Source organism: Cnephaeus nilssonii (genome assembly GCF_951640355.1).
Source record: "Cnephaeus nilssonii genome assembly, chromosome: 10".
In the NCBI taxonomy this organism is placed as follows: Eukaryota; Metazoa; Chordata; class Mammalia; order Chiroptera; family Vespertilionidae; genus Cnephaeus; species Cnephaeus nilssonii.
Window position 1 is genome coordinate 84,382,513 of NC_137081.1, and position 142,719 is coordinate 84,525,231.

The following is a 142,719-nucleotide window of genomic DNA, read 5'->3' on the forward strand; positions in this document are numbered from 1 at the left end:
TCACCTAGATGCTGCAGCTCGTCCCTGGGGAGGGATGAATAAGGTGGACTAATCCTTACAAAAGGCTTATAGGACGTGACTGGCTCCTCCCAGGCTCCACGGAGTCCTCACATCAGCTGTCATCTCCATTTTTCCCATGAGGACACAGGATGGCTGAGTGTTCTCCAAGATCCCACAGGTAGGAATCGGATGCCAGCCCATCTAAGACCACCGCTGGGCTGCCCCTCGCTCTGGCAGCCTCCGCAGGGAGTAGCCGCTGGGCCTCTGCCACCGGGACACGCCTGGGAGCTGCTGCAGCACCAGGTGTGTGGAAATGAAGAGTCCCGCAACAAACAGGAAAACGAAACAGAAACAGAGAACAGAGGAGAGAGGGGTGGGGATGGGTAAAAAAGGTGATAGGGAACAAGAGTACAAAGATCCGCTTATAAAATAGAGAAGTCACGGGGATATAATGACCAGCACAGGAGAAGTAGTCAATGTTATCGTAATGACTTTGTACGGTGACAGATGGTTACTAGACTTACTGTGTGATTACATCATAAGGAATATAAATGTTGAACCACTATGTTGTACACTGAAAATAATAAATATTGTATGTCAACTATACTTTAATTGAAAGAAAGAAAGAAAGAAAGAAAGAAAGAAAGAAAGAAAGAAAGAAAGAAAGAAAGAGGAAGGAAGGAAGGAAGGAAGGAAGGAAGGAAGGAAGGAAGGAAGGAAGGAAGGGAAAGGAAGGAAGGAAGGAAGGAAGGAAGGAAGGAAGGAAGGAAGGAAGGAAGGAAGGAAGAGAAAGGAAGGAAGGAAGGAAGGAAGGAAGGAAGGAAGGAAGGAAGGAAGGAAGGAAGGAAAGGAAGGAAGGAAGGAAGGAAGGAAGGAAGGAAGGAAGGAAGGAAGGAAGGAAGGAAGAAAGGAAGGAAGGAAGAAAGGAAGAAAGGAAGAAAGAGGAAGGGAGGGAGGGAGGGGGACCTTGCTTTGCCCCTAACCAAACTCCCTCCAGCCTTTCCCCCTGAGGCCTCCATTCTCATCCATGAAATGAGCGGGAGGAAAGCCCAGGTCTCCATCAGCCCCAGCTCCACACAGCTGGCTCTGGTCTTGCCCTGCCCTTACTAGCAGATTTGTACCTCCTACACAAGCAAGACCGGCTGCATAAGTTGCGGGACCAAAGCAAAAGGGAAATATAAGGCCTCTGTTCAAAAACGAGTAAGAATTTCAAAATGGTGACAGCAGAGCATTGAACCAGCTGGGCCCTCCTGAGCATGGGGCCTTGGAACTTCATGGGCTCAATTCCCCTGGAGCCAGCCAGAATCTGGCCACTCTATGAACTCTGCCAGAATCTGGCTACTCTGGTGAAGAGCCAGGTGTCCCCCCTCCGAGTCTCCCCAGTGTGGGGGCTCCTGTACATCATGCTCTGGGAGGTGCTAGAAGGCAGGAGGTTCTGCCCATGGGCACCCGTGGCTGACACAGAGAACAGCCAAGTCAAGAGCCATTCCTTGCTCCAGGCTTGCTAGCACACCCAGCCCCAGGTGAAGGATCAGAATTGGCCTGAGCCTATCACGGGACTCCCAGGCCAGCCTCCCTGAAGCTAGAGGAGGCCCTGTGTCCTGCTGGGGTTTGTGGGAGAGATTTCGCCTTCTCTGAGCCTTGTGCCCCCCCCCCCCACTTTATAGTGCTGTGGGTTTGCCCCCTGTGCGCACTGGGCATAGTGCCCCTTCTCCAAACTGACATTGAGCTTGAGTGGGCAACACACATTATGATCTAAAGACATTTTTAATGTAGGAAAGAGCAAGTTTAAATTCGATGTTGGAAAAACATGCCATGTACTTCTGCATCACTCACTGGAATACTCACTCCTGACACCTCCAGCTGCCATACGCGCAGTCTGACTGTGTAGAGGTTGCCATGCTGTTAGGAAGCCCAAGCTCACCCACATGGCCAAACCCCAGGGGAGGCCATGAGAGAACAGGAAGTCAGAGGGCTACCTGTCTGTTTTTCATTCATTCAACCATCTGACTGCAACCACCACACAAGAAACACACAAATTTCTGACCAAAGACTAAAACAAAACTGAATGTTAGACCTCGAAGCCCCTATGTCAGGCTAGGTGCTCCCTGCTGGCTGGATGTGGCAGGTTTTGTGGACTTACACGTTTTAGTGGCAGGCGGCCAGTGGGTTCTTTAAAGCAGAAGATGGAAAATGATTCACCCAATATTGGGTTTGAAAGTTACTATCTATCTGGAAAAGACCCATGCAAGTGAGAGGCCTTAAAGCAAAGCTTCAGGGGCTTCCTTGTAACCACACCAGCACGACCAGCCACACCACCTCTGCTCCACACGGCCGGCCGGCTTCCAGCTGCAGCGGTCCTGTCCCTCGGAGGCAGAGTATGAGCCGGAGGTGTCAAGAGTGAGTATTCCAGTGACTGATGCAGAAGTGCATAGCATGTTTTTCTAACATCAGTTTTAAACTTGCCCGTTCCTACGTTAAAAATGTCTTAGATCATAATGTGCGTTGCCCACTCCAGCCCAGAGTCAGTTTGGAGAAGGGGCACTATGCCCAGTGCACACGTAGGGCACTGGGGAGGGGGATGGAGTGCCCCTTGATGGAGAGAGCTGGCCCCCCTCACAAGCAGCAGCAGAAGTGGAAGGGGTCACATGGCCACAGGAACAAGGGACCGCAAAGACAGAACAGGACCAGAAGCCAGACTGACTGTGACGGCCGGCGGCTGGGGCTCCCTCTATGCCCCTGAAGAGAAATGGACAGAACCCAGAGTCCTGAGATTGGGCTGGTCCTAAGGGGGGAGTAGTGTGGGCCGTTTTGAAGAAGAGAGGTCTTTGAGGGCCAGCCGGCCAGCCAGCCCTGCAGTATCCCCTTCCCCACTTTCCCTAATTTCTTGCCCTTTCCTGACATTTCTCTGATTCTCTTCCCTAACTGCCCCCCACTCATATTAGGGGGAAACAAACACTTTTTCTTTTTTGTCTGTGTAACAATCGTTTAGAATTGGGAGCACAAGCCCTTAGCCTAGGCTTAAATAGTTCTAGACTCCCTGAAAGAACATGAAAGTGGGCGACCTGGGCACCTGCATCTCAATCTGACCAGAGGCTACACAGGTTTCTTGAGATGCCCAGAAGGTTTTGATTTCCAAAGGAGGTAAGGAATGACTGTTATCCAGTTGCTCAAATCTTCCCCATTCCCTAAAATCTCCCAAAAGATCCTCTTGCAGAATTTTCTCTTAGGCTGAAGGTTCTTTTAGCATATTTATTGACTTGGCTGGAATGTGCAGAAAGCAGTTTGAAGCTAGTCGCTGCAGCCATAGAGCCTTAGGGGAGATTCAGCCTATGGGTTACCCAAGATAGAGCGTGACCCGGAGACATGGATTCTTCGAGAATTCCAAAGGAGACTAAATAATTCACTAACCCAAGACCTCATGGAGCACACTGCCAGTTAATTGGTCCGAAATGGTCCCTTGACCCAACAGAACACTTCAACAAGCGTGTGGTGCAATGTTTTGATTGAAAGTTCTTATCAGAGAATGGTAAGATTAGTTCATGACCCACATCAGAGTATTGGAATGGTATTTGAGAGTAGTAAGCAAGGGAACGGATCTGTTTCCCTGGGGCTTCTCCCCCGCTCCCCAATTCCAGTCTTTGGGCAACCCCATGTATGGCTGAAGCACCAGGAACACAGCTCAGGAATAACCAATTTTAGCAAAATGCATTAGGAGAACCTTAGGAGAGATTTTATTTTTATTTTTTTATTTAAAAAAATCTTTATTGTTGAGAGTATTACAGATGTCCCTCTTTTTTCCCCCCATTGCCCCTTTCCATCTGGTTCCTGCCCCACCCCAAGCCTTCACCACCCTATTGTTTGTGTCCATAGGTAATGCATATATGCTTATAAGATCTTCGGTTAATCTCTTCCCTACCCTCCAACACCCTGTTTCCATACCTCTGATTCTATTTTATTCATCAGTTTATTCTGTTCATTAGATTTCTTGTTTTTTTTTTTTAATTTTGATTTTTAGATTCAATTGTTGATAGATATGTATTTATTGCCATTTTATTGTTCATATTTTTTATCTTTTCTTTTTCTTCTTCTTCCTCTTCTTAAAGAATACTCGTCAACATTTCATATATTACTGATTTGGTGGTGATGAACTCCTTTAGCTTTTTCTTGTCTGTGAAGATCTCTATCTGACCTTCAATTCTAAATGATGGCTTTGCTGGGTAGAGTAATCTTGGTTGTAGGTGCTTGCTATTCATCACTTTGAATATTTCTTGCCACTCTGGCAAGCAAAGTTTCTGACAATCGTATGGGCATTTCCTTGTAGGTAACTAACTCCCTTTTTCTTGCTGCTTTTAAGATTCTCTCTTTGTCTTTAACTTTTGGCATTTTAATTATGATATGTCTTGGTGTGGTCCTCTTTGGGCTCCTCTTGTTGGAGACTCTCTGTGCTTTCTGGACTTGTAAGTCTATTTCTTCCACCAGGTAGAAGAAGTTTTCTGTCATTATTTCTTCAAATAGGTTTTCAATATCTTTCTTTCTTTCTTCTCCTTCTGGAACTCCCATAATGCAAATGTTGGTATGCTTAGAGTTGTCCCAGAGACTCCTTACACTATCTTCATGTGGTTTTTTTTATTCTTTTTCTTTTGCTCTTTTGACTGGGTGTTTTTTGCTTCTTCATATTCAAAATTATTTATTTGATTCTCAGACTCTTCTACTCTACTGTTGAATCCCTGAAAATGATCCTTTATTTCAGTTAGTGTATGCTTAATTTCTGACTGATCCTTTTCCAGGACTTTGACTTTCTCACTAAGATCCTTGAAAGTATCACTAAGTCCTTTGAAGCTCTCAGATTCTTGAGTAACCTTATAACCATAGTTTTGAACTATTAGTATGTACCCAGTAGTTTGCTTGCTTCCATTTCTTTCACTTGTGACATGTTTCTTTATCTCAGCTGCTTCCCTATGTTTGTTTCTATGCATTAGGTAGAGCTGCTATGTCTCCTGGAGTTGGTAGAGTGGCCTTGTGTAGTAGGTGTCCTATAGGGCCCCATGGCTGAGCCTCCCCAGGCACCTGAGCTGGGCACTCTAGGTGTGCCCCGGTGTGGGCTGTGTGCATAGTCTTATTGTAGTTGAGCCTTGATTGCTGTTGGTGTCACTTGAAGGAATTGACCTCCAGGAAAATTGGCTGTGAGGACCAACTGTGTCTACAGTGGAAGAGCTGCTATGCAGGCGACACCCCTATGGAGCAGGACTTGTTTCAGTGGGGCCTTGGTGCTCACTGAGTCTGCCCTTTGAGTGTGTCATTTGTGGATGTGTTATTGTAATCTGGTATGGTCTGAAGCTGTCCACTGGGTGCTGTCCCCACGCCAAGTCTTCACCACCCTATGGTCTGTGTCCATAAGTAATGCAGACATGCATATAAGATCTTTGGTTAATCTCTTCCACCCCTTCTGGAAGGTGCAAAGTCAGCCAATGCCTGGGGCCACCTAGGAGGAGCTACAGAAAGGTCTGCAGATGGCTGCTATTTGTATTGGGCTAGGAAGTGCCCAGGTGAGGCCCAGCTGTGAGGAAAGGCAGGCTGGTGCTAGTGCTGGGTCTTGGGCCTTTTATTGATAGATTTGGGGTACACTGATGTCAGCTGCTGCTTGTTTAAGAGATTTTATCAAAGTCTGAAGTCTGAGCCAAGACAAGACATTCATAAGGAAAAGCAGCTGCAAACAGTTTGGATGGGGCTACAAATCGGATGGGACGGGGTATCAGGGAATTACCAGGGTGGAGCAAAAAGTGTGGGCCACACTGATGAAAATTCAGATATGGCTGCCAGTCAGCTCTCTGATGGGGGAGATGCCAGTACAGGAACAATGACCCCTGTGAGCACCCCTGTCTGGGAGAAAGCCACCCCTAAGTTCCTGCCCTGATGCCAGACAGTACAGTTCCTCCCCTTATGTCTCTGGATTCCCCCAAAACTGCCACTTGGTGATGAAGCTCAGATGAATCAGGACTGGGTAAGTTTGGGTGTGGGCCCTTTAAGAGGAACACCTGGATCTCCAGCAACCTCTATGTCACTCAGCCACAATCTCCATTGGTTTTTATAGCCCGAAATTATGGGGACTTCTCTTCCCAGTTCTGGAACCCTAGGCTATGGGTCTGGTATGGCTCTGAAACCCTCTGCTTCTCATGAGAGGTCTTGGAGATATCCCTCCAGATTAAAGAAATGCCACATGCGGGTGTTGGACCAGCCCGTTCCATGCCTTCGCCCCTCCTACCAGTCTCAATTTGCTTTCTTCTTTACTTCTGTAGTTGTAGGACTTCCATTCAGCCAGATTTCAGGGGGTTCTCAATGATGGGTGTTCTGTATTTTAGTTGTACTTTTGATATATTAGGAGAGATTTCTTTTAAAAAAAAGGTTACCATCAGATGACCTGCAGAAGTTCAGTGGTTTATCATTGGCTCAACTTCTGCAGTCTAAATGACAATTTTATTTTGAAGGATTTTAAGAAAGAAAGAAAGAGTATTTCTTTGCCACCATTTCTTTGCCTAGAATGCAGAAATGGCACAGGTCCTAAAATGTGCACTCTCACTTGGTCTAGCTCCCAGCACTACGGGAAAGGAGAGCCACACCACTGCCCTCTGTCCTCCCCTGAGGGACACCTGGCAATCCTGGCTCTGGAGGTTCCAGCACCTCTGCAGCCAGCAGCTGTGTAGAGATGAGGAGGGGAGGCTGTGCTCCTGCCATAGGCCCCCAACACATCATTGGGTAAACTGAGGCTTAGCTTGAGATCCCCCCAATTTAAAACATAGGACCAGGACTGCTGGGTAAAGTGAAAGCATCTGTGCCTGCTCAGGAAAAAGTGAGAGAGCTTAACATGTAGAGGATAGACAAAAGGACATATATGAGACATGGATACTGTGGGGGACGAACAAACTTTCCACTACCCTCACGGTTTTTCAGCTGGTCTAATAATCAAACAGGCATGAGGCAGATTACCCCAACTTACTACATACATATGTATGGAAACCCCACATACATGAGAGTCAGAGACCCCACATGCAGGAGAGGTTCAGAGGCAGAAAGGGGGATTGAGGTGTATAAGACATTCTGGGCTAGGGATGAGGTCATGTACCTTGGGGACTTCACAGGGTCATTGCAGGGTGATAAGAAGAACAGAGGTGTAGTAAGTAGAAGTTTGCCCTGCCCTATAGATAGGTCAAAAGAAATTACCTCTCCTAGTATCTTATTATGAGCAAGGCACTTGATTCAAGTTCTTCTAGGCAGTTGGTGGGGAGGGGACAGATATTTCTCTTGAGCCTGAAGCTAAAACTGCCTTTAGCTCAAAGTAATCTGCTTACCACAGAGGCACATCTTGGAGTGGCTCATTCTGAATTCCCACAATAGTGTGCAAACGGAAACTGATCAAGGGTACTCCCAGTTACGGGTGGTCAGTGTGTCCTGCCACATCCATGGGGGAGATTGAAGGTAGTAAATTCCCTAGGAAGACAGTATCTTCCTCCTTTGGGGCCTTTTCCTTCCCTTAAATTTCCACTCCCACAGCAAACCCTGCTCTCAAGAAAGGACCTGGTCAACCAGCTCAGAGTGGACCTAAAAATGAGGCTCCTGCTCCCTCCCTCCGGTTTCTCTGTCCATTGGCCTGTTCCCTCCTGCCATAGGTGGGCTTCCTTATTCCGGAAGGAGGGCCAAGGCCACAGACGGCCCAGGCTGATAGCCCCACCAGGGGAGACCGAAGAGGAAGGGGACTTCCACAGTGTACACATATAATGCCCAGGACTGTCCCCTCCCACCCCTTGGGCCCCTCACTGTTGCCACCCTGGGCCATGTGCCCATTGCTATGCCCAGGGGGCATGGGACTTTGGGATCATATTTCCATTGGGATGGAGTGACATGAGGACCAATCTCTCCCTAGAGAGCTGCGCAATGTTACCAGGGAGGCAGTGGGGTGCCAGGCTTTGGTGGGGGGATAAAACCTAAGTTCTTGACTGTAATCCCAGGCAGATGCCAGCAGAGGGAGATGTTGTGATTTGCTGAGATTTGTGGAGTCCTCTGCCCATAGACAAGACTTGAGAACCAAATGTATTGCCAGCTGGCACAACTCTGTTTGTTGTAAGTGCAAGGAAGGGAAGAGAGACAGATGCTTCCTCCCTCGCTCTGCCTGCCCAGGGGTGTGGGTGAGGGAGGCTGGGCCACAGATCCACAGTCTGCTTACCCAGTCAAGTTTCTGCTTACATTTTCCCCAGAAAGAGGCATTTCCTCATTCTCTGCTCACCATCTTAACAGCCGGGCATTCTGAATAGTCTCCAGAAAACAGCTGTGGTATATTTGTGAGACTCTTTAAAAACACAGGCCTTGCCCCACTGGTGTGGCTCAGTGTTTGAGTGTCGACCTATGAACCAGGAGGTCACAGTTCAATTCCCAGTCAGGGCACATGCTCGGGTTGCAGGCTCAATTCCCAGTAGGGGGGTGTGCATTAGGCAACAGATCAATGATTCTCTTTCATCACTGATGTTTCTCTCTCTCTCTCCCTCTCCCTTCCGCTCTCTCTAAAATCAATAAAAACACATTTTTTAAAAAAATAAACAAACAAAAAAACCCCACAGGCCTTTTTGGAGCACTCCGGATATGAACAATGAGTCCAGGGTGTGGGTGTCGTGCTGAGGTTTGGGGTGCTGGCCCTGCAGAGAGGCCTGAACACCCATGCTGCCATTACTGACTGCGTGTGCCTGGGTCGGTTGTCTGACCTCTCTGTGCTTCTGTTTATTCTCTCTAAAATGGAGACAATAGCACCTCCTTTAAAAGATTGATGTGAGGAATAAATAAAACAATACATTCTAGCATGCTTGGCATGGTATCTAGTACATAATATGTGCTCAACAAATATTATTATACTAGAGGCCCAGTGCACGACATTTGTGCACTGGGGTGGGGGTCCCTCAGCCTGGCCTGTGCCCTCTTGCAGTCCGGGACTCCTCACTCCGTACTGCACGCCTGCTCGCTGCTCCTTACTGCTCGGCTGGCCGCTCCTTAGCGCTGTGCTTGCCAACCATCAGCCGGTTCTGGCTGAGTGGTGCTCCCCCTGTGGGAGTGCACTGACTACCAGGGGGCAGCTCCTGCACTGAGTGTCTGCCCCCTGGTGGTCAGTGCGTGTCATGGCGACCAGTCATTTCACCATTCAGTTGTTTTGCATATTAGGCTTTTATTATATAGGATTATGCCCTCTGTTAAAAAAAAAGGGGGGTGGCGGGGGGAGAACGAAAAAAAGAACAACCAAAATGGAGTCACTTTTGCTAAGCCATGTCACCAAACCAAAACATAACACCTGAAGTAATTGCAGTTTCATCCTCTCCCAGGAATGGAATTTTAGACCAATCAATCTGGAATTCCCTGGTCAGCACTATGAGGTCATCTGCCTTATAAGACCCTTACCTTCACCTGAGCAAAGGTGACCTTTCCTGAGGTGATCTACTCTTTTAACTTTCCTGTCTCACCCTCTTTCTGCCTATAAAAACCTTCCACTTTGCACAGCCCCTAGCGTGCCCTTCCAGTTGCTAAATGAGATGCTGCTCATTTCATGAACCGCTAAATAAAGGCAATTATCTCTTCAAATGTACTCACTGAATTCTGTCCTTTAACACCCCTAACAAAAAAAGCACACATTGATACCCTATTTATCTGAATGGACAAAAAGCAGTCTTTCAAAGAGTTGCATTCGGTCCTTCGGGCAGCAATGTTCCGTCAGTAAAAATCAGAAACCTCAGTGCCTTGTGGGCTCTCCATCTTCTTAAACAAGAGTGAGCACATTCTCTCCATTGACCTGAGATCATGGGGACATCTGTCAGTGTAGTAAGTTAATTCAATGACTTCCGGGACTGACAGTTGAGGAGCTTTTGGAGGCTTATTTCTTGGTTCTCACTTGTATTTGGCACGTGTGAAATTGCCAAGTAAATGGCATGTGGGGTAAGCAAGTGTTGGTGTAAGAAATGTCCAAACCTGTAAAGCAAGCATGTCAAACTCGCAGTCCGCGGGCCACATGCGGCCCACAACAAATATTTTTGCAGCCCAGCCAATATAACGGTATGTAAGAAATGTCTTAATAAAAATTTTGAAACTTAATTTTTACAATGTCCTGTTATACATAATTATTAAAAACGAACTACAACATTCGCTAATAACTGATTACTATAATCGTGTTGCATTCATTTCCTTTATGCGCCTTACGCATAGGCACACCATTTCTCTTCTCTAATAGTAGCAGCAATTATTTTAGCAGCCAATTGCCACATCATTAGTCTTGGACTGACTTGTTTGGTGTGTGCAACAGGAAATATTTCACTTTCGGAGAGCAAGAAAAATAGGTTTATTTGTGTTATGCTTATTAATTTGTGCAGTTATTCAGTGTCTGGTAAGTTAATGCTCAAGAAAAAATATTAGTTTTTATTAAAATGCTCTATTATTTTATGTTAATGATGACTCATTTATTTCAGCCCTTTGTATTCAGCATGTCTCTATCGTAACAAACCTCCGTTTCTATGAAAATTGAAGCTTTTGGTTTTTTGAGGCCCACATCCACTTAAACCTTGTTTATGTGGCCCGTGTTAGCCTTTGAGTTTGACGTGCTTGCTGTAGAGAATGTTAGAAGCGTTTGCCTGAGTCAGAGGATGCTCTGGGAAGCAAGATCACCAGGCTGAGAAAAACGCTTCCTAGAAGGAGCTTTTATGCACGGGAAGTAAGGAGGGGACCCAGGGAGATCACACGAAGGTGGGAGAAAGCAGGCGGGAGTGGATTGCAGGATGCTTAACACGAATATGTGGGGGCTTATATACCATGTTGATAGAGGAAGGGGTAAGACATTGTGACAATTTCTGTTTAGGAGTGATGCCATGAGGATTTCCAGTTTCTGGTGATGGAGTTCATCTTCCCTGCTTGCCTCTGGGGAGGAATTTATAACAACTGCATTTGAAGGGAGCGGGGGCAGAATATGCCAAACCCCAAATCTGCACTGTGGCCTAAGGATTATTTTGAGCTGATGGCAACTGAGAAGCAGAGCCAGGAAGAGCTCTGGGCCCTCTCCCTGTCTACTCACCGCAGGACATACATCTGTAAAGGTGTCCCCTCCCCTTTCTGCCAGAAAGGACAAAGTGTATTCACCTGAGACACCTCTGGACCCTTATCCCCTTGGAGGAGGCACCAGAGGAATCCACATAACAACCTGCTCACTGACCCTTCCCTTCCATTACCTTCCCACTGGTCGCCACCCCGGAAATCCGAAGCCTTCCTTGGTCTCGTCTGTTTGCTACAAATGTATTCTTCTTCTGTTCCCATAAGGCAGTTGTGACTGCCCCTCTGAGTTTCTAGGCACTGGGCGCTCCCTTGCTGTGCGATGCACAAGCTAATAAACGTGTCTGTTCCTCTTGTTCCTCCATCTTCTGTCAGCCTAATTTACAAGGCCCCAGCCCATGAACCAGACAGAGAGAGGCTCTGCTTTTAGACAAGGGAATTCCAGGAAAAAAATCTATTCTCAAATGCCTCCGGTTCAAAATAATTCTTCTGCTGCCGCCCACGCTCAGGGGAAAGGATGGGAACTTTCTTCTTCCCTTCCGCCCCACGGAACCCTTCAGCCCAGCAGCCCTGGGCCTGCTCACTCTGCCACAGAGGATAACCGACTTCTAGGGGGAGAGGCACACCCGAGTCCGAGCAAGAAACTGCCAGAAGGTTTGGGGGGAAAAAAGAGTTTAGAACAGCCTACATCCGTGATTAGGAAAGACCTCTTTACACCTACAGATAAACATGAAAATGTTTAATGTACACCTACCTACACCATCCCTTATACTCGGAGTTTGGGGGCCCCTCAGCCCCTACCATGCGTTTGTCACCCACACCCTGCAGAGCACGCCAGGGGGTCTTCAGACGGACAGAGGAGCACGGTGGCCTCTCTGTGGGCAGAACGGCAGGAGTATTTTGCAGGGAGTCTAGGAACCCACATGCAAACATGTATGTTCTTCAATCAGAAACTATCATGTAGAATTCGGAACATTTTTTGAAGTTATAAAAATGTTCTGTTTCAATCTTTAAAAAAACACACAACATAATTCAACCTAGTAAATTTGAAGATGCAATTGGCTTTATTAAGTGATTCATGAATCGGGCAGCACCCCATCTAGCAACACATCAGAAGGGGCTCCAAAGGGGGGATGAAAAATAAGAAACCCCAGGAGGACCTGGAATGCATGAATCATGCCCACGGGCCATGATCAGAGAATGGCTGACAGGTCCTGAGCCAGGATCTCTCAAAACAAAAGGACGGGGTGGAGGTGCGTCTCTTGCTGGAAAAGTTTGAGAATCACATAAATATCCAGAAAATCCGTAGGAGCTAGAGAATGGCGCATTTAGAAATCTTGAAATGTACTAATCAAATTAGTTCAGGGGGTCAGTCAAAATGCCATCCAGGGCAAAGTCAGGAGAGAAGAGGTCCTTCACCTCTTGCAAGGTGACACCGCCTGCCAAGGAGGCCACCAGCTGGGAAGCCTGCAGAGTCCAGTCAGGGTCAATCCATCCCAGCATGCTTCAGGGCTGGGGGCTCGGGTTTGGGGCCATAATGGCTCCAGGGAGCTATCTGTCTTAGGTTCCCTACTCCCTTGGCCTGGAATTTCCCTAGCTTCTTACTATGCTGTAACACCAGGTGCTCCATTCCCATGGCAGCCCCTGCTCTGGAGCCCAGGGCTGTGGAGGGAGGAGAACCTGGTTTCTGGGACCCATGATTGTGGAGGAGGCAGGTGGGAGCCATGGGGGTAAGGCCCCCAGCAGAGAGGGGCTGACCTGGCTAGCTCCCCTTTGCCTTAGTTCAGTGATTCTCAGACCAGCAGCAGGAGGAGCACCTTGTTAGAAATAGCCCAGGTGGGGCCTCAGTCCAGATCCACTGTCAGAAATTCTGGGGTGGGGCCCAGCAGTCTGTGTTTTAACAAGCCCTTCAGGTGATTCTGATGCAAAACTGGCAAGAACTCAGACCCAGACTGGTTCTGCCAGGGAAGTCCAGTCCCGGCTCTCCATTGGTTCAAATGTGGGAGGCTGAGGGCATGGCCTCCTGCCCCGGGGCCTGAAGGCTGGGTTTGAGGGTTTTTACAAGGCCTCTTGGGCAGTGATGCAATCCATGGCCATCTGACTGGAGATGCAGATAACTGTAACTTTCCCCCTTTCTCACGTGGCTCCTGGGGGAAAAGAGATAAGTGAGTTGTTCTGAATCCTTGGGTGAAGTCAGGGGGGAGCTGCCCGCCTGTCTGAATGATACAAATAATGTCATTTACCCCATTTAGTGACGGAGAGGGGGGTCTGCTTTACCCCCCATCTTTACAACACACACTTCCCCACAAACTGAGATGGGAGGGGAGAGTCTTTCTTGGAAATTTCTACCCTTGGGCCCTCCTGACCACCCCATCCCTTGGTGTGGAGACTTTATGCACACAGCCTCCTCGAGAATTCAGGCCCCATTAGAGGCGAGAAAGAAGAATGACCTGTGTTTTGTCCTACTGCCTTTTTGAGGGCACTGAGGAGGCGGGAGGGATGCAGACCTGTACATCCCCCTTTCGGGAAGAGAAAACTGACCCCGGAAGGACTGACCCCGAAGGTTCCACTCCTCTCGCGCTCACTGAGGCCTCCCCGAGTCCCCAACCTTCAAAAGTATCTCGTTTTTAACCTAGGCTCAGAGACCTTAGTCCATCAGCCCAAGGTCACACAGCGGGTGGTGAAGACCCTAGAGCCCGGGTTCCAGCCTCCTCTCTCTAGACCCCACCTCCTCCTCCAGACTCGGCGAGCCTGGGCTGGAACCCAACCCCCGGGCCCCCGCTGGCGCCTCAGGCCCTCGGGCAGTCGGTCCCGGAGACCTGGTCCCCGAGCTTCGGAAGCGAAGCAGCGACTCCCGGCCGACGTCGGCGGGTCAGCCCTCCCGCAGGGCCCCACCCTCCTCCCGGGACCCGGGGGACGCGCCCCTGCGGGCGAGGGCCTCGCACCTTCCCGGGAGCCCGGCCTTCTCCCGCACCCGCCCTCCCCTTGCTCCCCGGGGCTCCTTCGGGCGCCCCGCTGGCTGCGTAAACCGAGCCGCGAGGGCTGCGGCGGGGCCGGCCGAGCCCGCCCCGGGTTCGCCGCTCCGCTTTGAAAGGCGCCTCCCTCCCGCCCTCGGCCCGCCCCGCCCCGCCCCGCGGCCTCCCCGCTCCGCCCCGGGGAGAGGTCCCAGGACGGGCGCGGGCGTCCGCGGCGAGCGGCCGGAGGGAGCGCGGCGGGCCGGGCAGCATGACCGCCATCGCGGTGCAGGTAGCCGAGCCCGGCGCCGGGTGCCCGCCAGGGTTGGGTGTAAGGGGCTGGGCACCGCGCGCGAGGTCCGGCGGCGGCGGCGGGGCCCCGGGCGGGGGGCCGGGCGGGGGGCCGGGGGTGTCCGCCGCGCCGCCCCAGGCTGCCAGCGGGCGGGCTCGCGGACCGCCGTCGGGAAGCGCTGTCTGCTCCCCGGCTCTGCTCGCGCCCCGCCAGCCCACGGGACTCCCCAACTTCCCTGCCTCTCGTCGGAGCCACCGGCGCGGTCGGTTAGGCTCAGCGGAGAGGTCCCTCCTTTTTAAAAGGCGGTGCGCCCGGAGTGGAGGGTGGACAGAATCCACTTGCAAAGTGAGGCTTGCCTCCCGTGATCCGAGGGGCGTCCCTGGGAAGCCGACTTTCTTGGGTGGGGGCAAGACCGACCCCCCCCCCCATTGCGTCTGCGGTTCTGGGCCAGGGCGGGGGTGGGGGGGGGACTCGCTGGGCGCGGGGACGCCTCAGAGCAAAGGGTCCGTGAGGGGAGCGGTCCGCATCCCGAAGACTTGTTTTCTTCTTAGGGTGGTGCCTACGTGTGTGTAGCTGAGAACCCCCCAGAACCCCCATTCCTGCCCTCTCTAGGGCGGGGGCCTCTCCCAGGGGAGTCAGCAGGTGCCGGACCGCCACCCGCGCGCGATCCTTACGCGGAGACACCCCACCAGCCGCCTCACCCCCGCCCACGGGCTGCGGACCTGAGGCTCCGTGACTCGGCAGCACGTCCCAGGCCCCGCCACGCCGAGCAGGGCAGACACTCCGCCCGGGTCTCAGAGGCGGCGACTGCGATTCGGAGGTGAAGGAGCCTGTCCGTGCGGCCCACTAAGCGACAGAATCGCGATTCAAAACCAGGCTTCTTGGCTCCAAATCTCCCTCGCACTCCCCTCCTCGCCCGCACAGCGCCCCAGGGGCACCCCCAGCCGGTCTAGCGGTCCCAGCTGCTGGGGCGGGAGGCGAGCAGGGAGCGCGCTGCCGCCCCTCTTTGCTGCGGGCGGAATCTGGATCCCGGAGCAGGCACCCCGCTGGGACAGGCATGGGAAGAAGGGACAGGAGGGTGAGGCGGGTTGTGGGCTCTCCCCTCACCGAACTGACTGCCCGTTCCGAGAGAGACTTGTAAACAAGGGCTTAGAAGAGGTCGGGCAGTGAGTGCTAAATTAACGTGCAAAAGCTGAGGGCGGGATGGGGGTGTCGGGGTGCTTTGTGCGGTTAGGAAGAGGGTAGCAGGGAAGACCGGTGGGTAGTGAGGAAGAGGAGGGAAGAGGAGAGGCCCGCTGGGGGAGGGGAGCAGTGGGGAGTCAGGTGAAGGCCAGGGGCTTTCTGGGGTTGGACATAGGCTGCCCTGAGGGGGAGGGTGCTGCCTTGTATGACAATGGCCACTTCAGCTTAGGAGACTTAACCAAGGTGCCAGGAACTGCTCTGAGTACCTGGAGGGGTGACTCATTTCAGTGGCAACCACCACAGGAGGTAGCCGCTGAGATCTCCCTTTACAGGTGAGGAGAGAGGGGATCACTTGGCAGAGGTCGAACACAGCTGAACAGCGGGCTGGCTGGCTTCTGGGGCTGCATGTCCAGCCCCTGGGGTGGCTCCAGCTGACGATGGTGGAGGCGGGGTGGGGGTGGGGGTGGATTTTGGAGGCTGTGTTGGGGATGTGGAGAATTAGTAGTGAGCAGCCCAAAGTACCTGCTTGGGTGCAGATGGGGTCCGGGGTTATAAGATCTTGGCCTGGGACTCAAAGGCCCAGGAGTGTCAAGGGACAAGAAATCATTCATTTGGGCTCACAGATGAATAAAGGGAAAGGTTTGCCCATTTTTATCCAAGAATGTCAAAGCTCCAAGATTAAAGTGACGCCCAAGGTCACGCAGCTGGGGGCTGGCCGTCAGGGGCAGAACTCCACTGCCCTCATCCGTTACCCACTGGACCTCCACAGCCCACGCTGCCTCCAGGAGGGGATCCAGGCTCGGGGTCACTAGTGGAGATGCCAGAAGCCGGTGTGGTGCCAGGTGGTTAGGAACGAAGACTCCATGGGCATTATTATTGTTTCTAATGTTAATAGCGGGGGAAGCGGGAGCTGCACCTGTGCCACGCACTTTTCTATACGTGACCCCTTTAGTCCTCAGGCGTTTTACTGGTGGCGGGAGAGTTGACTGCGTGGTAGTGGGAGGGGAGGAATGAACTGACATCAGCCGTCTTCTCTTTCTGACCCTGGTTTGATAGCTGAGGGCTTAAAGTCCAGTCTGTGCTCAGGACAGGTGGGGCCGAGAGGGACGGGACGTGCCTGTTCCCAGACAGCGTGATGTCTAGGGGCAGAAGGTTTCTGGGCCCCGTGTTCTGGTGACTTGTTCTCTGCCTCTGGGGCTCTCCCACCCGAGGACCTGATCAACCTCTGGGGCGTAACTTTGCCGGTGCCTTTATGGCCATTGCTGCTCTGCAGGAGTCACCAGCTCCACTTGGCAGGGGAGAGGACAAGGGCCAAGGAGGTTAAGAAAGGCCCAAGGACAAGCACCTTTACTGGTTTGTAGCCGGAGGTTTCAGAGTTCCCTTGGTTTGTTTCTTAGCAGCACAGCCGGTTTTTCTAATGCTCCCCCATACGGACTCCCGATCCCCACCCCCACTGTCTCCAGCAGGCAACAGGGATCTGTTCATTGGAGTGAGGGAGGGCCCAGAGGCAGCTTCCCCTACTCCCCTGCGTCAGCACCTGGAAGCCCCCATCGGAAGCAGTTTGAGAACCACAGCCCAGACTCCTGCCTGGGTGCTCTTCGCTGCCCCAAGGCTGCCTTTGTCCTGACAGCTTGGGTCCCCCTCCGCACTCTCTAACCCTTTTCCTCGCCAGTACTATCGAGCCCCCAACACGAGGCCCTGCACCGGGAAGGCCACAGCTGGTGCTTTTGGGCATCTCCTCCCCTGCACACTGTCAGGTGTCTGGGCCTGGGCAGCTGTAATAGGCTTATTGTGATTTAGGTGAGTGAGCTTGGGCAAGTCACCTGACCTCTGTATGACAGTTTCTTTCTTTTTGTGAAGCTTCCTACTCTACCAACCTCACAGGTTTAGGAGTAAAATGGGACCCTCCAAAGCAGAAGTGCAGAAAGCAAATGAGGTCCTTATTCATGTAACCCTGGGACTGAAATTAGCAGTAGCTCCTGCTCACCTCTGTAAGTTAGCAGCCAGCCTGATGTTCTTCTAGGTCCCTAACCACAGGGCTGTGCCAGGAGCGTGGCTTTGCTTTGCGTCCCTCGCTGAGAGGTGTGGCCTGGACTTGCCTCGGGAAGCCTCCATTTGCACATGGTGCAGGGTGTCTCCACAGCTCCGTTCAGTTCCCCGGCATCGGCTGTCATGTGTGAGCTGTCTTGTTTTGCTCACCTCCCCAAGTGGTGTGTAGCCCGGGTTGCTTTGCCATACACTGGCTGGCGGGAGACTTGGGTTTAAAGGCAGATTCAGGTGGAAGTGACAGTGGCTGCAAACTTGACCGTTCACTTATCCCATTCTCTTCTTGCACACCCATTGGATGCCCAGGTCAAGCGCTGTGCCAGGTACTGGGGACATAGTAGTTTCTCACGGGAAGATAGATAATATGTAATACAAGTCAGAAGGGAATGGATAACCTGTGATCAGAACGGTGGAGAAAACAGATGCCTGATGGGAAGTGATAGGAGGGACCCGGTAGGCAGAAAAGACGTGTCTGACATTTTTAAAGAGCGGAGAAGAGGGGCAACCTGCAGCAGATCCTTTCAGGTGGAGAGGCCAATAGGTCTGAGGGAAGAAAGTTCTAGGCTTGGCCTAGGCCTGGAAGGAGAGCCGCTGTGCCTGAGTGAGGTGGCCAGGGGGGTCCACCGGGGAGGGAGACGGGGCGGATCTGCAGCGCTGGGGGCCGGGTAAGGAATGTGCTCTGAAGTGTTTCTTTTGCTTCCTGGTGGTTGGGAATGGCACCTGGGTGGTGTCTGAGGGCTGTGAGATAAGGGACACCTCACTGGGTACCTGGCTCAGCTTGTCAGACGAGGTTGAGGGGACACCTGTGCCGAAACCAGAGGTTAAAGAAGAGCCTCAGCGGCTCCACACCCCCTCACCCCACCCTCCAAGAAGCTGCCGGAACAGAAAGTCTGGTTGGCAAGTCCTGGGAGGGGCCGAGCAAGACTGAAGGGCAAGGTGCAAACATCACTGTGGGTACTGAGGACACAGTTAATAGGACGGAGGCCGGGGCAGAGTGTGGAAAGTGCAGAACCGGCCGGGTGGGGGTTAGGAGGAAACTGGACCTGCACTGACTGGGGAAGTCCTGGCGAGAGAGGAAACTTGTTCCTGTGATTTTACAACCCTCAGCCTTCCAGGCAGTTTTCTTGTTTTGCTTATAAAGAAACCCAGGCCAGCTGCAAGCTCAAGGTCACACTAGCCAGGCCAGACAGGTTTTCCAAATTCAGGAGGGACTAGGATTCGCCAGCCAATAGAATTTGGATTTCTTCCTCATGAAGATCATTGAAGAAATGTCAGGGAACCCTTCGGGCCTGGAAAATAACTTGACAATGTGTACAGGTCTCAAATGGAGAACAGGGGACAGGTAGAAGGGGGAAAGGTCCCCCAAGAAGGAGGAGCTGGGGAGGAAGCTGAGTAAGGGCCGTATTCGAGGCTTCGTGGGAGACGGAGCAGACGTCATGGCTGTGGGAAGTGGAGGCATGTTCAGGGTCTTCCCTGCGCAGGGAAGGGGGTGGCGGGGCCCTCCCTCACAGGCCACCTCTGTGTCTCTTCCAGGCCCAGAGGCTGCTGGGCCAGCGGCGGCCCCGCCGGTCCTTCTTTGAATCCGTCATCCGGACCCTCATCATCGTGTGTGCTGCGCTGGCCATGGTCCTGTCCTCTGTCTCCATCTGTGACGGCCACTGGCTCCTGGCTGAGGGCCGCCTCTTTGGGCTGTGGCACTTCTGCACCAGCTCCAACCAGACGGGGCCGCACTGCCTCAGAGACCTGAGTGAGGCCCGCGTGCCAGGGCTGGCTGTGGGCATGGTCCTGGCCCGCAGCGTGGGCGCCTTGGCCGTGGTGGCCGCCATTTTCGGCCTGGAGCTCCTCATGGTGTCTCAGGTGTGTGAGGACCGCCACTCACGGCGCAAGTGGGCCCTGGGCTGCGTCCTCCTCCTCGTCTCGTTTGCCCTCTCCTCCGTGGGGCTCCTGAGCTTTGTGATCCTCCTCAGGAACCAGGTCACGCTCACCGGCTTCACCCTGATGTTCTGGTGCCAGTTCACTGCCTCCTTCCTCCTCTTCTTGAACGCCATCAGTGGCCTCCACGTCAACAGCATCAGCCAGCCCTGGGGCCAGCTGAGGGAGTTTTAGGCCCTCCTCCAAGGACATCGGGTTCTACAAGAAAGTGGTCAAGACGTGACCTCTGGTGGGGGTAGGGGTGGGACAGTGACCTTGGAACTGCTGCCTCTTACCCAATACCCTTTGGGTGGTCAGCCAGAAGTGGCCCAGGGCCCTGTGCCCAGGGCCAGAGGCCAGGAGCGTGCCTCCATGCCACCAACTGCACAAGTGTAGCCAAGTTATTAGGATGTAGATTGTAGAACACGTTTTAAAATCCTTTTCTTGAATCCTCCTTCCCAGGCCGGGAATAGATTTGGAAGCAGCTCTGGTAACTGGTGCCTGGGCTGGCTGCGCAGCCAAGTGCTGTTCACACCTGCTGCCTGGCCCTGTGCTGGGAGACCAGCTGGAGGGTCCCTGGGGCCTCCGCGGTGGCTAAGAGTGGATCGTCTTCCAGCTGAGGGTGTCCAGCCGGAGCCTAGGACTTCCTTCCACCAACTCAGGGGACCTCGGGGCACGCCTCTCTGCTTTAGCTTAGGCCGTGCCAGGGAGGCAGAATGCAGGATCCCCTCAGGATTTCTTGCACCTGGTAGTTTTTTAAACCATTTTACTTGATTCGACCCCTGCCCTTTGGGGAACCCTATACTCCTTGCATAACCCCCCGCTTCCAGCAGCTGGCTGTCTCCTCTGGGGGCTCTGCCTGTGGGATTCCTGCCTGACCTCTTTGGGAAGAGTTTTGGAGCAAGCCTTCCAGAAAAGTCCACCTGACTTCTCATGCGCAGCGCTCCCTGAGGCGAGTGTGCGTGCCCATCTTTGGTGAGGATCAGGCAGCCTGAGGTGTACCATCTCTGATCCAGATGGTTAAACTCCTGAAGATGCACGCAGGTGAAGGGGACCAGGAACCAGTGAAGATTCCCATCCTCACCAGCAGATCAGTGTCTGGGGCATTAAATGGCCCCCTTTCCAGTGCCTTTGTGCCCTCAGCCCACTTCACTCCACCCTAGCCCTCCCGCTCCCCTACCTAATGCAGTCTGGCCTGCCCTGGCTCATTCTTGCTGCCACTGGGTGTATGAGCTTTTGGTCACTCACTTCCCCTTCCTGGGCTGGGCTGGGTGCTTGTACCTACCTCTTGTGTTTTTTAAAAACTTTTATTCCAAAATGCACAGTCTGTGGAGATGGCTTGAGAAAGGTGTGGACCAATTGGTAATTGGAGGGCAGAGCTCATCAACTGTATAGGCTGGGTTCTTAGCCCTGGAGGTGGGCACCTGGCCTTTCACCAGGAGCAGTCTTCAAGGGGCAAAGGGTGACCTTGTCTCTGCAGAGGTGCAAAGGTGGGGGGCCAGGGCCCAGAGAGGGATAGCACTCACCCAGGGCCACCCAAAGCCGGGACTAGAGCTGGACCACTCACCAGCAAGATGCTCTTTCCTCTACCCTGGGGGGCGGGGTCTCCACTCTGTCCAGATGCATGGGCCGGAGAGCACTGGTAGTTTTTGTTTTGTAAAAGGATTTAAATACTGAGTGCTCTTCAATCCTCACAAGGCTGGTGGGGAGGGAGTGTTGGTATTCAAGGGAACTGAGATCCAGAGAGGAAAGGGTGAGACTGAAATCCCCAATGGGAGGGGGAGACGGGCCCTGGTAAAGGAGTCAGCCTTGGAGCATGGGGATTTCAGACCTAAAGCCCTGGACTGGACGTCTGCCCCCTCCCGGCCTAGTAGTTTGGGCAAGTCACAGGGCCTGGGTGAACCTGCTTCTCTTCTATCAAATGGTATAATGCCCCATCTCCTGCGCTACCTGCCTGGGGGGCGCAGGATAAGTGACTGGCAGGGCAGTAAGGCAGAGGGATGCCTCAGACATGTCAGGGCTACAAAGGGGAGCTGGGTCCCGGGGCTCCCTGGCCCCCACTGGGCCTTGCTCAGGTTAATGCAGCAGTCGTCGTGAAGGCTCTAGGATGAGAGCTCCTGGCAGGTGAGGGGCAGGGAGGGCCCACTGGGGCCAAGGACCTTGAAGTCTCATGTTTCCGGAGCTTCTACGTTTGTCCCTGAAAACGAGCTGGGGACCAGGGAAGCCCCTCCTCCAGGAAGGGGTAGGGAGTGGACCAGAGCACCCTCCCTCACCTGTCTCAAGGACAGAAAGACTGACACACACACCAAATCTCCCCTCAGTTCCCGTTTATTTTCCTGCTCCCTTCTCAGACCCCTGAGCTGCTCTCCCCCTCTCCCTGGCCCATGCTGCCCAAGTTCCTTGTGTGGATTCTGAGGGACTCTCACCCTCCAACCCAAGGCCCGGAGAAGAGGCCACTGTCACAGGAGAAAGCATATGCTGCCTGGGGGGCGATGGACTGTCCCGAAGCAGTGCCCTGCTCTCTCAGGACCCAGCTTGGCCTGTGTCCACGGTGGCCCTGCTCCGACCTCTCAGATGACGCTGGCCCTGCAGGTGCCCCGGCTCGGCTCCGAGGGGCTGGCCTTGGTGCCATGGGTGAGGCTGCTGGTGCCGATGCTGGAGGAGTGGCTGAGGGCCATGGGGCGCAGTGGAAGCTCACGCAGGTGCCACTGCCGCCACTTCTTCTGAACCTCCAGCTGCACCTGTCCCGGAGACCAGCCATCAGCCCAGGAGGGAATGCAAGAAGGGCCCGGGGCCAAGTCCTGCTCACCCCCTGGAGCCTCTGCACGGTCCTGCCGCTCCTGCCCAGTAGTCATGCCTCCCCACCGCCTGCAGGCCACTCGGATTGACCGACTCCAACCCCAGTGTCCAGGGGGTACTGAGGGCCCTTCCCTGGGCGCGTCCACCTGCCATCTCACTACCAATGTCCTGAAGGGCTTGTCGTTGTCACACTAGCTCCAGAACACCAAATCCTCATCATCCCATGGGACCACAGGACACGTTCCCAGGAAGCCACCCTAGCTCAGAGCTTATCTGAGGGCCAGAGAGCGGCTCTGGAAATTTCCTCCACGACCCCGGCTGGAGCAGCCAGACCTTGGAGGCTGGGCTTGATGGCTCATTCCGGGGAAACATCAGACGTTATCCCCATTAGCGTGTGGCGAAGCAGACAGGTGGCCAGCAGTCACAGAAAGGCCTTAGCATGTGCAAGGCCATGTTCACTAGGGATTACACAGCTTCTGTGGGCCAGGAACCTCATGTCCTGACCCAAACGCTGGGTAAGGGCACAGGCCTCAAGCTAAGCGAGCAGGCCCGAAGGAGTCAGTGGCCATCTGGGAGCCTTTGAGTTGGCAGAAGTGTCAGCTGAGTTACTCATTTTACAGATGGGAAGACTGAGGCCCAGAGTGGGGCAGTGACAGATCACCGTCCAGCCGGGAGCCGGCTTCAGGGGGAGTGCCTGCACTCTCCATTCCCTGACTTTCCAGGAGAAGCATCAGCTGTAGTGCTTGTTAAAAGCATCCCAGGCTCCATCCCAGGCTCCAACCCAGGCCATTTTTGCTGATTGAAACTGGGAGTAGGGCCCAGCAATTGTTTACCGAGCCTTCCAGGTGGTTCTGTTGCTCCTATAAAGTGACTCAGACTCTGTGAAGACAGGCCCAAGTCCAGACACCCCGGCCTGCCCTGCCCACACCCACCACCCTTTCCAGGCAGCTCGCTCTGACCTGGAATCCCGTGAGGGGGAGCCCCTCCAGGCGCCAGGCAGCCCAGCACTCACCTCCCCGTTGAGGAAGCAGTAGAGGACGGCCACCACCAGGCCCTGCGGAGGGACAGGACAGGGCGGCAGGGTGAGCGCAGGTGCCCAGCACTAGCCTCCCTCTGACCTCTTCCTCAGCTCTTTCATCACCAGCCCAGGCTCCCCCCTTCCCTCCCCCCGCCCCGCAGAGAGTGTTCCAGAACCTTCTCACACCCCTCACCTCAGGAGGCATGGGCTGCCTCCTCTGTCTGTGCTGCATCACCAGCACAGACAGCTCCTTGGGGCAAGGACAGGGTTCCTTTCACTTGTTGTGCCCAGGGTCTAGCGCAGACCTTGCACGTGTGGTGTCAGTAACACTGAAGTAAGGGCTCTAACAGGGCGCGGGCAAGGCCAGTCACCTGGTTAGTCAGGTGGGCCACCTGGGAGAAGCAGGGGGTAGTGGCACCTGGAGGAGGGCTTGGGGCCATCCAGGTGACACCCTGGGCCCTAAGTGGGCTCAAGTTCAAGACAAGCTGGGCCTTCCCACCGGAGCCGCCATCTTCCCGTAATTCGCCCAAATGACTAACACAAAGGGAGAGAGAGGCCCTGCTACAAATGGGCCTCTATAGAAAACACCAAGTTGCTCCTTGGGCCACAGACATGCGAATCTACGAGAAAGGCGATGTAGTTGCCTTCCAGGGCACTGCTCAGAAAGGATGCCCCACAAATGTCCCCAGGCCAACGGAAGGGTTGCAATGTCACCCAGCAAGCGTGAGCATTGCAAACACACAAGGCCAAGATTCTTGCCAAGAGAATGAAAGTAGGAGTTGAGCATATCAAGCCTCTAAGAGGCGAGAGAGCTTCCTGAAACGTAAAGGAAAATGTTCAGAGAAAGAAGGAAGCCAAACAGAAAGGTACCTGGGCTCAACTGAAGTAGCTGCTCCGCCCAGAGCAGCTCCCTGTGAGAACCAGCGCAACGGAACCTGGGCCGCGGGAGCCCACTCCCTCGGAGCTCATGGCATGACAGGTGTAAAGAAACAAAAGACCTTTGTTCTGTTCAAAATGCTGTTTTCAATTGAGTAGAAGAGTGTCCCCTCCCCCCAAAGAAATATTTAAAGGAAAAAAAGATAAGCTGGAGATGTTTAAACATGGCCAACTATTCAAACTGAAAAATAAGTGTGCCGATGTGTGGTCAGAATAAGCCTGTGTACACGTCCTGGTCAGCCAACCGTGGGTGTGACCTCCTTGCTAACAGACAAGTGAATGCATCTCCTGGGGCAGGGGCCTCCGGGCCACATCCGATTTGTGGTGGGGGCCTGTGCTTCCCACTATCAGGAGCTCCTGTTTGCCCACTGGTGTCCCCTGGGATGGGGGCATGGAGCTCTGCCAAGGTAGGGATGACAGCCTGGGATGCAGGAGTTGAGCCTAATAGGTGTGCGTAGAGCCATGAGCCATGAGCAAGGTCTCTGCAGTGCAAATTCCCTGCTCACCTCCTAAGGGACCCACCTGAGGCCACCCTGCTCTTTCTCACATTACAGGCCCTGCCCAAGGCCTAGGTGTCACAGCCCTGACCTCAGTGGCCCGAGCCCTCTTCCCTAATTCCATCGAGGCCTGCCCTTAGCTACTTACTACATTGGAAAGGACCCCAAAGAGCAACAACCCAGCCCGTCTATAGTGGGCTTAATCCCAGATGGCTCTGGGGTGTTGGCATTTAACAAGGCTTAGTGACAAAACTAAGAGGACTTGCTTTAGATTTTCAGGCATCAATGACTGCTGCCTAGAATGGGGACAACTTGGTGGGGGGGCGGGGAGGTGGCAAACACTTACCCAAAGCAGAAATTTTGCTGCACATTAGAACACCTGAGAGCTCTGCTCAGGTTTTACTCTGCGCCCCAAATCTGAATGTCTGGGGGTGGGGCCTCCGCAGCTTTGAACACTCCCCAGGTGGTTGGGATGGGCATCACTTAGGAACCACTGCCAGAGGGCATGAAGGGCAGGCTGAGATAAAGCAGCTTTGAGCACAGCTTGGCCTGCACCACTGTGGGCTTCTGGGTGCCAGGTGCTTCATTTAATCTTTGCCAAAGCTCTAGGAGGTGGGTGGGAGGATCCCCTTCACAGGTGAGTGACCTGAGCCTCGGGGGTTCGGGCAGGATGAGAGCTGGGTGTGCTTGGCCCGGAGCGGGCGGTCAGGCTGCCAGCGGAGGCTGCTGCCCACCTCGCTGGGCCCAGGGTTGCCTGGCCTCACCTGTGTGGGCCCCAAAGATCCCAGGACAATTTTCCCAGGTGAGGGCAGGAGCCCCGGGCCAGGGAAAGTAGATGTGCTCCAGGTACAGATAAGGCAGGCCTTACACAGCCAGCCACTGTGGGAAATTCTGCAGTCATTCAAAATGGAGTCTCTAAAGACTTTTAATGACATGGGGAGTTGTTCCTGATGGGCCTGATAGAGAATTAAGCAAACAAACAGGATGCAAAAACACAGCTTGACCCCAATTACACGTGCCTGGGGGTACACCTGTGTGTGTCTTCCTGCACAGAAAACACACTGAGAAGTAAGCACCCACATTTCAAGAGGTCATTTCTGGGTTCTGAGCTTATGAATGAATTTTTCTCATTCAACTTTTCCTTACTTGCCAAATTTCCTTCAATAAGCAAGTATTATTTCTACAATTAGAAAGAGTGAATAAACGTTGGTGTTTAAAAACATTGACAGAGGTAATAGTATTGTGGTCCTGTGTGTGTTCTTTAAGTCCATCTTTTAAAAAGACATACTAAAATAATTACATTTGAAATAAAACGATGTCTTGGATTTGCTTAAAATGCTGGGGGTGGGTGGAAGGAGTGGATGGGGCTGGAGATGAAACGGGATATGCCACTGGCAATGGCCATGTGGGGTTCACTATTCTCTTCACTTTTGTATACATAGGAGAGAAATTTTCCACAATACAAATTTTAAAAATATATGTTATATATAATATAAATGCGTAATGCATGATACAATGATATATGTTTGTATACAAACAAAGGTTCTTTTAAAAACCCACTCAAGATCCTTTTTCTTTGTAAGCATTTCTATGGGAACGCAGGAAAGTGCTCTTGGTTTCCTCTGGACAAGTCATTTCCCAGAGAAGAGCCTTTTCCTGGGTGTCCTCAGCCCCAACGACAAACCCCAGCGCCAAAGGGCAGGGAGTCCCCGTCCACGCAGGGGGCCACCTGGGTCCGTGCTCTCAGAGAGGCCACTACCCCTCTCAGTTGGGTCAGGCCTTCCATCTGCCTGGACCTGGAACTCCCCATCTGCTAAATGCGCCTCCCGTACATTCCAAGAACAGTGGGCTCAACGCTTCTGGCCTAGAGAAAAAGAATCCTGGCTTTCAAGAGGCTGGGTTCCCTGGAGGTCCAGCGCTGCTGGGGGCCCTGGGCAGAAGGGAGGCTCAGGGGAGGGCATTGAGGACAGCCTTGCGGGGCGGGGGGTGGGGGTGGTGGGGGTGGGGCGCTGAGGGCGTGGTTTAGGGCAAGACTTGACTCCACTCAATTATGTGTTCCCAGTGATGTGTCCTCCTGAACCTGAGAGTGACAAAAGGATGGCCCTGAACAGAACAGAAGGAGGCTCTGGGCACTAGGCCCACCCTGAACAGAACCTGGGAGTGAGGAGGCTCTGGGCACTAGGCCCACCCTGGACAGAACCTGGGAGTGAGGAGGCTCTGAGCCCCTCGCCGGGCCCTGGCCAGCCCAGGGAAGAGGTCGGAGGCCTGATGGACCCTGCTGGGCACAGGCTGGCTTCTTAGGAAAACCCACGGGGAAAAATTCCTCTCAGGCCCCAAAGCCTATAATCCAGAGGCCTTTCCAGGGCACTAGCTTGTTTTCATCTGTGGATACTGTAAATCTTGAAACAAATTGTGCTTCTGTCTTGGCTTTGGCTACTGGGAAGCTCCAGACCGAGTTTCTGACCCACCAGTCCCGCCTTTACAGGACTTAATGGAATTTGCTTCTGTATGAACTCTTTTGGCTTAATTTTCTTTTTTCACTGACCCCTCAGGACAGTGCCCTCGGCATGTTTTCCCTGAAAGCCTCACCACACTGTTTGTGGAAGGATACAACGGTGAGCAGATAAGCAAGTGACCTGTGAGACGGGGGACCCCTGCTGTTAACATGGTTACTATTTTTTTTAACCTCACAACATACGTTGAATTAGTAGGTAGGCAATTTCTCCCTTCATTTTTTTCCCTTTTAAGTTGGTTTTTATTTTTAATAAGTTGTCTATGCTCATGGTTTCAGAGTCAAATGATTCTAGTCACACAAAACAGCAGCCTCCTGACACCCCCCTCCCCCATTTCCTGTTCCTCAGAGGCAACCGCTGGAACGCTTAACTGATTCTCAATAATATGCTAATGCTGCTACTTCTGGTTTCTCAGTTTGGGGCATTTTTATGGACTTCCCACTATGAATATGAGGATATTATTCTTTCAAACACCCTCCCGCAATGCTCATCTTCCTGCCCCACTTTTTGATGGCTCAGCCATAGCCCTCGGGGCTCACATCACTGACTGTGTGGAGGCTGAAAGTTGCACAATATTGCGTGTTAGGGTTACTTTTCCCTTTTGTTTCCTGGAATCGGTCTCTCTCCTTATTCTTACCTCCCACCCCCACTTGACTGGTGGGGACTTGGGTCCCCTCAGGGTCACACAGCACAGTGAGGTCCTGCCCCTGCTTTTCTTGGTTCTCTGCCACGAGGCACCCGCCTTCCCAAACCGCACGGCTCAGCCCTTCCGGAAGGCCGGGCTCGCAGTCCAGGCTGCATACTGCTCTCAGGATACAGGGAACTACTCTTTTCACCTGAAAGTCACAGGCCTGAAACTTACCTGGAATGAGCCCAGGGCCAGTTCAAAAAACAGCTGGATCTCCATGGCATCATCTGGCGAGAAGGCGAAGATGATATAGTGGACGCCGAAGAGAGGGATCAGCAGGAGGGTGGACTTGGCCAGACGCCTGCGGACGCAGGGACACGCTGCAGTCTCTGTCCCTCACCCGCCCGTGGGCGCCCGGCTCCGCACACCCCATCTCGCCTTTTGCAGGAGGCATAGCAGCAACGTTCCCAAACTTTTTTGTTTTTACTTTTTATTTTGGAAAAATTTCAACTCTCACGTACCCGTCACTGAGACACAACACTTAGCAACCCATGGCCAGTCCCAAAACTTCCTGACCAGGCATCCCACCAGTAAAAAAATCAGAACATGGGCCCACTCAAATAACTATTTACTCATAATGATGTGCATATATGGCTGCCACTCTAGGCCTAATATAGTATCAACAAGGCCAGCATTCACATTTGTTTGATAATAAGGAGTTCTTTCATTTCCTTCCCAGATTAGATTGACCAAATTTAGCAAATTAAAAATACAGGATGCCCAGTTTAATTTGAATTTCAAACAAACAATGGATTTTTTGGGGAATGTAAGTACTAAAAATACTATTTGTTTATCCAAAATTCAAATTGAACTGAGCAGCCTGGATTTATCTGGCAGTTTTATCCTGAATGCCCAGTTCCACCCTACTTTGGAGCCCACTGACCTGTGGACATCCTAAGGCAGTGGTCGGCAAACTCATTAGTCAACAGAGCCAAATATCAACAGTACAATGATTGAAATTTCTTTTGAGAGCCGAAAACCGACTTCTGCGCATGGGCCACGAAGTTTCAACCGCACTGTACGTGCGTGCCCGCACGTGGTATTTTGTGGAAGAGCCACACTCAAGGGGCCAAAGAGCCGCATGTGGATCGAGAGCCGCAGTTTGCCGACCACTGTCCTAAGGAATCTGTCACCAAGCAATCTGGGCTACTGCTAGCTTCTTAACGCTGTGAACACGGCAGAGAAACTCTCCGGGAGACACTGCTGTGCCTTTAATATCTGTGACGGGTTGAATTGCGTCCCGGCCCAAATTCACAAGTTCAAGCTCTAACCTGCAGGACCTCAGAATGAGATGATACTATTTTCAAATAGGGCCTATAAGAGGTGATTAGGTTGATTAGGTCATTAGTGTGGAGCTTATGTGAGCACAGGAAAAAGGCCATATGAGGACACAGCTAGAAGGCAGCTGCCTACAAGCCAAGGAGAGAGGCCTCCATTGAAATCAAACCTGCCGACACCTTCATCTTGGACTTCCAGCCTCCACAACTGTGAGAAATTTAATATCCCTTGTTCAAAATTCTGTGAAATTTTATGGCAGCCCTAGCAAACTAATACAGCATCTCTCTTTAACATCTCAACGGTTTTAAAGTATTCTTGGATTACATGTCTTAAAAATCTGATGGAAGTTGAGGTCACTCTCCCTGAAAAATACACCTACCTAGCCTTTTCCCAAGGGTGAAATCCCTGACTCCTGGGTCCTTCTGGGATTTTCTATCTCCTCCCCCCGAGTGCAGTACCTCCGGATTCACAACAGACCCGTTCCCCTGGAATGAGCCCATTTATACTATAAACTCCCTGGAACTAGGTCACGCTTTTCCCTTCTCCCCCATGTCCAGTGGTGCCTAGCACCAGTTGGGTGAACAGTAGGTGCTCAGTAAATGTGTGCTGACTGAGCATGCCTAAGACTTTGCCCTCCACTCACTTATAATGGTTTACTTCATTTCCTCTTGTTTCTTGGGTTCTCAGTTTTCTCATCAGGATTCTTAGAATGTTTACAAAAAGTATGAAGTTAATCTGTAAAACACAGACAGAGGGGTGTTAAAGATGATGTGCATCCCCATCACCTCTCCTGGCCCTGCCCCTGGAACTGAAGGCAGAGAAGGCACTGAGATCACACCCAGGATCCCCAGGATGGCACATCACTGCTCCCCTCTACCCCCACCTCGTCCTGGTGAAACGCTGTGTGGAGCCGTGGAGGCCCAGCACTCCTGCCCAGCGCTGCAGGAGCCTAAGGTCGGCTCAGCCACAGCAGGACTCCTCACACCCAGAGCCATGGAACTCCTGGGAGCTTGTTCAAGTGCAGGCCTGGTGGGCCTGCGACCCTGCATTTCTCACCAGCTCCCGGAATGCTAAAGCTGGCCCTTGGGCTACACTTTGAGTAGAACCGTTACAGACAGGTTCTCAAAGTTTGGAGTGCAGACTGCTGCATCGGGGTACGGCCCAAGAATTTGCATTTTTAAGCCCCCAGGCGATGCTGAGGCTGCTGGTCTAGGGATCACACAGAACTGCCTCAGTGCCTTATGGTCACTTGGCAGCTCAACCACCAGCTCCAGGAAGCCATCCTTGATTACCTCCCTTTCCTAATGCATTGTAGTTAGGGGTAATGCTACTGCATAAGAGCACTTGACATGTTTGAGAGGGGCCAAATGCATGCCTCTGTCAAAGTTGTATGCTTGTCCGCTTGTCTGCCAGCTCGATCATAACGTCCTAAAGGACAGGAATGGAGTTTCTTCACTTCTTTGGTGCGCCCTTCCCCGACCCGGGTGCTCAGCGCCAGAACATTATGAAGTTGCCCACGTGGTGGCACCTCTCCTCCCCTCTCAGCACCAGCTCCAGCACCATTTCCAGAAGCAGAGATGAGGGGGATCACCCAGCGAGGCACCCTCTTTTTCATACAAATAGCCTGGGGCCTGGGGACACTTGCCAAAATACACAGGACTATCGGCCTGTCTAGGCCTCCCCGCCCAGCACTGCTGCTTTGGGGCACTGCTTCTCAGATTGTTATGTGTCTTGCTCTGAGCTGGCTGAGCATGAGGTGACCTAAGAAAGGCTATCAATCTCATTGGATCGTCTTAGAGTTGTATTTAATTTAATAAGGGGCACTTGTAGGCAAAAGAAACAAAATCTTAGGATCCCAAGAATGAGATGTAAATAATGTAATTCTAGGCTGCGTGACAGGCTGGTAGGGAGATAGTTGCATATGGAGTGCCCATACCACATCCCTCAACCACGACAGACCACAGTCCTGTGAAGTCAGCCTGGACACTGGGGCTGGTCGTCCCTCAGCTGGGGTCCACCGGGCGGGGCTGTCAGAGTCCCAGAGTCCCAGAAAGAAAACCGCTTGACCGAGTGAGGAAACCTCCTGGGGGAGTACTATGCAGCCATGGCCACTGGTTGGTCAAATAACTTCGAAGGACATGGGAGAGCTCACATCTACTGCTAAGTGATACGGCAAACAAACGAGGCCACAAAACCTTACGCAGCATTTGGGTGGGGGAGGATGTGTGCTCAAAGAAAAGGTAGGAAGGAGCCCTGGTTAGTTAGCTCAGTTGGTTAGAAAGTTGTCCTGATACCCCGAGGTTATGAGTTCAATCCCTGGTCAGGGCACTTACAAGAAACCAATGAATGTGACAGCCCTAGCTGGTTTGGCTCAATGGATAGAGCATCGGCCTGCAGACTGGGTTCGATTCCAGTCAAGGGCACATGCCCGGGTTGTGGGCTCGAGCCCCAGTAGGGGGCGTGCAGGAGGCAGCCAATTAATGATTCTCTCTCATCATTGATGTTTCTCTCTCTCTCTCTCCCTCTCTTCCTTCCTCTCTGAAATCAATAAAAATATATTTTAAAAAATAAGTGGGACAACAAATTGATGGCTCTGTCTCTCTCTCTTCCTCTCGAAAAACAGTCAATCAATAAAAATGTCAAAACAGATAAGGAAAAGCATGTGTATTCAAAATGTGTATCTAGATGCTAAATGGTGATTTATGGGTGATTTTATTCCCTTTTAAAAATATATTTTTGTCTTCCTATTTTTTTAATACAAATTCTATCATTTTCCAAAAAAAGAGAAGGAAGCCATGGGAGGGCCACCTCCTCCCACTGTCCCCGGCGGTCGCCCAGGAGCCGGTGGAAGAGGAGAGGCTGCTGCCATGTCCTTCGCCCTCTCCCCGCCCCAGCGAGGCCACGGGAGGCACTTTCTATCCACTGGTCCTGCAGCCTCAGCCTCCCCCTGAGCCCTGTGCTCAGCAGAGGGGCTGATTCAGTCCACAAGACAACCCCACTGCATCCCCCATGAATTCCTTCCTCCGTCCCGCATTCCTGTCCATATCCATAGGCCCAGCAGAAGCACCTGAGAGTTAAGATGAGTGCCCAGGACCACAGCCTCCCAGCCACAGCCCGCCCCTCCCTCCACGACCCCAGCTCAGTGACTCTTCCCAGTTTAACAGGAGGAGGCTTCCAATGACCAAGACCCCAAGAGCTGAGGCAGTGAAGGTGGCATTGAGGCCACCGCGGAGCCAGCCAGTTGAGGGCAAGGAGCTCTGCTCACCACGTCTCAGCGCCTACACACGGGCAAGATGAGTCACAGAAGCTCTTGCGCCTCTGCCTGTCCCTGGCCCCACTGCCCTCGCCACTCTCCAGGGTGGGACTTCCAGCCGCCCTGCTGCAGGCCCACCTCTGGCAGCTCTGAGCTTTATTCCTCCGGCACCTGTGGGAGGGGCCAGCCACTGTTCGGTCCCTCTTCCTGAAGCCCAGCACAGGGGAGGAGGCCACTCACCAGGATGGAGAGGATCACAGGCCCTCGGATGACCCACCAGACGGACGTGTTGGCGTTGATGTCCCAGCACCTACAGAGGCACAGCCCGGCATCGCTAGGAGTGAGGAGCTGGGCTGACCAGAAAAGACTCACACAACCCCCCCACCGTCCCAGGTGCCCTTCCTGTGAAAGACCCTACTCCTGGTCCTGCTCCTGTGGCTGGGTGCTCAGCACACGGAACCAGCCCCCTCCTGCTCCCTCTCCTGCTGCTCCTCCTGCTGCCCCTCCTGCTCCCTCTCCTGCTCCCTCTGCTGCTGCCCCTCCTGCTCCCTCTCCTGCTGCCTCTCCTGCTGCCCCTCGTGCTCCCTCTCCTGCTGCCCCTCCTGCTCCCTCTCCTGCTGCCCCTCCTGCTCCCTCTCCTGCTGCCCCTCCTGCTCCCTCTCCTGCTCCCTCTCCTGCTCCCTCTCCTGCTCCCTCTCCTGCTCCCTCTCCTGCTGCCCCTCCTGCTCCCTCTCCTGCTCCCTCTCCTGCTCCCCCTCCTGCTCCCTATCCTGCTGCCCCTCCTGCTCCCTCTCCTGCTGCCTCTCCTGCTGCCCCTCGTGCTCCCTCTCCTGCTGCCCCTCCTGCTCCCTCTCCTGCTGCCCCTCCTGCTCCCTCTCCTGCTCCCTCTCCTGCTCCCTCTCCTGCTCCCCCTCCTGCTCCCTCTCCTGCTCCCCCTCCTGCTCCCTCTCCTGCTGCCTCTCCTGCTCCCTCTCCTGCTGCCCCTCCTGCTCCCTCTCCTGCTGCCCCTCGTGCTCCCTCTCCTGCTGCCCCTCCTGTTCCCTCTCCTGCTGCCCCTCCTGCTCCCTCTCCTGCTCCCTCTCCTGCTCCCTCTCCTGCTCCCCCTCCTGCTCCCTCTCCTGCTGCCTCTCCTGCTCCCTCTCCTGCTGCCCCTCCTGCTGCCCCTCCTGCTCCCTCTCCTGCTCCCTCTCCTGCTGCCCCTCGTGCTCCCTCTCCTGCTGCCCCTCCTGCTCCCTCTCCTGCTGCCCCTCCTGCTCCCTCTCCTGCTCCCTCTCCTGCTTCCTCTCCTGCTCCCTCTCCTGCTCCCCCTCCTGCTCCCTCTCCTGCTGCCCCTCCTGCTCCCTCTCCTGCTGCCCCTCCTGCTGCCCCTCCTGCTCCCTCTCCTGCTCCCTCTCCTGCTGCCCCTCCTGCTCCCTCTCCTGCTCCCTCTCCTGCTCCCCCTCCTGCTCCCTCTCCTGCTCCCTCTCCTGCTCCCTCTCCTGCTGCCCCTCCTGCTCCCTCTCCTGCTCCCTCTCCTGCTCCCCCTCCTGCTCCCTCTCCTGCTCCCTCTCCTGCTCCCTCTCCTGCTGCCCCTCCTGCTGCCCCTCCTGCTCCCTCTCCTGCTCCCTCTCCTGCTCCCTCTCCTGCTCCCCCTCCTGCTCCCTCTCCTGCTCCCCCTCCTGCTCCCTCTCCTGCTCCCTCTCCTGCTCCCTCTCCTGCTGCCCCTCCTGCTGCCCCTCCTGCTCCCTCTCCTGCTCCCCCTCCTGCTCCCTCTCCTGCTGCCTCTCCTGCTGCCCCTCGTGCTCCCTCTCCTGCTGCCCCTCCTGCTCCCTCTCCTGCTCCCTCTCCTGCTCCCTCTCCTGCTGCCCCTCCTGCTCCCTCTCCTGCTCCCTCTCCTGCTGCCCCTCCTGCTCCCTCTCCTGCTGCCCCTCCTGCTCCCTCTCCTGCTGCCCCTCCTGCTGCCTCTCCTGCTGCCCCTCCTGCTCCCTCTCCTGCTCCCTCTCCTGCTGCCCCTCCTGCTCCCTCTCCTGCTGCCTCTCCTGCTGCCCCTCCTGCTCCCTCTCCTGCTGCCCCTCCTGCTCCCTCTCCTGCTGCCCCTCCTGCTCCCTCTCCTGCTCCCTCTCCTGCTGCCCCTCCTGCTGCCTCTCCTGCTGCCTCTCCTGCTGCCCCTCCTGCTCCCTCTCCTGCTGCCCCTCCTGCTGCCTCTCCTGCTGCCCCTCCTGCTCCCTCTCCTGCTCCCTCTCCTGCTGCCCCTCCTGCTCCCTCTCCTGCTGCCCCTCCTGCTGCCTCTCCTGCTACCCCTCCTGCTCCCTCTCCTGCTCCCTCTCCTGCTGCCCCTCCTGCTCCCTCTCCTGCTGCCTCTCCTGCTGCCTCTCCTGCTGCCCCTCCTGCTCCCTCTCCTGCTGCCCCTCCTGCTCCCTCTCCTGCTGCCCCTCCTGCTCCCTCTCCTGCTGCCCCTCCTGCTGCCCCTCCTGCTGCCCCTCCTGCTGCCTCTCCTGCTGCCCCTCCTGCTCCCTCTCCTGCTGCCCCTCCTGCTCCCTCTCCTGCTGCCCCTCCTGCTCCCCCTCCTGCTGCCCCTCCTGCTCCCTCTCCTGCTGCCCCTCCTGCTGCCTCTCCTGCTGCCCCTCCTGCTGCCCCTCTTGCTGCCCCTCCTGCTGCCCCTCCTGCTGCCCCTCCTGCTGCCTCTCCTGCTGCCCCTCCTGCTGCCCCTCCTGCTGCCTCTCCTCCTGCTGCCCCTCCTGCTGCCCCTCCTGCTGCCTGGGAGCACTGCTGGGGCTGAGGCATTAGTACCCTGTTTACACGCATACCCAGTCAGCATCTGGAGGAGCTGACGTGTGTGGAACTGGGAGCCAGAGATTCCAGATCTCAAAACTCAACTGCCAACAGTAGCCAGGCAGGTGACATGCGTGAGTGAAGGGGCTGGGTGACTGACATGCGACCTAGGACCCCAGGGATGGATGTCAGGTGTGGCGGGTACTTGGCAACCTGGAGAGGATGTGCCTGGTCTAAGGCAGCCACACTCTGTTCCAGCTGGTTTGCCATAAAAGGAAGTGGAAAATGTTAGTAGAACTTTCTATTTTTTCTAGAGAAGCTGAAAATCCAGATTTTTTGTGTGTGAATTTACCCAATAAAAATGTATTTAAACCACTATTTGTGGCCAATTTTGGACTGCAAGACACGTGTAAGCCCAGTCTACCTGGTCCACGTCTTGGCTTGCGTGTCATTGTGACAGTGAGGACCGGCCTGCTTTGTCACGCCGCCTCGCTCCCTCCCTGGCTCCTGTCAAGCTTTCTTTCCTGTACCTAGTTCCAAAGGCTAGGCCGCGGGCTCATCTCCCTCCCAGCGCCTCCCACCTTTAGAGAACAGGACTTGGTCTCCTGTCCCCAGCAGGCGCTGTTGAGGGCTCTCCCAGGTGGAAAGGGAGGAGCGGAGGAGAGCCCAGGAGGAAGGAGAGCGGCGTTGGCCCTTACAGCTTCCTCCCTGGGCAGCACCTGCTGGAGTTGTGAAGCGCTTGTCTGGCACCGACCTAAGCACAGAGCTGCTGGGGCAGGCCGGCAGGGAGGGAGGGCGGCCTTGGAGGGCAGGGCCCTGGGCAGCCTGGCACTGCAGGACTCCTGTGGCCCCAGCGTGAGAAACAGGCCTCGCCTAGACAGTTCCAAGAAGTGCCCATCCTGTCTGAAGACTGGACGGTATAAAGTGCACTCTGGTTGCCTCTCCTTCCAACAGCTTACCCCGCATCTTCCAGAAAGTGCCTGGTGATAGCCCACGAAGCAACAAAAATGGCCGGGGAACCTGGGGACGGGAAACAAAGGGAGGCCGTGTGAGGAACAGGACAGCCGGGTTCCCCAGCCCCGGTGGGAGCAAGGGCCGAGGAGACCCCCTTGGAAATCAATCCTGCACAGACATGCAGCCTCAGGCTTGCGGGTACCAGGGATGTCCTGGGAACAGGCGGGATCAGGCGGATCCCCAAGGCCACGAGGGGTTTGCAGTCCCCCAGGAGCCTGAGCCAGACCCTGGAGGACCTCTCAGAGACGAGAGGGGACAAAGTGATGGCCTACACCTGTGCTGTCCAGGACAGCGGCCACTCGCCACATGTGGCTATTGAGTGCTTGATGTGTGGCTGGTCCCAATGGAGAGATGTGTTGGTGCTGGAGGTGCAACATAGATACCAGAGTTTGAAGATTTAGCACAAACCAAAGAATGTAAAACATGTTATTAACAATTTTTATATTAATTATATGTTAAAATAATAATATTTCGGTTATATTGGGTTGAAAGAAAACACATTATTAACATTGATTTCATGTATTGCTTTTTACTGTGGCTACTGGAGAATTTTACGTGTGTGTGTGGCTCAGATGCTATTTTGAGTGGACATGCTCGTCCAGGTGCTGCATGTAAGAGCCCCACCCTGGGCTGCTCCGTGTCAGACCTCCAGCAGCCGGTCCTACCTGCTCAGCTGTCACCTCCACCCCAGGCAGGAGACTGAGGGCTCTTCTCTGGGAACCAAATAGCCCCAGACAAAGGGCCTATAGATAGTGATGCCGGCAACCCTCCCCACAGTGGCCACTTCTAGCCCAGTCTCCTCGGAGACATATGCCCCCCGACACACGGCGTTCAGTCAGCTCTGAAGTGACTCATGCTTAAATATGAAAAGTCAAGGCCACTGACATCTGAGGAAAGCTGGTGACATAAAAGACAAGGACCAAAACAATCAGAGAAAAGGAACTCAGAGGAAACAGACCGTACAGGAGGCAGGAGGAAGCTGAGTAAACAACCCTCAGGAATATCATCAGAGAGATAAAAGATTACATCTGCAAGACACAAACAGGATGCTGAAAGCAGGGAGCATTTGGAGAACAAGGAAGAGGGCTCAGAAATAGAATATAGGATAACCAAGATTTTTTAAAAATTCATAGATGAATTCGAAGATAAAGCAGGACACAAAGAGTGAAATTAAAAGTAGGAAGAAACAATGAGAAAATTAAGGTTGATTCCAGGATATGCATTCTCTGATTAAAAGTTTCAGTAAGAGGATAAAAATCAGAGGGGGGGAAAATGATCAAATAGATAATGTAAGAATATTGCTTAAGAAATGAAGGATGTGAGTTTCCAGATGAAAGAGCCACCAGATGCCAGCAAAAAGGATGAACACCTCCCTATGACATTTTAAAACACAGGCTACAGAGAGATGATCGCTCGACTTATATAGAGAGATGTGTAAAAAGGCTCAAGAAACAGAATGGCATGGCACGTCCCTAACATCAGATGCCAGAACAGAAGGCCTTGAAAATTCTGGGTGAAAATTATATTTCAATCTAATTTCTATGTCCAGTAAAACTACAAATTAGGTGTGAAAATTAAACAAAGATATTATCAGATATGCAATGCAAAAAATATATACTTTCCATGAACTCTCTTAGGCAGATACTGGAGGATGTGCTCCAACACAACCAGAGAGGAAACCAAAGAGAGGGATAAAGAAATAAAGGGATAACATTTGTGGAGGAAAATGAAGGAGATTCTCAGCATGAAAGTTAAGGGAGTTGATCAAATCTAGGGAAAAATCAGCCCAATAGAGCAGGAAGGCAGAAGTCTCTAGAAAGAACATTGGTGAAGTTAAAAAGACAGAACAGACCCCAAAAGGCGTCCCTTTTGCTAGGCCCTACCAAGACTTCATCCCCAACCTAATTACAGTGTCAGCCTCTCCCAGGAGTGAAATTTTAAACCAGTCAATCTGAAATTCCCTGATCAGCACTAGCGATCTTATCATCTGCCTGATAAGACCTGTGGGGTGGGGTATATATGGCCCCAAATCATTTGGTCTGGCCCTGCCAAGGCATTAGGGGTAAGTTACTTAAATGTTTGACCAAATATAGCAGGCTAATTTTTAAGTTGATAATTTTGTATGGCCCGTGAATGATGTTCTAAATATCCAAATGGCCCTTGGCAGGAAAAAGGTTCCCCACCCCTTCCCCAAGGGAAGGTGACCTGGCCTGAAATAATCCACTCTTAAATTTCTTGCCCACCTTCCTTCTACCTATAAAAACCTTCCATTTTGAATACAGTGAATTTCGTTCTTTAATAATGAGTGTATTTGGTTGAATAGTGTGCTCTTGAAATTCATATCTACTCAGAACCTTAGAACCTTAGTGACCTTATTTGGAAATAGGGTCTTTGCAGATGTAATTACGTAAAATGAGGTCAAACTTATAAGAATGCCGGTCCTATTGAGACCCTGATCCAATATGACTGGCATCCTTATAAGAAGACCACAAGAGACACAGAAAGAGAGGAGACATAGAGGGAAGAAGATCAGGTAATGATGGAGGCAGAAATTGGAATAATGCAGCTACAAGCCAGCAAACACCAAGGATGCCAGCAATCCCCAGAAGCTCGGAGAGAGGGGTGGAGCGTTTTGTTCCTCAGAGCCCTCAGAAGGAATCCTTGGGGACGCCTTGGTGTTTGAGAACTTCTGGTCTCCAGAACTGTGAGAGAATAAACTACTGTTGTTTTAAGCCACCAAGTTTGTGGCAATTTGTTACAACCGCCCTAGGAAACTAATCCAACAGGAAGAAACCAAACAGATGGGAACGAATAGAGTTGGTGTTGAATTTGATGATTTGGGAAATAGCATTGGAGAATTTTCCAGTTCTGTTGGACAATTTGGGAGAATTAGTACAGCAATATAAAACAAGTAAGTAAATAGGAAATTACTCCATGAAAAATAAAAAGTTAAATATTGGAAAATATTGTACACCACTTGGCTCAGTAATAAACAATATTTACATAGATAAATGATGTATGCGTTGAATATGATTTAACCAAAAACTGTGAAAAGCTCTAATGGTAGGATAGAGGTAATGGATGAAGAAGTTTCATATCCTTATTTCTGTCATCAGGAGTCAATAAATAATGCTTCATGTGGATAAATTTTAAAAATAGTAAATTATTGTTAAAAGCAAGAGAGTAGATTTTAAGAGGAATAGTCATAGAGTTGAAGGGTGTTACCTCTGGGAAGCAAAAGTGGGGTCAGGAGACTGCTTTTTAGTTATTATTATTATTATAAGCCTTGTAGTCCTTTGTAATTCTTTAAACCAAGAACATACATACTTTGATAAAAATAGCAATTTCAAAAATTCCCTGCCTCAATGTGGGGGGCTCTGGGCAAAGAATATGGATTTTTGAGGACCACCTGTTCATTGTCTTCCATCTTTAATAGAGAGATGGTGGGAAAGGGAAAAACTAATAATGGCTCGAGTGAGGCTGCTCAATATGGTCCCTGGACCAGAAGTGTTGGGATCACTTAGAGCCTTGTTATAAATGCAGCGTCTCAGACTCCACCGCTGGCCACTGGCTCAGAGACTCTGGGGCCAGTTGGGGTTGGCACTGCGGAGGAGGAAGAAATTTTCCTCTACCCTTCTTGGTTTTTCCAGCTGGTGTAGTAATCAAATCAACCTAAGTCAGATCAGCAACAGAAAATACCAAATTTAATTACATACAGAAGCCCCACAGACATGAGAGTCAGAGACACCACATGCATGAGAGGGTCAGAGACAGAAAGGGAGATGAGGTACATATGGCAGTCAGAGACACCACATGCAGGAGAGGGTCAGAGACAGAAAGGGAGATGAGGTACATATGGCAGTCAGAGACAAAGCTGAGGCAAGGTGTCTTGGAGCTTCAGAGGGGAGGAAGGTCATTGCAAGATGATAGAAAGAGCAGAGATTCCATAATTAGAAGTTTGCCCTGCCCTGTAAACAGGTCATAAAAAGTTATTTCTGATAATAACTCTTATTATGGGCAAGGCCCCAAATTTAAATTTGAGAGATATAAAAATTCCTTATGAGCCCATAGCATCTTGATTGCTTTCAGCTCAAAATAATCCACATGTCAGAGTGGCTCATCTTGGGGAGCCTGAACCCCTTCAACATGCCCTCCACATGACTCTGGTGCCAGCCTAAGTTCACTGATGAGTGGGAACTTGGTTCATGCCCATAAAAGCCAGACGTGTCACTCTTTTCTGGGTACAGACTGATACCCCATCCACCTTGTAAAAGCATTGGATAAGTATTAAGCATCTCTAAAGTGTTCATTCCTTCTGACTCAGTGATCCCACTTCTAGAATTCTGTATAACACATGGAATAAACTTTGCTCATTCATCAGTATCTATACTAATAAAAGGGTAATATGCTAATTAGACTGGACGTCCTTCTGGACAAAGCCATGGTGGCAGGGGCTGAGGCAGAGGCGGTTAGGGGAGATCAGGTCGGCAGGGGAGAGCAGTTAGAGGGCAATCATGCCAGCAGGGAGGAGCAGTTAGGGGGCGATCAGGCCAGCAGGCAGAGGCAGTTAGAGGCGATCAGGCCAGCAGGCAAATGTGGTTAGGGGTGATCAGGTCAGCAGGCAGAGGTGGTTAGGGGCGATCAGGCCGGCAGGCAGGCAAGTGGTTAGGAGCCAGTGGTCCTGGATTGCAAGAGGGATGTCCGACTGCCGGTTTAGGCCCGATCCCAAGGGGTCCCGGATTGGAGAGGGTGCAGGCTGGGCTGAGGGCCCCCCCCCCACATGCACAAATTTTGTGCACCGGGCCTCTAGTGTTATTTATAATAGTGAAAAATTATAAACAACTTAAATGTCCAAATCATAGGTATTTGGTTAAACATATCCACAGAGATGGTAATGATGTTTATGGAAGAGTTGAAAGAACACAGAGCATGCTGTGTGTTAATGGAAAGAAGCAAGATTCAAAATTCTACATGCAGAATGACCACAACTGTGTGATGGAAACTGGGAGTAGGAAGAACAGTCTGGAAGAAAACCCCAGAAAATATTCAATAGATGGGACTAGGGTAAATATTTTTTCTACTTAAAAAAATTTTTTTTGCAAAGTTTTATAGTAGGCACAAGAGTTAAACAACCTGTCTCTGTGGAAACAAGTTGAGCACAAATTGAGGAGGGGGCGCTGCTGTTGCAAGAGAAAGGCATGTCACAGATGGAGAACTGCAGGCCTTGCTGCATGCTCTCCTGGGGGCTGTGTAGGCAGAGAGGCCCGGAGAGAACAACCGCTTCTGTTTCATGTGCTGCTCTGTCCCTAAGGCCTGGCGCATAGAAGATGCTCACGAAATATTTGAGAAAGAAAGGAAGGCTCTCATTATCTCATTTAAACCTCCTAGAAACCTGTAAGAGATACCACAATGCAAGTTTGTCTTCTTGCTAGATGGCCAACCCTCTAAGCTGTGGAAATGGTTTTTTTGTTGTTGTTGTTGTTTTTTGTTTGTTTGTTTGTTTGTTTGTTTTATCTCTGTAAGCCCCTCTGAGCACAAAGAAGTGCTTGAAGAAAGTTGAATAAATTATGCTCCTGATATTATAGAGGATGAAACTGTCCATGTCCATACAGTGAAATGCTGGCCGATCTGGCGTCAAGGCTCCGTGAGTTGGGCTCCAAGCTGGGTGTTCTATTGGCAGCGTCAGCTGCACTGGGCAAGTCCTGGGTCCCCGGGCACTCTGGGGCTAGCGGCCTATGAGGAGATTCAGAGATCGGCAGAGCCCTGCAGCCCCTGCCAGCCAAGCGTCACGTGCTAACCAGGCTGCCAGTGTTCTGAAGCAGAAGGACTTCCCTGACGGTCTGATACGGAGATAGGGCCCTTCCCTGTAGGATTTAGACAAGCAGAAAAGAAGTGTAGGGCATTCCTGGTTGGGGCACTTCTTCATTACAAGAACCACAAAGAAAGAAAATGAAGCTAGTGGCTGGTACACGTGACTATCCTTGTAAGCCTGTGAGTCACCCCCTAGGAACCTGGCTTTCTGTCCAGAGCCCAGTAGGCAACTTACATATGTTTATCAAATGAACAATTGCTAGATGGATGGATGGATGGATGGATGTTCATTAATGGCAGAATAGAAGCTAAGGGGCTTTAAAAATAGGCCATGGTTTGAATCCTGGGTCTGCCCTTGTCTACAGTGTGAGTTGAGCATTTTATGTCACATCTCTAAGCCAAGGTTTCTCTGAGAGGACTCTGAAGGTTGTGATGATAAAATAATGCATGAAAAGTGCTGAGCTCGCCCTGGCTGGTTTGGTTCAATGGGTAGAGTGTCGGACTGCGGACTGAAGGATCCTGGGTTTGATTCCGGTCAAGGGCACATTCCCAGGTTGCAGGCTTGATCACCAGTAGGGGGCATGCAGGAGACAGCTGTTCAATGGTTCTCTCTCATCATTGATGCTTCTATCTCTCTCTCCCTCCCCCTTCCTCTCTGAAATCAATAAAAATATATTTTTTAAAAAGTGCTCAGCTCAATGCCTGGCACATAGTATGTGCTCAAGAAATGAGAGTTGTGCCCTAGCCAGTTTGGCTCAGTGGATAGAGTGTTGGCCCTTGGACTGAAAGGTCCCTGGTTCGATTCCAGTCAAGGGCACATACCTCGGTTACCGTGGTCAGGGCCTGTGCTGGAGGCAACCAATTCTTCCCCTCCCTTACACATTCTCTCTCTCTCTCTCTCTCTCTCTCTCGAAGAAGAAGAAGAAGAAGAAGAAGAGAGAGTGATTATTCTCATTGACCAGAAAGGAAAGAGGAAAGAGATGTAATGGGGTCTGCAGTTGATTGTCTTGCTATCATTTCCCCTCCTTCCTAGAAACTGAATCCTCATTTCCTTTGAGAAGCTATGTGATTGGAATAGCTTAAGCCAATCAGTGTATTCCATTCCCCCAGGCCTCTGTGATTGGTTCAAGGATGTGTATGAGACTTACACTGGTCCAATCAGAGTCCAATCAGAACCTCAGGAAATTTGCTGGAAATGCTAGGACAAAGCATTCCCAGCAAGTGGGGATGCTGTGCCCCATTAGATGTAACAAGAAAGCCAGTAGCCCAGAAGCTGGGAGCACTAACAGAACGCCAAGTAGAAAGACACGCTGCTGAGCTGCTGAATTGAGCCTCACCTGAAGTTAGTGACCCTGTGGGCTTTTCAGTTACATGAGCCAATTAATTTCTTTTATATTTAAGTCCTATATAAACCAGATTTTATGATATCTACAGTCAAAAGCACCCTAACCGATATAGAAAGGAAGCAAAAATGAGGACATATAAATGGAATGTCTAAGGAAGATGAGGCAACAAGTGTTGGGTAGGATCAAACTGTAAAAAGCTTCAGATGCCCGAAATTGGGGCTACATTTTAGCTAATATTTCCCATTTGACAGATAAGTAAACTGAGGCCTGATGGTTAAACAGCAAGTAACTTATCTAAGATTACACAAGTTAACTAACTTTAAATGTGGAGCTGGAACTAGAAACCAACTTTTTCTGACTCAGCACCCTTTCCCATATACCACTCGGCCACTGTCCCCACAGAGAAACATACCCCATCCGAGGGCGACACAGCCCTGGAGGCACTTCCTTTCTGAGAAGAAGGAGATGGCGAGGAGGGTGTGAAGGTAGAGGCCCTCCACCAGCAGCCAGGCGTAGTTGGCCAGGATGCAGTACTGGAAGAAGACCATGACCAGCTTGCAGCCCACCTGGACAGAGAGAGGCAGGTGAGTCCCAGCATGGGCGAGTGTGGGCTGCCCTCTGGTGGCCAGCCTCACAGGCAGTGACAAGGGATGGTAGGGGTCAGGGCCTCACCATCATCTCCTGTGGTCTTTCCCTATCAGAAGACCACAGTTGGTAGGCTCAGTCACAATGGCATCGTGGAAGCAGGAACTGCATTCAAATTATGGAATTGGCTACCAGTCGTAAAATTGTGTCAGATATTGCCCAACCCCTAACTCCCTCATTTTTCAGACGAGGAAACTGAGGCCTAGAGAGAAAAAGGCACATCTAAAGGGTTAAAATCCTTCCGAGCTCAGTATCCCTGGAAATGGATGAAGAAGGGACATGCCAAGTATGACAGGGGCAACATTGATTATAGTGAAAACGGCCTGGCTGGTACATGGCATCCGGACCGGAGCCCTCTAACATCTGATGAGGCTGCCACAGTGTCGGCCTTGCTTGATGCAGTGACTCTTACAGCAAGCATGGCCTTTGCAGGATCCCTGGGAGCTATGCCTGTGGGATTGTGGGGTTCTAGGCCAGCATGGCTCCTATACTTGTCTCATGAGGGTCCCCTTTCCTCTCACTGAGCTGTCCCCTAGGGACAGGACGGCTCCTGGGCTGGCCTGAGGGCTGCTGCATGGACTGCTGCAAGGTCACGTCCAGAGAGGAGGCGTTCCCACTGCAGGCCATCTGTGGTTCCACCCTGTGGCCTCCCAGAGACTCTGAGTCCAGGCGTGGTTTGTGGTTGGCTCAAAAGTCTGATGTTAGCAGAATCCAAGAAGGTTCCCCGCTGGGCACAGCTGGACTTCTCCACCGCTGGTCAGGGATGGGGTGAGGCCTGAATGAGTCTCCTGCCCCCCAGTCTGCTACTGTTAGTTCATCCTGGAGACCTCCCTGAGAGTCATGGTTCCCACTTTAGGGACCTTGTAGTTTGAGTCAGAACCACACACACACACACACACACACACACACACACACACACACACACACAATAAGCACAAACCTAACAGGTCAATAAGGAATTCCAGATGTGAGTGCTGGAAAGTGGCAGACAGGTGACTGAACCAATCTCAGTTTCCAAACCCCTTCTCCCTCACTTGTGTCTGCTTTGGAGACTGTCCTAGTAAAAAACTCAATCTCCCAGCTTCCTTTGCATTTAAGTATGGTCACCCAACCCAGGTCTAGTCAATAAGAGGTAGGTAGGAGTCTCGGGGAGGGTGTTCTTTCCCAAACAAAAAGTCAAAGCCTCCCAAAGAGAAAAAGTGTTTAACCTTCAACTTTACTCCCTTTTGTCTGGAACGTGGATGTGGGCCTGGGGTTGCAGAAGCCATATGCAAACGTGGTGTAAAACATGGGATCAAGAATGGCAGAGCAGAAAGAGGGACAAGGACTGTGTCCTTCATGGCATCATGGAGCCACGGTGCCAGCTCTGGGTTGCCCACCTATGGGCTGCATACGTGGGGAACACCCCGCTATCTAAGCCACGGGCGGATAATTATCTGTTATGTGCACTGAAGGGGTTCCCATGGACACAAAGTGATATTACAATGAATTAAGACTCATCTGAGCACATTCAGAATGAGGAAGAGGGTTAGATTTAACCAAGCATGTGGTTTTACTGCAGACCTGTGTGTGCAGACATACAGGCATATGCTTACCCACTTCTTTCTACAACCAACCCAACCCTCTCTAGACTTAGCCATCTGTCTACAGCGGGACTTGGCAAGAGTAGGGAAAGGAGGATCCTTGCTTGCTATATATCTCAACCTCAGAGTGGCTACTCCCGGACATGGGAGAGTGGCAGCTCCCCACCGGCTTCCCCAAAAGCCGATCTCATACAGGACCCAGACTGCATGTGGGGACGTGGAGCTCTCCCTGGATCTCCTCACCCAGCCCAGCTCTTGGCCCTCTTCCATGGGCATTAAGTGCAGCCTCAGCAGGGACTCTGGGAAGAACAAGGCTACCACCCTCTCCAAAGTGAGCCACGCCCTGGGGCACGGAGGCACGTTACCCTGTGGGTTTCACAGTGGTCACCGTCGTCTGAGAAGAGCACAGCATCCTTGATGAAGTTGGACAGGGCGCGCAGGATGAAGGACACGAACAGGTGCATGTGGATATAGTTGCGGGTGCAGTGGAGCCTCCTGGAGGGAGAGAAAGCAGGGCCACAGGGGCCCTCGCTGGGAGGAGCCAGGGTGCAGCGGGCCCACCCCTCCCCCAGTGCACCGGGGAACCCAGGCCCTGGACACGGCTCTTCCCAGGTGACACATTTCTCTGTATCGCTCTGTTAGTACAATCTGCATAAGAACCCAGGTGCTCAGTCTACTCTATCTCATGCTGTAGTAATAATAATAATAATAATAATAATAATAATAATAATAATAAAAGCTGGGTCACAGGGGCAGCATTATATTCTTCCCTGACCTACTGCCATCTCTAGTTTCTACAATTGCTCAGAAGGGATGGGGGAGGGAGGTCCTAGAGGCAAGCAGCACAGAGAGAACACGGGCTTCAGGGAGAAGACAGACCTGGGCTTTGCTGCTGTCAGTTATATGACCTGGAGTTAGCCTTCCTGAGCTAGCCCTGTGAGTTACATGGCCTGGAGCTAGTCTGTGAGTTACATGACCTGGAACTAGCCTGTGAGTTATATGACCTGGAGCTAGTCTGTGAGTTATATGGCCTGGAGCTAGTCTGTGAGTTATATGACCTGGAACTAGCCTGTGAGTTATATGACCTGGAGCTAGTCTGTGAGTTATATGGCCTGGAGCTAGTCTGTGAGTTATATAACCTGGAGCTAGTCTGTGAATTAGATGGCCTGGAGCTAGTCTGTGAGTTATATGGCCTGGAGCTAGTCTGTGAGTTATATGACCTGGAGCTAGTCTGTGAGTTATATGACCTGGAGCTAGTCTGTGAGTTATATGGCCTGGAGCTAGTCTATGAGTTACATGGCCTGGAGCTAGTCTGTGAGTTACATGGCCTGGAGCTAGTCTGTGATTTACATGGCCTGGAGCTAGTCTGTGTGTTATATGACCTGGAGCTAGTCTGTGAGTTACATGGCCTGGAGCTAGTCTGTGAGTTACATGACCTGGAGCTAGCCTGTGAGTTACATGACCTGGAGCTAGGCTTGTCACTCCCCATAGCCTGTTTCCTACTCTGCTGTCAGGGACAGAGGTCTGTTACTTGTTGCCGTTGGCCAGGTACCAGACCAGGTTTTCTTAGGGGGAACCCACTCCAACTCTGGTGGGTTTGACTCCACCCTCCCACCCTCATGACAGACCTGACCAATTGGAGCTCTCCAATCCTGGCCATAGTGATTGGCTCAGGGTTGGGCATGTGACCCAAGCTGGGCCTATGAGAATTCCCCCAGGACTTTCATTGCATCTAATGGGGAAGAGACTTTCTTTGTGCTGGTGTTGAAGAATGATAGAATGTACCCCTGCAGTTTCTGGTGGCTGTCTCTGCTCCCCTGCAGAAAGTCTACCCCAGGATGAGGCCAGTGCAAGCGGAAAAATGGAGGGAGACCAACCTAGTTGTGCTAATACCCTTGAGCACCTAGATTCAGCCAGATGCCCCTGAACTCGTCAATTATGTGGGTCAGGTCACCTTTGTTTGAAGGTTTCTGTTTCTTGCAACCAAGCGTCTGGCTACCATACCTGTAAAGTCAGGGTAATTAGCATTGTGTGAACATTAGCAATAACAACGTGTAAAGCAACTGGTGCGGTAAGTTCTTAGCAATGCTCAGGAAATGTTGAGTGAATAAAGGGATGAAAAGGGTCACAAACTTCACAGGAAGTTCAGTCACAGGAACGTCTGCCACAGGTCAGCTTAGATCAAGAGGTGACAAAGTGGCCCACCCAGACCTTCCTCCTCTGGCCGGAGCAGGTAAAAGAGATGCAAAGCCTGTGTCCAGGGAAGGCTGGGGAGATGGAGAGCTGCTCACGTGTTCTCACCTGAAAGAACAGAGGATGCTGAGGGCAACCAGGAGCATCACCAGGGAGGAGCTATAGCCCACGGTATACATGACCTTCAGCTTCAGCAGGTACTTGTGCTGCAGAGAGAGGCATGTGTCAGCCCCACCCGCCCACCTGGCTGGCTCTGCTCTTTTCTGCCTCGGAGTGTACCTGCTTCAGGCTGCTTGAATCCTTCAACTCAGACTGCCATGTTGTTCATATCCCAAGGGCACCAATTCATAGATTCACAACATCTTGGCTTGGAAAAGATCTTGGGGATCACCTGATAGCAACTCAAACTTATATCCCTCTTACATCACCCTGAATTTAAAGGCTCTGCTTGAATACTTCTAGGGACGAGGTACTCACTGCCTTCCAGGGAATAAGGAAGTCATTTGGTATCCAGCAGCGCAAAATATTAGGTATTTTTTTCTTATCTAAAGCTAAAATCTATTACCTTTTGAATTGCACTTACTGTTTTTTGAGCCATTTAAAATAAACTGACTTTGACTTGTACCCAAGGCCTGTCCTTATTTTTTAAAAATAAGTTTTACAGTTTAGAATAGTTTTACACTAACAGAAAAGTTATGAAGAGCTTACGGAGAGGCCTGTCATTTTTAATACAGCTATTCCGCCAATCTGTGCCTCACTTATCTTCTCAGCATTAAATGTTCCCTGTGTCTTTAATCTCTTTCCACCTCCTTCACCATTTTGTTCCATTAATATGCTCCAATTTGTCAATGTCCTTATTAAATAAAATACCCAGAACTGGATAGCTGAAAAGCTCCAGATGTATCCTCTCACCAGGAAGAAGTAGAATGGGACCATCACCTCCCCTGATCTACACACTGCACTCCTTTTAATGTGGCCAAGCAGGCACTTACTTGTTCAGTAGCCACTTCACACTCTTGGTTCATCTTTGATTCAAAAAGATCTCAATGGAATAAAATAAATTGACATGTAGAGATAAATGTAAAGACCTGCATTTAGGTTAAAAAAAATAAATTGTACAATAGCCTTAAAAATAATCAAGGAAGTAAAAATTAAAAAAATAATACTATACCATTTTTTAATCAATCAAATTAACAAATATTTGGAAGTAATCATATTCTATGCTGGTGAGGGTACAGTGGGAGTGGAAATTGTTCAACCTCTCTGGAAAGTATCAGGGATTAAGAACCTTTGAAATAGGCTTTCCTTCTACTTCCAGGAATTAATTCTAAGAAATAATCAGAAATATAACGCATATTTATATATAAAGATGCTTATCAGAACTATTTGTGATGAAAAACATTCAAATGTCCAACAATAGAATAGTTAACTAATTATTTTATTTTTTTAAACTAAATTGTTTTAAATCCAAATTATTTTAATGTTAGGCCACCACTAAAATGCTGCTTCCCAAGAGTTTGAAAAGATGCCGGGACATGCTCAGAACATAATGTCAAGGGAAAGGCAGGATACAATCCCCTTCTGCAAAAAAGTGTTATGTCAAGTTATATGAAATCGCCCCTTTTTGTAGATAAAAAATGACTAAATATGGACATTTCATGTAGTCCAATCTCATACATGCTTAGAAACGAGGTAGTAAGGAGATGTGTTAGATGTTAATACCAGTTAGCTTTGGATGATAAGTTGGTGGATAGTACTGTTGTTTTCAGTTGTGTTTTTCTACACCTTTCATTTTGCTACAGTGAGTCAGTCATACTTTATAACCAGAAGAAAAAGGGAATTTGATTTAAAAAGAAAACAGGTGCAGGACTAGTATTGGGGAAACCCGTTGGCTGACAGCTATTCACATGAAAATGACCTTGAGGCCGAATGGCCAAAGCTTCATGTGTTCGGGAAGTATACTGCAGAAAGAACACAGGTTTCGGAGCCAAGAAACGAGGGTTCCAAACCCTTACCAGCTGTGTGGCCCTGGGCAAATTACTTAACTTCTCTGAGCCTCAGATTCCTCATCTGCAAAATGGGGATAACATCTACCTTGCAGGCTTGTTGGAAGAACAAATAAGGTATCAGGTAGAGTATCTAGATAATGGCTGGCACGTAGAAGACAGGCAGGGCATGTTAATTTTCTCACCTCCACCCTCCACCCCCATCATCCACCCTTCAACATGACTCAGCAGCGGTGTGCAATTGCTGTTCAAGATTATGGTATGAGGTATGAGGTATGAGGTATGAGGTATGAGGTATGAGGTAGCTGCTGGAAAACTCTGCCTACTCCCAGTTACATAGTGGAGCGCTGGGGAGCAGCCGGCCACGTTGGGACATCTGGAGTATTTGGTCCAGTCTGGGCGTGTTATTTTAGGAGGCACATTAATAAACTGGAGTATTTCGAGAGAAGGCTGATCTTGTCACCTGAAGAGCACATGATTAAACTGGGTACATTACAACCCAGAGGGATAAACAAACTCAGGGGAGGACACTGTCAGGTCGATGGACATGTAGAAGCAGAGTAAGACCTAAAGTGTGAGCTCCGGTGGGAGGACGTTACCAGAAAGTAGGTTTGACTCGGAGGGACCAAACATTTTCTGGCAGCAAGAGGTGACCTCTGACAGGATGGCTGCCTTGTGACACTGAGCTTCCCCACTGATGTCACTGCACTCCCAGGAGCCACCTTAGAGGCACAAGGCAGAGAGCCAAAAGGCAGTAGGTTGCATCAGATTAATGGTTCCTAGACCTTTAATCAGAGAGCAGTGAAGTGTCAAAATATTGGAGGACCCACATGAGCCCCACAGCTGAGGGTGTTGGCCTCACTCTCGGGGACGCCTGGTTTTGCAGCCCTCAGTTCAGGAGCCGTTTGGGGCAGCCTATGGCAGCATGAGGAGGCCCAGGTGACAGCATAGTGTTCAGGCTGAGTATTCTGTACTGACCTCTGGCTGGGGTCATGGTCCACCATCTGACCCTCGGGACACATGGGCCAGCTCTCATGCAGACCTGGTCCTGCCCTGTGTCTTTAAGGTCTGACCCAGAAAGAGTCCTGTTCCCAGGAGGCCTGAGGCAACCTCAGTGCTCCTGCCCTTGACAGTTGCAACTACTGCACCACCTGCCAGAGAATGCGGGACCGGGATCCTCACTGTGTCCACCATGGGTCAAGTTACCTATCTCTCTGCTCTGTATTCTGACTGGGCCACCTTCCTTCTGCATCCTCTAGATTGGGGTCACCAGGCTTTTTCCATACAGGGCAAGTAGTAAATATTTTAGGCTTTGGGTGCCATAAGATCTCTTTTGCAGCTAACTCAATTCTGTCCTTGTAGTGCAAATGGACGTGGCTGTGTTTCAATAAAACTTTATTTGCAAAAGCAGGTGGCGGATCCGATTTGGCCCAAGGGCTGTAGCTTGCTAACCTCTGCTGTAGGTAAAGCAAATCCCATCTGATTTGTTCAAGTGACATCTTTGCCTGGTCTTTCTGCCAGTCTGAGCCCACTTTGTCAATAATATTTGTCAATAATAGAGAGGTGTGTGCCAAGTAAGGAAGTTGAGAGAAAACCAACAAATTCAGACTTTCACCATCATTTGATTAAAAGAAAAAAAATTTCAACAATAATAAATAGGATGATCAGCCCTGGCTGGGTGACTCAGTTGGCTAGAGAGTTGACCTGCACACCAAAAAGATTGCAGGTTCGATTCCCGGTCATGGCACATACCCAGGTTGGGGGTTTGATGCCCAGTCTGGACACATGCAGGAGGCAACCAATTGATGTGTCTTTCTCACATTGATGTTTCTCTCTCCCTCCCTTCCATTCTATCTAGAAATCAATGGGCAAAACAATGCCATTGGGTGAGGATTAAAAAGAAAAAAGAAAAAACCCTTCCTCTTTCACTAAATCTAATGGGGGAAAAACCATATCATCCTGAGAGGATTAAAAATAAATAAATAAATAAATAAATAAATAAATAAATAAATAAATAAGAAGGATGGTTCAAATCTCAGAATAAAAGACATATTGTGTTCCAATTTGTGAACCAACATTTATGGACCATTGTGAATCATATGGTCTGAAACCCTTCCAATCTTAGGGGCTTTTTAATTTTTTTTTTAATGTGAGCTGAAGCCAAGTAGGTCTCCTTTCCCCTATTTTTGGACCATAATTGTCTGAGGTAAGTCCAATTTTGCATTAACCCCTTTACGCCTCAGTTTCCTCACCTGCAAAATGGAGAACATGATGAACTTACACTGAATGCTTTTGAGCATTAATGTAATTGTGCATTAAGCAGCTGGCACAAGGTAGATATTCAGTCCAACGATGAGCATTTATTGGGCACCTTATAGGGGCCAGGCATCGTGCTGGGCAATGGGGGCCGGGAAATGACCCTTTTCAATCTGTCACTGCTGTATTTCCATGCTTAGCCCCGTGCCTCGCCCAAATGTTTGTCAAGTGAATGGAGGCTTTGGAGGAGCTCATATTCTAGTGAGAGAGATGGGTGCCCATGGACATGCTGATGATTTCATATTATATGGTGATAGCTGGAGGCTAACACAGTCAGGGAGCCCCTCCTGGGGGGACAGACAGAAGCAGCTTTCTGGGGTTGATGCTCTGGAGTGGAGTTTTAAAGGTTGTGTGCAAGCCAGTCAGGAAATGCGAGGAGGGAAGGGTTCTCTGAAATTGACAGCTACTTCAGGAGGCGCCGGGAGAAGTTCAGCCCACGGCACAGTGTCCTCTCTCAAACCAGGACTGACTACCCTGGGGCTGGGCTCTCTCTCATTGATTGAGCATTTACTATGGCCAGGCACCCTGCTCACCACTTCCATGGATTAACTCATTTAGTTCTCTTAGCAAGCCTGTGATGTCAGAACTATTATTAACCCCATTTCCCTGATGAAGAAACTGAGGCACAGCGGAGTAAAGTCATCCACACCCCCACCAAGGTCACAGGTCAGGGCTGAGACTCACCAGCCTGGTCGGAGCGTGTAGCCACCACATAGCTTCTCTTTGGGTTTCATGACCAAATCCCCCGACTCATGGCAGCATATGGCAGTCCACCTGTGCCATGGCCCACAGAACCCCAGGTGATGTGCCGGACAAAAGTGGGTGGGAGCCGCACCCCCAGGTCACTGCCCTTGGCCGGGTGCTGGGACTTCCCCTCTGTAGGTCCCTTCCAGGGAGGTTGACAGGCTTACCCGCTTCTCGTTGGTCTCGTTGGACGAGTCGTTCACGTTAACCCCACAGGCCAGGTCAGGCCTGGGGAAGACTTCTGACCAGCCGCCCGGTGTGCAGTTTCGGAACATGGAACCTGTGGATGGTAAGTATGCTATGTGTGAGCCGCGGGGACCAGACAGACGGTTGGGCCTCCTGGGCGCCCTCAGCAATGCCTTAGCGGCAGCCCGGAGCTTCCTCTGTCACTTTGTCCCCAGCTGCCTTGCTCTGAACCACAGAGTCCACTCCAGTTGGCTCAATTGATCCTTGAAGAATACGTAGGTCTGTCCATCAGGAAAAGTGGAGGGAGAGGTAGTAGGCAGCTAGGCCTAGAAGGAGCAAAGACCTGTTGTGTGTGTGTGTGTGTGTGTGTGAGAGAGAGAGAGAGAGAGAGAGAGAGAGAGAGAGAGAGAGAGAGAGAGACCTGCTGATCCCTGACACTCGATCTACAAACTGGCAAACATCCCTCCCAGCCCCCAGTCACCGCTTGTCTTCCTCCCCCCGCCTCACCCACACCCACGGCCACTGCCAGGCACCAGGGTGCACGAGGAGGGACTGGCCAGGGCGCGGCACTCAGTGCAACAACAACTCCACCAGAGCCAGGCCCAGGGGTCCAGCCACGGCCGACTTCAGGGTCCCTGCTCCGGGGCCAGCCCACCCCAGGGCTCACTTACACCCCTGTTCCCTCCCACCTGCCCCCTCACCCTTCCCTCCACAGGCTCCAAACTCAGCTCCAAGGTCCCTCAATGCTCACGGAGGGCCTTGCCCTGCCCACCCTCCACCCGCCGCTGGCTGACCTGCACCATGGCACCTGGAGCTCCCTGCCCAGCTCCAGCACAGGCTGTACCCCATGTCCTCAATGGGGTGCAGTGGCTTCCCTGCCTCCCTTAGCAGGTGATTTCTGAGGGCTCCCCGCGCCTGCCCAGAGTCCCTGCTCTCCAAACATTGGCTGGCTGGCTGGAGAAGCAGCTGAGGGGAGAAGAGCCTGCTCTGAGCTCTCCACGGGGAAGAGGGGAGACCTTGCCCACTAGGAGCCTGTAGAGCAGGAGCTGGAGCACTGGGGGAGGGGAGCTGCCAGCCAGGAGGGGGCCTTGGAGAGCCACCAGGAGCTTCCCTCCTTGGGACAACAGGCTCAGCTGCATCGTCACTCTGGCTGCCAAGAAGGGCTGAGTTCCAGTCCCCGGGTCTGGCGGCTGTGGGTGTCACAGGGGTGCAGGGAGCTGATCGCAGTGCTGACACTGCTTTTGCTCTCATCTGTACCCTGTCCGGGGCCCCTGAACCACCCCAGCTGGGCTGGCATGCTCCTTCTGACAAGCCCCAGGGTCGGTCACTGGCTCTCAGGGTTTAGGCTCAAGCAGATTCCACTGAGCCGGAGAAATACGAGTATACTAGTATTTCCAGGACCAGCCAATGTAAATGTACGGATGCTGATCTAATCGTCAGAGGGCCCCAGTGAGGCAGGCGCTGCTGGCCATTTTACAGATGAGGAAACCAAGGCTCAGAAGGGTAACAATGCCCAGGTAGGACATGTCCCATCACTGTACCGCCTTCCGGCCTGGCCCCCTCCCTGCAGACTCAGGGGCAGCTTCCAGCAGCAGGAGACCATGGTTTTGGGCGCTGGCATGCCCAGCCTGTGAAGGCTCACGAGGCCCGGAGTGCAGTTTTAGAATCAGCCAGATCCGCGTTTGAAAGCCAGCATTGCCTCTTGGTCGCCGTGTGACCTTCGGTGCACCTCCTTTCCGCGCCACATGGGAATAATCACTCACACTGCAGAGCTGAGCGGCGGGCACACAGAGATGGCCCAGGCTGGAGCCACGCACAGGCGGGCACTGCCGTGTCACTCCCTGCTGCCTTGCGTCTTTCTGAAATGGACCAAGAGTGGTGGGGCTTGGAACCCTGGCACCGGGAGAAGGTGGAGTTAGGTCAGGGAGCTGGACTGTCAGACAGGAAAGCACGTGGTCAGCTTCGGGCTGGCTGGCTGGCTGGGAAGATGAGCGAAGAGAATGCAAATCGTGAAGCCCAGACCTGTTGCCAGACAGCGCCTGCCCACAGCGGTGGGGCTGCCCCTTGGGGCCCTCTCCGCACTGACGCAGCTGCATGTGATGCAGGCCACGTGCCCAGAGCGGCGAGCAGGCGGTGCCCTCTGCTGACCGGGCCCTGGGCAGAACTGCAGGGAGACAAGGTTGGACTCCCTCGGGAGTCCCTTCAATGCCCCCTCCCCCCCACTTCCCCTGACCTAATGCCTCACGGGTAAGGGTCCTTACCAGGGTCACCTAAGGTGTCCTGAAAGCACCGTCAGTGTTTGTGTGCACAGGCATGGCTGGTCCAAAGAAGGACAATCCGATGAGAACCTCATCTGATTCTCAAGGGGCCCCAGCACCCTCATCAGGTTACGAACCTCGGCTGCTTTAAGGCTGCAATCCCCACTAAGAGAGAGGGGCAAGAGGGCCAAGGCCGGGCCCCCTGGGGAGTGGGTTTTTAAGGAACTTTGGAAGACCAGTGCCCCTTTAAGACTCAAAGGGATGCATCCTGGAGGGCACAGTCTAGGCCTGGCACACACAGAGAAATATCTGGGGCAGAATCCAGCCGCAGCTTCTCCAGTCACACGGACACCCATCCTGTCTGGGCCCATGCAGTGGGTGTCTGAGATAGAATTAAGTTACTTTTAGTTTCTTCTTACTAAAGGAGGGCTCACCCTAGTTGGTTTGGCTCAGTGGATAGAGCATCGGCCTGAGGACTGAAGGGTCCTAGGTTTGATTCTGCTCAAGGGCACCTGCCTGGGTTGAGGGCCGATCCCCAGTAAAGGGTATGCAGGAGGCAGCCGATCAATGATTCTCTCTCGTCATTGATGTTTCTCTCTCTCTCTCTCCTTCGCCTTTCCTCTCTGAAAATAAAAATATATTTAAAAATAAATAAATAATACATAAATAAGTAAAGGAGGGCTCCAGAACACCGGCTTGTCCTCACTGGGCACTCCTTCCTGGGTTGGGGTGGGGAGCCCTGGAAACCTGTGGGAGATCAGTGAGGGAAGCCTCCTCTCCTGAGAGGAGACAGAGGGGCTGGGACCCAACCGGACCCCATGGATCTATGGGGAGGGAAGGCAGTGGTGGGAGGTTAGACTGGCCCTGACCTATGCTGCGGGACTGGCCCATGCCTTGGGCCTGGGGCTGGGTATGAGCACAATAGTTGCCCCCAGGTGACACATCCCACCCCCCTCCCTGGGGGCCTATGCTTAGCACTCAGCAGACAGAGCCTCAGTGTGGCCAGCGGGTCCGTTCTGTAGCCCTACAGCGACACCAGGTGGCAGCAAGAAGAAACTGCAGCAGAGGTTGGCATAGGAACCCTGCTTCCTTCCCTCAGCACGAGGACCTGGAACTGCACCCCATGGGTGATCCCCGGTGGGTCTTGAGCAATTAAGATTGAGGAGCCTCAAGAAGGAGACAGTTGGACTCTAGTTAACGAGGCAGGCGGGGGTTCAAGCAATTGTTTGTGGAGGGACATGGCCATGAGCACCTGGCGCCTCTACGGAAAGGCCAGTGGGATGGGGGGTTGGGGGGGGGGAGGCAGAGGCACAGTGGCTCTGAGAGGGCTGTGACGGGAGGGCTTGGAAAAGAGGAGAGCTTCCTCCAACAGGAGAACGCGGCCAGCCAGACAGGAGCACTGGACAGGGAGTCCTCTGAGACCAGGGTCTGGTCCTGGCCTTGCACCTGACCAGCAAGTTACTCAAGGTCATGCCTGGATTAACCTTCTGTGTCCCAAGTTCCTTGTACCCCAGAGACAGACAAGGAGGGGTGATGCCAGGAAATAAAGGCTGTAGGTAAGTGTGCTGCTGTGTGTGAGCCAGCGGCGGGACTTTGGGGTAGAAAGGAAGGCCAGGAAGGGATATGAGGGGGAAAGAGGAGACAAAGGAGATACTTACAAGGTGTTTCCGAGCACAGCCTTGCAGGGCTGGTGCTATCTATTCTCCCCATCTTACCGGTGAGAACACTGAAGCTCAGGGACTATTTGCGGAACTTGGGCCCAGAGGCAGAGGCCCCATTTCCCACATCGCTTGCAACCAGGAGTCGCCACGTGACTGAGCTCTGGCAGAAGCAACATGGGCAGAAGTGGTATCCCTTTCAGGCCTGGTCCTTCAAAATCCCCCCAGTCAGCCCGCAAGCTGTGTGCCAGCACCCAGCAGGGAGGTGCCCGGATGCCAGACCCCGGCGGAGAGAGCCTCCTGCCCCTCGAAGCACCTGCTGGGGACTCGGCAGACGGCACTGGAGGAAGCTGCGAGATCCGGGGGTCTGTCTGTTTCAGCAGCTAGCATTACCTATGCAGTAAACGGAGGGGTGGGGTTCAGGCCAGACTCCCTGGCCCCCTCCAACTTCTGTATCGGGGGCGTCAAGTGAGGCTGAGAGGAACAGTGAGCTACAGCAGCCTGTTCCCCAAATCTGTGTGTGCACGTGCGTGTGCACTAGACCATCATGGTGTGCAGCATGTACACCCCTGCCCCGCATACAGTCTTGGTGTGTGCACATGTGCGTGTGCACTAGAGCATCATGGTGTGCAGCATGTACACCCCTGCCCCACATGCAGTCTCGGTGTGTGTGCACGTGCGTGTGCACTAGAGCATCATGGTGTGCAGCATGTACACCCCTGCCCCGCATGCAGTCTCGGTGTGTGTGCACGTGCGTGTGCACTAGAGCATCATGGTGTGCAGCATGTACACCCCTGCCCCGCATGCAGTCTCGGTGTGTGTGCATGTGCGTGTGCAATAGAGAACCATGTTGTGCAGCATGTACACCCCTGCCCCACATGCAGTCTCGGTTTGTGTGCATGTGTGTGTGCACTAGAGAATCACGGTGTGCAGCATGTACACCCCTGCCCCGCATACAGCCTTGGTGTGTGAGGTCATAGAGTCCTGACTGTGGAGGGCTGGTGGGTTTTAGTGTTAAATCATCACTTTGAGCTCATTCTTGTTAAGGGCCGCATCGGGCAGCTTTCCTGCCCCTCAAGGATGAGGGGAGGGGTGGCAGGGCCAGGCTTTAGACTTTAAATGAGCCCACTGAGTGAACAGGCCCAAGGCCTCCACTCAGGGTGACCCCCACTGGGGCCCAGACCGACCTTGACCAGGGCCTCAAACAGAGCTCCAGCTTTGAAGTCAGAGAAATCTGGGTTTGAGTCCTGGTTTCTCCATCTCCTAGCTGTACAAACTGCTAAGCCCTCTTTGTCTGCTATTATCACTCTTGATGGGCCAAGTGCGGGGGCGGGGGGCGGGGGCAGGGCCTGGGATGTGCAGGGGGTTGTAATGACTAAAGGCTGGCACATATGGCGCTGTAGCCAGCGTTATCCCCTGAGCATCCGTCTGAGCAGCCTCCTCGCCTCCCTGCCTGAGATTAAGGAAGTCCTTGTAAACGTAACTTTCCTCGGGCAAGAGACCCCCGGGGGCCAGCTGATCAGCAGGGCCTGGCAGAAGGGGCACAGGAAGCAAGTGTGCTGGAAGGCCAGGCTGTGCCCGGCTGGGGCCCAGGCACGGTGCTAGAGCAAGGGTCCTGGTTCCTGAGGGGCAGGAACAGAGGAGGGAGGAGCGGAGCCCCTGCTTGGGCGCACGGCACAGAGAAGTCAGCCTACACTCCTTCACCAAGTCCCCAGTACGTTGCCTCCTGCCCCCTTCTTGGGTCCCTAAGGATTAACCCCGCCCCCAAGAAAGGTTTCCAATCCCTAACAAGGACCCCACCCCCATCATTCCACTCATTATTTGTCCCCAAAGAAGTTTCCTTGGCCTCATGGGTCCAGGCTGAGGCCACCCACAGCCTCTCAGCGGCCCTCGGGCTGATGGTTACCGTTTCTGCCCGTGAGCATCCAGAGGAATCGTGGACACTCCACTTCCACCGTCTGTCCGGGCTCAGCGGAGGGCCAGCAGCTCATGTTGTCCCACAGCCCCGCGCAGCCTGCCAAGAAGAGCAGCAGCGTTAGACAGGGATGGAGGCAGCGGACCTGGATGCTAACTCCACACACATCGCTGTGTCCTGAGCACGTGACATGCCACGCTGGCTCCCAGCCGAGGCTTCCCCATCTGGTCATGGACCGTGTGGGGACAGACCCAGTGCCCAGCGTCAGGGAGCACCTCCTGCGTGGCGGGCACTGTTAGCTGGGACGTGGTAGAACACTTTACTTCTAATAGCTGCACATTCTTAAAGAGAATTTTAGATAAGAATCAAAAAGTTATAGAACTAGCATATCACATTTGTGATTTTATAGCTACTACTGTTTATGATGAGGTTAAGTTAGTAAAAAGTCATTTGGAGAAAAGGGAGCCCTCGTGCACGGTGGGTGGGAATGTGAGCTGGTGTAGCCACTGTGGAAAGCAGGATGGAGGCTCCTCAAAAAATTAACTGCGGAACTATCATACGATCCAACAATTCCACTCCTGGGTATTTACCCAAAGGAAAGGGAGTACGTGTCTCAAAGAGATAGCGGTACCCCTGTATTCCCTGCAGCATTGTTCACAATGTCTGAGATAGGAAAACAACCTAACTGTCCATGGAAGGATGGACGAATAAAGAGAATTACAATAAAATACTACTCAGCCTTAAAAAGCAAGGAAATCCAGCCGCTTGTGATAGCATGGATGAACCTGGAGGACATTACGCTAAATGAAATAGGCCAGACACAGAAAGACAAATACTACGTGACCTCACTCATCTGTGGAGTCCAAAGACGTCAGACACATAGACTAGAGAGTAGCAGGGTGGTCCCGGGGCTGGGTGGGAGAAATGGGGAGAGCTGGGGCAAAGGCCACCACGCTGCGGTTACTAGGATGAGCCAGTCTAAGATCTCATGTACCCCACGATGCGAGGAAAGTCAATTGTTTTAAAGGGAAAATTACTAAGGAAATCCCAGCACAGGTGGTGCGGCTGCAGCTGGGCCTCGAAGATAAGGTGGGGGGAGCAGGGAGCTCTGTGCGCCTCCAGCTGCTTGCAGGGACTGCCTTAGCTCCAGGGTGTGAGGGAGGGTCTCAGGCCCCATCCCCACCAGCTCCTGCTCTGGGCTGGGGGAGGGCCGGAGGGTGTCCTGTCCTAGTCTCCCCGGGAGCTCTGGAAGGAAGGGACCACGAGAAGGATTCAGGCCACTGTGGGATCCTGGTAGCTGTAGGAACATGGTGGCAGAGCTGGACGCCCGAGTTGGGGGTGAGGGCAGTATGATGGGAGAGCTTTGTAAACAGGGCCACTCGGAGGGCTCACGTCCTCCGGAAGGCAGGGCTGAAACAGACAGACATCAGCTGCTGTGAGAGTGCCCGGGCCCAGGGCAGGCGAGGGGCACGCCTCCCACCCCTCCGCCATTTCTAATGGTCGCCACTGCCAAATGCTTGGGAGGAAACAAAAAGAGCAGGATTTTCCTCAGACTGTGGAGACAGGGAAGGGAAGTGATGAGCAGGACATAGAAGGTTCCAGAAAGAGGCAGAGTGCCCTGGTGCCTGCCCACCTACAGGGTGGAGTCGTTGAGAGGCGAGATGGCGTGAGTCATGTCCAGATGAGCAGCACCCGGGCAGCGGGCAGAGCCCACGCCTCCCGAGAAGCCCAGGCGGGGCAGGGCCTGGGCAGGCTCCGTCAGCCACCACTCTCTGGGCCCCCAGACACGTGCCGCGTGGATCTCTGTGGGTAAGGTCCGGAAATGCCAAGGCTTAGGTTCCTTCCATCCCAGGAGAATGGGGCCAGAATTAAAGTGACAGAAAACGGAGCAAATTCTATTTTCCCACTGGAGTTTATGGACAAGGACTGTTTCCTTCATACGTGTGAAGCCCCTGGCACTGGGCCAGGCCCAGAGAACACGGAGTCCCTCTGTCCTGCCACCGTCCTGAGATAACCAGGTGGCCCCAGAGGCAGGGCTGGCCGTGGGCAGGGGCTGGAACAGTGCCAGTCTCTCGATGCCCCAGCCGGGGACCCGCGAGCACTGCAAGTCCGCCCTGCGTTCGCCACGGCGGGCTCCGCCTGCAGTCCTGGATTTATTTATAAACAAGCTCAGGTGGCCTGACCAGAATCTGCACTATGTCAGGAGCAATGTGTCAGGCTATAGTGACACAGCGCTGTGGGGCCAGGATCTGCCCTTCAGTGTTAACGCTATCCCCTGCCTAGAGCTGCCATATCCACCTTCTAGCACCTTCAGCACCCCGCTTCATCCACGCACCCTTTCTCTCCCCCGGAGGCAGGGCACTTCAGGAGATGCTCCTGCTCCTGCGCAGCCCTGGTTTCTCGCTTCCTGTCTCCCCTTGCCCTTCTCAGCGCCACAGCCCGTCCCTACACATCAAGGAAGCAGCCTGGGAGGGTTCCTGGGCGTGGCTGATGGCTGATGGCTGATGGCTGATGGCTGATGGCTGATGGCTGATGGCTGATGGCTGATGGCTGCCTGTGGCAGTGAGGCCAGGGAGTGTTGCCCTCCTTGTGATGCGGGAGCACAGGCCTGGGAAGTAGAGAAACTGAGTCCCGGTGGCAAAGGCGTTGGAAAGCACAGCACAGGGGGATCGGCACGGGGCCGGGTGCTTCTCTTTCAACCCAGAGCACAGCCGGTCCGTGGAGTGAACTGCCTTGGAAGTGGTGCGTTTCCCACCCTGAAAGTATCAGGCTGAAAGGGTCACGGAATTAGGAGGCTGGGAGATGCCTGAGGCGGTGAATGGAGGCTGCACTGAATGAGATAAAGGACCTTCCAACCCGAGGCTGAGGCCGAATTCTGGGGCCTCCCGAGAATCTCCCTCCAGGAGGCCAGCTCCGGGTGAGGCAGGCGAGCTCTGAACACGGTATGCTGAGCCCTTCGCCTCCCAGGAACTGCACACTGTTCCCGGCCCACACAGCCTCCTCCTCCAGCCCGAGAACTCTTCCTCACCTGACCTGAGCTGACCTAAGCTCTCAGTCTCACGATACCTGTCACACCAATGAAAGCCAGTGGTAACGACAGTCCCTTCTTTTTCTGAAGCCAATCCCTTCTTGGGAGGGTAAGGCCGTCTCAGTCTGGACTGCAAACTAGAAAATCCTCAGGATTCAGAGTCAAAAGATTTGGGCTGGGAGTCCTGTTTCAGCTCTGAGTGCTCCTGGGCCTCTCAGAGCCTCAATTTCCTCATCTGTGAAATGGGGATAATGGTACTTACTGCGCAGCTTGTTCTAAGAAGTTAACAAGAAAATGTCTAAAATGTTATACAAATATAAGTTACTTGATTCTGAAGAATGAGCCAAGATCAGCTGTGCCAAGGAAAGGATGGGAGACGTGCGTGCGCTGTGGGCAGGGCAGGGGATGTCCCGGGACAGGGGGAGGGGTTTGGCTGCCGAAAGCCAGCAGGAGCCAGAAGAAGAATCGAGTAAAGGACCCGGGAATGTTTGTTAGAGAAAAGGGCACTTAAAGCTAGTACGTATGAAATTCTGAAACATGCTACAACGTGGACGAACCTCAAAAACAGTATGCTCAGAGGAAGAAGGCAGACACAAAAGGTCAAATACTGTAGGATCCCATTTATGTGAAATGCCTGGAGTCAGCAAATGCAGAGACAGAAAGTGGCTTAATGGTTATCAGGGCCAGAGGAGAGGGGAGGTAAGGAGTGGTTACTTCACGGGTATGGGGTTTTATTTTGGGGTGATGGAAAGTTTTGGAACTAGATAAGGTGGTAGCTACTTGGTATTGTGAATGTTAACTCCAACATTATTTTTTTCTTTGTGTATATATTTAGCACTATTACACCAGAACATATACAGAATATTGACACAATTATACAAATGCATTAGAACTCCAGAATGGGATATTTTAACAGATCCTCTTCTCAGTTAATGAAACATACAACCTAATAATACTTGCAAGCATACAACTGATGTCCAAACCTAAATAATACTTGTTTTTTAAGAAAAAATGTAGAGCCCAGCCAGCGTGGAGCAGTGGTTGCGCGTCAACCTATGAACCAGGAGGTCAGGGTTTGATTCCCAGTCAGGGCACACACCTGGGTAGTGGGCTCGATCCCCAGTGGGGGGCATGAAAGAGGCAGCTGATCAATGATTCTCTCTCATCATTGATGTTTCTGTCTCTCTCTCCCTCTTCCTTCCTCTATGAAATCAATCAATATATATATATATATATATATATATATATATATATATATATATATATATATATAAATATATATATTTTATATATATATGTGTGTATATATATATATATATTTTTTTTTTTATTTTTTTTTAAAGAAGCAATGTAGAAAACGTCATTTGACCATAAATGAAGATTGCTTAAATCACATTCATAAAATGAAAGAATTAAACACTGGTTAATCACATGTAAAAATTGAATGTAATGAAACATACTGGGTTTAATTAACAATTAACTAAATGCTATTAAATTGCTCACTCTACATTTATGTGAATTTTACCTCAAGAGAAAAAGCCTCCCCCCAAAAAAAAATATAGCCAGCCATTCCTTCCTGCCCATGATCTTTGGGAGTGGAAACCAGCTGGCCGAGACAAAAAGCAAAGGGGATGGCATGTCCCCATTTCAAAGGCGAGGACACTAAGGCCCAAGGAGCATCGGTGACTTGCTCAAGGTCACACGCCTCTACGTGACAGCCATCCACACGCCCAGATCTGTCTGACTGCCAAGCCCACATCTGTCCTGCCACCGCACCGTCTCTCTGGAACATTCTTCCCTCAGGGGAGCCAACGGCCTCCTTCCAGCCAGCTCTGAGGGGCATCAGCTTCTGTAAACAGAGCAATAAATAGCTCGGGAGAGCAGGCCGTGCGGCTCGCAGGGTGACCCTGAAACATTCCCACAGAACGCCGCGAAGGCCTTGGCCGCGGAACCCGGAATAGCTGGAGAGTTAATTTTTTATTTGTGGTAAGTTGCTGGGCTTGGTGACAGTTCCATGAGTGGCATTTCCTGTGACTCGTCTGGTGTTCAAACATTAACTTCCTCCCCAGAGAGGACCAGGCAGTTTAACCATTAACCCCGAGCCCCAAGGAAGAGGCCACCAGCCCTCTCCACCATGGGTGCCGGGCAGACCTTGCGAGGATGGAGGTCCTGTGGGCCGGGCAGTGGTGGCCCTGGACTCCAGGAGTCCTGCTCCTCGGGGGGCTGCTGGGCTGCCACCAGCTCGGTTCTGATGTGGACACGTGGGCTTGCCCACCCCACGGCTCTGCCCCTTTGTCATTGCTCTGCTCCCTTCAGTCTTTGGAATTTCCCCTCGTCCACCACTTTGTGAAGTTCTAAACTTCACGCTGGGTGCTTGGCTCTGCCTCCCAACCTCTCAGCAGAGTGGCCTGAAGCCTTTCCCAGCGGCCAGGGCCTGGACATCCTCTGCCTCGGGGACTTGTGAGCCAGGTTTTCAAAGCAAAGACCGCTTTCCTAGATGGAAATTGCAGAAGGCCAACATGCAAAGCACATCCGAGTGTCCTGAGCCACGTGTGGCGGGTGGGGCCAGCCTGGCCACCCTTCCATCCACTGCCCAGCCTTGCCAAACAGTCTCAAACCTTGCAAGCCCAGCACAGCCCTTTTCTCACATGAGGAGAGGGAAATCCAGAAGAGAGGGGTGCAGTCAGGGCCTTATCCACATCTCCCCAGGAAATTAGAGGCAGAACCAGGGCGGGATCCCTAATGAGTTTCTCAGCCCTGGATGCACAATGAGGACCCCCAGGAGAACAAATCACCCGGCCTGCCCCAGCTCAGCCCACCTGGGCACGGACATGCTTACAATTTCCCCGAGGACCAGAAATGTGAGGTGGGCATGCGCAGGGTGACTGGCAAGTGGGTCACAGGAGAGGAGCCTGCCGGGCACGGCCAAGTGCGCAGGTGGAAGGGGGCCCAGATGGACCCCACCCGTCCACGGCAGAGGGCAGCCTGTCGGCACCGAGGAGCTGGCAGAGGCCGTCCGAGAGGCTCCTGCTACAGCGAGGTGCCATCACGTGTTCTCAACAGCCTCCCGAGTCATACGATTATTATTATCCTCATTTTAAAGCGTGCCAGTTGAGAGGCAGAGGAGTGGAGTCTCTCGCCCACGATGGCCTAGAGGATGCAGCAGAGCTGAGCTTGGGCCAGAGCTGACCTAGCCTGGCGCTTGGCCCTGGCTCAGTTCACCAGACGCAGACTCTGGTGGCCTAGCAGCCCAGACCTGCTCCGTGGGCATGGGAGCAAATCTCCCTTTGCACTGGGGGAGCCCAATAGGAACATGGGGAACCCAGAAGGCCGAGAAGGAGGCCCTGCCCAAGGGGTCACTTGGGGCCTGAGTGGGGTCAGCAGAGCCAATCCATGCTCTTCACGGGAGGCCCTGGGAGAACAAAGCGCTCGCCTTTCTGCTCCCTGGTCATGCTCCTGAGAGCGCCGTCCAGGGGTGACACGGGCTGCACAGCTCACTTCAGCTAGTTTGTGACAAGTTCAGCAAGTTGGGGGCCACCCACATCCTCTGTGGGAGCCCTGCACCCTCAAATGCTCTGTTCCGCCTTCACTCTCTCCTTGGGGTCAGCTCTCTCTTTTCTCTCCTCTTTCCCTGCTCCCAGTCAAGAATATGCATTCACTCTTCACTCAGTCAGTCAGTCAACAAACACAACGAGTACTTGGTCTTGCAGGCCCAGGGCCACGCACTGGGGAAGAAGAGGAGAGTGGCACGGTTCCTACTCAGGCTGAGGCAGGAACAGTCCAGCAAACCTCTACATGCAGAGCGCCAGGAGAGAAATGGGGTCCTGCAGGAGTCAGGGCAGCCAGCTAAGCCAGTGGAGCTCCAGGCACCCATTATTGGTGGAGTCTACAAGGGAGAGTGGTTGGCAGAGTGAAGAAGAGAGAATGGTGTTGTAGCAGAAGGATCAGCATGTGCAAAGGACCAGAGGCATGAGAGAAAGTGACACAGTCAGGAAATTAAGAGCAATTTGGTTGAGCCAAGTGGAAATGTTTAGTCTGGAGGCCTGGGCTGGTCTGGAGGCCAAGGAGCTGGACTTCATCATGGAACCACTGGAGAGCACTGGGACATTTTAAACACCTCACATGCTAATCCTATATAATAAAAGCCTAATATGCTAAGTATCCAACCACTTGTCCGACCGTTCGACCAGTCGCTATGACGTGCACTGACCACCAGGGTAGGTTAGCTCTGACTGGTAGGTTAGCTTGCTGCTGGGGTCTGGTCGATCGGGACTGGGCACAAGACAGACCAAACATGCCCTGGAGCCAACCTCCCACAGTGCCTCCCCAGCCTCTAAAATATTTCTTCTAATTAATTTCCTTTCAATGTGCATGAATCTGTGCACTGGGCCTCTAGTTTAAACATAACATTACTTCTCAGTGTGAATTGAAGTTTGCCATTATTTCTCCCAAATGCTTGGCATTCTCTCAGGGCTGAATGAAAGCCCCTTGCCCTGTCATTTTTAGGCATTCACCTTGGGGACATGCAGACAGAGGCAGCTACCAACTTTGCTGCACCCACGGCTGGCCTTTTTCGGGAGACCAGGAGGCTCTGGCTCAGTGGTGCCCAGTGAGCACCATAAGGCCGTGGTCCTGCTCCCCACAGGCAGCTTGCACAGCCAGTAGAGAGGAAGGGAAGGCTGGAACTATGGGTGGAAGTCAGCCTGCTCCTGTCTCTCAGGCAGCGGATGAGTGAAATGGCTAAAGCCCACTGCCACACCCAAACTGCTTGGCCCCTGCTGCCTACAACACCCTGATTTTCCTCCTGCCTCTGGCTGCTCCTCACTATGAGTGCTGGGGATCCTGAGAACCGCTCCTGGGCGCTTCCTCTTTCCCCTCTCACCCCTTCACCTCATGCAACCACAGCCCCATTGCCTCCTGTATGAAAAGTCTCCAACCCTGACCTGCTCTGAAATCTTGATTCCACACATCTAAAACTCAACTCATAACCTTCATCTCTTCGCTCCTAAATACCTGGTCTTCCTTTACCTCTTCCTCCAGTTGCTGAGGTCGAACACTTGTGGGTCATCCTGGACCCACTCTCTCCCACCTCACCACCACCCAGAGCCAATTTATTACCACATCCTGTCAGTGTTACCCCCTAAACAGCCCTTACATGTGCCCATTCCTCTCCCCCACGTCCCCCAGGAGCCGATCCTGCCCCATGTCTCCTTGGTCTTGACCTTTTTTTGCACAGGCCAACCTCACTTTCAAATGCTGGCCTGGAAATCCCTTTGACTGAGGGCTTTCTCCAGCCATTGGAACCACTTTGCCTCCAAGCACAGTAGGCTGGGAGTGCAAGGGAATTACTTACTATTAATGTTCCCTCCCCAGAAGCAGCCCCAGGCTCTGACTGATGGGGAGCTGGTGGACAAATAGGCCAGCTCCTTCGCCTCTCCCAGGTGTGTGTTCTGTGCTGGCTCCTAAAATGCCCCAGGGGGATTAAGTTCTCATTGCCCACAGTGATAATGCAAATTCTAACCTCCTTTCCTTCTCTGTCTCCATTCCCCACCCCTTATTGGGCTTTCCAGGAATCACCTGCCAAATGCCACTTGCATATTTTTTCCCTTTTTTTTTTTCAATTACAGTTGACATACAATAGTATATTAGTTTCAGGTGTACATCATAGTGACTAGACATTTCTACACCTTATGAAGTGATCCCCCAATAAATCTAGTGCCCATCTGACACCATACATAGTTATTACAATATTACTGATTATATTCCCTATACTGATTTGTAACTATCAACTTGTACTTCTTTTTTAAAAATATATTTTATTGATTTCAGAGAGGAAGGAAGAGGGAGAGAAAGAGAGAGAAACATCAATGATGAGAGAGAATCATTGACTGGCTGCCTCCTGCACACCCACTACTGGGGATCAAACCTGCAACCCAGGCATGTGGCCTTGACTGGAATCAAACCCAGGAACCTTCAGTCCACAGGCCAATGCTCTATCTACTGAGCCAAACTAGATAGGGCTCAACTTGTACTTCTTAATTCTTTCACCTTTTTTACCCATTCCCCAATCTCTCTCGCATCTAGCAACCATCAAAATGTTCTCTGTATCTATAAGTTTGTTTCTGTTTTGTTTGTTTGTTTATTTTGTTTTTTAGATTCCACATATACGTGAAATCATCTGGCATCTGTCTTTCTGTCTGACTTATTTCATTTAGCACAATACCCTCTAGGTCCTTCCATGGTATTGCAGATGGCACAATTTTATTCTTTTTTATTGTTAAATCATATTCCATTGTATATATCACCACTTCTTTATCCATTCATCTATTGATGGACACTTGGGTTACTTGCATATCTTAGTTACTGTAAATAATGCTGCAATGAATATATGGATGTATATGTCTTTTTTACTTAGTGTTTTGGGTTTCTTCGATAAAATACCCAGAAGTGAAGTTGCTAGATCCTTTTTGGTCTCTTGTTATAGCCTTTGTTTTAAAGTCTATTTTGTCTGGTATAAGTATTGCTACCTCAGCTTTTTTGTTTGTTTGATTCCATTTTCATGAAATATATTTTTTCCATCCCATTACTTTCAATCTGTGTGTGTCTTTCATCTGAATTGAGTCTCTTATAGACAGCACATGTATCGGTCTTATTTTCTTATCCATTCAGCCACCCCATGTCTTTTGTTGGAGCTTTTTTAATTCATTTACATTTAAAATAATTGTTGATAGATATATAGTCATTGCCAAATTATTATTTATGTTTTTTATCCTTCTTCTTCTTCTTCTTCTTCTTCTTCTTCTTCTTCTTCTTCTTCTTCTTCAAGAAGTCCCTTTAACATTTCATATAATATTGGTTTGCTGGTGATGAACTCCTTTAGCTTTTTCTTGACTGGGAAGCTCTTTATCTGTCCTTTGATTCTGAATGATAGTCTTGCTAGGTAGAGGAATCTTAGCTGTAGGTCCTTGCTTTCCATCACTGAATATTTCTTGCCACTCCCTTTTGGTCTGTTGAGAAATCAGCTGACAGTCTTATGGGAGCTCCCTTGTAGGTATCTCTTTCTCTTGCTGCTTTTAAGATTCTCTCTTAATCTTTAACCTTTGGCATTTTAATTATTATGTGTCTTGGTGTGGGCCTCCTTTGGGTCATATTGTTTGGGACTCTCTGCACTTCCTGGACTTGTATGTCTATTTCCTTCTACAAGTTAGGGAAGTTCTCTGTTATTATTTTTCAAATAAGTTTTCAATCCTTGTTATTTCTCTTCTCCTTCTGGTACCCCTATGATACAAATATTGGTACACTTGATGTTTTTCCAGAGGTCCCTTAAACTATCCTCATTTAAAAAAATTATTTTCTCTTTTTGCTGCTCTGTTTGGGTACTTTCTGCTTTCTTATCTTCCAAATCGCTGATTCAGTCCTTTGCTTCATTTAATCTACTACTCAATAAATTTCCTCTAATGTATTCTTCATTTCAGTTATTATATTCATTTCTGACCCCTCTTTATGTTTTCTATCTCCATTTTTATGTTTCCTATCTCTTTGTTGAAGTTCTCACTAAGATCATTGAGTATTCTTATAACTAAGAATTTTGTTTTGAACTCTGCATCTGGTAGATTGTTGTCTCCACTTTGTTTTGTTCTTTTTTTGGAGTTTTATTCTGTTCTTTTATTGGGGACATATTTCTTTGTCTCCTTATTATGGCCTTCTCTGTTTGTTTCTATGTATTAGGTAGAACTGCTATATTGCCAGGTCTTGGTAGAGTGGTCTTCTGAGTAGGTGTCCTATGGGGCCCAGTGGTACAGTCTCCCTGAACTAGGTGCTCCAGGTATGTTCCTTTGTTTGGGTAGTGTGTGCTCTCCTGTTGTAGTTCAGCCTTGATTGCTGTTGGCACTTCAATGGGAGGGATTGACCCTCAGGCTGATTGGTTATGAGAACTGGTCGTGACTATAGCTGTTGTGCAGAGGCTGACCCTACAGAGCAGAATTCTCTTTATCGAGACTCTGGTGGCTGCCAAGTTTGTCCTTTGGGTGTGTGGTTTGTGGAGGTGGTTGGGTGGTGCTCTAAAGCTGGCCACCAGATATGTTGCTTCTTGTGGGAGCTGCATGCCAAGATCATCAACTGCTCAGGGCCACTCAGTCTGAGCTACAAAGTGATCTGCAGATATGTGCCACTTGTGCTGGGCTTGGAGGTGCCTGAGAAAAGCTAAGCTGTGAATTGAGGCTGGCTGCTGCTAGTGTCAGGCTCGAGGCCACTTAGCAAGAGGTAGAGGGCATGCCAAGGCCAGATGCTGCTTGTTTAGAGTTTGTGAACTTTTCAGAGATTTTAGGAAAATCTGCAGCATGAGCCAAGACAGGCCATTTATAAAGAAAAGTCACTGGAAGTGGCCTGGGTGGGCCTACAAGTTAGGTGGGGCAGGGTCTCAGGGAATCTCCAGTGTGGGGTGAATAGTATTAGCCAGGTTGATGGAGACTCAGATATGGCAGCTGCCTATACTGCAGGGTGTGGGTTCAGCAAAGGAACAATGGCCTCTGCCATCTGGGAGAAAGCTGCCCCTCAGCTCGTACCCTCATGCCAGACACTTCAGTGCCTCCTGGTATATCTCTGGCACCTTTGAGTTGCTGCCCCAGCACTGGAACTCAGAGAGAGTGAATCCAAGGAGCCATGTGTGGGCCCTTTAAGAGGAATGTCTGGGACTCTAGTAGCCTTCTATCTCACTCAGCTACAATTCCTGCTGTTTTTTACAGCCAGAAGTTATGGGAACTTCTCTTCCCAGCACTGGAACCCTGGGCTGGGGAATCTGTTGTGGGGCTGGGACCCTGGCTCCTCAGGGGGACCTTCAAAACTGAGACATCCCTCCAAATTTTTATCCACCACACATGTGTATGGGACCAGCCCATTCTGCATCTCCACCCTCTGACCAGTCTTAACATTCCTTTTTCTGTATATCCTTACTTTCAGCATTTCTGTTCAGCTAGACTTCAGGGGGTTCTGCATGATGGTTTTTTTGTAGTTTAGTTATAAATCTGATGTGGTTGTGGAAGGAGGTGAGTATAGTGTTTACCTATGCTGCTATCATGGCTGGAAACCAAGTTACTCATATTTGAATCCTTCTCTCAGGGTCTGCTTCTGGGTAATTCAAAGGAATACAGTCTTTCTAGCCCCAGTGACCATTATATATTGTGCAGAACTCACAGTGGGTCTCTCTGATTTTACTCCTGTCCTCCAATGCACCTTCCACATCACTCCCCTTTAAGACTTGCCAGGTCTTTCCATTGCTCTTAGGATCAGGATAAAAGTCCTCTACATGTTCAATGAGGTTCTCTGTGCTGTGGTCCTGCTGCCTTTTGAGCTCACATGCCCAGGCTGTGTTCCACCGTCTACCTCACCGGAGTTACAGTGGCTGAGGCAGAGATGGTCCATTGGCCATTCTCCTTTCTCAGTAAAAGAACAAGACCTCGTTCAAGGTGGCCACATGCACAGCTAACAACGTCAGTCTTCAGCCTCGGTTGCATAGAGGTGGCCATGCAGTCCAGTTCTGGCTGATGAAGTGTAAACAAAAGTCACCTGGAGAGTGACTTTTGGAAAGTTTGGCTTCCAGTATATCTCACCCTTCCTTCTCGTACTTTCTTCTTCTTCCTGTCAGAAAACAACAGGTGCTCTCCTCTCCTCTCTGGAGGTATAGCAGCCATCATCTGCCATTAGGCAAATGCCACACATTAAGCAGAAGAACAGAAGGAATCTGGAATCTGATGACATCCTGGAATTTTGCACCACTTCTGGATTTTTGTAAAGTGCAAAAAATCAGCTCCTGTTTGATAAAGCTAATCTGTCATAGGCAGTAAATGCATTCCTAAGTGGTAAGAGCTTAGTCTGTGTTCCTTTTTTCTCGCCATTGTATCCTTTATTCTCGCCATACTTACCTCATAAGAGTAAGCACTAAATATTTTTTTGAATGAATGCTTTTAATTTCACACTAACCCCATGAAATAGATGAGGTCGAGAGACATCAAGCAACTTATTCAAGATCACACAGTCTGTATAATATAAAGGGCTGAACCCCTTCTCTCCCCTCCTCTTCCTCTTTCTTTCTTTTTAAAAATGGAAGTAAAATTCACATAATAGATCAGAGCTCTTTCTCCCTTTCAGCCCACAAGACATTCCAGTCAGGCAGTAGTCTTCACCTGAGCTGCTGAAGCAAGACAGCAGGTAGAGGACAAGGCTCTGCAGAGGCAGGTGAAAAGAGGAAGGAATCAGCCGCACAGTGGGCATAGTGACCAAGTTCTTAGAAGTGTTGGCACAGTGCTATTGTTGGAGCCAAGGAAAGAGTCATCAGACTGGCCATGGTGGACAATGAGAAACTGGGCAGCCAACAGCTTGAGAATTTAAAGAACAAAGGTCATGACTTGGAGAGAAGAGTATTGCAAAAAGATATGTGTGGCCTATATACTAACAAATTGGACAACCTAGACGAAGTGGATAAATTCCTAGAAACACACAATTTACCAAGATGGAAGCATGAGCAAATAGAAAATTTGAGCAGACTACTAATCAGTAAGGAAGTTGAATCTGTAACAACATCAAAAATCTTCCAACAAAGAAAAGCCCAGATAACTTCACTGATGAACTCTACCAAACATTTAAAGAAGAATTAGCAGCACTAATCCTCCTCAAACTCTTCCAAAAAACTGAAAAGGAGAAAACACTCTTAGAATCACTCTATGAGACCAGCATTACTCCATACCAAAGCCACACAGACTCTACAAGCAAACGACAGACAGATAACACTGATAAACACTGATACAAAAATCCTCAATAAAATACTAGAAAACTGACTTGAATTAGAAAGTATTCCTGCAATGTAAGAGTGATTCAGCATATGAAAATCATTCAGTGTAATCTACACTAATAAAAGAGAAACATGCAAATTGACCGTCACTCTGCTACACCCACCAGCCAATCAGAGCGAGTATGCAAATTAATCCAACAAAGGTGGTGGTTAATTTGCATATGCAGGCACAAAGACTGGAGAGAGTTTAGAAGGAAGAGGGAGGGAAAGCGGAAAGTGGGGCAGCGGCAGCGGGAGGGAAAGCGCAGGGTGGCAGCGGTGGCAGGAGGGAAGCCCACTGAGGCGGGCTTCACTCCCTTCTCTGCTTCACTCAGGCCACAGGAAGCCCTATTCTTGCAGGAATAGGCACGAGGAAGCCCTATTCTTGCAGGAATCTTCCTTCAATGGGCCTCTAGTCTATATTATAAAAACCCAGTGGCCCTAATGCTGTAACGACCAAAGACCGGCGCAGGTGGGCGGGGCTGCGTGATTTCGCACACTGGACTTCTAGTATGCCATATTAACAGAATGAAAGACAAAAGCTACATGATCATCTCAGTTGATGCAGAGAAAGCATTTGACAAGATTCAATACCTTTTCATGATAAAAAGCAAAAGCAAAACTGAAGCTAAGAATAGAAGAAAACTATCTCAACACAATATAGGCCACATATGAAAAGCCCAGAACAAACATCATACTCAATGGTAAAAGACTGAAAGTTTTTCCTGTAAGATCAGGAATAAGACAAGAATGCCTGCTTTGGGCACTTGTATTCTGGAAGTATTGGAAGTACTAGCTATAGCAATTAGGCAAGAAGAAGAAATAAAAGGCATCTGAATTGGAAGGAAAGAAGTAAAATTACCTGTTTGCAGATGACATGATCTTATATGTAGAATATGTAAATATTTTACAAAAGCAATTGTTAGAACTAATACATGGATTCAGCAAAGTTGCAGGATATATACCAAATCAACATACAAAAACACTAATGAGAAACAACCTGAAAAGGAAATTAAAAAACAGATTCAAGGAGCCAACTCACCTCCACCCCCAATGGCTGGGTGGCCAAGGAGTTGTGCAGTGACCCCCACACTCCAGCAAACAAAGTGCTGCAAGCAGCGCGGAGTGTGCAGGTTGTGGCCTGTAGCCTGCACACCGCCTAGGCAGCGCCCTCTGCTCCTGCCCACCAGCCCTGGGGCCTGAGGGCGAGCACCATCTGGATGCTGTCCACCGGCCCCAGTCTGCTATAGGTGGGTAAATTCACAGAGAAACATAAATGGATAGCAACAGAAAATAGTACTGGAACAGTGGAACAGCAATTTTTGCACAGGAAACTTTGGGAAATGTTGTTTGCTGAAGTCTGCCTTAATTGAACAAACAAGATGAGTTTGGTGCTTTGGAAAGTGTGAAAGCTGCTAGTGAACTCCATTCTCTTTATCAGAAGTAACTGAGATTAATGAAGCTCATGCAGAAAATCTCAGGCTTGTCAATAAATCTTGTTATGAAGATGGTTGGCTGATCAAAATGACACTGAATAACTTTTCAGAACCAGATGAACAAATATGTGAAGAAGCATGGGGAATACATAAAGTCTATTGAGGAGTGAAAACAGAACCCCCTAGATAAAGTAGTGTGAAACAACATTTTAAAAATGCAATAAATCCAACTTATAATAGTTTCCAAAAGAATAAAATACTTAGGAATAAACTAACACATGTGAATATTATAAAACTAGAGGCCCGGTGCACGAAATTCATGCTCGGGGGTCCCTCAGCCCAACCTGCACCCTCTACAATCCAGGAGCTCTCAGAGGATATCCTACTGATGGCTTAGGCCCACTCCCCATGGTTCTCTGCTCTCTGCGGGGCCTGGAGGTTTCCCTGCAGCCATGGAGATGAAGCCCCCATGCCCTGCTGTGGCTCTCTGCCTGCTGCCACCATGTGCCATGTGAAGGAAGCCCCAATGCCCTGCAGTGTGCTCTGTCTGCCCGGCCTGGGGGCTTCCCAGACATGGACACACTAAGGAAGCCCCATGCCCTGTTGTCCGGGCTCTGTCTGCAGGGCCTGGGGATGTTCCCATCGCCACTGCCCACTAAGAAAGCCCCCAAGCCCTGCTGTCTGGGCTCTGTCTGCCATGTCTGGGGACTTCCCTGCCACTGCCCCACTAAGGAAGCCGCCATGCCTGGCTTTGCAGGGCCTGGCGGCTTCCCGGCTGCCGAGATCAGGAAGCCGCCATGCCCTGGTCTGCTGGCATTGGAGTCTTCCCGCCTCAGCGACCATCAGGAAGACATCATGCTCTGCTCCTCCACCGGCTCCTTGTGTGCAGGGCCTGGCGTCTTCCCGATCGCCATGGCGACCAACGGGAAGACTCCAGGCCCTGCCCTCCGCCGGCTCTGTGTGCGCAGGGCCTGGCGTCTTCCCGATTGCCACAGCGACCATCGGGAAGACTCCAGGCCCTGCTCCTCCGCCGGCTCCGTGTGCGCCGTGGTGACAGGCCCTGCTCCTCCGCCGGCTCCGTGTGTGCAGGGCCTGGCAGCTTCCCGCTGGTTGGCTGATCAACCAGCACTAAGGAAGCAACTAAGGCAGCAGCACTAAGGAAGCAACCATGCCCTGCTCTCAGTGCTCTGTTTGCTGGTGGGACAGGCCAGATACTCCAGCAGCGGGGCTGAGGGGACTGGGCACCGCCATCTTGTGGGTATGGGGGCCGCCATTTTTGTCGCGGAGTGATGCCTAATTTGCATATTACTCTATTATTAGATAGGATGTTGCTGAAAGAAATTAAAGAAGATGCAATAAATGTAAAGACATCTGGGCTTTTGGATTTGATGACTGAGTATTGCTAGATATGTCAATACTACCCAAAGTGATTGATAGATTTAGCAATCTCTATAAAAATCCCAATGATAGAAATATTTTATTTAATATTTATTCATTTACTATTTATTTAATATCATTTATAGAAATAGAAAAATCCACCCTAAAATTTTTATGGAATTTCAAGGGACCTAATAGCCAAAACAATCTTGAAAAAAATAACAAAGTTAGAATCTCACATTTCCTGATTTCAAAACTTACTAAAGCCACAGTATTCAAAATAGTGTGGTATTGGCATGAAGGGAGACATGAAGACCTATGGAATAGAAAAGAATGCCAAGAAAGAGAAATTAAGAAAATAATCCCATTTAGTATTGCAACAACAAAGAATAAAGTACCTAGGAATAAATTTAACCAAGGAGGTAAAAGACCTGTACTTGGAAAATTATAGGATATTGAGGAAAGAAACTGAGGATGATACAAATATGTGGAGATATATACTGTGTTCATGGGTTGGAAGAATTAACATCATTAAAATGTCCATACTACCCAAATCAATCTATAGATTCAGTGCAATTCCTACCAAAATACCAATGGCATATCTCACAGATCTAGAAAAAAATATTATATGGAATAAAAGAAGACCCCAAATAGCCTCAACAATCTTGAGAAAGAAGAACACAGTTGGAGAAATCACAATACCAGATATCAAACTATACTACAAAGCCACCGTAATCAAAACAGCCTGCTATTGACACAAGAGCAGGCATATAAATCAATGGAACAGAACAGAGAGCCCAGAAATAAACTGACACCTTTATGGTCGATTAATATTTGACAAAGGAGGCAGGGCAAACAATGGAATAAAGACAATCTCTTCAATAAATGGTGTTGGGAAAATTAGACAGGTACACGCAAAAAAAATGGAACTAGACTACCAACTTACATCATACACAAGAATAAGCTTAAAATGGATTAAATATTTAAATGTAAGTTTGATTTCTGTCTCTAAAGATTTGCCTAAAGTTGACATATCATATAAATAGAAACATATAATACATGATCTTTTATAACTTGCTTCTTTACTTAACATGTTTTAATATTCATCCATGCCATAGTATTCCTTTTTAAGACCCAATAATATTCCATTGGACATCCACGCATTTTGTTTATCATTCATCAGCTGACAGACACTTGGACTGTTTCTATCTCCAGGCTATTATAACTAGTGTTACTATGAACACATGTGTACAAGTTTTTATTTGAATAAAATGGATTGTTTTCTTAATGCAACCCTTCCTTGCCCTTAGATGAGGGAAAGCAAAGAAGATATGTTAAGGAAGGGACTAGAAATAAAGTTAACATTTAAATATCAAATTAATAATATTTAAAGTCTTGATTAGTAATAAGAATTAATATTTAAATTGATAATATTTAACATATTTTCTCTCATGTATCATTATAATTCTGAAGTAGACAACCACTTTATAGACCAGGAATCTGTGGCCCAAATGGTTAAATAATTTGTCCATGGTTGCACACCAGAGACCCCAGGTTTTTCTAACCCCACCCTGCCATTCTGACTGCCTCACTCATCAAACTAGCGTTGGAGGTGAGAGAATGGAGGAGAGGTACACTGCCTTGACAAGGAATTCTTACCAAACTTGGTGAAGTTATCATGCAGAAGTTAATGGCACAAAAACCTTGGCTATGTGCACAAGCCCAGAGAAAGAAAGAATGGTGATAATCTGGCTTTTTGGGTGTGCATACACGGATCACGAGCTGATTACCTGAATGAATACAGCTGGCTCTGCCCCTATATCCCCATCCTGGTCCAGAGGACCAGCTTCCCCTGACACAGTGGGACCGGACATGATCCATGTCAGGAGTGGACTAAGGTGGGCTACGCACCTGGGGCTGGCGGCTCCGTGCCACGCTCTCCCGTCCTCTCTCCAGAGAGTTCTTGCAGGCACTTGTCCCGCTCCTCCCACAGCACCCGCAGCACATCGCACAGTCCGGGGAGGGCTCCAACCTGCAAGTCCAAAACCAAGAATGCTCATCATTGCAGCTAAGTTGGTTCTACCCCATAAGGACTTACTGTGAGCACGAATGGTGCTAGACAATGGGACTCAAATTCAGGGAGACAAAGCCCTGCCCACAGGAAGCTCCTAGTCCATAGTGAGGTACAGGCAGTCACTTCTAGGCAGGAGTTCAGAACAGTAATTTGCAGTTTGTCCGCTGCAAATCTTGCCCTTAAATTTATAAAGGCTTCCAGCCCAACAAGCTCTTTGCTCTCTGGGCACCTCACTATTATTCTGTAGGACTTCATGCCTTCCACTCCAACTGTGTTTATTGTTCAGGTTTTGAAAGCTGACTGCAGGGAGGAGTTGAACAGGAGGGCAGAGGAAAAATTGTCACACAGTCCTGGCATCCTAGCTCTTCCTAGAGTGAATTTTCAAAGCAAGGCTTCATTCTTTCATTTGTACCTAAGACTTAAAAAATATGTGAATGAATGAACAAACACCTAAACAGATAGCCAAATCAAATTCCCTCTTTACTTTTTACAGAGTATACAATTATAATATTACAGATTCCTTTCACATACATTGGCTTATTCAATTCTCAAAACAAAACAAAACCCTATAAAACTCTCAGCAAAGTGGAAATAGAGAGAACATATTTCAACATAATAAAGGCCATATATGACATCATATTTAATGGTGAAGAGCTAAAAGTGTTTCCCTTAAGATCAGGAACAAGACAAGAATATTCACTTTCACCACTTTTATTAAACACTAGGAGCCCAGCGTGCGAAATCGCGTGGCCCCGCCCTGCCTTGACACCCAAACGTCTCCACGCAGAGCTCCAGTGCACCTGGCCCAGCCCCCGACCCCTCTGGCCTTCTCTAGCTGCTTCATGCCCCGCCCTCAGTCCCTCGAGTTGCCTCGGGCTGTCCTGCCTTCTCCGGGCGCCTCCCCGATTCCGCCCTGTCTCCGGAGCAATGTGGCGGCTCCACCCGTCATGGCTCCGGAGGAGAGCATGGAAGCCTCCCGCCTGCTGTGCTGTGCTCCTTCCCCTGGCAGGTGGGTGGCGGGGTGCTCTGAGTGTGAGCAGTGGGTGGCGAAGGACTGGTGAGGGGGGCACTATGGGCTCTCACCCCCACCCTCCCCACCACGGGATGGTCCAGCCTCCTCTGGGCACCTCCCCGCTAACGCCCTGTCTCCAGAGCAACGCCCCACCATGCACCGCAGGCAGCCTCCTGCGATCGGTCGTGACATTACAGAGTAATGGACAATTTGCATATTCCTCTATTATTATATAGAATAGTATTAAAAGTCTTAGCCACGGCAATCAGACAAGAAAAAGAAATAAAGAGCATCTAAATTGGAAAGGAAGAAGTAAAATTGTCATTATTTGCAGATGATATGATACTATATAGAAAAAAGCCTAAACACTCTACCAAAAACCTATTAAAACTGATGAGTTCAGTAAAGTAGCAGAATACAAAAGTAATAATCTAAAATTGGTTCCATTTTTACACACCAATAACAAACTATCAGAAAGAGAAATTTAAAAAGCAATCCTATTTACAATTGTATAAAAAAATAAAATACCTAAGATTAAATTTAACCAAGGAGGTAAAAGATGCATACTCAGAAAATTTTAAGACATTAAAGAAAGAAACTGAAGAAAATAAATAAATAAATAAATAAAAGCTTATATTGGGCTCGTGATAGGAAAAATTAACATCAATAAAATGTCTATACTACCCAAAGCAATCTATAGATTAAGTGCAATTCCGATCAAGATATCAATGGTATGTTTCACAGAACTCAAACAAATAATCCTAAAATTTATATGGAACCACAAAAAACCCCAAACAGCCACAGCAATATTGAGAAAGAACAAAACTGGAGGTACCACACTACCTGTTATCAAACTATATTACAAGGCTGCAGTCATCAAAACAGCATGGTACTGGTATAAAAAGACATAGATTAGAGAGCTCAGAAATGAACCCACACCTATATGGTCAATTAATATGGTCAATGCAAAGGAGGCAAGAACATACAATAGAGTAAAGACAGTCTATTCAATAAATAGTGTTAGGAAAATTGGACAAATATATGCAAAAAAATGAAACTAGACTACCTTCTTACATTATATACAAAAATAAACTCAAACAGATTAAAGATTTAAATGTAAGACTGGAAACCATAAAACTCCTAGAAAAAAAAATAAACATAGGCAGTCAAATCTCAGACATCTCTCATAGCAACATTTTTTTCTGATATATCTCCTTGGGCAAGGGAAACAAAAGAGAAAATAAAAAAATGGGACTACATCAAACTGAAAAGGTTTTGCACAGCAAAGGAAACCATCAACCAAATGCAAAGAGAACCTACTAACTGGGAGAAGATATTCACCAATGATACACCTGATAAAGAGTTAAAATACAAAATTTATAAAGAACTAATACATTTTAATACACCCAAACAAACTTATTTAAAAATGGGCAAAAGACCTGTATAGATATTTCTCTAAAGAGAGACATACAGATGAGACGAATCATCAGAGAAATGCAAATTAAAAACACAATGAGAATTAAAACCTCACACCTGTCAGAATGGCTATCATCAATAAATCAACAAACAACAAGTGTTTGTGAGGATTTGGAGTAAAGGGAATGCTCATGCCTTGTTGGTGAGCTTGCAAATTGGTGCAGCCATTGTTCCTCAAAAAATTAAAAATAGAACTACCTTATGACCCAGCAATTCCACTTCTGGATATTTATCTGAATAAATCCAAAACACTGTTTCAAAAGGATATATGCACTCCTATGTTTATTGCAGCATTATTTACAACTAGAGACCTGGTGCACAAAATTCATGCACGGGGGGAGGGGGTGTGTATTCTCAGCCCAGCCTGCACCCTCTCCAACTGCCCTCCCCTGCACCCTGCAGTCGCCCCCAACTGCCCGCCCCTGCAGGCCTGGGTCCCCCTCAACTGTCCTCCCCTGCAGGCCTGGTCACCCTCAACTGCCCTCCCCTGCATGCCTGGTCACCCCTAACTGCCCTCCCCTGATGGCTTGGTCCCCCCCAACTGCCCTCCCCTGCAGGACTGATAGCCTCCAACTGCCCTCCCTTGAAGGCCTGGTCCCTCCCAACTGCCCTCCCCTGCTGGCCATCTTGTGGCAGCCATCTTGTGTCCACATGGGGCCGCCATCTTTGACCACATGGGGGCGGCCATCTTGTGTATTGGAGTGATGGTCAATTTGCAAATTACCTCTTTATTATATAGGATTATATTGGATAGCCAAGATATGCAAGCAACCTAAGTGCCCATCAGTAGACAATTGGATAAAGATGTTATATGAATATGACTCAGCCATAAAAAAAGAATGAAATCTTACTATTGCAACAGCATGGATGGATCCAGAGGGTACTGTGCTGAGTCAAATAAGACAAAGACCAATACCATATAAGATTTCACTTCTATGTAGAATATAAAGAACAAAATAAATGAACAAACAAAACAGAGTCAAATCCATGGATGCAGAGAACAAACTGATACTGAGAGGGTATTGTACTGAGTGAATCAAGACAGAAAAAGAAAAATACCATATGATTTCACTTATGTATGGAATATAATGAACAAAGTAAATGACCAAACAAAACAGAAACAGACTCATGGATACAGAGAACAAAGTTATAGCTGCCAGATGGGAGGGGAGTATGGGGGCTGGGTGAATATTTTGAAGGGATTAAGAAATACAAATTGATAGTTATAGTCACTGTATGTAAAGTATAATGTAGGAAATACAGTTAATAATACTGTAATAACTATGGATGGTGCCAGGTGGGTACTAGACTTAAGGGGGGATCACTTCATAAATTATATAAATGTTTAATCATTATTCTATACACTTGAAACTAATATAAAGTAATATTGAATGTCAACTGTTATAAGTAATAAAATTAAAATAAAAACAACCCTATGAAGAAAAACATAAAAGGAAACCAAGGCCCAATGTGATTAGAGGATGTGACCAAAATTGTTCACCCAGGGATCTCTCCATTTCAGAAGCCAACCTTGCAACAGTTAAAGGACCAGGTTTTATACCTTCTTGTCAACTCTACACTAATGCTCACAAGTTGAGAAAGAGAAAAGAAAGAGGGTGGAGCTGAAAACTTCCCAAATTCAACAAGAGACATAAATTTATAGATCCAAGATGCTGAACAAATTATTGGCACATGCATCAATCTAGATTAATCTCCAAAGAAGTATGCTGAATGGAAGAAAAAAAAAGCACCAATCCCAAAAGGTTTCATGCTCCATGATTACATTTATATAATGTCCTTGAAATGACATAATCCTATAAATAGGGAACATATTAGTGGTTGTCAGGGGTTAAGGAAGGGGTGAGAGTGGGAAAGAAGGGTGTGTGACCATAATAGAGCACCATGAGGATCCTGAGATAATAGAAATGATCTGTACCTTGACTGGATCACCATCAATATTATGGTTGACCAATCAAACTCTTGCTCCCTTGCAAGCACTAAGAGAGAAGAGGCATCTGTTGCTGTATGCCACTGAGATTTTTGTTATGCAGCATAGCTGACTGACAGGCTGGGAAGTAGATTCTGGGGCAGCAGCAAGGTGAGTAGATAGGGAGTGAAGTTTACCCCAAGTGAGGGGCAATTTGCACTGCTGGAGACTGAAGAAAGGGGGTATTCCACAAAGAAGACTCTTGAAAGCCGTGGAGAAGATTAGAAATGAGAGAACACCTACAATGGGAGCCACCCCATCCTGGAAATTTCTCGTCTTACATTTCTTCTTTTAAAGTTGTAATAAAAAAATAAAAATTAAAAAAAATAAAGTTGTAATAAAAATATATGACATTAGATATACAGTTCAGTGGCATTAGTACATTTACAATGTTGTACAACCATCATCACTATCCATCTCCAGAACTTTTTCAACATCCCAACTGAAACTCTGTCTCCATCAAGCACTAACTCCCCATTGCTCTTCCCCCCCCCCGCCAGCTCCTGATAACCTCTGTTCTACTTTCTAAATCTATGAATTTGTCTAGTCTAAATCATTCATATAAATGGAATCATACAATATTTATTCCTTTGAGTCTGGCTTATTTCACTCTCATGTTGCAGCATCTATCAGAATTTCATCCCTTTCTAAGGCTGAATAATATTCCATCGCTTGTACATGCCACATTTTGTTCATCCAGTCATCTGTTTATGGACACTTGAGCTGTTTACACCTTTGGCTACTGTGAACAATGCTGCTATAAACATGGGTGTACAAATATCTCTTTGAGTCTCTGTTTCAATTCTTTTGGGGGTATGCCCAGAAGTGAAATTGCTTAATCATAAGATAATAACATGTTTACTTTTTTCCCTATGTTTACTTTTTTTAGGAACCACCAAACTGTTGCTCACAGCAGCTACACCATTTTACATTCCCACCAGCAGTGCACAAGGGTTTCAATTTCTCTACATCCTCAGCTCCCCTGGTTATTTTTCTGTGTTAATGACAGCCCACATCTCTTTTACCCTTGATCCTACCATTAAAATTTAATAAATCAAGATAATTTTGTGCAGTGGTATTCCAACTAAAGAAGTGTGTGGTGTCCCTTGAGGTGTGGCAGCAACAGTATTCTCCTGCGAAGACAGTCCACGGTTTCCCGATGGTGACAGCAGTGGAGGAAAGAGGACCTCAGAGCTGCTGGGAGTGGCAGGCAAGATGGTGTGTTCAATGGAGCAACCACTTGGTAGGTGCCTGGATTGGAGAATGCATGGGAAGAAGCCCCTTATGATCTAAATTAAGTGCCAGAGGGGAAGGAGAGATGGATATTTAGCAGCCATGTGTATATTTATGCATATACCAGTAATTCTATATACTTACTAAATTTAAAAGAAATATAATTTTACTTAAAATTTGCAGAATTGCTAAAATTTATTTTAAAATTTCATCAAAACAAGCGCCATTAATCCTTAAAAGCTCTTTTTAAACCATTTTTAAAAAATAATTCTTTATTGTTGAAAGTATTACATATGTCCCCTTCTTTCCTCCATTGACCCCCTCCAGCCCACCCTCACACCCCACCCCAGGCCTTTACGACCCTATTGTCTGTGTCCATGGGTTATGCATATGTGCATACAAGGTCTTTGGTTGATTACCTCCCACCCACCCTCCCCTGCCTTCCCTCCATGCTTCCATGTTTCTAGATCCACTCTGTTCATCAGTTTATTTTATTCATTAGATTCCACATATGAGTGAGATCATGTGATATTTGTCTTTCTCTGACTTATTTCACTTAGCATGATACTCTCCAGGTCCCTCCATGCTGCCTCAAAGAGTAAGAGATCCTTCTTTTTTACTGCTGCATAGTATTCCATGGTGTAAATGTACCATAGCTTTTTTATCCACTCATCTACTGATAGGCACTTGGGCTGTTTCCAGATCTTAACTATTGTAAATTGTGCTGCTGTGTACATGGGGGTGAATACATTCTTTCTGATTTGTGCTTCGGGTTTCTTAGGATATATTCCTAGAAGTGGGGTCACTGGGTCAAATGGCAGTTCCATAATTAATTTTTTGAGGAAACTCCATACTGTTTTCCACAATGGCTGCACCAGTGTGCATTCCCACCAGCAGTGTACTAGGGTTCCCTTTTCTCCACATCCTCGCCAGCACTTGTCATTTGTTGATTTTAAATCATTTTTTTTAAATATCAAGTTTGTATAAGTACTCTAAAAATTTTGCTTGTACTAATATCAAAGTATTTCTAACGAAAAATAGCTGTTCCCTTCCCTAACCCTACCTGCTCCCTGGCAGTCACTTTCAATGCTTTTGTGCTGTTGATTCTCATTTGTATTTCCATTCTTAAAAATTATATTCCTATACAGCTATTTCTTGGTTTATTAATTTAAGACATTATCCAAAACTGTCTTTTATGGGAGGTAAAGATTTAGATGTTTTTCGATCTCCCCACATATCCTTCTCTCCCCCATGCATTACATATCCTCCTTTTGACCTAATTTCTAAATGCATGATCTGTATTTCTAGTGATTTCTTTTGACTGTGAAATATGGTTCACTGCTGAGTCTAGTCTGTAAAAATGATTATGTCTCTTCTTGTACATGTTGTCTTTCCTGAGGTCAATAACTACTTTGTGTTTTCATTTGATTAGTTTCCTACGTACGGCTAAATTTCCAAGTACTCCAGCCGGTCTGTGAGACGTCTATCCGCGGTTCTTTGTTTTACCTCTGGAGACCTCTCCCTCACTCCCTCTCCCTCTTGCTTCAATCTGGGCCTGATACCTGGCCATGGCGTGGGGTATCCTCTCCCCATCTCTCCTGGCAGGAGCTCTGTTTCCTAGATCCCATGTCTTTTTCTGGCTTTGCTTTCTTTTTTGGTAGAAACACATTCTCAGGTAACCTCCTAAGAAAGCGTATATAGGAGGTAAACTTTTGGATCTTGTTTGAGAGAACGCCAGGTTGAAAATAACTTTTCTTCCAAATTTTCAAGGCTTTCACCCTTCTCTCTTCTGTGTTGTTAAGAAATTTATTTCTGATTCCAAATCTTTTGTATATGGCTTTTTTTTTTCTTACTAGAAATATTTAGGATTTTTCTTTGTCTTTAGTTATGTTAAAACTTCATGAGGAAACGGTTCCTTTTCTACTTATTAGTTAGATATTCAATGGGCATTTCTATCTAAAGATTTGTGTTCTCGCGCCTCTGGGTCCGGGTGAGGTCACGCGCCCCTGGATCCGGGTGAAGCTGGATCCTGGGTCCGGGTGAGGCCGTGTGCCACTGGATCCGGGTGAGGCCACGCGTCCCTGGGTCTGGGAGAGGCCACGCGCCCCTGGGTCCAGGTGAGACCTCGTGCCCCTGGATCCGGGTGAAGCTGGATCCCGGGTCCGGGTGAGGCCGTGTGCCCCTGGATCCGGGTGAGGCTGGGTCCCGGGTCCGGGTGAGGCCGCGCGCACCTGGGTCCGGGTGAGGCCATGCGCCCCTGGGTCTGGGAGAGGCCACGCGCTCCTGGGCCCGGGTGAGGCCACGCGCCCCTGGGTCCGGGTGAGGCCATGCACCCCTGGGTCCGGGTGAAGCTGGATCCCGGGTCCGGGTGAGGCCATGTGCCCCTGGATCCAGGTGAGGCTGGGTCCCGGGCCCGGGTGAGGCCATGCGCCCCTGGGTCTGGGAGAGGCCACGCGCCCCTGGGTCCGGGTGAAGCTGGATCCTGGGTCCGGGTGAGGCCGTATGCCCCTGGATGCGGGTGAGGCTGGGTCCCGGGTCCGGGTGAGGCCGCGCACACCTGGGTCCGGGTGAGGCCTCGCGCCCCTGGGTCCGGGTGAAGCTGCATCCCGGGTCCGGGTGAGGCCGTGTGCCCCTGGATCCGGGTGAGGCTCGGTCCTGGGTCTGGGTGAGGCCGCGTGCACCTGGGTCCGGGTGAGGCCACGTGCCCCTGGGTCTGGGAGAGGCCACGTGTCCCTGGGTCCGGGTAAGGCCACGCGCCCCTGGGTCCGGGTGAAGCTGGATCCCGGGTCCGGGTGAGGTCGCGCGCACCTGGGTCCAGGTGAGGCCACGCGCCCCCTGGGTCCGGGTGAGGCCACGTGCCCCTGAGTCCAGGTGAAGCCGTGCCCCTGGGTCCGGCCGAGACCAAACCAGAGGGAGTCGGACCTGCATTACCACCATTTGTCCACCATCCAGAGCTGAGGGGTCAGTGCTGACATGTACACATAAGGAACTGGTGGACATTGATATTGGGTCTCAAACGAACTGTTGGTCCAGAAAGAAACTCACTACAGACTGATTCATTTGCCTGTCAGCATAACTATTATTGCTCGTCTCACATTCAGTTCTTATAAGTATATCTCTAGTGACACATGATCTCGCTCATCTAAGGGAAATGATGAACAACATAGACTGATGAACAAGAACAGAACCAGAAACAAGGAGGCATCGATCGGACTATCGGGCCTCAGAGGGAGGATAGGGGAGGGTGGGGGGAGGGGGGAGAGATCAACCAAAGGACTTGTGTGCATGCATATGAGCCTAACCAATGGTTAAGTTCAACAGGGGGTTGGGGCATCCGTGGGGAGGGGTGTGGGATGGGAATTGGGGGATGAGGACAAATATGTGACACCTTAATCAATAAAGAAATTTTAAAAAAAAGGTTGCAGACAAAAAATAAAAAAATTAAGATTTGTGTTCTTCATTTCTGGGAATTTAAAAAAATTGTTATTTATTTTATTTCCCCCATCCTCTTCTCTATTCTGCCTTCCTGAGATTCATGTAGGTTGAACAGTGAACAGCCTGGATGGACCCTCTAATCTTCACCTTTCTCTACGCTTCCATCGTTTTGTCTACATAATCCTTCTGTCTAATCCTTCATACGTTTAATTTCCAGACAGGTTTTCTTTGATTCCTTTTCCATGGCATCCTCTGTTCCACACCTCCTCTGGCTCCAGCACCCTTTTTAAAGATCTTTAAAAGAACAGGATACTGGCTCTCATCTTGTGTTTGAAGTTTTTCCTCCTCTCTGCGTGGTCTCTGTTTCCTCTAAGTTCCTCTCCCCAGTTGTTGGCTTCCATGTTGGAGGCCCCTCAGTGTCATATTTAGGCTTGAGACACTAAAGTGGCCTTTGGAACCACTGTGGGCCTGAACCCTTTGTTGACTGGTGGCCTTCTCTGAAAATAACTACAGGGGGAAGGACCGCATTGCCAGCTATGGAGGGTTTCTCCCCCGTGCCTGGGGCCTTTCCTGGGTGCTGCAGGCCAGACAGTTTCTCCTCAATGTCCCTGACACCCCCTGCAGGCATTTAGGTTCTTCTTCCCTATGGCCACCACTACTTCAGGCGCTTTCCATTTCCCAAAGATTGCTTGAAATCTCTGCTTCCTTGTCTCTTGCCTTCTGATCCCTTTACTATCACTTTTTTTAAAAAAAAATGTGTTTTTAATGACTTCAGAGAGAGGGAGAGAGAGATAGAAATATCAATGATGAAAGAGAATCTTTGATTGATTGCCTCATGTACACCCCCTACTGGGCATAGAGCCTGAAACCTGGGCATGGATAAACACATGCCATTTTAAACTGAATGTCCTAATGTGACATTGTGATATAATAAATAATATATATTTGGTCTTTGTTCCTGGTTCCTGACACAGTGCTCCCAAAACCTTATAATTTTCTTTTTTAAAAAATATAATTTTATTGATTTCAGAGAGAAAAGGAGAGGGAGAAAAAGGTAGAAACATCAATGATGAGAGAGAATCCCTGATCGACTGCCTCATGCACGCCCCCTGCTGAGGAACGAGTCCACCACCCAAGCATGCGCCCATGACAGGAATGGAATCAAGGACCCTTAAGTCTGTAGGCCGATGCTCTATCCACTGAGCCAAACGGGCTAGGGCAAGCCTTGTAATTTTCTGAGTGATGGGGTGAGAGGAGCATCTTTTGTTGTAATATTTGTTCTTAACCCCCAGATCCTGATACAAGAGTTTCTAAGACCCTTGGAATCTCCAAAGTGATAAATGATGCTAATAAGATGACTGGTGGCTGGGGACCCTAGAGAGTTTGCGGGCTAGTCACCAGAAAGACCAGCCTTGTGGTAGAGGGTTGGAACTTTCAGCCCCATCCTCCCAACCACTTGAGAGGAGAGATGGCTGGAGACTGAGTTGATCAGCATTGGGCAATGATCACGTCCATCATTCCTGTGTGATGAAACCTCCATAAATACCCTACACGATAGGGTTTCGAGGGCTTTCAGGCCGGTGAAAACCTGAGCTGCTGGGAGGGTCGCACACCCAGAAAAGGGCAGGGGAGCTCCAGGTGGCCCTTCCTCGCCCGATGCGTCTCTCCCACTTGGCTGTCCCTGAGCTGTAACCTTTAAAGTAAACCAGTATTAGTGAGTACTAGTAAAGTTCTTTCCTGAGTTCTGTGAATCATTCTAGCATATTATTGAACCCAAGGAGGTGGTCGTGGGAACCCCCAATTTATAGCCAGTCGGTCAGAAGTATGGGTGGCCCAGACCTGGAATCAGTGTCTGAAGCAGGAGCAGTCTCATGGGACCGAGTCCTTATTTGTGGGGTCTGTGTAACTCCAGGCAGTTAGTGTTGGAATTGAGTTAAACTGTAGGACACCTAGCTGGTGTCTGGAAGGGTGAAGAATTGGCTGTCAGTGTGAGGAAAAACTTCATCTATTTGGTGTAATAGTGAAGTGTTTTGAGTAAAAAATACCAAAGTAATTGGTATCAAGAAGGAGGTGCTGTTTGGTAGTAAAAACAGAACCTCAGCCCTAAGAATCTTTGAAAATATATACTCCCCATAAGTTTAAAAAGAGGGTGTCAGAAAAAAGTACTAACTGGTGCTTTTCTTTATTTTTAAAAATTAACCAAATAAAAACATACAGATATGTTCCTCTTCAGTTTCAGAATTTGAGTCCAAGCCATCCTTATATCTAGAGTTTTTTAAATATCGCTAAAGTCATATCAAAGTTTTTAAAATACTTGGACCACAAAAGTTTTCATATAACTTTTATCTTTTTCTGGTACTTTAAGTTGACCTTCTTTCTTCTTGTTGATCACAAAATTCATAGGCCTTCACCACATCCATTTACATATCCTAGTTGTACTCCCAGGTTCTGAATAGAACTCCAGGCAATGTTGCCAACTGGCTTCTCTGAGACTTGCCCCAAGGAGCCCTTTGACATTCTAAACTAAATCCTCTGTGGTCTGTTGCAGAACCACGGAACCGATATCTGCCCATGGCCATCCTGGGTGGATTCCACTCCTGTATCCTATATTATAGGTTCGGTTTCGGCTTTGCTAGGGCATAACCTACAGTTGTAGTTTTTCAGATAAGGCACTTGTGTTCTAAACTCTCTGAGATCCTGTTTGTCCAATAGTGTCTCTGGTAGGGAGTGTCACCCTTTGTTTTCTCACTCAGCACCCAGCCATGGCTGGCCCACGGCTTCCACTGTCCCTCTCTTTGGGGGATTTGCTGAGGTGGTCAACATACTTTGAGATGTCTTCTTAGCCTTTCAGCCAACAACTCCGCCCACTCCCATCCCAGGCAAGATCCTTTCATCACAAGGTAGGTTGGTTTATGCTGTGAGGTCCCATATCACCGATCAGACCAAGGGAGACAACCCCACCCACTCCGAAACAGTCTGCTTTCCTCTCGGATACTTGCTATTGGAATTGGGAGTGACATCTATCTCTCCAATTCCTGAAGCGTGTAAGCTTCGAAGCTATGGGGCAGCCGTAGTCTGTCCTAATAAAGCAACAGAAAATAAATAAAGCAACAGAAAACTCCAGTCTGCTTGAGCAAGAGAGAGAATAACGAAGCAAACCCCAAAATGAGAGAAGAAAGATGTCAAAAGACTGTTCTGGAAGCTATTTTAGAGTTTAATTTTGGACTCAAATCTGAAAAAGTAAAATCTGGGAGGAGATATAATAAAAACCTATTGAATTCTGAGGAAGGTGAAGAGATTCAACATCACTTTGCTTATAGCGTTTTATAATATAACTAGTGGCCCGGTGCACGAAATTCGTGCACATTAAAAGGGAATTAATTAGAGGAAATATTTTAACATTGCTATTTGCCCTCTCTCTATAATAAAAGTGTCAGAGATAAAAGGAAATGAGTACAGTGTATATGAAAATAATACATAATTTTATTAATAAATAATAACAAAATGATATAACAATAACAAAATCATAATATAAAAACAACATTGATGCAAATAATGACTGATAAAGTGATTAAACTTATTCTAATATCTCCCTGTATACCACATTAAGTGTGAAAACACTTTCAGAGTGCTTGACTAATTTCCCTTGAGATAAAGTATCTACAACTTTAACTTTAACGTCACATGCTCTTCGAACTCGAGAGAAAGCAACATATAACTGACCATGTGTGAAAACGGGTTCAGGTAGGAATATTCCTACTCTGTCTAGAGTTTGTCCTTGTGATTTATTAATAGTCATCGCAAATGCTGGCATCACAGGAAACTGTCGTCGAATCAATTTAAATGGGAGGCCAGTGTCAGATGGGGACAAATCAATTCTTGGAATCAGAACAACCTCTCCCTCTGCAGATCCTGTCAATACTTCAGCTTCAATAATGTTAGGTCGTAATCTTTTGATAATAAATCTGGTACCATTACAAAGACCCCATTTACTATTAAGATTTCTCAATAGCATGATGATTGCACCCACTTTCAATTTTAATTTATGGCATGGCATTCCTGAAGGAGTAATACTATTTAGAAATTCAATGGGAAATTTTTCCTTTTCAGCATCATCTGTTGAGTCAATGGAATCATCACTCAAATATGTGTGAAAATCTCCATCAAGTATATCCAAAATTTCTTCATTTAATTTTTGAACGTGCTCATTTTTTGGACAAAGAATCGCATGTTTAGATATATTTTTAATATTATCTATAGATATACTATTTCCAAAGGTGGCTTCAATAATAGATCCATTACAAATCATTTCATGGGGAATTTCAATAATATCCATTCCTAAATGAAAACTGCTATCAAGTTTGCCATCTCCAAGTTTTACTAACCATTCACTATAAGCAGAATCCTCTGATCTCATATTTGTTGTAAGAGACAACTTTCTGAAACATCCCCAAACATCACAGTACTTTAAACTTGTTTGTACTATGGCTGATCGCATAGCATGCGGCACAATACTGAGACATTGTCGAAAATCTCCCCCAAGAAGGAGAACTTTCCCACCAAATGCAACATTCAAATTCATAATTTCTCTTAGTAATCTGTCTATGGCGTTTATAGCATGACTGGATGCCATGGTGCATTCATCAATAATAAGAAGTTGGGCCTTTTTAATGGTTTTAGCAACTTCGCTCTTTATATCGAGTCTAGAAATTGAAGTTTCATTTAATGGAATTGGTAATTTATATTGGGAATGAAAGGTTCTTCCACCATTAAGTAAATTTGCAGCAATTCCTGTAGATGCTGTGGGTAAAACAGTACCACCACGACCTCTAATATAATGTATTAAAATTTTATACAGATATGTTTTTCCACTACCACCTGGACCATCCAAGAAAAAGCATTTGGGGTGTACAGTTTGATCTTCAATGGCTGAAGTTATAGTCTGAAAGGCTGCCAACTGTTCATCATTCAGAGAATTTATCAAAACTTCTGCCTGTTGTCGTTCGTACGATTCATCACATGTATTTGCATTCATTAATAAAGGATAGTCCGGAAGTTTGAAATGTGAACATTTCATTCCATGCAATGTGAATACCTCTTGAATTTCTTTAAGGGCATGCATTTCACAGTTCACACAGGTACCTTCTCCTCGGTGCAATTTCCAACAGAAATCTTCAATAAAATGAGATTTATTCTCATCCCATAATTTGTCTGCAGCAGCAGGACATCCAAACACACATATGTATGCAAAAAGATGCCGTAGTTGTTTGGGCATATTAAGGACGATTGCATCTTCAATCGTATCTTTCCAGATAGTGTCGTCAAGTAATAATCCTCGGTGTTTAGCAGCTTCATGAAATGTATCGTAAGTTACACCTCCTACAGTTCGCAGATCCTCAAAACTTATCGCACCTTTTACATGCAGAAGCAAAAGTCTAAGGTAATATCGTTCTGGTTCTCTAAAGCTCACAGTGAACAGTCTACCTAATACTTTATTCCCACCCTTTCGGCGTTTTGTCCACAAAGAATTATTAAACACATAATGCTGTGGAATCTCCCAATAATAATAATTACGTGCATCAGAGTCTTCTCTATTCAATAAGAACCAAGCCATCAAAGTTGAGTTATGTCTTTTAGCCCTATCTAAAACTTCAGCAAAATCATCGGCATGAAAATACAAATTCTGATCATTTGGCAAATGAATAGCTAATCTTGTGATTGCATGAGATTGGTCATGCATTCGTATTGCAAAAAGTCTCCAAACAGCCTCAGGAGCGCTCACATACCTGGAGTCAATGAAGTCCTGTACTTCATCATGATTGATAATATTTTTTTCAGAAATTTGAATATTTGCACAATCGTGCCCTTTATAGATGTATTTAAATAGATATTTGACACTTTTAATCGATGCACAGACTTCAACATTTATATGACAGTTATATTTAAGGCACAAATATGGATTATAAGGGACAATCCAGGTGTTATCGACAACTTTATTTCCAATAGACATGGTGCTACCAGATCTTCTTTTGTATTTGGGATATCCATCAATATTTCCAATGGTCACATTTTGAAATTCTTTCGGATATCCCTTTGAACATTTTCCATTTTCCATACATGGACTATTTGGATTTTGTATTCCACATGGTCCATGTACCATATTTGATTTTACAATTTGAAAAAGTCGAGGACACTGGTCCTCATCTGGAATTTCTGCCTTAACTATACGGTCAATGTCATCTTCCGTTCGTAATTTGGACTCACTATCTAATATCAATAATATGTGAGTGTGAGGCAGTCCTCGTTTCTGAAATTCAATGACATGAATCTTAGCTATTACTTTGCCAAATAAATGGAATTTGCATACATCATTTAAAAGAGCGTTCAGCTTAATATTAAAAACTCTGGCTACCAAGTCAGGTCTGTTTTCAACTTTTTGCCAGCGTTGTAGATTGTTTGTAATATCTGCCCATTTAGGGTTGCACGTCATGGTTATAAATAAATCGGGCTTGCCATACTTTGTTACAATTGCCATAGCATCCTGATATCGCTGCTGCATATTTCTGGGACTACCCTCAAAAGATGATGGGAGTATTATCATTTTACCAATCGGCACATTGTCATTTTCAGATCTAGATTTGAGATAATCCATCAAACCACTATATTTTTCAACTCTCAACTTAGATTGGTTTGCTTTAATGAAATTTATCCGATTTGCTTCCATTTTTGAATATGAATCCACAATAAACTGTTGAGTTAATTTTCCTGCATTTAAAATAGGATTGAACGTGTCCCTCACAGAGAGATGAAATCCATAATACTGCATTTGTGTGACTCGTGTCCTTACATTTTGTCTAGTATTATTGTTGCGTACACTGTTGTCTTTGAGTCTTAATGCAATATCTGTTCCCCATCCTTTTTCACCATGTAGAAAAAGAATAGGATATGTCATTGCATCTAATGTAGGAAACAGGATACTGATTTGTTTCATTTTAGTGGCACTTGGATTATTGGGATCTGGTTTACAATGAATGAGCAAGTCCCTTTCAAAAGGAGGTTCTCCATCTTGGTTTCTGAATATGACAGCAACCTCGGTTACACGGGGAGAATTATATCTACCTGGGTCACTGTTGCGATCATATTTAATTGCCATAGTTACTTCTGTGGGAGCTATACCTTTTGCTGCTGCTTCAGATTGGGCTTCCTTTTCTACCTCATGTAGCATTTTGTACGATTTTGTTAATTCATTTATTTCATGCATGAGGTTACTGATGTTGATCATGAGTCTTTCTGAGCAGCCCTGGTTCTCTGGCATTGCTAATCGTTTACTTGTAGCTTCAGCTGTATCCAAAATATAGAGTTGAGCAAACTTCCGAGAAACACCATCCGAAGGATGTAAAGTTCCAGTACGGTGATAAACTTGTCCGTGTATTCTAAAACAGTATGGCCCATACCCTGATGGCGATGCAATATTTGCACCCATGGAGGCAAAAGCAAAAGAACTATTTATGGATCGAATATTTTCCATGAAATTTTTACTGTCAGAATCTTCGTTTGTCATTAATCTTTTTAAATATGCTGGGTATTCTGGAAAATGTATATCATTTGGACAGACTTTCCCTTTGCTACAACATCGAGTAAATTTCCCATCGGATGGTTTTTCATCAGAGAAATTTAGTGATAGGCAAAATTCACATCTAACAGTCATTCCACCACAACTATGTTCGAGAATTGCATCCTCATATACTCCATTATTGCTGAGAAGGCAGTTCCTACCAATGTTGCTAGTACTTGTTGATGACTGTTCTCTAGACCTCTGTCTTCGCCACCGCCTTCTTTCAACTTCATAGGCGCGTTTGTCTTTAGACATTTTCTGTCGAAGATGCCGGTGTTTTTCGGCTTCAGAGCGACGTTTTTCCAATAGCTGCTCTTCAGATACATTCTGTCGCAGGTGTCGCCTTCTTTCAAGATCAGACGCCCTTTGCTCTTCAGACATTTTCTGTCGATAACGTCGGGATCTTTCTGCTGCAGAGCTACGTTGTATCAACAGTTTTTCTTTGGACATAGTCCCACCTCTCTACTGCCACGGTCTGAGGTACAGGTGAATGAGTCTTAACTGTCAGGCCGTTGAGCTGTGTGACCAACGGCTGATTCTGGCCGTTTCTGTGGGGGTGGGACTTCCTCCTACCATTTGTCAATTTTCACAGCTGAAACGCGGAAGCTGGGGCTCCAGAGGGAGCAATGCCCTCTAAGCTGCCAGCTTTCTCCCTCTGCTCCAGCCCACAGGCGGGCCTTGGCAGAATTTGCTAGGTCCTCTCGTCTTGGACCCCACCAGCAGTGTGTGGAACTGCCACACGCCGGGGTCTGAGATCCAGGCAAGCACCAGCCTAGGGCTTTGCCCCCGGCTGCTTGCCCCGGCCCCCATTGTAGCTTGGAACAGGCAGGCAGTGTGACGGCGGCTTGGATCAGGGCAGTGGCTAGGGCGCTGACCCATGCTGCCTGCCAGGGTCCCCGATCGCGGCGTGGCTTGGGTTCCGCCTGAGGTGGCGGGAGCTGGAGGGCTTGGCTGGAGCCATCGCCTGCCAGTCTGAGTCCGATCGAGGCGTGGCTTGGGTTCCTCCTGCCTCTGCTGGTTCTGCGGGGCTTGGTTGGAGCCAGTCCTGGTCCCCGATCGCGATGGCGGAGTGGCTTGGGTTCTGCGGCTTGGTCAGCTTGGCTGGAGCCATCGCCTGCCAGTCCGGGTCCGATCGGGGCGTGGCTTGGGTTCCTCCTGCCTCTGCTGGCTCTGCGGGGCTTGACTGGAGCCAGTCCGGGTCCCCAATCGCGATGGCGGCGTGGCTTGGGTTCCGCGGCTTGGGTTCCGCCTGAGGTGGCGGGAGCTGGAGGGCTTGGCTGGAGCCATCGCCTGCCAGTCCGAGTCCGATCGGGGCGTGGCTTGGGTTCCTCCTGCCTCTGCTGGCTCTGCGGGGCTTGGTTGGAGCCAGTCCGGGTCCCCGATCGCGATGGCGGCGTGGCTTGGGTTCCGCGGCTTGGGTTCCGCCTGAGGTGGCGGGAGCTGGAGGGCTTGGCTGGAGCCATCGCCTGCCAGTCCGAGTCCGATCGGGGCGTGGCTTGGGTTCCTCCTGCCTCTGCTGGCTCTGCGGGGCTTGGTTGGAGCCAGTCCGGGTCCCCGATCGCGATGGCGGCATGGCTTGGGTTCCGGGGCTTGGGTTCCGCCTGAGGTGGCGGGCGCTGGACAGCTTGGCTGGAGCCATCGCCTGCCAGTCCGGGTTCGATTGGGGCGTGGCTTGGGTTCCTCCTGCCTCTGCTGGCTCTGCGGGGCTTGGCTGGAGCCAGTCCGGGTCCCCGATCGCGATGGCTGCGTGGCTTGGGTTCCGCGGCTTGGGTTACGCCTGAGGTGGCAGAGCTGGAGGGCTTGGCTGGAGCCATCGCCTGCCAGTCTGAGTCTGATCGGGGCTGGCTTGGGTTCCTCCTGCCTCTGCTGGCTCTGCAGGGCTTGGTTGAAGCCAGTCCGGGTCCCTGATCGCGATGGCTATGTGGCTTGGGTTCCGCCTGAGGCAGTGGGCACTGGAGGGGGTGGCTGAAGCCAGCGCCTGCCAGTCCCAGCTCCCGCCTCAGATGGCAGGGGGTCCGCTCATGCACCAGGCCAAAAGCCCCCGTTGGGGGCTTTTGGCCTGGAGCCCAGCGGCTATCCGTGGCAGGGGGTCAGCTCAGGGAGCCTGTGTGTGCAAATTACCCGCCATCTTAGTATGCAAATTACCCGCCATCTTAGTCAGGTTCATTTGCATACTCGCTCTGATTGGCTGGTGGGCGTGGCTTGGCTGGTGGGCGTGGCTGGTGGGCGTGGCTTATGTGTAGCGAAGGTGCGGTCAATTTGCATATTACCGCTTTATTATGTAGGATTACTGGCTTGCCAACTTAAGGCTGGAAAGAATTTTACTTTGTGGTAAAAAAAAATTTTTTTCTAAATAAAGCTAACTGGCATCTAGAAAAACAAGGAAATACTAGTTTAGTCCCTACAATGAAAAATGAAAAGAGTGAACTCATTATCCTACAACCAGTTCAAACACAAAATTTCAGCAAATTTTTATGGGACACCTACTATACGCCCAGCCATCTGCTCATCCTTGGGGACACAAAAGTAAAAGGGACACGGCTCCTGCCTGTGAAGCTCATGACCTCCAAGGGGGTCCAGGGAGGCCAATAGCCAGAGTGCACGGGGAAGGCAACAGCCAGATCACGATGGACCAAAAGTGGCAGCAGGGGGTTCCCAGGACGTGGCTCCACCATTTAGGCAAGAAGTGAGGAAGCATTGTGGTAGCAACACCCCTAAAATAGAGGGCCCAGAGACAGATTCTGTAGGAGGTGGATTGAATGTGGGGCTGAGAGCAGGGGACAATGTGGCTCCCATGAGTCTGGTTTGGGTGCCTCGATAGTTTAAAGAACAGGGAAAACAAACAGACTTGGGGGTTGGGGTGCGATAACTTTGGTTAAGGAAGATGGGATTTATGAAATGCTAGGACTGCCAAGGAAGATCACAGGGTAGGCAGAATGTGGAGAGCAAGGGCAAAAGACAGAGCCTGGGGAGGTCCCATATCACCGATCAGACCAAGGGAGACAACCCCACCCACTCCGAAACAGTCTGCTTTCCTCTCGGATATTTGCTATTGGAATTGGGAGTGACATCTATCTCTCCAATTCCTGAAGCGTGTAAGCTTCGAAGCTATGGGACAGCCATAGTCTGTCCTAATAAAGCAACAGAAAATAAATAAAGCAACAGAAAACTCCAGTCTGCTTGAGCGAGAGAGAGAATAACGAAGGGACACCACAAGAGGCAGAGTGGGAACCAGGAGACTGCAAAAAGCAGAAGCCGTTCGAGGGGAAAGAGGAAAGAAAGGAGGGCCCTGGCACCCATTGCCTCCAAAAGGTCGAGTCCCATGCTTCACACTGTCCCTGGAGTACAGTCTACATGGATGCCTGCTGTCCCATTGTCATTATTCATAATGTTGCATCCCTCTCATAAATCACGTGATCACCCTAGGTAGGACCGGGACTGAAACGTATATCATGAATGTGGCGCAACGAAGGCCACTGTGAGACTGACTTCGGTGGGATGGAAACCCGATTGCAGAGGGAGTGAGCATTGGAGCAATGATCAGGGACGCTACTTCCAAGAAACTGGCCATCATGGGCAGAGGTGGAACTGTGGCTAGAAAGGCCCAGCGTGCAGAGGGAAGGCTCTCTACCACCTGGGCTGGACAGACCTGGACAAGTTGACCAGCTGATGGCAAAAGCCAGTCACGAAGAAGATGGTAAAGACTGGACACAATGGCCGCATTGTGTCATCTAGAACAGAAGCAGCTAAAGTGGTGGGGCAGGGTTCAGGAACACAGGTGTAGGGACTGGCCCTAGGCAGGAGTAGAGCCTCTATTTCACTCAGATGATGTTATAACTGGAATGTTTGTGTCTCCCCAAAATTCGTATATTGAAGTTCTAACACTGAGTATGGCTGTATTCAGAGATAGGACCTATAAGGAGGTAATTAAGGTTAAATGAGGTCATATGAATGGGGCCCTGATTTGATAGAATTTGTGTCCTAAGAGACAGCAGAGAGCTCACTCTCTATCTCTCTGTCTGCAGCTGCTCAAAGGAAAGGCCATGTGAGCACAAAGCAGCAATCTGCAAGCCAGGAATCGGGCTCTCACCAGAATCCCACCATGCTGGCCCTGGGTCTCAGATTTCCAGTGTCCAGAACTGTGAGGAATAAGTGTCTGTTTCAGCCCCCTAGTCCGTGGTGTTTGTTATAGCAGCCCAAGCTGACTGAGGAAGCTAAGAAGGAAGAGAACAGGGGGTATAATTTAGACACACCTATAAGATATTGGTCAGAGGAAGTTCATCCACATAGTCTAGACCAAGCATGTCAAACTCGCAGCCCGTTGGCCGCATGTGGCCCACAACGAATATTTTTGTGGCTCAGCCAATATTACAAAATATATGTAAGAAAAATTTTAATAAAAATTTTGAAACTTAATTTTTACAATAACCTGTTATACATAATCATGAATAACAAACTACAACATTCGCTAATAACTGATTACTATAATCGTGTTGCATTCATTTCCCTTACATGCCTTACACGCAGGCACACCATTTCTCTCCACTAATACTAGCAGTGAATATTTTAGCAGCCGATTGCCACATCATTAGTCTTCTACTGACTTGTTTGGTGTGCGCAACAGGAAATATTTTGCTTTCAGAGAACAAGAAAAATAGGTTTATTTGTGTTACGCTTATTAATTTGTGCAGTTATTCAGTGTCTGGTAAGTTAATGTTCAGAAAATATATTAATTTGTATTAAAATGTTCTATTATTTTATGTTAATGATTACTTATTTATTTCAGCTCTTTGTATTCAGCATGTCTCTATTGAAATAAACCTACGTTTTTATGAAAATTGAAGCTTTCGTTTTTTTTACGGCCCACATAAACTTCAACCTTGCTTATTTGGCCCATGTTAGCCTTTGAGTTTGACATACTTGGTCTAGACTCTCAGGAAATGGGAGGCCAACCTGTGCGTTGAAGAGGAAAGGGGAGGTGATAAGGTCAAGAATTTGAAAAGACACATAGACACCACCTCTGAGAGCCAGGGGTGAGGGAGCTGACGCTGGACGTGTGGGGATTCTGAAGACGTGGGAAACTTGGGATCCTGGCAGCACTGAGCTGATTGCAGAAGGCCATCCACCAGGGTCGTCCCTTCCCCAAATGCCCCTTGGAATCTGTCAGCCACAGAACGGTGAGGCTGGGTGGGCCCAGGATACTCTCATTCTCTCAGGCCCACACAAAGGTTGAACAGTCCTCTGTTTGTAATGTAAGCAAGTAGATAGGATCTGGGTGTTGTGGCTTTTACCTTGGGCTGCAGGCTGTCCCAGAGCCTGAGTGAAGGTCAGTGGTGAGAAACTCCGGCTTGCTAAGGGCAGGGAAGCAGGGACCAAATCAGGGGTCACTGGAGGCAGCCGATCTGGCCATGGAGCTCTAATCCTGAATGTTAAATCTGGGCTTTCCACAGGAGTGCCAGGAAGAGGGCTGTGCCCTCCCTGGCCACGGGAGGTAACGATGGGGTGAGGCTACAGGGACAGAGAGGAGGGAGAGGAGACCCAAAAAGGTGATGCCAAAGCCAAGAGGACTCCCCTAAACAGTCCAGACTCCCCTAAATCAAACTCCTGCTTGTTTGATTTGGTGACCCCAAGCTCCTCTCTGGCTCCCTCAATAAAATGTTGTGTGTGTTTCAGTATTATGTTTTATAAAGCAACTAGAGGCCCAATGCACGGAATTCATGCAAGAGTAGGACTTCCTTCCCCCAGCTGCCAGCACCGGCTTCCCTCTGGCACCCGGGACCCGAGCTTCCCTCTGGCCGCCGGCAGGCACCCAGGGCCTGGGCTTCCCTCTAAGCCCCGGCTTCCTCCAGAAGGATGTCCAGAAGGACGTCCGGTCTAATTAGCATATTATGCTTTTATTGTTATAGATTAGATTAAACGGAATGAATGTCATTTTGAGGCCGGGGAAAGAATTGTACCACAGCTCCTTGGGCACCAGAAAGCAGAGCAGCCTCTCCGTGGGAGCAGACACAGGTGGTCGTTCAGAACACTGTGCGTCCTCCCACCTCGTCCAGCGGGGCGACCTCAGCAAATGGCTTCAGTGTCCTCCCTGCACTGGCCGGGGGGTTCTAGTGCTGGAAGTGAGAATTAAATCAGGGAGAGATGGGAAGGACTTAGCACACGACCTAGTGTGAAATAAGTGCCCAACAAGGGAAGCCTTTACCAGCGTCATCATTCACATTAATTTTAGGGAGAGTAAAAATCTTAATAGAAATCTACAATACTTCCTCAGAAATTCAGAAAGCGATTCGTCAGGTATACAAATCCCAGTGCCCCTCCTCCGAAGCGTTATCACTAGCCAGCTCTCAGGTGGCCGTGGCAGGCTTTCCTAAAATCCTGCTCACAGAGCCCCACAGAGCCGTCAGCCGCCGGTTCCAGATGCACCGCAGGAAGAGGCAGGGACCCCCAGGCGCTGGAGGCTTCCATGCCAAAACCAGACTTGGAGTTTTTATGTTTCTGAGCTGTCAACTGAGGAGGGATAGATAGAGGAGGGAAAGTGGGAAGGGAAGGTGTGAAAGGCCCACTGAAGCCTTCTTCCCCGGCTTCGAAATGGAGTTCAGTAGGTGTACCTGCTTCCGTCCTCCAACTCAGATTGCCTGTCACCAGCCCCACTGCCCGGAGTCCAACATGCAAGTGACACCTACGATTATTCCTGTCAACGCATCGCCCCTGAAACCTGACAACGTTAAGGCAATGGTTCTCAGCTAGGGCAACTTTGCCCTCCCTGCCTCCCAGGGGCATTTGGAAATGTCTGAAGACGTTTCTGTTGTCACAACGTGGAGAGATGTTTCTAGTGGGTAGAGGCCAGGGATGCTGCTAAGCATCACACAATGCACAGGACACACAACAAAGAATTATCCAACTCCCCTCTCTCCACCCATTATCCCCGCCCCATCATTCCGCCCGTGAAAAGGGAGGGCATAGCTCTCTTTCTGGCACCTCATGCTGAAATCCCAGGTGAAAGATCCAAGATTACAGTGTCAAAGTTAAGAAACTGTGATTGAAGGAAAAAGGAGTCCCCCACACCCACTTAACTCACTAAGATTATCAAAGTGGCAGTTTGCCACATGCCCTGGATTAAACACCCACCTTGAATGACTAATTCTCCTTTGCCTGCTACATTTATGTGCAAGTTTGTAAGCAGTGATTGCTTTCAAGATGTCATTCTTCATTACTTGTTGCTGTATGAAACTGCCACAGTTTAAGACAGTCCCTGTGGATATCATCATCATTTCACTCATTCATTCATTCAGTACAAATCATCAAGCTCCCTCTTACACTGTGATGGGGTTTAGGGACAAAGGGTGAAGAAAACTAAGTGTCCGTGCTCAAGTTCAAAATGCACGTGTTGGAGAAGAGGGGAGGACAGCTGTGCTGTGAATAATTACAGCACTGTCCTCCTGAGAGAGATGCATGGGAGCGGGGTAGCAAAGGGAGGTGTGGTCAGGGTTTCCTGTGGCAATCACTTTTTGGTTTCCATTTGCAAGGTTCCTCTTGGCACCTCTGGAAAGGCGGGCGGGGGGGGGGGGGGCGGTAGTTACAAGCAATTTGGCCTTAATGACCTCCCATTAGGAAGGTGCCTATGCTCTCGTTCAAAAGAGAGACCCAAATGAATAAAAAATTGTTTGAATACCCTTAAATTTCAAAATCAAGTACCTGACCACTCAGTCACACAGAAGAAAAATAGAATTTCATAGGCTGGGAAATACGCCAATCAATGTACGTTAATTCCACTCTTATTTTGTAAAGGAGTTCTCCACCAAGAAGTTCTCTACCTTAGGTCTGGATAAGCCCATAAAATAACCAGAGGGTCAAAACTTCCAGGGAACTATCCTATATAATAAAGATGTAATATGCAAATGGTCATTATGCCATGAAGCGTAATGACTGACCACGTAACCACAGGATCACAGATCAGAAGGAGGGTGGGGCAGTGAGCTACAAGCTGACGGAGGAGAGCTATAGGAGGGGGCAGGGCAGCAAGCTATGGGGGGGGGGGCAGGGGCAGAAGGAGCTACCGGAGGGTAGGGCAACAGGCGGAGAGCTACTGGAGGGTGGCAGCGAGCTACTGGCACACGGATTCGTGCATAGGGGCTATTAGTCTGGTAATAATACTAGGCAGTAGCAGTGAGTATATGAAAATGCATGTAAGGACAAGGACAAGGGATGTAATTGGCAGAGCCCTGAGTGGTTCTAGTCCCAGTTCTACCACTAACTTGAAGATCTGGGGCAGGTCCCTTCTCTCTGCAGCCTCAGTTTGCTCATCTGTAAAATGAGGGAATTGGGCCAGAGCACAATGAAGCATCCTTCCAAGGCACACTGAATACTTGAACCAAGTAAGGGCTCTCACTCCCCACCCCCCTGCTTATTCTTGAGATAATATGGGGGTCCCCTTGAGATGAAAATGTAGGTGGAACCTCAGACCTGTTGACTTTTTGGGGATAACCTCAACGTTACTGCAAATACTTAAGAAGGAGGCTGGGAGGGTCACAAAGAGGGAACTAGAGGCCTCTCCCACCCCTGGGCACGGCACAAAACACACCTGTGAGCTGTATTTGGCTTTGAATTTCCCCCAATGCCCCAGGTGGCTTTCCCCCCAAATGGGAGTTCAGACTAATGAGTGGGTGCTGTTGCTCTAGCTGAGACTCCAGGTTACCAGGGAGATGGGGACAAAATCCCTAAATTCCGCTCTTCCCAACTACTGCTGCTGGGATGCCATGGACCTGCCAGAAAGGTGGCATCTACCACTTGTCACCACTCCCACCACTCAGGGGGCTGAGGGTTTCCTTAGGATGGAACAGGAGAGGACTACAAGAGGGCAAGGTCATTGGACACCAGCAAGGACTTGCCCAGGACAGAGGTTAGAGAGTCTCAGTGGGGTCCTCAAGTGCTTTCCCTGGGAATTTCTTGGGACAGATGCCTTGGAGGCCAGTCTGGAATGTTGGTGGAAAGAAATAGCTCTGAAATCTGCCCCCCTCGCCCCTACCTCTACCCCTCCGCCTCCCCATTCCTTCCACCAGTCTGGGCGCAGCCACTCTCTCCTTCACAAATCCCACAGGGAGAGCCTGCCGTTCCCAGGAGTTTCCGTGGGAAAGAACAACCAGCTACCCACTCTGCTGCCTTCTCCTTTCTCTTCAGCTCCTCCCTGGACCTGGTTTGGGGAGAGCTGCTGCTCCCAGGAGTCCCCCGGCATGTAGACATTAGGGAGCCAAATCCCCAGGAGAGGGGGCCGGCAGCTGCCAACGGTCCCGTCTCAGCCCCGGAAGCTGCCTTTCTGAGCTTCTGAGGTTTTCCCACCCGCAGCCTGGTGTGTGCGAAAATGTCAAGGCTTTGGGCAGACGGATGTGGCTTCCAATTGTCTTCACTTGGGGCAATATTTTTGGTCTTTCCAAGTCTCCGTTTCCTTGTCTGTAAAGTGAGGGTGATATATCAACCTCTTAAGGAGGCTGTGAGATTTCAATAAAATAACGGAAGCCAAGCGCCCAGCCCACAATAGCACCGCGGGGACCGCGCCACAATCTCCGTCCAGGGGCCTTGGGGCGCAGTCCAGAAGTCCTCAGGCAGGGGTGAGGTCGGGGCAGGGGCTCATCTGAGCGCTATCTTCTTCTGGCGCACACATTTGTATTTTGAGGGGAAGATCTAGGGGTCCCCCGCTCCCCCCGCCCCGCCTGTACCCGAATAGGCCCGCGGAAGGACGCGGTACTCGCGGTACTCACGGTGTGCGCGGCGCCGGCGAGCAGCAGCCACAGCGCCAGACAGGGGCGCATGGTGCCGGCGGCTCCCCGCGAGCCAGCGCCCCGACGGCTGCCCTCCAGCGCACCGCCCGCGCCGGAGCTCAGCGCCCTCCGCAGGGTCCCGGGTCCCGGCCGGCAGCCGCGCCCCGAGGAGGCATGGCGGGGCCCCGCAACCCGCGGAAGCCCCGAGCTGCGCCTTCTGGGAGAGGTGGCGGCGCGCTAAGCCGCCCTGCCCATTGATAAGGACGCGCGCTGCCCGCACTCCCCAACCCAGCCTGACTGGCGGGGGGCAGGCGCCCGGGCGGGCAGGGGAGGAGGCGGAGGGAGGGTGAGAGGGAGGGTGAGGGCCTGGAGCCGGCTCCCGCAGGCTCGGCCGGGGCCGGAGGAGACCGGGAGAGGGCACGATGGCTTAGCAACACCCCCAGTTCCGGAAAGAGCGCTCAGCCCAGCCACAGCCTGGCTGCGCACGAATGAGCAACCAAGCCACCTTCAGGACCGCGACGTTCTCACCCTAAGGACGCCTGTGATAACCCCACCTGCGGGGGAAGCAAGCTGGGCTGGTGCCCTGTGACAGCAGGGCTGTCAGCGGCTGTTGCATTGAGGCCCTGGGGCAGGTACCTTGCATTTGATTTCTGGGTCTCACTTTACTTTTCTCCACTATTAAAGCGACACTGGCCCGTCCTGGAAAGAAGCCTTTGATGTCAGGTGGACCAAGGAGGACCCTGTGGGCCACCTGGGCGCTTGGGGCTGCGCTGCAGATGAACCACCTGGAGGCCTGGTGCTTCCGGGCATGGCTGGCGGCTATTGAACACCAGGCAGGTGTTCCCAGGAGCTGCTCAACCCGAGTGTGCGTGCGCAGATGTTCCCAAGGGTGGGCTTCCGCCTCTCGGTGTAAGGTCCCTCAAATGGCTCTTGTGCACCCGATTTTTACTTCCTCTGCACTGTGTCCACTCCCTTTCCTCTTCTCGCTCTTTCTAGCTCGGCCTTTCCCCAGGCACTTTAAATACATCAACTCATTTAATTCCCCTCACAACCCGTCGGTGACATTATATCGGTTTTACAGAGGAGGACATGGAGGGCGGAGGAGGATCAGTGACATGTCCAGATACATCCGACTCAGAGGGTCACATGGGACAGCCTGGATCTGCTGACCCCACTCGGTGACTGACCTCTGGTCAGATCGCTAAACCGCTGTTCAAGGAAGATGCTGCAGCCTCAGCAGCCTTCCTGCATGAAGAGGTGATGGATAAGGTGGGCTTGGTAAACGACAGCAGAAATAAAAGGGAAAAACACACTTGCAGCTCCCAGGTCCACAGTCAGTACTCAGTTCATGTCAATCTGAAGTTGACATATCTCACTTTTAGGAACTTTCACTATGGAAATGCTCACCCAGGGGCCCAACGGAAGATGTGCGCGATGTTTGTGGAGCGCCATCGCAGGAGCAGAAAGCGGAGATAATGCATGCGGAAGGGGAGCAGTTGGCCCTCCTTGATGTTCCCTTCCTCATGGAGAACAGCCATGCGTATAACCCTCCTGGCCTCTCTCTGCCCATCTCATTAATCCCCCTCCTCCCAACACACACACACACACACACACACACACACACACACACACACACTCTCACACACACACATACACACTCACACACACTCACACACACACTCTCACACACACACACACACACTCTCACACACACTCACACACACACACATACACACTCACACACACACTCTCACACACACACACACACACTCTCACACACACTCTCACACACACACACATACACACTCACACACACTCACACACACACTCAGGTGTGAGGCCAGCTGTACATGATTGATGCATTTGGGATGAGGACTGGCATGAAGTTCTGCTCCCCACATCTCACCTTCCTTTGGCAGCACTCCGACCTGCAGAGGGCCAGTAGCTGAGTTGCCCTGGGCCAGGCTGTCATTGGTGGCCAAGACTCTGACTGTGTTGATCCAATCACATCAGTGACAGGGTGGTGGTCTGTGGTTCACTTGCCCAACTCTATAAGCCACTTTCTCCAAGGCCAACATTATCGCTAATAAAAGTGATATTTGGTCCCGTCTGTTTTCATCTAATTTCTCAATTGGTTTGAAATCTAGACTGGAAAGAAAAATGTTACTCCAACACCCTAAATGTGCATCAGAAAGTGCATGAGGTACGGACTTGCAATTTTTACTGTATAGACTTCTCTGTTGCTCGAATATTTTCTGTAACCACTGTATGTATGTGTTGTTCTTTTTGATGGAAAGAGATAAAAAGAAAACAATACAAAAATGCAATTAGTGTTCTATACCAGAACCTCATGATCTTCAGTGAAAAAGCAAAACAACATTTGTTTTGGGCAATTCAATAAATTCCTGGCCTGCGGCAAGCCTTCATTCTTCCGTAATGGGAAGCTCTGCCTGTCAGAGCACTGAGAAAAGGGTCTGAAGTGCTGTGTGAGAAGCCTTGGATGCATCAGTGGCTTTGTAAAACACACTGAGAAAATAATTTCATAACAGGGGTGGGGGGAAGAGGTAGGGAACTAACACCATATTTAATACCTGTCATGTGTGAGGGAGGCTTGTAGGAATTTAGGGTGTGTGTGTTGTCATATTGTATCCTCCAAGACTACAAGAGAGAAAATTCCTTTCTTTGAGTAGTAGGATGAAAATTTAAGGCTTGAGGAACATAAGCACTCGCCTCCAACAACACAACTAAAAAGGGGCAAGTCCAAGATTTGAACACAGGACAGAGCACTGTCCTAGGATTCCTCTCAATCATGAAGATGACTTCCTTAATTCTGGCCTTCCATAGTTGTTTTGCACACATCATCTCATGTGGTCCTCAAAGCAAGTCTGTGGGTTCGGTAGGGCCAGCAGTCCGTGGCTGGCAGGAGAGGGAGCAACCATTGCTCACATGGTTTCACTGAAGAGAGTTCAAGAACAGGACTGTGTGCAGAGGTGTGGGCGTGGGTAAGAGAACCAACAAGGGAGATGGGGAGCCAGGGATTCGCAACAATGGGCCTGAAGGCTGACAAAGATACTCTCTTGACCAAATTTCACTCCATTCTCTGAGTCCTCTTCTGACTGAGTCTCCACCTTGGCGCTGCCTGTCTTTGGCCTGCCTAGCCTGGTCTCAGTAAGAATCCTGCCATCAGTTTTGTGAGAATCCCCCTACTCCTGATATCTGATCACCCTTCATATCTGATCAAGTTCCTCATCCCTGACCTTTGATGTCTACATCCTGTCAGTTTATCAAGAATCCCCCTATCCTTTATGCTTGGTGTCTCCTCTTAGTCAGCCTCCATCCACTGACCCCCTTACCTGCTTCTTTTCTATCAATCCTCATTTGTCCTTTCTTGTATTCCAAGTTGAGTTCAATCTTTCCCCCCTATTGCAATAGTCTTGAATAAAGTTTTCCTTTATTAAATTACTAGAGGCCCAGTGCACGAATTCGTGCACTGGTGGGGTCTGGCTGGCCTGCCCCAATTGGGGCCGATTAGGCCAGGCCGAACGGGGGAGGGGGAGGAGGGGCCAAAGGTGGTTGGCTGGCTGACCGGGGCAGGGCCAGACAGCCAATTGCCTGCAGTCCCTCCCCTCTCCCTCCCCCCACCCCGCCCCTCCCCCTGGTCTAACTCCTGGCCGAACTCCCAGTCCAGGGGACAATTTGCATATTAGCCTTTTATTATATAGGATGGAATAAAATCTTACATTTTAACAAGTGTCAGAATAATTTTGTTTTCATTTTACATATATATATATATATATATATATATATATATATATATATATATATAAATTGATTTCAGAAAGAGAGGGAGAGGGAGAAAGAGATAGAAATGTCAATGATGAGAGAGAAGCATTGATCGGCAGCTTCCTGCACGCCCTAACTTGGGATTAAGCCCACAACCAGGGCATGTGCCCCAACCAGGAATCGAACTGTGACCTCCTAGGTCTTCACTCAACCACTGAGCCACATGGCCAGGCTTTTTTTTTTCTGTAATAAAGGGCAGGGAGAGAAAGCAGTGTTCTCAGAAGCTGGCAAGAGCTGCCCTCAGGAGAGGAGCCACCCATATGAGTTTAACCATGGAGGAATGTAGCCACTGTCAAAACTGCGGCCTGGCAAGGGAATCCGGTGGTGGGATAAACACCCTGAACTCTCTCTTCTCCTGTCCACTGATCTCCCAGCAATGTCTTCCAAGGGCTGGCCCAACCTAAAGCCAGATGGGGAGTGAAGCCGCAGGAAGAAACTGTCCACAGAGTTTAATCTCCTGGGTGGAGAAGAAAATGGGTTTGGGAGGGATGAGGCAAAAGGAGAATAATCCTACTTGTAAATATCATTATACCCATTTAATAGGTGAAGAAACTGAGATTTGATGAAGCTGTAACTCAAGATTACACAGCTGAGAGGTAGGACTGCTGGTGCTAAAACTTGGGTCTTTTGATTCCCAGACATAAGTTGTTTCCATCACTCCTATCCCCATTAACCCCAAGTCTAGCAATGAAAAACCAGCTATTATTTTTAATCATTTCCCAGTTCTAGGGGTTGACTGGGCTTAGCCAGGTAGTTCTCATTTGGGTTCTCTCACACGGTTACATAGACGGTGGCTGGGACCAGAGTCACATCAACATATGGTCGTTCAAATATCTGAGCCTGGGCAGAAAGACTCCTATGTCTGGGGCTGGAGCAGCTGGGGCTCTTCAGCCCTCTTTCCCTATCTCTCTGTTAACAACTCCCTTCCCAACACTCGCCCCCTCCACCATTGAACCTAGGAGAGCAGGGGCTGGGGTGGGGAGATTTTTCCTCCTCTGTAATACAAATCCCCTCAAAAATTAAAAAATTTCCCTGCTGTCAAAAGGGAAAGACATCTTTTCTCCTCTCCATTTTCTTCCAGCATTTTCTTTAGAAAACTACCATTAGAAATCCTTTTCCTTTCCCATGCAAATCTTGTTAAAAGCTAATTAAGCCTCTTGCCAGTTTTGTGCCCGGGCATGCTTTCTTGACGGCCTAGTCATCTCTGTGAAATGTGAGCATGAGGAAGATGGAGCTCTGTCTCCCTCTCATTGTGCGAGAGTAGCCCAGGCACGCAGTTCCAGGTTGTAATTTCCTGCTTGTGGAAGAGCTATGAGAAGTTCCTTTGTTCCTTTAGATAAAGACAATTAGCAAGTGTGTGCCATGGATTGTATCTGCCTCGCTATATACAAGGGTAAGATTTTTATTTGTCTTTGCAATCTCTCTTGTGGATTGCTGGTGATGTGCTTCAAAGTCTAGTTTAACACTTATCCAATAACAAAACTGGTTCATTCTTCATTTTGTGGAGAGGATTCATCTGGTTTGCAGGAGTTGTTATTTTTAATTATTTTTTCAACAAGAAGTCATGTCATTTTTTGGGGCATATTTCCAATAGCAATAAGCACATTCATTCAATGAATATTTATGGAGTACCTACTCTGACTCAGGTGCTGTGTGCCAGAATGATAGAGGCCTGGGGAAGTTACCCTTGGTAACCTCAGCCCCACGCACAAAGCCAGAGGTGCCATGATTGGGCCCCCTCCTGGGAGACCAGGACAGATGACTGAAGCGGATAGTTAAAACTTCAGAGGCTTTCATAGCCACACATTGAACAAATCTATCGTTTGGATGGAATAAGCATCTGCAGATTGTATGGTGAATGATACTGCAAACTGATCAATTCTATGGGAGCATGTACTGAGGGACCAGAACAAGCCTGGTAATATCTTAGGTTGGGTCATATCGATCACCATATTTTTAGGTAAAATACATTTGAATATTGACAACTTTATAAGGTTCAACCTAATCATCTGTTGGTTGTGTCTGGCCAGACTTTATTCCCTTTTCTTTTGATACAAGACCCCTTTCCCGCTCTCAGACCACGGAAGCTTGGGTGGGGCTTTCACCACCAATAGCCCAGGAGTGAGCACATGACCCTGACCTGGAGGAGGAGAGTCACCTCGCCAACTAACCACAGTGATTGGTTCAAGAATGGGCACATGACTCAAGCTGGGCCAATAGGGATGACACAGCAACAACAAAAACAGTATGTGTTGGCACTAAGCTCAAGTTGGGAGCAAGATGACAGTGTTTCCACGGCATGAAGAGCTTCTGGCTAAGAATGCAGGCAACGCAGAGTGAGAGAACCAGGGAACAAAGAGAGACCAGATCTTGACTTCATCACCTGTCACCTAGATGCACCTGTGGCTAAAGCCTCTCTCGATAGATGATAGATTATTTTTAAGTTTTTTCCCCACTTTTGAATCCATTCTGTCACTGGTAACAGAAAGAGCCCTGACATACACAAGGCTTCCAGGGAACATAATACATGCGCTGAAGGGGTTGGTTTGGGGTGGGAAGGGGGAGAGCATTGGGAGGAGTGAGGAGTTGGCTATCCCTGGTTTAAGGCCTTCACCAAGTGACTCTACCAATGAAATGAACTTGCTCTGCCCCGTCAGCTGCTCAATAAACCAAACAAAAAGGTCTGTTCTCCCCTGAATGTGAGCTTTACTGGGAGCTGAGCTAATGTATTATTGATGAGCCATAAATAATGGGGCATGCGTGATTTCCTATTCAGTGCTGAAGTACAAAGATGTAACACTGACATTTTAATGAGACTTTTATGGTCCAGGTTCACTGTTTACACTCTGGAAATGTGGGCTGGCTTTGTCCGGAAAGCAGTTTTTCCTTTACTTTTATTATTCCCTCCTCCATTTGTCAGCATCCTTTTGAACATTTATGTGGAATATTATGGTTAAAACAGATCAAAAGAGAGCAAATAAAACTGCACATGAGCTATTGCTCCCAAGGCCTCACCTCCCAACCTCCCAGGGGCTTCCCACATTTCTGCCCATAAGGCAATTTGGCTTGGCATACAGAAAAGAATATTCGCAGCAGACAAAACTGGGTTCAAATTCTGACCTAGTCATCAATTAGCCATGTGACCTTGGGCAAGTTACTTTGGCCCTCTAAGCTTCCATTTCTTCATCCGTATAATGGGAAAAGTAATACCCATATTTCAGCATTGCCATGAGGTTGAAAATAATTCAGTGCATTAAATTGTCTGGATACATAAATTAAGATGCATTTGGCTGCAGAAAATAGACAAACCAACATAAACGGGGTGTGACAGCAATAAGGATAGGTATCAGCTCACGTGGTGGAGAGCCAGAGATAGAGCACCCCTCAGGGTGGACTAGTGTGTGGCGCAGGCTCTGTTTGCCACGCTTCTCTTGGCTCCGCCCTTTCCTCTCGGTGGGATGACCTCAGGCTGATCTTGCTGTAGGCAAAATGTGCGCAGCAGCTCTGCAGCCTCACAGCTACAGCCAATGCCAGAATGAGACACTCTCTTCAGAAGCTGACCCTCCTTCGCCAGAAGGAAGAGTCTATGTTCCTGGTGGAGCTTTGCAACATTCTCAACTGATAGAATGAGGTGGAGGTGATGCTGCATAACTTTCAAGGCCAGGTCATAACAGAAATACAGCTTAAGCCTGGTTCTCTCCTGGAACCCAACCACCACGTTGTGAGGAAGTTCAGGGCACGTGTGGGTATTTTGGTCAAGAGCCTTATCTAGGTTCCCAGCTGGCAGCTTTAGCACCAACCACCAGATGATGCCTTCAGATTCTCCCACCCCCTAGCTTTTGGGTCTTCCACCTGAAGCCCCAGACATCATGGAGCAGAAACAAGCCATCTCTGCTTGCTGTCTGAATTCCCACCCCTCAGTATTGTTCAAGACATAATGAACACAACAGAAACAATTTAAAAAACTATTAAGAGCAAATGACAAGCTGGGGGGACATTTTACAGCATCACAAACAATAGACTAATATCCCTAATATATGAAGAGCTCCAACAACTCAATAAGAAAAAGGTCAAAACCCAAGGAAAAATGGGGACTTGGATTTATAGAAAAGGAAACACAAATGTCTCCTAAGCATATAAAAACATGCTCACCTTTACTTATATTAGAGAAATAAAAAATAAGACCATATTGAAATATTATTTTTTATCCATCAGATGGGTAAAAATATAAAAGTTTCATAATATATTCTGTTAGTGAGGTTGTAAGGAAACAAGTGCTCTCATGCATTACAAGTAGGAGTGAATAATTAACACAAAGTCCGTGAGGGGAAACGTGACAATAGTTATCAGTATTACCAATGTACAGACCCTTTAACCTAGCACACTTCAGGGACTTTTCTTACAGATACACTCAGGTGTATATGAATGGATGTATGTACATGTTTGTAGAAATGATGTATTTACTTGTTTAAATCATTACAACACAGTTTATAATAGCAAAAGATGAGAAATAATCTATATATCTAATACTGGGGGACTGCTTATATAAATCATGGAGTATTTAGAGCCACAAAAAAGGATGAGGAGGTACTTGATGTGTGGAATGATGATATGGTGATGTGGAATGATCATCCAGACATATTTTTAAGTGAAAAAACAGTAGTCGGGAGAGTACAGTGCTTGGGCTTTTAAATAGGGGTGAACTTTTCACACATGTAAGCATACATATAGTTGCTTCTATATGTGTAACATATCCCTGGGAAGATAAATAAGAATCTAGTAACATGAGTTACCTCTGGGAAAGGGAACCTGGTGGCTAAGGACAAGAGTCAAAAGGAGAATTTTTTACTTCTTGAATTTTGAACCATAGTAATATATAAAAACCCTGGGTCATAACAACCAATAACAACCAAGGCTGTACCAACCAGAAGTCAGTCCTACAGTCTGACTGCTTCCAATGCAGGTTCAGTGCCCCAGCACTGACTGCTGAGGGGGCTGTGAATCAGGGCCAGAGAGAGGCCTGAAGAGAGAAGCAGGGACTGATCCGTTGCCTCTGTGGCAGCTTTTGATCAGCACTTGCCTCTCTCTTTCTCTCCTGGTCTGGCCAGCAGCATACCTCCATTTCTCTCCAGATCTACACGGGGGCTGCTGATCAACCCCGCCTTTCTAATCAGGCCCCGTTGATAGGCCCAGAGATGCTGACTGGCATAGGAACTGACCAATCAGAACCAAATGTGGGTGCTGTGAAGAACCAATGGCTGCCTAGGAGACAGAGCTTCTGGCGCTGACTGGCATAGAGACTGACCAATCAGAACCAAATCTGGGTGCTGTGGGGAGCCAATGGCTGCCTAGCAGGCAGAGCTTTTGACACTCACTGGCATTGAAACCAACCAATCAGAACCAATTCTGGGTGCTGTGGGGAGCCAATGGCTGCCTAGCAGGCAGAGCTTTTGACGCTGACTGGCAGAGAAACCGACCAATAAGAACCAAATTGGCCAGCAGAGGAGGGCAGTTGGGGGCAAGATCAGGCCTGCAGGGGAGGGCAGTTGAGGGCAACCAGGCTAGGAGGGGAGGGCAGTTGGGAGTGAGATCAGGCTGGCAGGGGAGAACAGTTAGAGGCAATCAGGCAGGCAGTCAGAGGCAGTTAGAGGCAATCAGGCCAGCAAGGGATGGCTTTTAGTGGTGATCAGGCTGGCAGGCAGAGGCAGTTAGTGATGATCAGGCAAGCAGGCAGGTGTGCAGTTAGGAGCCAGCAGTCCCAGATTGCGAGAGGTATGTCCGACTGCTGGTTTAGGCCCAATCCCAGGATCAGGCCTAAACGGGCAGTCGAACATCCCCCAAGGGGTCCCTAATTGGAGAGGGTGCAGACAGGGCTGAGGTGAACCCTCCCCGTGCATGAATTTCATGCACTGGGCCTCTAGTCTATATATATAAAAGCCTAAGTGACCATTGCAACAGAATGGACGACTGAACAGGCTGCATGGGGTGACCAGGCCCACAGGGAGGGGCAGTTGGGGGCAACCAGGATAGTGTGTGGGGGGGGGGCAGTTGGGGGTGACCAGGCCGGCAGAGGTGGGCAGTGAGGAGTGATCAGGCAGGCAGGCAGGTGAGCATTTAGGAGCCAGTGGTCCCAGATTGGAGAGGATGCAGGCTGGGCTGAGAGGAACCCCCCCACCCATGCATGAATTTTGTGCACCGGGCCTCTAGTATTAATATATTGTCCATATTCCAAAAATATATATTTAGAACTCACTTGACATAACTCATAAATGACTAAATTCTACAATAATTTGAAGTCCCAGTACCAGGCAGTGCACAAGGTGATGAGTGTACAGTGGTGAACAATCAGCCTTCGTTGAACTCATCCAAGAGGCAAGCCCATCAGTGGAGACTCACACATGGTGTTAAGGGCATGGAAGGGAGAGAACCCAGAGCTGGGAGAGGATAATGGGTGGGACCTGATTTAGAAAGTGTCAAAGATAAAATAAAAATCAACTAGCTACTCCATCACCAAAAAGGTTTATTTGGAAAAAAGAAACGCTACAATACTGTAAGTGCAGCCCCGGAGGACCAGATGGATGTCCTGCTCAGAGATAGAGGCAGCTTTGCAGAGGGGAGAAGTTAAGGGGAGGGGCTGTTACAACCACCCAGCTGTGTTGTAAAACTACCTTCTTCCTGTGGGGCTCTCTTGATGATGAGTGACAGCTCCTCCCACAGGCCCTAGTTCCTCCTGGGTTTTGTCCAGATTAAAATCTCTCACAAATTTTAACTAAAGGGAAGCCAGGAAAAAAAAAAAAAAAAAAAAAAAAAACCTTTGAGGAAGGGATTTTTCGGCTGCGTAGGAATTAGCCATGTTTCTGGTTATCTTTTCCTGTAGCTATATCTATGCTCAAATTTACAGGATTGAAACAACAACCATTTTATTATTTCTCACTAATTTGGGGGTCGGAAATCCCCACAGGACTGGACTGGGAAGTTAAAGCAGTCATAAACCCACCTAGGTTCAAGGGGAGGGCATAGGGACCCGATTGTCCATGGGAGAGGTGTCAAAGAATTTTCAGCCAGCTTTAACCCACCACACCAGGCAACAGGGGTGTGGGAGGAGCACAGAGGAGTGGGCTGAGGAGAAGGTAGGAAGAGGGACCAGCATTCAGGTTCTGCAAAGCCTTGAAACTTGTGTTAGGAATTAGAATTTTAGTTTCTGTACAATGTGAAGCCACTGGGGGGGTTTAAACAAGGAGATGAATTGCTCCCCTTTTGCTACCAAAGTGTGTGGCTTGCAGCTTCTGCACCTGTTATCACACTCATCTCATTGATATAGTTCTCAGGGGGCTGGGATATCTTTGTATTCTGTTCATCGCAAACACTAAGCTAAATAAATGTGAAATAAATAGATGAACTGATTAAATGACTGATTATCTAAAACAGCTGTAATTGTAGGGCATCCGTTCAGTGATTCCCAAACTTTAATGTGTCTACGAATCTCCTGAGGGTTCTTCTTAAAATGCAGAATCTGATTCATTAGGTCTGGGTGACCTGAAATTCTGCATTTCTAACAAGCTCCTGAGCTCCAGTTCACGCTTTGAGCAGTAACACGCTTTTAATTGTATGTTAGGATATTTTCAGCTGAAAGAAAGAGATATGGAATGCAGGCGCCAAACCATCAAAGGTGAAATGCTGTCATCTACGTTGAGTGTTCTTCCTGTCTCCTGCTGTCCTCATCAGCTTCATCCTAATGCCCCGGCCCCTCGGCCCCTCGTGGCCTCTGATGGCTACAGCAATTCCAAGGAGTCACTTCTGGTCACTACAATGTCAGACAGAGGAAGATACTGTACCTATGTGTTTCTCTTTCTTAGGAGAGAGGAAGCCGTTTCCAGCGTTCTCCCACAAGCCAACCCCTAACGTCTCTGTGGCCAGAATTGGGCTACATACTCAATTCTAAATCAGCCATGGGCGGAAGGGTCAGGAATTCAATCACTGGCCTAGACTAATCGGGATCTACTGCTGGAATTGGAGATGTGGGGAGAAACCTAATCAAAGCTGAGGTTCTGTTGGTAAGAAAGCGGAAGTAGGCAACCACGCAATTTGGTTAATTGATTGTACAGAGACATGCATATTATATCACATCTATGTATAGAATAGGGAATTTGGAGATTGTTGCAAGGAATAAATTAAGTAAAAAGTATTAGGTGCTACTCAATACTCATTTTAAAAAGTGTGTGGAAACAAGCGTTTGCTGATTTGAGCTGGGTGGGAAATTCTGGCTTATTGGAAACATAGTATTGTCCTGAAATCTAAACCTTGTTGGGGCAACAAAACAGAAAGAACTAAAGTGACCTACTATATAGGCAAATGAATTTTTTACCCACTTGGCCAACAGTTACCGGGTAATCACTATGAACAAAGAACTGTGTCAAGGGCTGTGGGAGATCCAAAGATAAAGCACAGTCCCCTCCCCCTAAGAATTCTGCAATTTAAGACACATACACAAATAATGATGGGTACAGCATATAAAAAGCAGTATTGAAAAAGATGGTGGAACAAAGTATATGGAGACCCAGAGAGGGAACAGCCCTTGTGACCTGTAAGGTTATGGGAAGGGTAGGGGACACACCATCTCTAGCGGTAGCCTTGGAAGATGGGCAGGTTTTTAACCAGTGATGGCCGTAGCCAGGAGGGAGGGGTTGGAGAATGGGAAGATGGAAGAAACCAAGAAACCACAAGAGCATAGCAAGTGATGTGGGTGTGAGAAGGCAGGTATCCTCATTGAAGCCCTACTATCATCTCTTACCAACACAAAGCCATAGATGGCAGCACACAAGTGTCAAGTGATAGATGGAGGGAGGAGACCAGGGCAGCTCTGGACGAGAGGCCTGAGCGGCTGTGTGAGGAACAATGTCCTCGGTGAGCAGGGTGGCCTAGACAGGGCAGGAAGTTAGGGGAGCCGGCCCAGTTTCATGGCCTAACCCTTAAATATCAGTAGCAAGGACAGAAACAACTTCTTTAGAGAATAAATAGCAATAACAACAAAATGATACGGAGGGAGAAGCCATTGATTAAAGGAGACCTGAAACATATCAATCTATCGCAATGTGTGGATTTTATTTGAATTCTGATTCAAACAGGCAAATTCTAAAAATATTTTATGACACTTATAAGACAATTGAGTACAGATATTTGATGTTAAAAGTTATTGTAATTTTTTAGGTACTGATATTGTGGTTATAGTTTGTTTGTTTTTAATTCTCACCTGATGACATTTTTTCCATTGTTTTTTTAAATTATTTTATTTTATTATTTAAGGTATTACAAATAGTAGTATATATGTCTCTTTTTTCCCCCCCACTGACCTCCCTCCGGCCTCCCCTACCTCCCCACTAGTTCTCCCCCGCCCCCGCCCCCAGTGTCTTGTGTCTGTTGGTTGTGCTTATATGCATACATACAAGTCCTTTGGTTGATCTCTTACCCGCCCCCGCCAACCCTCCCCTACCCTCCCACTCTAGTTTGACAGTCTGATGCTTCTTTGCCTCTATTTTTGTTCAACAATTTGTAATGTTCTTTATTATCCATAAATGAGTGAGATCATGTGGTATTTATCTTTCACTGACTGGCTTATTTCACTTGGCATAATGCTCTCCAGATCCATCCATACTGTTGCAAATGATTTTTTAAGAGAGAGTGGAGGGGAGGGACAAGGAAGAGGGAGAGAGGAGAGAGAGAGAGAGAGAGAGAGAGAGAGAGAGAGAGAGAGAGAGAGAGAGAGAGAGAGAGAGAGAGAGAGATGGTTGCCTCCTGCCCCAGGATGGAGACTACTACCAAGGTACCTGCCCTTGACTGGGAATTGAACTTGAGACCCTTCAGGTCCACTGGCGCACGCTCTAACCACGGAGCGACCACTGAGTCAAACCGGCCAGGGCATCTTGTGGTTATGTTCTTTAAAAGAGTCCTTATCTTTTGGAGTTATATTCTGAACTATTTATGGGGGAAATGATGTCTGGGGTTTTCTTGAAATAATGCAGGGAGTAGGGGGAATGTACAAACTAAGTAAGATTGGCCGTGATTTGATCATTGTTGCAGGCGAGTGCCGAAGGTTCATCATACTATTCTTCCTACCTTTGCATATATTTGAAACTTGTCATAATAGAAAATGCAAAACAAACAATATTAAAGCAGGGCGTCCTTGAACGAACGTGTCGGGGAAGCTGCAAGCACGGCGCCTGGGAGGCCACGCCCCTTTCAGCCCGGCCCTCTCCCGCGAGCTCCTCTCCCAGGCGCCCCGTTTACAGTCTCTCCCGACTTTCTCACTTCCCCTCGGGAACCCACTGGCCCTGCACCGCCTGAGTGGCTCTCAGTTCCCCCAGGCCCCCCACACTGCTCAGGGTCCCCAGAAGACACCCACGGCCTCCGGACCTCGCGCGGCGACAGCACAGCTCCCCCCACGTTTCTGGGGAATTTGGTCGCGCCCGTCGCCAACCCCGGGAGCGCGTCCCGTTGTCGTGGCGACACTGTGAGCCAGTGCGGGCGCCCGCGAAATCCTGCCGGGGACCACCTCAGTGTGAGCCGCCCTGGGACCTGGGGCGGGTGGCCCCCGTGGCCTCCGCGCTGCTGGGGCAGCCTGAACCCCTGGCGGTGTCCAAGGATGAATGGGGATGTGGTGGGCCGAGGGTCCGGGGTCCATCCCAGCCCCTCGCAGGGGATGGAGTCCAGCGAGCGGAGGGAGCGGCGTTTGGCTGGGAGGAGAGGGCCTGCCCAGAGGGTGCGGCGAGGGGGCGCAGGGCGGGGGCTGTGAAAGGGAACAGGGTCATCCTGGCGGTGGGTGGGACAGAGGACGGGTTGCTCTGGCACCTGCCTGAGAAGGGCAGGGCATTTGAGGGACCCGGTGGAGAAGGGGCTGGAGAAGGAGCGTGGGGAGGTGTTAGGGCTGAGCAGGTGAGGTGCCCAGGGTGGGGGTGCAGCGATGCTAGGGAGAGGGATGGCCAGCGAGGGGAAAGGAGGAACTTCTTTCAGGAAGTGATTGTTAAGCCCCTGCAGGGTAGCCAACCTCCTTTGCTCAATGCCGGAGACTTTTTGGGGCTCTAAAGTTATGAATCTTCTAAAAAACACAACCACCACTAAAACACACAAGGACATAGAGATCCACACATGATTTTCCATCCAATTTCAGGGGCTTCACAGAGCAGTCCCGTCTGTACCAGGCCGCGGGTTAAGACACTTAGCTGGGGAAACATAAAGATGTGTGGGATTTGTAAGGTGCATGGCAGGGCAATAAATTGTTTAATTCTTAATGAAGCCAGGGCAATAAATGGTTAATGCCAAATGAGGATCCTCAGACAGAGCTTCCAGGTAGGGCCAGTGGAGACAGGGGATGTCTGTGGCGTCTCCACCTCCTCACCGCAGAGAGCAGCCAGGAAGGCGGCTCAGAAATGCCAGTGTCCTCACAGTGTCTCCAAGATTACTGGGTTTCACGGTCGCATCTGAGAATCTGATTGGGGGGAATCTCAGAAAGAACAGGCCTGTTTAACTGTTTACTGCAACCTTTTCCAAACCTACTCGCCGGTGAGGCCCTTAACTTTGCTTGCACTCGCCTCTACTAATAGCGCAAGAAGCATGTCAGGACTACATTTTGGAGAAAGCTCTTGAGAGTTAGGACACGAAAGGGTTGCACAATGGCACGATACTGGGTGTGATGGGTGATGCAAGGAGATTAATGGGACAGCGTGTGTGGGAACAGGGTGACCAGAGGCGGGGAGGGCCGTCACACAGTGACGCCAGAGGTACATTTGTCAAGGGCTGAGGAAAAATGTGGTGGTTTCTCACGGATGACTATACTGCTACTGTGTTCTTCCCAGGACATGACCTTTGGCTCTAAGAAGAACTCTCCATTTTTTCACGATAAAATGGCAGCAGTGAAAACCCCCGGCAGAGAACTAAATGCAGAGGAACCATTTAATGACGTTTCGCCCCTCCTTTTGAAGAGCCTCGTGGAGGAGCCCAAGAAAAGAAGAGACGTGCCCAATCACCTGCTGCAATCAAGTAAGCGGCTAGGAACCCATGTGCTTTACAACTCACACCTCCCCCAGGCTCCGAGGCCCAGGAAGCGTAGTGGGTGCTGGGTGCTGATTTGTCTAGATGGTTTTCTAGGCGCAGAATAGTTTTTATTAAGAACAATGGCCCTATTTAGGTCCACTTAACTGATAGATTTTTGAGGCATGAATTAGTCACCAAGTTCTATTGCTTCCGCTTCCTCAAATAGCTTTCCTGTGGGTCCCCAGGGCCTTGCCCAGGGTCCTCAGCAGGTCCCGGGGCCATGGCAGTGCTTCTCACGCAGCCACACTCTCCTCCAGGCCACCCTTCACACCTCAGCCAGTTTCCTTCGTAGAACCCCGCTGGCCTCTGCCCCTGTCCTGCTGGGATATTCTGAGAGGTTCCCCTTGCAGACAGGACAGAGTTGCAACTCCTCCGATTGGCTTTGCTGTTGGTCTGAAGCTGCACCATCCCCGTGCACGCCCCTCCCATCCCCAGCTCCAGCCCCTTCGTAACACACCTCCCCCAATACCTCGGCATTTTATAACTTCTTGCCTTTTCCCCTGCACATCTCTTAGCCTGGAAAGCCTGGTAAATCCTATTGCTGCTAAGTAAAATGCTAAAGCATTTTGCCTGCGTTATTTTCACTTAATCTGCATGACATCAACATTCTATTTCCATGTTCGTGTTGGGGAAGCTGAGACTCAGAGAGGTCCGGTGAATTCTCCAAAGTGGACAGTTAGCATAGTGTTCAGCTGTTGCAGCCCCATGTCCAGCTTTCTACCATCACACTAGGTTGCTGCCCCCTCGTCTTTCAAGGCGCCCTGCAAATGCTGGGAATGTAGCATTTGGTGTGGCTCTTCTGTCATTGGAGAACTTGAGTGCACATCAGCACACTTGACTTATTTCTGGGTCTAAAGAGAAAAATGCTCCTTTACATGTATTTGTGGCCCTAAAAACAAAAACAAAACCTTCCGTGTTAAAAAAAAAATTATCAAGGAATGTTAAGTTCAGTACTTAAAAGTTACCTAATAACCTGCAGAGTTGGTCAGTCCCCGTGAAACACCATCCTAACCCCATCCCAGCCCTTCAGTTTGGCCCAAAGCTGATGACAGCAGCAGAAACACCAAACGTGCCACACCCACTGTAGGTGAACGCTGGGATCACAGTGGGCGAAGGTATGAACAGGGTGTCCGTGGCTCACAGGACTGGGAGATGGCCAAAGTTGAAAGGTGATCATTTATTTTAAAAAAACAAAACTGGACAGTGCATTCATATTGAGGCAGTTTAGCGGTTGGAATAACACAGACCTGGGCTTAATTTGTTTTTTTTAATCCTCACCAGAGGATATTCTTTTCATTGATTTTTTTTTTAGAGGGAGTGAAGGAAGGGAGAGAGGAGAGAGGAGAGAGAGAGAGAGAGATAGAGAGAGACATTGATGTGAGAGAGACACATTGATTGGTTGCCCCTGCACATGGCCCTGGTCTGGGATTGAACCTGCAACTGAGGTATGTGCCCTTGACCGGAAATCAAACCTGGGACCTTTTGGTGCGCAGGCCAACGCTCTGTCCACTGCGCCAAACTGGTCAGGGCTAGACTTAATTTTTAACTATCAGCTTGGGCAAGTTGCTTAATCTTGTTGAGTCTCACTCAGCTCTCTTAGCTACAAAATGGAGCTAATGCCTGCCTGCGGGGGGAGGGGGGGGAGTGAGAGTGCAAACGCACGCCTGGCTTAAGGCACTGGAGGCACGGGAACCGTGGTGCCGGCGTGAGCAGCCAGGGAGCTTTGTGGACCCGGGCACTTTTGTGAGCTCAGCAGTTTTAACCTTCCTCTCAAAACTGGGGGGGTGTGGGGGGAGATATTTATATTACAGTAACAGTTTGAGACTTTACTGTCCAGAGCGATGATTATTCAGAGCCTTAAGATTACAGCAAACAACAGATATTGCATAACATCCATTTAAAAATATTTTTCTGTATCACATTGTAATTCTATTCAGAGGAAAACAATAACAATTAAATACACAGTAATACAATTAAACGGTGTTAGATTCTTTTAACTGAGCGTTCATTGCACAGTAAGCACGCGCGGTGTTACACAGAGCACAGGCGGCGTGTGCACTTTGTGAGCTCTGCAGAGACTTGTACAAAACATGAAGAGCAAATTATTTTATTTATTTACTTACTTATTTATTTTTATCCCCATCCAAGGATATTTTTTCATTGATTTTTAGAGAGAGTGGAAGAGAGAGGGAAAGACAGAAAGAAATATCGATGTGAAACACATCATTTGATAGCCTCCTGTAAGTGCCCTGACCAGGGCCAGGGCCAGGGAGGAGCCTGCAATCGAGGTACCAGCCTTTAACTGGACTCAAACCTGGGACCCTTCAGTCCGTAGGCCAACGCTCTATCCACTGAGCCAAACCGGCTAGGGAAAGAGCACATTATTTTAGTAGGTAATAAACAATACACATGAATTTGTATTGTGATGATAATATCTCCCAAGTCATGTGTAAAAGTAGGAGGAGAGGCACAACAGTTTATTTGAAACAGACCATTCATGTTGACAGCTATATCCTCCAGCTGAAGCTTTCATGTGCTGAAAACATCCTTAATTAAAAAGAGCCATGTTGCCAAAACCGGTTTGGCTCAGTGGATAGAGCGTCAGCCTGCGGACTGAGAGGTCCCGGGTTCGAGTCCGGTCAGGGGCATGTGCCTTGGTTGCGGGCACATCCCCAGTGGAGGGTGTGCAGGAGGCGGCTGATCGGTGTTTCTCTCTCATCGATGTTTCTAACTCTCTGTCTCTCTCCCTTCCTCTCTGTAAAAAATCAATAAAATATATATATTTTTAAAAAGAGCCATGTTAATAGGATCTGCTCTCATTTAATATTTTCCTTTATGTCTCATCTCATGATGTACTTATCTACATTGTTTTTATAGAGGTTTATGCAAAAGTTCTGAATAATAAGGTCGTGCAAGCAAAGCCTGGCATCCTGCATTTTGGAGGCTATCAAATAGGAAAACAACACCAGCAGATTGTGGTAGGTGCTGCGTAAGTGGAATAACTAATCATAATAATGAAAGATGTGAATTTTCTGCATATATGTTACTCATTCATCTAAAGAGCAGCAGAAGTGCAGGTGTAAATTGGGCCAGAAAAGTCGTTCAAGGACAAGAGACGTAGAGGTTGCATGTGTCCTTGGACCAGTTGCTGTCCCCATGCCAGAGACTCCTCCGAGCACTCTGTACATGTACTAGTAGGTGTCATTACTGAGTGACTCCCAGAGGCAGGGGACTGTGCTTTGCGTCCCTCAAAATTCAATTCAGTCCTTATACCGGCTGTGGGTGTTGTAATGTTACTCTATCTAGATGCGGAACCCAAGATTCCAGAGGTTAAATAGTTGGCTCAAGCACACTGAGCTACGAAGTGGTGGAGGCAGACTCTTAGACTGCCTTTCTCCAAGCCAGTGTCCGCCCGATGGTGCCTACACCAGCAGGGGAAGCAGGTCCTTCCCTTAAGAGGCCCCAGCCAGGGTCCTGTTTCACTTGCCCAGCTCATATGCCCATGCCTAAATCAGTCATTCTGGCCAAAGATATTCTGCCCAGACCTGGACGGCGGGGCCAGCTCCACTGAACAGGCCTCGGAAGGGACAGCGGGAGCCTGCAGTGACTGCAGTCCACCACGGGGCCACACCGAGGGCCAGTCCTTGCTGCGTCCTCTCCATGACCTGGATGTTCAGACTGCAGTGGGTTATGGGCGACCACAGCATTCCTAACTCCCATGCCAAAGGGGACCTGAACAGTCAAATCCGCTCTACAAACCTCAGTGACCTCAGCACAATGCCCTGAAGTCGCACGGAGCAACACGTGAGAATCGCTCCAACTGGGCCTTCGAACTGAGCCAGACAGGCCTCTGAGCATGTGCGGGAATGCGCGGAGGTGGGCTCTGCTCATGTGGGCCCTCGGAGAACTGGCTTTGTATGTGATGTCACCTCTGGCCCTGTCCCCAGCCACCACAAGAGTCTCTTATTTTAAATGTAGTGAATTCTTAAAAGCCATGACTTTTTTAAAAAGAATTTTTATTGATTTAGAGAGAGAGAGGAAGGGAGAGGGACACAGAGAGAGAAACATCAATGTGAGAGCAAAACATCGATTGGCTGCCTCCTGCATGCCCCTCAGCCGGGATCGAGCCCACAACATGGGCATGTGCCCGGACTGGGAATCAAACAGGCAACCTTCTGGTGCACAGGACAATAACCAATCAACTGAGCTACATCGGCCAGGGCAAAAGCCATGTCTTCACATGGATCATTTTAAGATAGAATTCTGACTGCTGTGTTAGATACTCTGAGTGAGGAGAGTCACTGAGAGACACTGACCAATGGTGAAGCTCCCCAGGGAGTGAGGTAGGTTTCATCATAGCCCCCAGTGAGCAGAGGGGCAGGTTCCAGGAGTCCTTATGCATTGAAGTGGGGAGAGTGGGTAGATCAGGAGAGGAACCTGCCAGGTGCCAAGTGTCTCCTCTCAGGAGAAGGATTAGGATTTGAAACTGTGACTAGGAACTTCACCCGTCAACCTATAGGGGCACATTTCTTAGAACCTGGCATCAAAGACCAGTCAGTAATACATTCTGGGGCTTACTTTTCCTGGTTATTAGGTTTGCTGACTAGATTATAGTAGGATAGATCTAAAATGATTATCATTCATAAATATTCATTGTTTATGATGAATAAACAATCACCACCCATCCCTAGTCCCCTCACTCTCCTCATCACCCTACCCACTCCACCCCCACCCTAGGCAGCTACAGTCTACTTTCTGTTGGTATAGATTTGCCTATTCTGGACATTGCATATAAATGGAACAGTAGGACATGTGGTCTTCTGTGACTAGCTTTTTTCACTTAGCATGTTTTCCAGGCTCATTCAGCTTGTAGTATATATCTATACTTCATTGCTTTTTATGGCTGAATAATACTCCATTGTATGGATGTACAACATTTTGTTTATGCATTCATCCACCACTGATTGACATTTGGGTTTGTACTTTGGGGCTATTATGAAGAATGAATGCTGTTATGAACATTCACGTACATGTCTGGGGTGGACATATTTTCTTGGCTATCTATCAGAGAGTGCAATTAATTTTCTGTGGCTGCTCTAGTAAATCACCACAATTTTAGGGGTTTAAAGAACGGAAAATTATTCTGCATGGGAGAGTCCAAAATCAGAGCCGGTAGGGCCGTGCTCCCTCCAAAACTCGAGGAGAATCTTCCTTTGCTCTTCCAACTGGTGGTGCTCCAGGTTCTTTGTCTTGTGGCTACATAACTCCATCTGCACGTGGCTTTCTCTTCTGATTCCCTCTATCTTCTGTCACTTAAAAGGACTCTTTTTATTGGACTTAGGACTCATCTGGGTAATCCAGGCTGATCTTATCTCAAGGTCCCTAACCTAATCATATTTCCAATGACCCTTTTCCCAAGCGTCACTTTCATAGGTTCGGGTATTAGGTGTGCACATATTTTTTTGAGGCCACCATTCAGCTCACTGTTGTTTTATTTGCATTTCCTTAAGGACTAATGGTGTCAAACATCTTTTCATTCACTTACTGGTCATGATGCAAAAAAGGCTTGGGCGGAGAAGCCATTTGGGATAGTCCAAAAGCAAAGTGGGAAGTGGGAGGAGACATTCTGGGAAGAGAGGAAGTCATGAAGAGGGGTGCAGGGGAGCAAGCTTGCAGTATTTGGAAGCCGGAGGCAATCTGGTTTACGGGGGGGGGGGGGGGGGGGGTTCTGAAGAACAGGCCGTTTCTGTCTTTTGTACAGCACAGTGCCCAGCACACAGGAGGCACTCAGTAAACACTTATGAAGATATTGAACTCACTTTATTGCATCAACTAAAGGTGGTTGGTGCAAATCCAATGCCAACAAGAATCCCCGAGTTGGGGTGTTGTGAAGAAGGAAACTTTATTTAGTGCAAACAGCTCAGTTGTGACACAGCGCATCTGTGGAGCAGCACAGCTTGGAACAGTACACTGTGAGGTGGCCCTGGGCAAGGTGGCCCCCGGGCGAGGCAGCTCTGCTCTGCTTTGCTTTAGTGTCCGCCACCGGCCCCAGTCTGCTCTGCTCTGCACCAGTCTGGTCTGCTCTGCTCCATTCTACTCCGGTTCAGTGAGACTTCTTCCATTGCAGCTCCCTCCCGGGAAGCACAATCTTCTGTCTTCAGAAGAAAGGGAGAGGGCTCTCTCTGAGTCAGGGTGTGACTTATAGAGAGAGGAGTCCCTGCCCCTCTTCCCTGATTGCTCTACACTCATGCAAATGAAGACTCCAAATCCTCACAGTTTTACTGGCCCAAAGGCATTGTCCTGATTGGTTAAAATGGAGTCACTCTGGTTGGTTGGTGAAGATTCTGATGGGGATATTGCTGTGCAGCTCCCATCGGACAGGGAAAGCCTCAGTCATGTTAGTTGAAATACACATCCAGGAACTCCTTTGTAAGGGCTGGCTCAGAGGTCAGGAACACAGTGCAGGCACACTGGTGGGAGGCAGGCAGCCCAGGGCAGGCTTCCCCCTCAAGTGTGGTTTGTGTTGCTGCTTAGAAATGGCTGCCAGACTCTGTGTTTAAAGGTGAGCCCAGTAAGCCACCAGCAGCCCTTCTTGGTATGTGTCTTCTTTCTCAGGGTCCACAGTTAGAAGTGAGTGACTTGGCGGAGACTGAGTAATTCCAAATAAATACAGGGTAAAGCCTAGATAATCACACTGCTTCTATTGGACATTAAAACAAACAGAAAGAGATAAAAGTACAAACTGATTTCATCTTAATAACATTCGGGGAGCTCTCAGGAGAGCCAGCCTCCTGTTTCCATCAGCAAGTTAAGCGGAAGCTTAAGGCAATTGCCTTGAGATTCCTGCCAAACAAGGGGAAAATCCAACTCTGCTTTTATCTTGGTTTTGCTACAGGAAACTATGCAAATTGCCCAACAATGGAATGATTGAATGTGGGTTTAAAACCATAATAAATTGTTCATTAACATTTGAGCTTGATCCAGGTCTGGTGAAAGAAGTGAAGACATTTTCCGTGGATTCATACTGAAATCAGTGTTTTGATATACTTTAAAATTTGACATAATGATGTCCAGTTTTCTCTTAAATTCCTTTTTTTCTCTGTGCTAAGGCTTTGTCTAGGAAACTACATTTATTCATTAAATAATCAATTTCCCCATGAGACATCCAGTATTGATGTTGCTAGTCCAAAACACAGTTGTTAGCTTCTATAGCCTTACCTTACGCCCCTTCACAGTCCTCCCAGCGTTCTGTAACCATAGTGTTAGTCTTCAGTTTCCTAGTGCAGCGCCAGACACGCCTCCCCACCTGGTCCTGCAGCCTCTCCCCAGGGTGCCAGGGAGGGAGTGAGGACCCCGTGTGAACACATCTTTCTGGAGCATCAGTTTGCTCTCTTGTTCTAGAGAACTGCATTACAGAGCAAAATTTTAGGGTAAAATGCATGACCGACACTTGAAGAACTTAAGACTGCTTGAATTTTGTCCCCAGATCCCTGGGGTTGGGTATTAACCTTCCCTGACTGAGAAGCTGTGCCACTGAGGGCAGGTATTAAAAGACTCCAACTTCGAATCTGAAATGTGGTGTTTGGGAAAATACTATGGCAAGTGCTTGGGTTAAAGCCCCCTTTAACCCAAGCCAATACTTCACTGGGGGGTGGGTTTTGTGCTGCCCCGTAGAGGGGAGGGTGGAATCTCCAGAGGGGACACAGGAGGGGCCTGTGAGGAGCAGAGATGGGAGGGGGAGTGGAGAGAGCTGTGGGCAAAATCCCTATAAATCTGAGTAAAAGCTGTTTAACCCATTGTTTGGGTGGGTTTTTTGTTTGTTTGCTGTGGGGGTCAGTTCTGAAAACCTGAAGCAGAAGCTGAAGCTCATGTGGTATCCTGTGGAGGCAACATCACGGTCATGAGGGCCAGGAGAAGGCCAGCCCCCAGTGGACGGGACATCTTGGAGGGTTTGGGGACATCTGTTGACCTCTCAAATTTCTCCCATCCATGTTTCTCTCCCTCCGTCCCTCCCTCTTTCCCTCCCTCCCTCCCTTCCACTCTCTCTGAAAAAAAAATCAATGGAAAAAAATGAGTGAGGATTAAAACATAATATTAATAAAATACATTGTCTAAACACTTTCTTCAACTTCTCAAGGCTTCCCCCCCCCCCCCCTTGAATGAGTATTATTTTCCTCAGTTTTAGTTATAAATAGAAAGGCAGGAGTGCCATTGCCATTTTAGTCCTGAAAGGATATTATTGTGAACAATTTAAAACAACGCTGACCTGCTGATAAAATACAAAAAGAAAGCTGGAACTGCAGTCTGGGCACTGGGCTGTGCTGAGCTGAGAGGCAGCGGGATGTGGTGGAGGGAACCCTAGAGCAGAGCTGGGCACAGGGTCCTAGGCCCAACTCGGCCACTAGCCCCGGTGCTGTGAGCAGAACCCAACTGCCGTCTGCATGCAACAGGGGGTTGTCCTCAATGTGTCTCAGTCCTTCTGGGCTCAGACAACAGTCTCCAGTAGGCAAAGAACATGGTTATTACAGCATGCAAAGAGTATTTGTACCCAAAAGTTGAGAATTGCAAAACTTTTAGAATCTCCAGGGTTCCCAGTGTACTTTAGAAGTCAGTCTGAGATGTTGACTTTGTTTTCTAAAATGTAGAGGGCAAGTTGTTCATTTCTTGCTTTAATTTGTTAGATTTTTGTATTGTTTTAAGTTTATTAAAAAACTCATTGGCAAACATGCCCCCTGGCATTGTCTTAGGAACATTTGGTTTAAAAGTCCTCGTGAGAGGAGGGACCGGCCCCTCCCCATCACCAGGGTCTCTTGGCTGCCTTCTTAACACACACACACCCCCCCCCCCACTACCCACCGTGTGACCATGGGCCCAGCCTTCAGTCTTAGCGAGTCTTCCTTTCACGTCCGATGTCAGGTAAAGGCTGAACATCTTCTTCCTCTCTTTACACTCCCTGTCTAGATAACCCTGAATATCTACATTTTTACATGAGTCTGTTCTTTCTTATTTTTCATTGATCCAAATGCATAATTCCAGATCAGTAATCTTTTAAAGGTGGATATGGGAAGCGGCAGCCAAATCATAGCCCCTGTGCTATCTGAATGGGGTCTCGGAGAAGTCTGAGCGCAGCCCCTCACAGGGGAGCCCGCGGGCAGCAGTCCTGACCAGGACTGGCCCACCCTCTGTCAGTTGGCAGCGTTTTTTGTGCAGCGAGAAACACAGGGCCTGAGGGGGTCCTGGGGCCTTTGAATGTTGTTCCAAAGGACACCGGGCTCTGGGCTCACCAGAGTCTCACAGCCCTTTTGCTCAAGAGCAGAAATGCCTGCATGACATTTCTACGCACGCATCCCGGGCATCCATCCTGCTGACACGGGAAACCCTGAGCGTCAGCCCAGGCGAGCGGAGCTGCAGCCCCCTCGGCGCCCGCTGCGCGCTCCTCTCCTGGGTCCCTGGTTCCACACGCTCCTCCGTTGTTGCACCGTCCTTCCTCCTTCCTTACTTAGTTTAAGGTGCACGGCCACACTGCAGCCACTTCTGCCCCAGTCCTTCCTGGGCTCCAGCACCAGGTGTCACAGCCCTCCCTCCGTGACCAGTAAGGGGACAGAGGTGTCTGTGAAGACCTCAGAGCCTGGCGTTGAGCGGCTCCCTCTGGGTCTCCAGGCAGGTGCCACCGGCCCAGACTCCGCTCCAGCACACGGTCCTCCCTGCCTCTCCTGGAAGGACCCGCCTCGCAGGTGGAAGGACCAGGAGCCACACCTTCACCAAGACTGACCTCTGCAGGGCCCCTCGGAGGTCAAGAGATGTCTTGGCAACTTTGGGGTGTTTTTTTTTTAGGCTTTTAAGGAATTGAAACAAAGAGAAAATATGTCAAAACAGGATCACTAAAATTGTACTTTGAGAATGTTGGCAGGTGATAAATGGGAACCTTTAACAAATGCAAACACCAGTTTAACCTCACCAGGAAATATTGTCTGAAGTCTAATCTGGGGCTTTGATAGATGTGAGGCCTCGGGCAATGGGTCAGGGACAGGCCCAGCCTCTGGCCCAGACTTTGGAAACCAAAGGCCTCTCACCTGTCCCTTGGCCCAGGGGAAGCCCAAATGCCCAGAGACCGAAGTTCTTCTCCTCTGCCAAGCAGAGGAAGGAAAGCACCTTTCCTCAGAGACACACTGCATTCCCCAGCGTTGTCCTGCGTCACGGGGTTGGCCTCCTGTCACTATCAGAGCACCCCGACCTTGAGTTCCCTTAAGTTTGCCCCAGGGTTGGGTTGGAGGCTATCCTAGCCACTCTCTTTCCTGAAATTTTGACTACCCCTAAGTGTGTCGGGGTCCCCAGGACCAGTGGCATGTAATCAGAGAAACCGTGAGAGTTAATGGGTGGCTGGCTTCTTAGCTCAGTGAATCTCAGGGCTAAACTGAGTTCAACAGGAAGATACACGCTATAAGCTGTCAGGACTGGGAAGGATACAGGCCCGGGTGGTGGGGGCAGCAGGAGGGGACCCTGCGGAGAAAGGGTGTGGCCTCTAGCCAAGCCCTTAAGCTGGGCAGAAGGCACATGGGCATAGTTTATTATTCATTCAATGGTGTTTGCTTGGCTTATTTTATTATTCTTTAAACTAGAGGCCCAGTGCACGGAATTCGTGCACGGCTGGGGTTCCTCAGCCTGGCTGGCTATCAGGGGCAATCGGGGCCGATTGGGGCCAGCCACCTAAGGGGAGGGACCGAGGGAGGTTGGCTGGCCGTGGGAGGTTGACTGTGGGAGTGCACTGACCACCAGTGGGCAGCTCCTGTGTTGAGTGTCTGCCCCCTGGTGGTCAGTGCGCATAATTGTGACTGGTCATAGTGGTCGCTTTGGCTTTTATATATATAGATGGCATGTGATGGGTTTACAATTTTTTACAAATTAAAAAATACAGCGTAACTTCTCAAATTGCTTTTGGAATAAGATGAGGGATAACTAAATGAGGAAATGAATATGCAAATAGATAAAACGGTGCGTTTATTCTGATTGCTTCTTTTTCTCTCCCAGCAACTGATCAATATTTCCAATGAGGACATACATGTTCATATTTTACCCCCACAAACCAAATACTTCCAGATCAAGTATATGAAGAAGGTAAGCCCCGCTGGATGGCCCTTGTCTCATGGTGTTCTTTGTCGGGCTGTGGTTTTCTGTCCCGGTCACCTGGGCACGGTGTGTGGAGGGTTGTCCCCAGATCCTGCCTCTGAGTGCTCTGGGGCTTGTCCCAACCAGAGCCCCTTTTCTTCTAGGAGCACCGCCTTGTCCCTGGCTTGTCCCTCACCATCACCATCACGTTTTCTCCAGATGAGTGGCGATACTATTATGATTGCATCCGTGTTCACTGTAAGGTAAGCCTCTTACAATCAGGCTTCCGGGGGTGGGGTGGTGTCAAAACGAACATCCTCAAGGGGAGCAGAGGGAAGGAATGACGGGTGTGAAGTTTCCCGACCCAGCGCCTGGTGGCCCTCTTCGGCCAGTCTGAGGGCATGAGGGCCCTTGTCCAGCGGGTCCCAGCTGGGAGCATGCGAGGCTGCTGAGAACTGGGGCAGAGCCACGAGACTCGGTTCCCTGCCGGGTTCCCACCTGCCCTGGCTACAAGCCTCATTTATCACATGGTGCTGGGAGTTGGTGAAGGCTTTACCAAAAAGCATAGCCACACTCTTTAAGTGCTAGATTAAAAAGTTAGCAAGAAGCCCGAGTTGTGTTTATAAACTCTGGGGACTGGATCGTTATCTTGTGTGGGGACGTCCTCAGAGGCAGCCCTGGGCTCTGCGGAGATGTGGGAGCCCGGGGGGCCTGACCCCAGGTGGCTGGCTGTGCTGCATGACTTCTTACGAGCCTTTCTCTAGGTCACCTAAGTCAACCTTTGGCCTCCAGCCAGAGCCAGCTTCCGGGCCACCCATCCTTCTCTTAACGGGTCACTTCTACACTCCCTTGCTCTATATTCCAGCCCTACCTCTTGTAAGTCAAGAAGCCTTAAGGTTAACTAAATTTGATTTTCAAAACTAAAATGGAAGAGTATGCTTTAGTAACAAATGAGTTTCAATATTTTTATTGATTTCAGAGAGGAAGGGAGAGAGAAAGAGATAGAAACATCAGTGATGAGAGGGAATCATTGACCGGCTGCCACCTGCACACTGGGGATCGAGCCTGCAACCCGGGCATGTGCCCTAACCAGGAATGGAGCCATGACCTCCTGGTTCATAGATAGATGCCCAACCACTGAGCCACACCAGCCCAGCGACTTTCAATTTTTAAAAAGAAAAAAATACCTAAAACTGAACATAGAAAATTGCTTTCCAGAGGAATATTCTGCACCAAGAACTCCAATCCCTAGGCAGGCGTGTGTAGGGAGCCCGGCACGTGAACTGCTCCCGCAGTAATGCTAAGGATAGCTGGCACCTATGCAGTAATTTTCACTTTGTGAGGCCACACCTACTTTAATTCTCAAAACACCTTTAAGGAAAGGCAGACTATCCCCATTTTGCAAAGAAAGAAGCAAGGCCTGAAGAGGTTAAAGGTCATGGCTAAGGTCGCACTTGATGCAGGACTAGAAGCAGGCGTCTGCACGCTTCCAGTGGTGTTTACTACCCCGGTCTGGGCAGCTGATTCTGTGCTGGTTTCTCTTTCTTCCCTACAACTTCCTGAAATAGAAACAGACAGACGACTGTCTTCATATCTACACGAAGGCATCACTGCCTTTAGCTTTTCTGCGTGATAGTGAACATTGTTTAAATGAAATATATTTAAAATTATTTATACTTTGGTATAGTAAAGAAAAATCAATGCTTTAAATGTTGTATTTAAATACTCAGGTTTCTTAAAAAATAATTTTTCTAGAAACATTTTTTTAATGATGGAGAACAAAATAAATATCTACAAGCTCATCTTTTAAAATTCTGGTCTTCAGTGTGGTAAACTGGACTTTTCCCATTAATTGTAGGGTGATGACACTTTGCTTATTCCCGTCCATGCCTATCCTGTCATGAACACACTGGATTTTCCCTCATATATAAACCTATCAAATGTTCTACTTGGTGAAAGGTGAGTTACCGAAATGAACTACCAAAATGTCATAGAATGTGAAAAATTAAGAGAGACATATATAAAGATTATATTTTTCCTAATAGAAGGTTATTTTTCTAGCTGAGTTAGACCAGACTTGTAATTGCAAAAGAAAAACAAACAAAATCAAAATACTCTGAGTGAGAAATAAAATTACTTTGGTCATTTAACTGGCAGGGGTGAGGTGGAGCTTCAGGCTTGGCTGGGTCTGGGAGTTTACATCGGGTTACAGGAGCCTGACTCTCCCCATATCAGGGTCTGCAGGCTTCTTTCTCAGCAGGCCCCTCTTCCTGGGGCATAGGTGCCAGAAGCTCCAGAGACTGTTGGCAACAGGGGTGGTTGGTTGGAGGGGCTGGAGGCATTGGGGGTATTTAAGCAAAAGTCTCAGGACTGAGTCTTATTGGGCCATCTCGGAGCTTGTGCTCCTCCATGAACCGATCTTTATTTTTAAATGAAGGGGGAAATAAATGCGGAGATGACAAAGACAATAGACAATCACTATAGATGCCAAATTTCAGATTCCTCCTCCTTCTTGTTGGGAAAATAGTTGATGATTCCAGTTGCAATTTATTTATGTCTTGTTTTTTCAATAAATATTTATTGAATATCTACTTTTAGGCATAGTGCTATTTGTCTCTAAGGATATAGAGAAGATGGATATTGGGCTGTTAGATATTGTGACATAATGGCCATGCCAGTTGTTGAAGTATTGAAATACTTCTCTACCGGTTGGGAAATATATACTGTCCTGAGCCCTGTCCCCAACCCCCCAATCACAGCTGCCTATTCCTTCTCTCTTGCCATTCCCTGGCTTCCCAGTGATTCAGCAATTAAGTTGTTAATACCTAGCATTTGGGGTTGGGAAGCACCTGCAGGACCTGCTGCAGCCCTTTATCCATTCCAACTGAGTGCTGTCTGTGAAGTCCTGATTGAGTAGCCAAAGGTTCTGATTCTGAAGGTCTTAGAGTCTAGTGGGGATAGAGCCATGTCATTAATGAACTGCACTAATTACTGAGTGCTGTAACAAAGGCACACGTGGGAAAGGTCCTCATTCATTTGGGGATGACATTCATCTGGGGTTATCCTAAGAGGACACCATGGGGTGGGCTGGGAGGGTGGCATTCCATGCAGGGAAGTAGCATGTACAAAGGCTTGGTGGCAGCCGAGGGCATGGGCTACATCTTTAGGAACTTGAAGGGCCACTGAATGATTTCAGTCCACACAGTACCTGGCAAATACTAGATGCCTCTTGATATAGCCCCGGACTATGAGCAAAGACATTGGGCTCCAGCATGCTCTGCAGGTAAAGGCCAATTCAATCTATGCAGGCAGCACCGAGCAGGGAGGGGTTTCAAGGCTCTGGAGGTAGAGACAGGGCAACTGAACCCCTTTGGAGGTGGCGGGAGGACTGTTGTATATGAGTTTCAGGACCTTTCCTTTTCACTCCCATCTGTTGTCCTTGAGAGAAACCCCCCAAATTAGGTCTGGAACAATGGCCTTGGTTCAGCTGGTGGGTGCCCCTCTTCTCTCGCCTCCCACACCTTCCCATGAGCTCTGACTCAGCATCTCTGTGCACTCGTTTTAAACAGCTCTTTAGGAACTGTAAATAAATAATACAAAACAATATATAATAATCTGTACAAATTAAAGGATAATAAAAATAATATAATGAACAATAGTTTTAAGACATAAAACATTACCAGTAACTTTGCAACCACAATTCTGAATTTTGTGATAATCATTTTTTATTTATTTTAATAGTTTTGACATATACATATGTACCCCTAAATAACACATTGTTTAGCTTTGACAGTGTTTTATCTTTATATAAAAGGGATCATACTGTACGTACATTCTTTTGTAACTTGCTTTTATTTATTCTACTAGAGGCCCGGTACATGAAATTCATGCACAGGGGGTGTGTGTATCCCTCAGCCCAGCCTGCACCGTCTCCAATCTGGGACATTCCTCTCATAATCCAGGACTGCTGGCTCCCAACCGCTTGCCTGCCTGCCTGCCTGATTGCCCCTAACTGCTTCTGCCTGCCAGACTGATCACCCCCTAACCACTCCCCTGCCAGCCTGATCGACACCTAACTGCTCCCCTGCTGGCCCAATTGCCCCTAACTGCCCTCCCTTGCCAGCCTGGTCACCCCCAACTGCCCTCTTCTGCAGGCCTGGTCCCCCCGAACTGCCCTCCCCTGCTGTCCTGATCGCCCCCAACTGCCCTCCCGTGCCAGACTGGTCCCTGCCCAACTGCTCTTCCCTGCAGGCCTGGTCCCCCCCACCTGTCCTCCCCTTCAGGCCTGGTCTCTCCCAACTGCCCTCCCCTGCTGGCCTGATTGCCCCTAACCCCCTGCCAGCCTGATCTCGCCCCTAATTGCTCTCCCCTGCCGGCCTGATCACCCCTAACTGCCTCTGCCTCAGCCCCCACCACCATGGCTTTGTCCAGAAGGAAGTCGGACATCTGGAAGATGGCCAGTTGACCTGGTCTAATTAGCATATTACCCTTTTATTAGTATAGATGTGTTTGACTCCCAAATAGCACAGTGCCATGTAAGAATCAGTGGTAAAAATAATTAAAGTGAAACACCCAGAGTAAATATATTCCAGCAGCCTGAATATAAAAGAAAATATGTCTAGGGCAATTGGTTACTGAGATGGGAAAAATTAGTATTTTTGTGAGACTAACCAAAAATAAGAGTAGCTTGAACAGTATTTCTGGGTTCTTATTCATTTTCTGCAAACTGAGTCAGTTAATACCTACAAGGTTTGGTTAAACTTTGAAAAAATATGATCTTATGAATATTCTTCTAATTTATAGGAAGTGGATATTTTCTATAAGTCTTACTCAAAACCTTTGTAGTAGAGGAAATTTTGTTTTTAAGGAGCTTAAGAATTTATTGGAAAATAGTTTGGGGGACCTATGCAAGCACTTTAAAATACATATACCCTCCCATTTTCACTAGAGTGGAATAGGAACAATAAAGAAAACATCATATCTTGAATTAGTAATGATAAAAGCAATACAGTTCTCTTTATAAATATTTTTATAGTAGTCTTTTATTTTTTGTTTTTATTATTTTTTAAAAATAAAGATTATTCAGAGAGGAAGGGGGAGGGAAAGAGAGATAGAAACATCAATGATGAGAGAGAATCATTGATTGGTTGCCTCCTGCACTCCCCACACTGGAGATCAAGCCCACAACCCGGGAATGTGGACTGACCAGGAATCGAACTGTGACCTCCTGGTTCATATGTTGAGGTTCAACCCCTGAGCCATACCAGCCGGGTGATAATAGTGCCTTAAAAAAAAAAAATTTAGTAATAGTTTTTCAGTTTAAAATTCAAAGTTAATCAGGATTGGGCCTAAATGGGCAGTCAGACATCCCTCTCCCAATCCAGGACTGCTGGATCCCAACTGCTCGCCTGACTGTCTTCCTGATTGCCGTAACCGCTTCTGCCTGCCAGCCTGATCACCCCCTAACCACTCCCCTGCCAGCCTGATCGATGCCTAACTGCTCCCCTGCCAGCCTGTTTGCCCCTAACTGCCCTCCATTGCCATCCTGGTCACCCCCAACTGCCCTCTTCTGCAGGCCTGGTCCCCCCCAACTGCCCTCCCCTGCAGGCCTGGTCGCTCCCAACTGCCCTCCCCTGCAGGCCTGGGCCCCCCCAACTGCCCTCCCCTGCAGGCCTGGGCCCCCCCAACTGCCCTCCCTTGCAAGCATGTGTTCCCCCCAACTGCTCTCCCCTGCAGGCCTGCATTGCCCCCAACTTTCCTCCCCTGCAGGCCTGGTCACTCTCAACTTCCCTCTCCTGCAGGCCTGGTCACCCCCAAGTGCTCTACCCTGCAGGCCTGGGTCCCCCCGCAACTGGCCTTTCCTGAAAGCCTGGCTGCCCCCAACTGCCCTCCCCTGCTGGCCATCTTGTGGTGGCCATCTTGTGTCCACATGGGGGCAGCCATCTTTGACCACATGGGGGGCAGCCACCTTGTGTGTTGGAGTGACAGTCAATTTGCATATTACTCTTTTGTTAGATAGAGTGATGATATACACTGAGTGGCTAGATTATTATGTGTTTAGAGATCATAATAATCTGGCCACTCAGTGTATATATATATATATATATATATATATATATATATATATATATATGGAGAGCCTTTTGTTTTATTTATAATTTTTTTATTTAGTTATTTTCCCCATCACCATATATCCCCCCTATACCTTGTTTCACCTCTACCTCCCACCCCATTTCAACCATCTCCAGCTAAAGAAAACATACCGTACATTATGGAGAAGGACAAAGGTGAAGGGAGCGCACAAATTCAGCAGAAGGAAAATTCAGCAGAAGGATATATTTCTTTTTGCATCTAGAATTGATTTGGACAGAATGGCGAGAAGTTGCAGGATTTACATTTAGTGCCACTAAGTTTGCTTTCTTACGTTGAGGCTGTGTTGTCTGGGCAGGGCCTCCCTGAGGCCTGGATGGCACCAGTACATTTCCACAAGGTCATGAAGTGGACTCGTGTATATTCATCAGCTACATTTTCATTGTCCAGGTTTGGTGCTTGTAAATTTTCCATGTGGACATTTGCCAGCTACCTATAAACAGCCTTGGTGGCTTAAGCTCTAGTGAGATGAATTCTGACAGCTTCTGTAAATAACAGAAAGTTGCATTCCAGTTTCTGTCCAACGTCTCAAAATCAAACCCTGGTGCAGAGGACGTCCAGCTCTCTCTCTCCTGGGAGTTGAAGTTGTGCTTTATAACTGGGCAAATCTAACCATCGTAGCTGGTTAAATTTTGTCATCGCTTCATATCTTAGAAAGCTCTGTAGATAAAGTACAATCTCCCCCTTTCTATATACACAAGGAAGCAAGAACATGCTTATGTTAGGTGCTGAAGTTTTATCTTTCCATTCTCATGGTCCTGGAAAGACTTGTGTGAGTTTATTATGCTCTGTGGTTTCTCCCGCAGAGTCTACCTGGCACCAAATAAGTGGTTAGACTCTAGAGCAAATCCAGGCAGTTGGCCGGTGTTCTCTCCATGAGTCATCAGCTGACCCTCCTTTGCTACAAGCTGACCCCTGGCCAGCCGGTTCACGTGTGCTGCAGACAGAGCTGACATGAAGTCACCAAGTGCTCCCTGGGTTCCCCCTCACGTCCCCGTTTCTACTCTGCACCTGGCCCCACGGGCAGGGCAGCCACGTTGCTCTCACAGCAAGTGGAACCGTGTTCGCATCTCAGGGCTGCAGATGCTTGGCAGACCACAGGCCACATTCTCAATTCGAACAGAGAAGGTCCCTGCTACTCCATTCAAAGCCCCAAGTATATTTTAGTCTCTGGAACTTTCACATCATTAATTTAAGAATTTACCAAAGGATGCTTTTCCTTAAGTGGCGAGACTGTGTCTGATTTTAGAAAGTGTGGGAATAACCAAGGTTAGGATGGGCTGTCCAAATGGAGCCGAATGCCCTCACTGCCCCGGGCCATGGGGGAATGGGAACTCTTACACTAGGCCTGGGAGGGCAAGATTGATGAGAGCAGTTGGCCCAGCTGGAACAGCAGGTCCTGTCTGCACTGCACCAGTACGGGCTCTGGATGAGGGCCTGAGAGCCAGCTGTGACTGCCTTAGGACAAGGGTGTCAGAAGAAGACTATAACGTTGACCTTCAGAAGAATATTTGAAGCCGGCTCAGAGAATGAATTCACATTTCTCAGCTCACTGAGGGAAATACGCTTCTTACTCATGCTGGGGTCTCATGTGTTCTACACTCAAAGTTGATTTGAAGGAACAGCAGCATTTCATGAGAACATTCTGACAAGGATGACTTGAACTAATCAAAAAACTTGTTTTTTATTTCAGCCCCTATGTGGGTTAGTAAGCAGTAGTGAACTTACATTTTAAAATTGCTTTGAAATTTATATTCAGATAAAACATCACCGTTAACTCACAATAGCCTGAAATTTTACTGCATGAAAAATTCTCCCATATTTTGTAGTTAAAATGTCTTTGATTTAATATCCTTTTGCTGACCTAGGATTGATCGAGTTACTCATCTTGACCCTGTCTTTTTTTCTAAATTTTAGCAGGAAAAGAAAATTATCCAACCCCTAAATCGCAGGGATCTATAATAACGAAAGGGCTTATGTGCTTCACTCTTCATTTATTTTTTTATTTCATTAAAAAATATTTATTGTTGAAAGTATTACATATGTCCCCCATTTTTCCCCATCGACCTCTTCTAGCCTGCCCCTGCTCCCCACTCCAGGCCTTCACCACCCTATTGCCAGTGTGCATGGGTTATGCACATATGCATACAAGTTCTTTGGTTGATCTCTTCCCAACCACCCACCCTCCCTCCGCCTTCCCTCTGAGGTTCCGCAGTCTGTTCCATGCTTCTATGTCTCTGAATCTATTTTGTTCATCAGTTTATTTTGTTCATTCCACATATGAATGAGATCATGTGATACTTGTCTTTCTCTGACTGGCTTGTTTTGCTCAGCATAATACTCTCCAGGTCCATCCATGCTATTTCAAAGGGTAAGAGATCCTTCTTTTTTACTGCTGCATAGTATTCCATGGTGTAAATGTACCACAGCTTTTTTATCCACTTATCTACCGATGGGCACTTGGGCTGTTTCCAGATCTTAGCTATTGTCAATAACACTTCTACGTACATAGGAGTTCATACATCCTTTCTGATTGGTGTTTCGGGTTTCTTAGGATATATTCCTAGAAGTGGGATCACTGGGTCAAATGGAAATTCCATATTAATTTTTTGAGGAAACTCCATACTGTTTTCCTTAATGGCTGCACCAGTCTGCATTCCCACCAGCAGTGCACTAGGGTTCCATTTTCTCCATATCCTCACTAGCACTTAACATTTGTTGATTTGTTGATGGTAGCCATTCTGACTGGTGTGAGGTGATACCTCATTGTCATTTTAATTTGCATCTCTGATGATCAGTGACTGAGCATTTTTTCATGTCTCTTGGCCATATGTATGTCCACTTTGGAGAAGTGTCTATTTAGGTCCTTTGCCCATTTTTTAATTGGATTGTTTGTCTTCCTTTTGTTAAGTTGTATGAGTTCCTTATATGTTTTGGATATTAACCCTTTATCAGATGTATCACTGCCAAATATGTTCCCCATGCAGTGGGAAGCACAAATTTATGGTCAACATCTGGAGCAAATGGAAGTATGTCCGGGACAGTAATTGAACGTGGAGCATTTTTCTTGTTTCGGGTCTTCTAGTCTTTGGACTGATTCATTAATTTCAAAAGCATATACATTTTGTGGCTTCTGTAAAACTAAGCATCATGGACTAAGCAGTAAGGAACTTTAAAAGATTATTATAAAAATAGCTGTGGATTATTCTCAATTCTAGTATTTAAGAATATAACAAGGAATTTCAGTGTTTACCCAAAGCACATTCCTAGAAGAAACAAAGGCAGAAATTGTGGATGATTGTCGGTCTTGGAGAGACACCCTCCACTGAAAGTGTTTTCTGGGCACTCCTCCTCCTTCTTGGTTTATATGCTGTCGAACCTCATACCAAGTACTGTTCAGGCGGCCACATCTGGCCACAGCTGCTTCTTCTTTGATGCCCAATATCACAGGCTTGTGATACCTACACACACACACATGCACTGTTCACATGAATTCAGGAATGTGATTATTTAATGTTGTCATAGTATTTAGAATAGAGTAACAAGCAACCATTCAATTGCATTGTGACTTTTTTCTTAAATAGTTGCTTTCTCTTACATATGCCCAAATTTTCTCACTAAAAAATCTTATATACTACAATTTCAAACCCCAAAGTACTTAAATTTAAGTTGCTTTGCTTTAAAAATGTGTTTCCTATTCCACTGCCAAGTGACCTTTTCGTTCTAATAATTGCTGGTGGGTAAGCCGCAAGGACCAGCAGGCTGGCAGCTGTTGCCGGCGGGCTGTTTCAGGCCAAATATCATTACAGGTCATTTAGCTCCGAGGAAGTCTGATCGAATACAGTTAGCATGTGGTTCCTTCTACCCTCGGTTTTTAAAGGTGCAAAAGCTCCCAGTAGTTTTAGTGTATTCTTATCTTCTCTGAGTAAATGCTATGTTTTCCTCAACAAAAATGAAATCAGTCTGCAGGAGGCTTTTCCCCTCCTTCCCTCTAAGGCGACTTTCTTGCTGATGCCAGACCTCCCTGCTCTCTGGTCCCTAGCCACGGGCCCTGCTGTTTCCAATGAGCCTCCCCTGATTTCACTCCTCGCCCACATTATCTGCAACTCTGGTGAGTTGTAAGGTGTTATTTTCTATAAATGTATTATTCATATTAATACATATTCTTAAGTGAAATTAGTTTTAAAAGGTATTTTATACTGCATAATTCCACTTATGTGACCTACCTACAGTAGTCAAATTCAAGGCGGAAAGTGGGAGGGTGGCTGCCAGGTCCCGGAGGGAGTGGGGAATGGAAAGTTACTGTTTAATGGAAACAGAGTTTCAGTTTTACAAGGTGAAGAAAGTCCTGTGGATGGATGGTGGTGATGGTTGCAAAACAATGTGAATGTACTTAATGCCACTTAAAAATGATTAAAATGGTAAACTTTTTATGTACATTTTGCCACAATTTTTTAAAGTGTTTTTGAAATATATAAATAGGGCATATAGTATCTCTGCCAATGACAGTGCATCCCTGGTCACTTGTACCTTTTGCTGAACCTAGTTCCTTTTATTCCTTTCCAGTCTCCAGAAAAATGCCTTCACTTTCTTACCAAGCACGTAGAGGGGACCTCATTTAATTCTGCTGGTTCCCCAGTGTTTTCAGCAGAATTCCAGCCTAAACCATTGGGGCATGGGCGAGGCTGGGGAGTGGGGTGGCTTCACCAACGTGGAGGACTAACTAAAGTTTGGGAAGGAATTAAACCAAGGGCAAGAAAGGAGTCAAGGGCCAGGCCAGCAAGAGAGAAACATTGCGCCTCCCTGACCTCACCTCTGCATTGATCTCTGCCTCTAATATTGGTCTGAGCTTAGTCTAAAATGAGGCTGGTGTTTAATTCCCTGGGTGTAAAAATAATTAAACGCCTGTTGTGTGAACATTTCTTTATGTAAATTTGTGTTTTTATTTGACTGTATCATTAAGGACCCATGAGTCTACTATGAGGCTCCAGTGCCAGTGAAATCGTGTCTTTGAAAATAAGATAAGCTGCCCAGCAGAGTGGCTCAGTTGGTTGAGCACCTTCTGGTGCACCAAAAAGGTTGCGGGTTCTATCTGCAGTCGGAGTGCTTACTAGAGGCAGCCAATCGATGCTTCTCTCACTCTTCCTTTCTCTCTAAAATCAATTTTAAAAATTATCATATTTTTCCGTATATAAGACGCCCCCATGTATAAGACACCCCTACTTTTCCAACCCCAAATTAAGAAGTCAATGTTTTAAACATAAAACAGAGCACATTTTTATTTAGTAACTAGAGGCCCGGTGCACGAAATTCGTGCATGGAGCGGGGGGGAGCGGTGTCCCTCAGCCCAGCCTGAACCCTTCCAATCTGGGACCCCTGTGAGATCGGGCCTAAACCTGCAGTTGGACATCTTTCTC

The 142,719-nt window shown here is 48.9% G+C and overlaps 3 protein-coding genes across 5 annotated transcripts in view; 2 read left to right on the forward strand and 1 right to left on the reverse strand.

The window, feature by feature from the left end:
• Positions 1-14,194: 14,194 nt before the first annotated feature.
• On the forward strand, positions 14,195-20,977 carry TMEM37 (transmembrane protein 37). Of its 2 annotated transcripts, XM_079781771.1 has the most exons (3): positions 14,195-14,316; positions 19,078-19,401; positions 19,918-20,977. In XM_079781771.1, the coding sequence occupies exons 1-3, from the start codon at positions 14,296-14,298 to the stop codon at positions 20,227-20,229; spliced, it is 657 nt and encodes a 218-aa protein (XP_079637897.1). In that variant the 5' UTR covers positions 14,195-14,295; the 3' UTR covers positions 20,230-20,977. The 2 variants fall into 2 exon arrangements, with proteins under 2 accessions (XP_079637897.1, XP_079637898.1); XM_079781772.1 differs by having other exon boundaries at positions 19,078-20,873.
• An 822-nt stretch (positions 20,978-21,799) lies between these two features.
• SCTR (secretin receptor) lies at positions 21,800-104,413 on the reverse strand. Of its 2 annotated transcripts, none has more exons than XM_079781770.1 (13): positions 104,117-104,413; positions 77,441-77,561; positions 58,855-58,962; positions 53,014-53,126; positions 47,889-47,986; positions 45,953-46,082; positions 43,772-43,925; positions 36,148-36,208; positions 32,678-32,747; positions 29,828-29,919; positions 28,081-28,207; positions 23,267-23,308; positions 21,800-22,196 (listed from the first exon to the last, which is right to left on the reverse strand). In XM_079781770.1, the coding sequence occupies exons 1-13, from the start codon at positions 104,165-104,167 to the stop codon at positions 22,026-22,028; spliced, it is 1,338 nt and encodes a 445-aa protein (XP_079637896.1). In that variant the 5' UTR covers positions 104,168-104,413; the 3' UTR covers positions 21,800-22,025. The 2 variants fall into 2 exon arrangements, with proteins under 2 accessions (XP_079637896.1, XP_079637895.1); XM_079781769.1 differs by having other exon boundaries at positions 21,802-22,196; positions 104,108-104,413.
• A 15,443-nt stretch (positions 104,414-119,856) lies between these two features.
• The window catches only part of CFAP221 (cilia and flagella associated protein 221), a gene marked incomplete at both ends in the record, with an annotated part of 100,599 nt that continues 77,736 nt past the window's right edge, over positions 119,857-142,719 (forward strand). The window contains 5 exons of the mRNA XM_079782977.1: positions 119,857-119,992; positions 122,924-123,024; positions 131,075-131,161; positions 131,317-131,415; positions 133,011-133,111. Coding sequence (XP_079639103.1) covers positions 119,857-119,992; positions 122,924-123,024; positions 131,075-131,161; positions 131,317-131,415; positions 133,011-133,111 — 524 coding nt within the window. The remainder of the gene's footprint in view (positions 119,993-122,923; positions 123,025-131,074; positions 131,162-131,316; positions 131,416-133,010; positions 133,112-142,719) is intronic.

Bases quoted from the DNA above. Each gene is read 5' to 3' on its own strand.
- TMEM37 (XM_079781771.1), top strand. From the start codon at position 14,296: ATGACCGCCATCGCGGTGCAG. The intron at 14,317-19,077 runs GTAGCCGAGCCC...TGTCTCTTCCAG, and splicing joins TGACCGCCATCGCGGTGCAG to GCCCAGAGGCTGCTGGGCCA. The intron at 19,402-19,917 runs GTGTGTGAGGAC...CCTCCTTCCCAG, and splicing joins AGCTCCTCATGGTGTCTCAG to GCCGGGAATAGATTTGGAAG.
- SCTR (XM_079781769.1), bottom strand. From the start codon at position 104,167: ATGCGCCCCTGTCTGGCGCTGTGGCTGCTGCTCGCCGGCGCCGCGCAC. The intron at 47,987-53,013 runs GTAAGCCTGTCA...CTCTCTCTGCAG, and splicing joins ACGAGACCAACGAGAAGCGG to CACAAGTACCTGCTGAAGCT. The intron at 46,083-47,888 runs GTGAGAACACGT...CTCTCCCTCCAG, and splicing joins AGCATCCTCTGTTCTTTCAG to GAGGCTCCACTGCACCCGCA.